General features: G+C 43.1%; 1 protein-coding gene across 3 annotated transcripts; it reads left to right on the top strand.

Annotated features, from left to right (window-relative positions):
- Positions 1-14979: 14979 nt before the first annotated feature.
- Positions 14980-88689, top strand: FSD2 (fibronectin type III and SPRY domain containing 2). Of its 3 annotated transcripts, XR_012242763.1 has the most exons (14): positions 14995-15147; positions 26086-26972; positions 28561-28656; positions 33639-33872; positions 38517-38539; positions 39957-40078; positions 44262-44417; positions 48658-48792; positions 59880-60033; positions 64334-64467; positions 66987-67116; positions 70103-70279; positions 86226-86326; positions 88357-88471. XR_012242763.1 is itself a non-coding variant. In XM_073618603.1 (13 exons), the coding sequence occupies exons 2-13, from the start codon at positions 26115-26117 to the stop codon at positions 88607-88609; spliced, it is 2472 nt and encodes an 823-aa protein (XP_073474704.1). In that variant the 5' UTR covers positions 14980-15108; positions 26086-26114; the 3' UTR covers positions 88610-88689. The 3 variants fall into 3 exon arrangements, 2 of the variants coding, with proteins under 2 accessions (XP_073474704.1, XP_073474703.1); XM_073618603.1 differs by lacking the exon at positions 86226-86326 and having other exon boundaries at positions 14980-15108; positions 88357-88689; XM_073618602.1 differs by lacking the exon at positions 86226-86326 and having other exon boundaries at positions 14994-15147; positions 88357-88689.
- Positions 88690-104274: the final 15585 nt, after the last annotated feature.

Below are 104274 nucleotides of genomic sequence, written 5' to 3'. Positions count from 1 at the left end.
ATTAATAAACACCCTCCTCTCCTTCCTGCACCTCATTGCCCATCCATACCTTCCTGCATTGCTGCACCTTGCTGCCCATCCATACACATCCTCCTCTCCTCTTTTTCTTGCATTGCTGCACCTTGCTACTCATCCATACGTATCCAACTTTCCTTCCTGCATCTCACTGCCAATCCATATATATACTCATCTCCTCTTTGTACTGCATTGCTGCACCTTGCTGCCCATCCATACAGCTCCCCCTCTCCTCTTCTTCCTGCATTGCTGCACCTTGCTGCTTATCCATACACATCCCCTTCTCCTCTGATTCCTGCACCTTGTTACCCATCCATACATATCCCATTCTCCTTCCTGCATCTCCCTGCTCATCCATACACATCCCCCTCTAGGGTTGCCACTTTTCTTCAAGTCAAACCTGAACACTTCAGTGCCGCACAGCAATTTTTTTCATAGTATGCATAGATAAACTATGCATAGATGTTGCTATCAAATAAAATTTCTAATTATATGAAGTTAATCACAAGAGTCCCCCTTTACACCAGAGTCCATAGAGTTCCCCCTTTACATCAGAGTCCACAGAGTTCCCCTTTTACATCTGAACTTGCAGAGTTCTCTTTCACTGTAAGGGGGGACTCTGCAGACTCCGATGTAAGGGAGAACTCTGGGGACTCTAATATAAGGGGTGCTCTGGTGTACGGAGAGGACTCTGATGTAGGGAGGAACACTGTGGCCTCTGGTGTAATTTACCTTTTGATGAAGTCACGTATTCAGTGACGCAACATGTCAGGGAGGAGCCGGGTGTTGTCACTTTCGGTCGCGGCCGAGAACGGAAGTTCTTATACCAAGCTGTACTGATCATTCTGAACTGTAAGTTACTACTCGTTTATTATTAAAGTGTATTGAAATACTACACTATGGAGCCCCCTTCTTTATTGCATGATAACACCTCATTGGATGAGCCTGAAATCCTCCTTGGTCTGGGATTGTTGTGGATATCTGTGGGAGCTGATCGATCGCTGAGGATCCAGTGTCTATCCATATAGGGGCCTGACTTGACCTGTAGGGGTCTTCTTGTGAGGTAAGAGGCTGGGCCAAATGAGTGGCGCACATCAGATGGTGAAAGCAATTGGATAACGTGGAATTTTTGGTCGACTACTTTGCACACACACTTTTTTCCATATGAACTGTCACTTAGAGTTTTTTTGTTTGCACTTTTGTCACTTTGGAGCATTTTTCTGCACTTTATATCTGCACAGTGAAAGTTATTATTGCAATTTGACATTTACATTGTTGCACATGTTGAAGTTTTTTGTGTACTTTATTATTCATCATTTAGCTTAGCACGGCCATTTTAGTGCTATTAATTGTAGGATTAATTGCACGTATAGATATATTGATTATAGTTCCTATATATTATTATTTTTTAATTCAGCTGAGTCAGCGCCACATACCTTTTCCTTTTTCCCCTCTTAGACAGTTTTTCCCATAAGTGCTCCCATTAGAAGTTCTCTCTTACCTCTTGTTATAGGGACAACTGCAACAAATTTTGATTTTCCAATACTTTCTTAGTGACAGTGGTCACAGGACAAATAGAGGAGTGAATCCCAATGAGGACAGCAATTTTTGACAGATGGTCTAATCTCATACTAGCACATTATGTGAAACTTACCTTAAAATGAAGCTGTTCCATCTGCGCTACAGCCGCTTCCATTTTCACCCGTCTTGCTTCCGGGGTTCACGGGCTCCGGCTCTGGGGCTGCCTTCAGGGTACAGGGCTCGGAAGGAACGGCACTGGTGGCCGTTCCTTCAGAGCACATGCGCCAGTACTGTCACTGGCTGCATGTAATGTAAATATCTCCTAAACGGTACATGTTTAGGAGATATTTACACTACCTATAGGTAAGCCTATATCAACTATTTCATATATAGTTAGTTAAAGCAGGTCCCCACTCTGGAAAAAAAAAAATAGAAGTCAGCACCTACAAATCCTGTGGCTGCTGACTTTTAATAACAGGACACTTACCTGTCCGGGGATCCAGTGCTGTTTTTACCTGGGCTATTTCTTCACTTGCCTTCGGGTTCCTGATGCTGGCATCTTAACTGTGGGCAGCTGGCTGTGCTGTTTGTGGCCTCAAAGCCAGCTGCCTACTGTGTATGTGCGAGCCGCGCTGTTTTTTGTGAATGGTCCTGCAGTCTTCTGGGACCTGTGACATGTCTCAGGAGACTGCGGGGAGAGAGGGGGAGAGGAGAACTTCAGCTCGGAATGCCTAGGTGATCCCAGTGGAAGTGGGAGCGGGTACTTGTCTTTTCTTTCTTTTTTTCGTGTTGGAATCTATGTGCCTCCCATATCTTTTGGTATGGGAGGTATATAGATGACCTGATCAGGATCTGGAATCACATGTTATTTTGTGATGTATTTAAACAAAAATACTCTCATAGTAAGCATAGTAAGGACACCATAAACTTTTTAGACATCACACTTATAGGCAGCCAGGAAACAGGGAGTATTGATACCAGAACTTTCCGAAAACCAAGTGCAGGAAATTCACTGCTCCTGGCTACCAGCTGTCACCCCCTTCCACAATATTCGCCCAATCCCAGTTCGGGAATTTATTAGGGCCAGGAGAAACTGTTCCACCTTGGATAGCTTCTATGATGAGTGTCAAAATATTTCTAAACGTCTTATAAATCGTGGCTACCAACAGTGGCATCTAGATAGAGCCATTGCCTCCAATATGAATAGAGACGATTTGATCTCCAATAGAAGTAAATCCAAGACTAAATATATGAGAGGCAATGGCGATCGCCCTGTAACATTTGTAACTACCTTCTCCAAAGAATACAATCAAATTAAACAAATAATTAATAAATATCTCCCTGTTTTAAATGGAGATGGTGATCTGGCGAAGGTTTTGACCAATGGCTGCAGTTTTTCTTGCCGCTGGCCATGCACCCTGGGCAATTCACTGTCCCCTGGCTTATACAGGTCAGCGTTACCTCCCAAAACCTGGCTTAGCACCGCACCGCAGGGTCATACAGCTGTGATATGAACATCTGTAGATACTGCAGTAAACATAATAATGATGTAGCACCCTGATGTTTAGGCAGGGTTGCTCTTATATTTATCTGCCAAGTGATATTGGCCTTGGCCAATTGATAGGAGATCAATTGATTCCACCCTAATTCTGGAGTTGCAGCACTTATCTCTTCTGTCACTAGATGGCCGGGTATCTGGTGGCATTTGATAAGACAAGGGCATTGCAAGGACAGATAAGGAATAGGGGCAGCCAAGGGGCAGGGATTTTCTTGGGTTCCTTGGCCTGCTGGGAGAGCCTAATTATTTGGGTGAGGTCACGTGATCTGGGTTCTGTGCCACCTGGACGGCTGTCTGGGTGGACGTGTGTTGTATTGCCCTGGGCTGCTAGGCCAGAGCCTGAGGACTATCCCGGGGACATTTGGCTACTAGGCTGTCTGAGGGCCTATCCAGAAGCAAGAGAGCAGCGCAGGGTTGGGACTGCAGCTTGCAGTCCAACCAAAAGTGCCAGTTCTGCCGGCCGGAGAACCTGTTGTGGTCGGAGGTCCACAGTGAGTAGCTGAAGCCAGTACCGGCGCAGAATTCTCACCAACCAGGGACGGTCAAGAATTGGGAAACTTCAGCAGGTGTCAAGCCAGGGAGGTGATGCTTGCAGAGCAGTCTTGTGTGCCAAGCCAGGGACCGAGCAGGCCAGTGGGGTGACGCTTGAGGAGTATCTGTGAGTGCCAAGCTAGGGACCCATCAGGGACCCGGGGGTGACGCTTGAGGAAGACACTTGGTGAGAAGATTGGAAGAGCTCAGGAGATCCAGTGGCAGTGGATCAGCGGGTCTAAGTGATAGACTGGGAGCTCAGTTGAATGAAGATCTAAAAAGGAGATTGTGGAGGAAGTTAAAGAGATCATTGCAACCTTTGTTAGAAACTGTTCAAGATTGTTGCCATAGGAGACAGCGTGTCCACACATGCAGATGTGGCATCTGGCTGGGTGCCTTTCCCTGCATGGCTATCTACCTATAAAAGTCTCTGAGTCTGCTAATTAACATTGCAACTACCAAAGGGTGTCCTGGCCCTAAACAATCTCTCCCACAGTTCTGTTTAAGAGAAAATAAATCTCTTTGCATTCAAGAAGTGTCTGGCGCCCATTATTCTACCTTACATTGCACCCCACAATGCCTTGTAACCCACTCTACACAGAAGGATGTCAGCTGTCCCTAACTCTCGAGGCCACCATTAGGCTTGGAGCGGCCCGGGACTTGGCTACAATAATAATCACAAGTCTATTACTTCATATCACAATGGCAAAACATTTCCTATTAATTGCAGTACAAAATATGTGATGTATGTAATTGATTGCAGCCTCTACAGGTTACAGTATGTAGGATGCACTACAAGGTCTCTGTGCACTAGGTGCACATAAGTGAGCATTATAATGGCACTGCCTCAAGCAATATAAAAAAGATGTCTAGCATATCAAAACATTTTAAAACAATGCACGATGGCAATATGACCTAATTTTCCTTCTGTGCAGTGCAGAAAATTAAACATGTGGAGGGGACACACATAGAAGACTTCTAGAACAGGAAGTGAGATGGATCCTTTCCCTGGGAACACAGATTCCCGCTGGAATGAATTACAGATGGAATGTGGACTTCTTAATTGCTCAGTTATTGCTTCAATTTACCATGCAAATTGATTTTGGGGTGGAGCTTATATGAGTATAAATGTATTGCCATTTTTATTTTCAACATGCTACGACTAAGGCTATTGCCGAAAGCATCAGTTGTTTTGCTTGTCACTTTTTGTAACCAACCATTAAAGTTACTATATGGACTACAGAGTTGCCGGCTCACTCCTTTTACTTGTACCCGCTTCCCCTCCCCTGAAAAAAATGATATAGCAAATGTGGCAGAAGAGTGGGGGGGCTGCACAGTTTTTTTTTTTTTGTTTTTTTTATATAATGCTTTATTTTTAATGCTTGACTCATTTTAAAAGGTTATATACCTGAAACCCCTCTGAGTATGTCCATGTGTCCATGGCTCTGCCTTCCCGTTTCCCTCTCCCAACTGCTTATGTAGTGTTCTCCAATAAAAGATGTCCCGTCACAAGGTAAACATGGTGGTATGCATGGTAAACATGGTAAACATGGTAAACATGGTGGATGCCATTGCTAACCTCTCTCTCTGAAAGTTCTTGTTGCCTGACTAGTATCTAACCTTTATGTTTCAATACTGGCCTGTAGAAAATTTGCAGATAAGCACTCGCTGCGTTACATTAAAGCGGTGTTCCAGCTGCAAACATTTTTTTTTTAAAGTCAGCAGCTACAAACACTGTAACTGCTGACTTTTAATAAGTAAGGACCAAAGTATCTGTATAATAGTCATGTGCACTATATACAGTAACAAAACCTATGTGGAGACCCCTCTAAATATGTAAGTTGAGGTGTTAAAGGTAGAGTTTATGCCTCCCAACCATCCCGGATTGGGCGGGACTTGCCTGCATTTTCACCTTCATCCCTCAGTCCCGTTGTACAAGGGCTTTGTCCCCCATTACTCCATTATATGCTAACAGTGGAGCAGGACCTGCAGCAGTGTAAACATCCAGCACAGCCAGGGTTTGGCAGGCAAGCTGGTGGGGGGGTTACTTCCGCAATAACAGAGAGTGCAGCTGTCAAATCCAACCTGTGATATTGGGGGTGGGGAGCCAAAATGCGTTTCAGGGACTCCCCCCATGCCCGACATCACATGTGCTAGATGTTCATACTGTTCACACTGCTGCATGTCCTGCTTGGCTGCACTCATTTGTTATCCACCTGATGCCTGCATTCTTGCCTCGGCTCCGAGTCCTGTATGCTGTTAATCAAGATATTGGAACATAAATGTGCTACGTTTAATTCAGGGGTGTCCAAACTTTTTTCAAAGAGGGCCAGATTTGATGAAGTGAACATGCGTTAGGGCCAACCATTTTGCCTGACATTCTTTGAACCATTAAAATTCGGTCTAAGTGTGTTAGTCCGAGCACTAATACACTGCTCAACAAGAATTATTTTGCCTTTGTGGCTGTGTGTGAATAAAGAGATGCGCTTGGGCATATTATTTGGATATGCCATATTTATTGGCGTATAACACGCACCTTCACTTTAAGAGCGAAGTTTCAGGAAAAAAAAATTTAAATAAAGAACTGTGAAGCAAAATAAGGGTCAGTGCCCATCTGCAGCCTCACAAGTGCCCATCTGCAGACCCACTATTGCCATGAATGTAGCCTCACCATTGCTAGGAATGCAGCACCCACCATTGCCAGGAATGCACCACCATTGCCAGGAATGCACTCACCATTGCCAGGAATGCACTCACCATTGCCAGGAAGGCACTAACCATTGCCAGGAATGCAGCACCATTGCCAGGAATAAAATAAAAAAGAGAAAACTGCGCTTAGAAAAAATTTGTGAAAGCTGTGGTTATAAGTGTGGCACACCAAAGACAAAATAATAAACAGAAAACCGCGCTAAATGATATAAACACTAAAGAAAATGTGTAATCCTTAGTATAGTACGTGTAGTCCCATATGAATGTCCACAACGAATGAAGGAGGTAGACCTATCATAAGTGAATAACGTGAAAGTTCATCCAAAGTGATAAGTGATGAAACAGCAATGGAACTGAAAAAACACCAAGATATTGCGCTTACCAGTAGTAAGCCAAATAGGGGCAAGTGGCTTAAACCCAGCCTGGGCCTTTAGATGGGCGATCCGGGTGATGCAGGATAAACGCACTCGTCCCGTGTATTCAGTCCATAGTGATTTATCCAAAAATATATGGCAAAAACATAGCGTAATACTGATAATGTAAAATACTCCAAATACAAATAATAAGTGCAACACTCAACAAACTAATCATGTGTGATCATATATCATCCAATGTCAGCGCAACAACTAAGGATGGTAGATGAGTGTCATGCAATCATGCAAAGATGTATCGTAGGGTGAGTAGGTGGAGAAATAAAAAACAAAAAAACAGCACCCAGAATCTGCTTCCCAGATGGGATAAAAAGCAAGTATGCACCAAATCACCCAGATAAGAAAAAAGAACCCTCTAGGTGTACCACATCACATGCACAAACTGCTTACCAGATGGCAAATTCATATAAGCAAAATTCCACACAGCCAAACGTGTAAAACACAGAATAAAACTGCAGCAGCGAACCTAGGGGAAATCCTGCTTACCAGACATCCAGATAAGGTGGGCAGATGTAATGGAGCGCAGACAGGCTCCTAACAGGAACGGCGTAGACACGTCCTGGCCAATCAAGCCCAAGCTATGATCTCAGTGTAAAATCCCTTTCTGCAGTTATATGGTCAGACTCAGACTCAGCTCCGTGTTCCTCCGTGCTGTTGCTCACTCGCAGGCTGCACACTGACACGAGCATAAACGGCTCCTACTCCCCACGCGTATTGTCACTTAGGCACGTGACTTTTTCAAGGGTGTCAAGGAATGCATTTACCATTTACCATTGCCAGGAATGCAACACCATTGCCAGGAATGCAGCACCATTGCCAGGAATGCACTCACCATTGCCATGAATGCACTCACCATTGCCAGGAATGCAGCACCATTGCCAGGAATGCACTCACCATTGCCAGGAATGCACTCACCATTGCCAGGAATGCAGCACCATTGCCAGGAATGCACTCACCATTGCCAGGAATGCAGCACCATTGCCAGGAATGCACTCACCATTGGCAGGAATGCAGCACCATTGCCAGGAATGCACTCACCATTGCCGGGAATGCACTCACCATTGCCAGGAATGCAGCACCATTACCAGGAATGCACTCACCATTGCCAGGAATGCAGCACCATTGCCAGGAATGCACTCACCATTGCCAGGAATGCACTCACCATTGCTAGGAATGCAGCCCCATTGCCAGGAATGCACTCACCATTGCCAGGAATGCAGCACCATGGCCAGGAATGCACTCACCATTGCCAGCAATGCACTCACCATTGCCAGGAATGCAGCACCATTGCCAGGAATGCACTCATCATTGCCAGGAATGCAGCACCATTGAAAGGAATGCACTCACCATTGCCAGGAATGCAGCACCATTGCCAGGAATGCACTCACCATTGCCAGGAATGCACTCACCATTGCCAGGAATGCAGCACCATTACCAGGAATGCACTCACCATTGCCAGGAATGCAGCACCATTGCCAGGAATGCACTCACCATTGCCAGGAATGCACTCACCATTGCTAGGAATGCAGCCCCATTGCCAGGAATGCACTCACCATTGCCAGGAATGCAGCACCATGGCCAGGAATGCACTCACCATTGCCAGGAATGCAGCACCATTGCCAGGAATGCACTCACCATTGCCAGGAATGCAGCACCATTGCCAGGAATGCACTCACCATTGCCAGGAATGCAGCACCATTGAAAGGAATGCACTCACCATTGCCAGGAATGCAGCACCATTGCCAGGAATGCACTCACTATTGCCAGGAATGCAGCACCATTGCCAGGAATGCACCCACCATTGCCAGGAATGCACTTATGAGTGCCAAAGATTACCTACAGGAGAATCTCCTGTTTACACAGCGGCCTTTTTAATAGAAAGTCCCGCCTCCTTTGATGGACAGAACAGTCGTCCAATGGCAGCGCCGGAGATGGGGCCTCCTATTACAGAAAACAGGAAATTGTGTTCTCCTGTGTGTGTAAGGCTCTCGTCCCGCATCCTCTCTGTCCCCTCCAAGGCATATACATCTTTTGTTGCCCCGGCACTGGGAGATCGTCGGGGGCCACAAAAGATATATATGTCCAAATACCCAGGTGGGCCGTTTAAAACCGGAACGTGGGCCGCGATTGGCCCGCGGGCCAGACTTTGGACATGCCTGGTTTAATTAATTGGTGTCTTTGCAGGTTAAGCCCCTGTCACACTTGTGCGACTTCTCCTGCAACTTGTGGCTGCAAAGTCGTGTGATAAGTCGTTCCCCATGATTTCCAATGATAACCATTCATGTCCGTGCGACTTCAAGTCGTGCCGACTTCAGAGTAGTCCCTGTACTACTTTGGTCCGACTTTCATGCGAGTTGAGGTCCATAGACCTCAAGTTTACACAGGCATTCCCTGAAATCGCATCAGTGTGAAAGGGGCCTTAAACTAACTCCTGAAGCTTGCACTCTGTATATAACACATTCCTGAACCTTGCACTCTGTATGAAATGCACACCTGAACCTTGCACCCTGTACGAAACGCACTCCTGAATCCTGCACTATGTACGAAGCACACTTCTGAATCCTGCAATCTGTACATAGCACATTCCTAAACCTTTCACTCTGTCAGTAGTGCACTCCTGAACTTTGCACTTTGTACAAATAGCACTCCTGAATCCTGCACTCTGCATGAAACGCACTCCTTAATAGTACACTCTGTACGAAACGCATTCCTGAATAATACACTCTATACAAAACGCACCCCTGGATCCTGAACTCTCTACATAGCACATTCCTGAACCTTGCACACTGAACGTAATGCATTCCTGAACCTTGCACTCTGTCAGTAGTGCACTCCTGAACCTTGCACTCTGTACAAAACGTACTCCTGAATCCCGCACTCTGTAATGCACTCCTGAATCCTTCCATACTTTGTGTAACTCACTCTTCCATGGTTTGTGCAAAACCATTTGTAATGGAAGCTTCTTATTTTTTTTTTTTGTAATAAATGTGTTGCAGTTTGTGTCTGTGAGACTTTTGCTTGTGGCACAGCAATCAAGGCATATTTAGTGGGTAGAAGGAAGCCTGAGATTTGTTTAACCACACCCCTTCCACTGTTAAGCATTTGGCCACACCCATTTTTGCTATGGAGCACTACATGCGCCACAGGTCCCTTCCTCCCTTAAGTGTCCCTCATTCTGAAGTTCAAAAGTTGGGTACAAAGTACTCAACTGAGTACAAAGACATTTTTGACAACTGTGCATTTCCAGCCTTGCTTCAACAGTTTGGGGTGCGCTCTTTTCTGTTATATCGTGTCCAGTGCCAAGTCAACAAAGACCTGGTTTCATGGGCTTCGGTACCTGACCTCACAAATGCTCTAATAGCCAAATGAGTAAAAATTTCCACAGACACACTTCAAAATCTTGTGGAAAGCCTTTCTAAGGCCTCATGTACACTACAGCCGCTAAACTAAAGTTTTGGAGCAGTTGGGCATTTTTTTCAGCAGCCCCTGAACTCTCTTCTATGCTATCTTATGTATACATGTACAATCAGTAGTTTATAGGAATTTCGAGGCAGATGAGGTTACAGTACTTTTCGTCAGTGGATCAGAGATCCAGTCAAGCACTGTATGACCTCCCTAAGCAAGGGAGGTTGCAGGCTTTCTGACATCAGAAGAAGTCATTTTTATCTGAGCCAAGGTTCTGTGCGCTCCACAGACTGGACTCTCCATTTCCAATCAGGATACCGTGGAGGATTCCTTGCTGCGTCTGGAGAGCTTGAGGAAGACGGAGGCTCGTTAGACCCTGCAGAGGGCTATATCTGCTGGCGCATAAGACCTTGCTCTTCAGGGGGTCCACCAGTTCGGGTAAGGGTCCCCACACACCGAGTGGGGTTTGTTTCTTGATTTGTAGATCTCCCTCCCCCTCTCTTGTCTCCTCCCTTTTTTTCCTCTTTTTGGGGAAGGTGGAAGGATTTTGGATTTTATTACTACATTGGAGTTATCATCTTTCACACTGCTAATCATTTTTTCTGTCATGTACTCAATTCTTATCTTTATTAATGTTGATGAAGAGTTTTTCATATAGACTTTCACATGCATATTTTTATTTACTGCTTGTTCACTGAATTTGTTTTATTGCAATTTTAATAGTGCACCCTTTGTGTTTTTTCATTTGCTACACTGGATCACTGTTATAAGCACAACTTATTTGTATACAATTTTTTGCACTATAGAGATATTTGATAGTTTTTGTTGCAGCTATATATTAACGTTTGAAACTCTAGCGCGGTATAACCCTACATTTTTTTGAGGTTACAGGCATTTTTTTGAAAGCAGAAAAATTGCGTTCAGGACTGTAGTTTACCGGCATTTTAAACGCCAAATGCTTGTAACCGCGGTAAACTGTGTTTACGCGCATTTGCGTTTTTAAACGTTTTTATAAGAGAAAACTCTTCTGATACTTTTTGAACATACACAAATGTTGAAAAAACACAAATTTCACCACATTCTGTTGCCAGCATTAATGGACGTGTCCAGTAGCGATGAACTCTGGTCCTCTCACGCACTTTTCTACTTCTTTGGAGCCTCAGCAACAGCAAAATCAGGAGCATTTCCTCACACGTGCTCATTATGGGATCCATAGTGAAAACAGAAAAAATAAGGCAGTTATCAACAAGCACACTGCTCTATCTTCTCTCACAGAATGGCTGAAATAGTAGATCATTTACTTGTTTTTCACGCATTGTGGGCATTTGAGAGGATCTCCTGAGGTTATCTTTAACAAAAAAGCTTCTAACCTCAAATGCTCATAACTGCTGCTAAACTCGCATAACCTCTGTACGTAAAAGCTGTAAAACAGACGTTTTTCACTGTTAGTTTCCAGCTGTCCAGTTTCCAGCGTTCAGAAAAGGTTTTCAACTGCCCTGTGTACACGAGCCCTAATGCCGCGTACACACGAGCGGAATTTCTGACAGAAAGAGTCTAATGGGAGCTTTTCATTGTATATTCTGACCGTGTGTATGCCCCATCGGACTTTTTCTGACGAAAATTCAGACGGATTTCGATAGAGAAAATGTTCTATATTTTTCTGACGGAACAAATTACTATCGGAAAAAACGCTCGTCTGTATGCTGTTCCGACGCACCAAAAAAACGACACATGTGGGCAGCACAGTGGTGTAGTGGTTAGCACTTTCACCTAGCAGCAATAGGGTCGCTGGTTCAAATCCCGATCACGACACCATCTGCCTGGAGTTTGCATGTTCTCCCTGTGCCTGCGTGGGTTTCCTCCGGGTACTCCGGTTTCCTTCCACACTCCAAAGACATGCTGGTAGGTTAATTAGATCCTGTCGAAAAATTGGCCAAATATGTGTATGTTGTATGTGTATGTGTTTGTAAGCGTGTCAGGACCCCATGGGGCAAAGGACTGCGCTATACTGCAGATGGACACCGGCAGCAAAAAGCGCCCTGAGGCGATTCAGTTCGCATAGGTAGCGCTATACAAGTCACTCATTCATTCATTCATACATGCACTGAAGCAAGTACGAGACAGAAGCTACTGGCTATTGAACTTCCGTTTTCTAGTCCCGTTGTACGTGTTGTACGTCACCGCTTTCTGGACGGTCGGAATTTGGTGTGACCGTGTGTATGCAAGACAGTTTGAGCGGAATTCCGTCGGAACTCCATCGTAAAAACCTTCAGAGTTTATTCCGACAGCAAAACCGGTCGTGTGTAAAGGGCATAAAAGAGTGGAGGATGTTTAGCAATAACGGAGTTGGCGGGTCAACTTCATATTAATGTTCATGATTTTGGAATGGGATATCTGAAAGGCCATATAGGTGTAACGGTCAGGCATGTACAAGCAATGGCAGCCACACATTTATCTCCCAACAGATTACTTTTAATTAAAATGCTGAGGCAGACAGTAAGACCCCCAGCAGGTACTGTAGATGGACCTGAAAGCATAGGCTGGCGACACGTATCGTGGTCTCTCCTTACAATACTTCAATTTTTAGTTAGACCTTTCATAAATGTTAATTGTTTAACAAATGATTTCAACCATCTGTTCTACACGCCATAAACTCAATAAACTGAGCATTTCAGAAAAGATTATTTAAAGTGTATCTAAACCCAGAACCAAAAACTTTATTATATTGCCAACTAACTAATCCTTGGTGTGGTGCCTGCTTTCCTTTTTTTCAAGATTCTTTTGCTTTATTTTTACTTGGTAATCCTGCAAAAACTACACTCCTTGTCTTGGGTGGCTACCTCACTCCTCCACTGTACCTATGGAGGGAGCAATTATTGTTACCCATGGCTGCTCTATTGAAATTGATTCAAAACATGTCTGTATGTCTTAATCTCCATTACATAGGGGGCAGGGCATTGGTAATTTACAGAAGAAAGCTAGGAAGGAAGTTACTCTACGGTGCAGCTCACAGGTGGCAAGAACACAGCATTTATGACAAGAACAACAGGTATTTTCTGTTTGGTGAAAATATTAGCTTGGAAAAAAAAGAAAACAAATGCATCCATCACATCTAAGGACTGGACATTTTTTGTTGTTGGGCTTAGTTGTCATTTAAAGGGGAACTTGGGTTTAAAAAATGAAGCTTACAGACACCAATATTTGTGGACGTTTGGTTTAGGACTGTAATATATTTGGATATTAGCATCCATCCCAGTTTCAGAGACTGAAACTTTTATTTATTAATTATAGGCTATACTAAGAGATCTAAACAGGTATCTGATAGAAACTATGAAAACATTTTACTTTGCACTGAAGTTTTATTTGGGTTACAGCACATGCACAACTGTAAAGTAGGCAGATATATTTCACTGCTGGGGAGAAAAAAGACCTTTGGCACTCTAATTGTCTCCTGTACTCTAGCAAAGATTGTCTAAATACAAGAGTTGTGTATTCTTCCTTGAATCTTGGTGTGCTTTGTGTTTTTCTTCCAGATCTGTGCAGTAATCCTGTGTGAAACTTTGTGCTTTGTTCAGAAGCTTCCTGTAATAAAGACCGGTCACTGCTGCTCTCTCGCCTTGTCCAGTGTGATTGGTCTTGTCTCCGCCCCCTCCTGTAGTTTTCTGCAGGTGGCCTGTAGAGGGTGGGCCAGTGATGATGTCATTGCTACTTTCACAAGGTAATAATTAAGTAAGCAAAGGCATTCAGTACACACAAAGTTGATTTATATTATTTTTGGCTGTTGAGGAATATATTTAAGAAGGTTTATGCTCAAAATTCAGCTTCAAGACTATGTCTCCTGTCTTTGAGTTTTTTCAGCAGGAACGCGGGGGAACACGGTTCCGGTACCTACAGCAATGAATGTATGTAATGGCAAGGATTGCTGGGGTATGCTGGAGGGTCTATTGATGCGGGCTGCTGGGAGATCTATTTTTGTGTGGAGGTCTATTGTTGCTAGTGGGGGGGGGGGGTCTTATGTTTCTGGGAGGGATCTACTGTTGAGGGAGAGTTTTACTGTTGCTGGCTCCTAAAGGGTCTATTGATGCAGTCTGCTGGGACATCTATTGTTGCTGGGGCGGTATGTTTTTGTGGGGGGTCATCTATTGTTGCGTGGGGGATCTATTTTTGCTCGGGTGAGGTCTATCATTGCTGGGGGGGTCTACTGTTGCTGGGATGGGTCTATTGTTGCTCACTGTCTTTCTTGTTATCATTAACAAATTCCATGCAAATGACTTAGTAGCAAAAATTATACTGGGTTCTATATTCTCTAAAAGGGGCCCTACTGGGAGGTTGGTAGGAGGTGGAACCAAGGAACGGTGCTTAGAGGCAGGTAAGGAGCAGAAACAAAGGGTGAAGGTCGGAGTTCCTGCACCTATTCTCTGAGAAAAAAAGCCCTGGATATGATTGATGTATTAATATAAAAATAGTACTTATATTCACCAAAGTTTTTTATTTTGTTTATATTGTCTTATATCTGCTGAGCAGATTAATAAGTCTACGGCATGGAATTCGGAAATCATGATAAGATACTTTGCTGTTTGTTCCAAAGCTGCCAGGTTTTGATTTAGCTTAATGGCCTAGTGTTTTTTTTTTTGCCTTATTATAGTTGAAGTTATGGTACAGAATCTCCAGAATTTCCATTATCAAGAACATTTCAAGACTAGGTATGAACATTTACAGTGAATATTCAAGAAAGTATCTGTATTGGTCTGATTGCATTACTAAACGCTGTGACATATTCTCAGGCACACTTGTGATATGAGAGGAGAAGGGGACAGCTGCAGGAGATCTATATTTATCAGTGTCTCCACTGCTGGGACATCAGTATTTCTGAGCACACTGTCTAAAATTACCATGGGGCTTTCATCATTCTCAGCGAGGAGCAAAGCCTAGTCTCCGGTGAGCGTCTTACAAGGGGAAAGGGAGCCAATCTATCGGGTAAATCTGTGCATGTTTTATCTCCACTGATCATTTAGGAGCTTGGCACTGCTTGTAATGCTTCCCTCTCTCCCAATGTGTTCTCTTATGACTATGTATATTCATAATAAGATGTGCCTTTTTCAGTGTTTACAGCCTCCAGAAAAGTCAGCAACTCCAACGTTCAAGTTCTTAATGGTTTACGTAGACTTGAGTCAGTGCACTTATCATGTGACTGCATTCATGTGCCAATAGATACGCATAGCTCCCAACTGTCCCTGATTTCGAGGGACTGTCCCCGATTTGGGGCAATGTCCCTCTGTCCCTCATTCCTCCTCATTTGTCCCTCATTTTGGTCTGATCTATATAGATGTATATAAAATGCACTTTTTATCTATCAAAAAGTGTTTCCCAGTGCTAAAACTTTCATCTGATTTCTAAATTGCTGCATTTGTAAAGTCCAAAAGTCAATATAAAGAAATAGTAGTGGTAAAAAAAAAGCACTTGTGGGTTTAACCAATCTTGTTTTTTTGTACAATTAAGGGGGCGTGGCAAGGGGTGTGTCCTATGCCTGCATACTTTTGCTGATAGGTGTCCCTCATTCCCATCTCAAAAAAATGGGAGGTATGGATAGGTATGAGGTGTGATTTCAAATCTGCAAGGTTTAAAATTCGTGGCCCCAGCAAACTTTTTTTAAACCCATAATGCTTTGCATGGCCTTTTAATTGTGTGGCCAGCAGGCATATATAACCAGTAAGAGGGCTTTTGGAAAAGCCAGCCCTCTCACTATAAAAAGGGGGGTTCATAGCTGCCTTATTGTAAATTTATAGAAGCTGGAGAGGATAGGGAGAGCTGACAGACTGCACAGAAAGAGATTAGTGTCAGGTTGTACATTAATATACATTTACAATGGTGAATCGCAGTGGTGGTGTCTTGATTGCTGAACCCCCCACCCCCCTCCTTTGTGTTTATATTTCTTTATTTAACCCAAACATTCCTATTAGAACAACTATCAGTGTCAGCGAGTTTATACGTTTAATTGCTAGCAGTTTAAGCAACCACCTACTTTACCGCCTCCTTTCTTTCTTGTTTTAAAGTGTTACTAAACCCAGGAACCCGGAAATTCACTATATCCGATCTCCCACAGTACACAGAACATGGAAATGCGATTATTTTAGTAAATATGAACTGCTAAATACCTTTTTTTATCAGCAGTATATAACAGTCTTGCGACTTCCTTCAGTGTATGGCTGTGCACTGGTTAAAGCTTATAGGAGGAGTTTTCATTCTCCTCTGACTGTCCTATGAGGCTACATGACTCCCGACCCTCTGTCTGGACGGAGCTGATTGGCCCTGTGCCGATCACATGCACCCTCCCAAAAAAAAAAAACTCTCTAGCAATACACATCAAACTGAGCATGTGCAAAGTGTCACCAAGGCTCTGTACTATCAGGAGATGGATTGAGGAGTGTGGACGAAGGAGAGGATCAGAGAAGACAGGATCAAATAGCCTTTTTATACAATGCGCAGGATTAGCCCTTTAGGTTCCACAGCAGTGGCGGCTGGTACTCCATCGGTCGGGGGGCCAGACAGACCTGACCACAGACACCCCCCCCCCCCCATCGCTCCCGTCCGCCACTCCACACTAACCCTCCCCCGTCACTCGAGCCTGCCACCGCACACCATATGCACCAACCCAGCAACACCCACCCCATCGCCGGCTTGCTTGCTCACCCTCTGGCCCACCAGGCCCCCCGTTAGCAATGCACTTACCCCATGCATGTCAGCGCAGTTGCTTCCCCCCCTCCACCTCCTCCGTGTCCCGGCCATTGCTTCTCCTCCCGGCCATTTGGGTCTTCGGACTTTCAGCCAATGGGGTCTTAGGACCCACTTCCTGATTGGCCGGGAGGAGAAACGGAAGACATTGGCGAATATTAATTCGCTAATGTCACACAACAGGGTGGGCTCAGGGTGCAGTCCTCTGCGCCCCAAGCCCACCCTTTTTTGAAGCCAATTATGGCCTCCGGCTCTAATCACGTGCTGCAATAAAAAAACCCCATTGGAGTCCAAGCGCCCGGCACCCTGCATGTAAATTAGGGTCCGGGCGCATCGATTAGGTGGACGGCACCCCTGCGTCTCTAATGAGCGACCACCACTGTTCCAAAGTGAGTATAACAAGCATATTTTACTGCATATACACACTGATTTTACGTGGGTTTTTGTGGATTTAGTAACAATTTTAATTATGGGGGGCTTTTTGTTTTTAAAAGAGAAGGGTATATAAAAAAAAACAATCATACTCACCTATGTGACTGCCCCCCGCCAGCTCTAAGACCGAGAATCGATCGATCACATGGCCGCTGATTGCTCAGTTTTCAGTCCTCACTGAGCAGAGCATGGTGACTGTCAGTCATGGCTCTCTGGTCTGCCCCTGCAGCACTCACTGTGGAGGGGGCAGGATCGGCTGGCTCAGGCTCTCAACAGCGCACTGAAAGGCTGAGCTAGCTGCTGGTTAGGCATCTGTGTGAATCCCAATCTTAAAGTCAGGATTCCTGCAGAGTCTGGACCGGCTCTGTGACATAAGCTGACAGTGGGCATTAGCTTGCTGTTGGCTGAATTTGGGTCACATGAGTGCAAAACTAAGTGTACTTTTGAAGAGAAGTATGCCCAAAAAAGCCTTTTCCATACTTCTCTTTTAATTTTAGTTTGTGGTTGTTTTGAGTGAGATTTAAGGCTTTCCTTTAAAAAATTACAAAATTTAGCTTTTGTTTCAGAAGTATGGTATTTTGGGTTTTATCTCTTTTGGGGGTATATTGGTTTTGATGTCATGGTGATAGGTCCCTTTAATAGGTTTGGGTCACTCAAAGCACAGAATTTAGTTGTTGCTAACCATCTGTTCTTATATCTGCCTTTTATTCGCCACACGCCACTACATTGTTTTGTGGAAAAAGTAAAAATGGAAAAACACTGTGTGCCTCCAAACCTCCTCACATTATATCACTAAGTTAGGAATATACCGGTTAGGCCTATTCTCCGTGAATAAAGCTGTCCTGACACAGAACAATTTTGCGCAGCTGTATCGTCTGCAGGCTCATGCTCTAAATCCTTGTATGAAAACACCTGCCCGAGCCTTGCATTTGTACATTTTGGCCCAGTTTTGCTCACGAAGGACTCTTTCACACTGGCAGCATGAAACACTGTACGCAAATTACATTTATGTACAGTAATTTTCTTCACACAAATAGAGCTTTCTTTTGGTGGTATTTGATTACCAATGGGTTTTTTATTTTTGCTATATAAAAAAAAGATTGATCATTTTGAACACCCCCCCCCCCTATATTTTCTACTTTAAGTTATAAAATATATCCAATAAAATCTAATTTGTTCATACATTTAGGCTAAAATGTATTCTGCTACATGTCTTTGGTGAAAAAAAAAAAAAATCCCAATAAGTGTATATTAACCGCTTGCCGACCGCTGCACGAACATTAACGTCGGCAGAATGGCACGGACAGGCAAATGGGCGTACAGGTAAGTCCCTTTAAATTTGCCGCCGTGTGGTCGCACGTGCTCCCGCGAGCTCCGTGAGTGTGATCACGGGTCCCGCAGACTCGATGTCCGCAGGGTTACCCACGATCGTCTCACAGAGAGGAAGAACGGGGAAATGCTGATGTAAACAAGCATTTCCCTGTTCAGCCTAATGACACTGACACTGATCACAGCTCACTGTGATCGGGAGAGGTGATCAGTGTCATGTCACACGTAGCCCATCCCCCCCACAGTTAGAATCAGTCCCTAGGACACACTTAACCCCTGCAGCGCCCCCTAGTGGTTAACCCCTTCACTGCCAGTCACATTTACACAGTAATCAGTGCATTTTTAATCGCACTGATCGCTGTATAAATGTGAATGGTCCCTTTTTTTTCAAAATTGTAGCTCTTTTTTTTGTTTATAGAGCAAAAAATAAAAACCTCAGAGATGATCAAATACCACCAAAAGAAAGCTCTATGTGTGGGGGAAAAAAAGGACGTAAATTTTGTTTGGCAGCCACGTCGCACGACCACGCAATTGTCAGTTAAAGCGACACAGTGCCGAATCGCAAAAAACGCTCTGGTCTTTGGGCAGCGAAATAGTCCGGGGCTGAAGTGGTTAATTGGTTTGTGTAAAAATTATAGCATCTACAAACTTTAGCATGTATATTTGATCAATCCTGATGTTCTGACAGCCTATGGTGGTGATCAGGGGTACTGACTGGTGACTGTGATTGCTGTGGGCCAATCACAGATCACAACTGTATGCAAGCTGTTCATGAATGGAAAGCCATTTATGACAGTTTGTTTACATTGTTATCAGGCAATGACCAATCATAGGGATCACATGATACCCGGTAACCGGTAATTGAAATTTGCTGTGTCACAAGAGCGGCACACTGCACACCCCTAACCCAGAACAGGCTGGATGACGTACATGTAGGCCATTCAGCCTGCCCATGCTGTCCACCCGCCCGCAGTTAAAATACTGTGGGCAGTCCAGAAGTAGTTAAAGTGGTATTAAACCCAAAAGTAAACATTTAAAGATTTCAGATCTCATATTTAGATCCCTTATTTTTATAGGCAATGATTTATTTATTGTTACACATGGTAGAAGTAACAATAACAATCAAAGAACAAAACTGGTACGGTCAGAATGTATTGGCAAACATTATGCCTTACAGAAAGCAGTTACACAATCTGAGTTGGTCAGTCTAATGATGTCTTCCATATAAATAAAAGAAAAATAATAAAATGAATAGATGTGGGAAAGAAAAACAATGGCTAGAGGAGAGAAGGGTGGGAAGTCGAGGAAAGGAAAGAGCTGGAAGGGGAGAGAACCAGGGAAAAAGTGGAGGCTGCAACAGACTCAGAGGTTGTCCACAATTGAGCATTACTGAACTGTCCAAGTCTGCCAAACCTTATGATATTTCTTAGGACAATTTCTATTCATGTACGTCAACTTATACAAAGGCAAAACAGCTTTAATCGATGACTCCCATTAGGTCACTGTAGGTGGTAAAGGTGAGTTCCACTTACAAATAATTTCTTTCTTAGCATAAGAGGCCTTTACAGAAGATAAGAAATTAGCCATTTAGTATGATGAGGTCTATGATCATCATCACGTATTCCCAACAACTCAGGAATAATAGAAGGTTCAGTTGCAGGCGGACATTGACAAGATCATAAATGTGTGTCCAGAACTGAGACAATTTGGAACAATTCTAAAACAAAGGTGGTTGGCTAAAATTTTTGTTAGGATCTTAGTATCAACAATCAGTAAAGATAATTGTCTGTACAATGTGCAGTCCTCCAGATCCTAAAGCCTGGTACACACTACAGTTTTCTTTCGTGATACCCCGCAGGTTGCACAAAAAAAAACTGTCTGCTCCGGTCGGAATCGCTGTACTAACCATGCGAGGATAGTACAGGGATCTCCCACGCTGAGCTGTTGTGTTCTGACAGGGGGACGCCAGAACACTCTGATCGGGAGTTAGTCGGATGCTGGTTTTTCAGCATGCACATCCAACAGAAGCCGGCCTGATGGCTGGCTACTATCAAACAGACTGACATACACATGGGCAGAATTTCGGCCTTTATTTTTTTTTACCAGCAAATGTCTCCCTACATTCTGCCCGTGTGTACCTGGCTTTACCTGGCTTAGGCACCAGGACAAAAATACCCTCAGACATAGACTCGGGGGGATCCCTGGAAAGCAAATTGGTCAAACATGGCTGTAAGCCTAGGAGCCAGAAGTTCCTCGAGCATGAAATCTCGATCAAACTGTTTTTATGTAGAAGTCTCTAGAAAGGGAAAGGTATTCTTGTCTAGATACATACAGAGTTCAGCCTCACTGTAAGTAACCCTAGAGGAATATAAAGCTTGGTAGTATTCAGTAAACGTATTATTAATTTGCTCTCATAGAGTGGGAATCTCTCCATGGGGAACATGGATTTATGAGTATTAGCACACTGTTGCTTGACCAGCAAAGCCACTAATTTCCCATTGTAGTCCCCATATTCAAATACTCTATGGGCAGCATAAAGGAGAGATTTTTTGTTCTGTTTTGTACTGCGTATTTTTAGATCCCTTTTTGGTTGTAAACTCAAATGAGCAGGGTTCTTTAATTCCTCTCGTATTGAATCGTACTGTAACTGGGCTGTCTGCCTTAATTTTGTAAAGTGCTGCGCAAACTGTTGGCGCTCTACAAAGTTAAAAATATATAGTAATAATAATATTTTCAAATGCAAGCAGTGTAAGTATCTGAATTTGATTTGGTATCAGCCTCTTGCTGATCCCAAATCTTCAGCTCAGACTTCAAGAAGTAACAATCAGTTGTTGTGTTGTGCAAGGGACATGCTGGTTGGAGAGTGGTAGAGAGGTTAGCTTATCAGTCTTCTGCTTCTCCTTTTACTGTCCAGTCACAGGCTGGGACAGAGGCAAGATCTGTAATTGTTCCTCAAGTGCAGTAGTAATAAATGAGGTGTCCTGCCCTGCTGGACTTGGTTGTGGTATGTGGCAGAGCAGTGTAATGCCGCATACACACGGTCGGAATTTCCATCAGAAAAAGTCAGATGAGAGCTTTTCATCGTATATTCTGTATATGCCCCATCAGACTTTTTCGTCGAAAACTCAGACGGACTTAGATAGAGAACATGTTCTAAATTTTTCCGACGGAACAAATTACGGTTTGTCGGAAAAACTGTTTGTCTGTATGCTGTTCCGACGAGATTAGCAGAAGGAACCCAAAGGCTATTGAACTTCCCTTTTTAGTGCCATTGTATGTGTTGTATGTATGTTGCTGTGGGCCAATCACAGATCACAACTGTACGCAAGCTGTTCATGAATGGAAAGCCATTTATGACAGTTTGTTTACATTGTTATCAGGCAATGACCAATCGGAAGGAGCCCAAAGGGTGGCACACTGGCTATTGAACTTCCTTTTTTAGTGCCATTGTATGTGTTGTATGTCACCGCGTTCTTGACGGTCGGAATTTGGTGTGACCGTATGTATGCAAGACAGCTTGAGCGGAAATCTGTCGGCAAAACCGGTCATGTGTACAGGGCATAAATCTCAGAACCAGATGAGCAGAAATAAAAATCGTTTGACAAGTATAATATATATATGTGTGTATGTGTGTGAGTATCAACCCACTAAAAACAGACAGATTAAAGCGGTAGTAAACCCGCTGACACTTTTTTTTTTTTTATACACCTGTAAGGTAAGAGGCATAATGAGCTAGTAGCACTGCATACTAGCTCATTATGAAATACCTTAGAACGAGGCATCGGTATGTCACCTGGTCCATGCCGAGGTAGCTGACATGTTGCCTCGGCGTGTCTTCTGGGTATCGCGGCTCCAGCGCTCTGAGTGGCTGGAGCCACGATGTCGTCATTCCCGTGCATGCATGTGGGAGACTTCTTTCCGGCAAGGTCCGGCATCTGCCGGGCTTTCAGCCGGGAATCCCCTGTGCGCATGCGCCGCTGCAGTCAGCGGCTCATTGCAAGGGGAATATCTACTAAACCGTACAGGTTTAGGAGATTTTTTTTACCTACAGGTAAGCCTTATTATAGGCTTACCTGTCTGTAAAAGTAAAAAATTTGACTATACAACCGCTTTAACACTGCAGTGTTTTTAAAATCATTTCATACAGAGACAATTTAAGAATTTTTACAGTGGAGTGCTATACTCTTTTGAAAAATGTATATTATTTTGTTAATTGCGTATTTCCTGTATTTTATTTATTTATTTATTTATTTAATGCTAACCTGAAAACTATTAAACCTAAGATAGCCTGTGATTCTGAAAGGTTAGGCTAATTGGCTAATTGGGCGGTGTGTGACCACAACCCAAATATAGGGATAGCTGTGGCAAATTGCCCCAATGGAAGGGGTTAATTGCTGTGTGGTTTGATAATTACAGACTAACAGGAGATTAGATTTATAGTGATAGGGTCCCCTTTGTGGGCAAAGGAAATTGTAATAATAAATGAGGCAAAAAATGGGCCATTGTTACAATATGTGGGCTACAAATGGAAAATCATTACAATATGCATGCAACAAAAGGGCATTGATTATAATACATGAACAACTAAGGAGCAAATGTTACAATGTGAGGGCAATGACAAAAACATTAAGAATAACAGGAGCACACGTTGTCTCCTCCTTTAATTTCCATTTGCCTCCAGACCTCAGCAGTAGTGTGACGTTTTCATCTACCTGGAGAGCTAGAGGAGAGGAAAGCCCAACCTGCACCTCTTAATGGCTCTTTTCTTCCCTTTAGCGTAGACTCATTACTCCAGCCATTGACTGAAAGGTGTAGTGATGCTGATATCAGGTAATATGCAGCTGAGTTGGAGGGAGACTTGTGACTTAAAAACCGGGTAACCAACAATGTTAGCCACAATCTCTAGGTCAGTGGTTGTCAACTCCTGTCCTCAGGACCCACTAACAGGCCAGGTTTTAAGTATTACCTTGGGGAGATGCAGACTAGAATACTGCAATCACCGAGTAGCAAATGTTATCACCTGTGATGTATTTCAGTTATCTTGCAAACCTGGCCTGTTAGTGTGTCTAGAGGAAGAGAGTTGAGAACCACTGCACTAGGCCCAAGCTAGAGTATGTAGATATGTGATGGCATGTGAGCAAACATCTAATAAAAAATGGGAAATAGCCATGGTGGCATCCTTACTTTGTGGACCCAGGAGCAGCTGCGCCCTCTGCATATCTTCCCTAAATTTAGGTTCAACTTGTTCAGAAGTTACTTAAGCCACTAGTTAGTATGTTTTTGTGAGCCGGTAGCAAAGTGAAGTACAGTGTCTACAGACACCCCACACAGATATGATATGCAAATTGTATGAAAGGAATATCTTTGGTAGGAATAGAATCCAGGAGCCCAGAGCTGCAAAGCAAGAGTGCTAGCTACATAGCCACCATGTTACCTACTGTACTACATATGTCTACAATGGAAAACAGAGCATTCTTACTGTCTATTTTTTAATAACCATGTGACTCACCTGATAGACTAAAGTGGCACACAGGCTTTTTTTTCCATTTTTCATTGAGAAGAGGGAAGGACTCCCATGTTTCATAGAGATTTTTCAACAAATTTACAAAACCTCTGCATACTATAAAAAACACATCTTTTACTGAAAGAGTAGATCAAAGTTATTAGTTGATTGGTTGAAAATGTTATACATTTGTTGTCAGAGTAGACCAATGTATGCAGATGTTTCCTGGCTATGTCCAATCTTTTGATGCAATAAGCATGACTAGGGTGATGACCAGAAGAGATCTAGAGATACGTTGCCCATTCTCCACTTGGTTTTTATGTGTGCATCTGATGCTAACAATGGCTATTTGACAAGATACACTATATTACCAAAAATTTTGAGACGTCTGCCTTTACACACACACATGAAATTTAATGGCATCCCAGTCTTAGTCCGTACAGTTCAATATTGGGTTGGCCCACCCTTTGCAGCCATAACAGCTTCAACTCTTCTGGTAAGGTTGTCCACAAGGTTTAGGAGTGTGTCTATGGAAATGTTTGACCACTATTTCAGAAGCGCATTTGTGAGGTCAGGCACTGGTGTTGGATGAGAAGGCCTGGCTCGCAGTCTCCGCTCTAATTGATCCCAAAGGTGTTCTATCGGGTTGAGGTAAGGACTCCGTGCAGGCCAGTCAAGTTCCTCCACCCCAAACTCGCTCATCCATATCTTTATGGACCTTGCTTTGTGCACTGGTGTGTAGTCATGTTGGAACAGGAAGGGGCCATCCCCAAACTGTTCCCACAAAGTTGGGAGCATGAAATTGTCCAAAATGTCTTGGTATTCTGATGCCTTCACTGGAACTAAGGTGCCAAGCCCAACCCTTGAAAAACAACCCCACACCATAATCCCCCCTTCACCAAATGATTTGGATCAGTGCACAAAGCAAGGTCCATAAAGACATGGATGAGCGAGTTTGGGGTGGAGGAACTTGGCAGTCCTGACCTCAACCCGATAGAACACCTTTGGGATGAATTTGAGTGGAGACTGTGAGCCAGGCCTTCTCACAAATGCACTTCTGGAAGAATGATCAAACATTCCCATAAACACACTCCTAAACCTTGTGGACAGCCTTCCCAGAAGAGTTAAAGCTGTTATATCTGCAAAGGGTGAGCCAACTCAATATTGAACCCTACGGACTAAGACTGGGATGCCATTAAAGTTCATGTGCGTGTAAAGGCAGGCGTCCCTGGTTTGGTAATATAGTGCATATGAATTTGTTGCTTACATGTCATATAAAAATTTGATCAGTATTAATGATCAAGCATTTCTGCCTTATGTGGTTATCATTATAGTGAATACACTATGGACTATTCCTTTACTGCAAGCTGTACTATAATGCCCAGTTGATTTAGGATTCTTATGGTTGATTAAATGAATCAAAATAACAGCAAATAAAGCCAAGTAACACCAAAATAACCAATCAGAACAGGTCAAACTTGATTTTTAAATTTGCTCTGTTCAAGTTTTTGTGATCTGAGTTGACAGTCCTCATCACTATTCAATATTGTGACATGCAGCATAGTAAATTATTACGTGGCCATCTCCATATAACTTGCAGCCAGGGAAACTCTTGGGAAAGCTTGATTTACTCACATAGACTTTAATGGTCCCTGGGGGTGCTGGAGCTATAAATATAGACAGTGATGCTTCTTAAAAATATATTATTAAACATTATTATATATTCATGCTGATAATGTATTCTGTCACACTAAATAAATCAGTGTTTGAATGTGTGCAACCTGCAAACAAAAAACACCAAATACAACTCTCTACTAATTCTTATTACTGCAAATATTAATTAACTAGCACAGTTGTTTATTATTAACCCTAATTACTCTGTTTTTCTTGATTTTTTTTTCCTTTAAAATAATCAACAGGCTGGAATTAAATAATTATACATAGCGTGATGGAGAATGACACAATAGAGGAATTTGAAGCTACTGGACTAGATGACATCTATACTTGTTTGCCTAAAGCAGAAGATCAGCTTGAACCTATAGAAGAAGAAACTGAGCCTGAGGAAGAGGGCGGCTTAAGTTTCTATCCCACGGATCTCTATGACTCACAGAGCAGAGTAGGAGTCTTTCCAGAAAAAGGAAAAGAGGAGCAAGAAGAGCAACAAGAAAAAGTGCATGAACTGACTTCTGCTCCTGAACAGATCCAGACAGAAAGTGAAGTGGAGGAACTGGCAAAGCTGTATGGATTGTCCGAGGATGACAAAGACTCAGCAGTAGATCCATTGATATATGTTCCATTATCCAAATATACCCCGACAAAACACAATGTTGAAAGTAGAGAAGAACCCCTACCATTACCCAAACAAAGTAAACTAAGTGAAATCCATCCTAATGAAGACAAACCCTCTAGACTGCCAGATTTATCAAAGAGTGAACATTTCAAAACTAACAGACTTGAGCCTAATGGTGAAGGTGTGCATCCTAAAGATAAAGAAGAAGGCCTTGAAGTCAAACATCCCCCCCATAATGATCACCAGATAGACGAAACTCCACAGCTGCAAACCCAAACTCCAAAAATTGAAGAAGAACCTACTGAGCCTACAAACACTAACCAAGAAAACAATGTTCAAGGTTCAAGTTCTGATGACACCCAAAGTTCTTCCATTGATGCTAGTAAGAAAACCGAGGAACCTCCGGACATATTCTGTCTTGAATGTAAAGTCCCTATTAGAGCTTTTGACAAGCTTTTTGGTATACACAAAGACCACAGCGTCAAAGAAATAACATCTGCTGTAGAAGACATCAAGGTACAGTAAGAAAGACTAAACTCCCTACTATGCCATTTTTTAGAATGAAGATAGAGTTAGTCTAGTATAGGTAACAGAAGTATTATATATTTCACACCTTTCCCCGAGTATTTCGAGACAAGTTAGAAATATCTAAATACAGTAGGCAGCATGAGCTGTTTATCCATGGGAAGTAAGATTACACATAGAAATTAGATCAGACATATAAATCCTGATATAATAAAAATATTTAGGGTTTTTTTTTTGGGGGGGGGGGGGGAGCTGACCAAGGATGTTTATTTACCTTAATGCATCCTCTGCAAAAACCTCATGTCTTTACAACCACTTTAAAACATATCTAAACTGAAGAACAAACATCATATAAATTGCAGCTTACCAGTCCTTAGATGTTGTGGCTGCATTAGTCTTATTTTTTTTTGCTTTTCCCCCTTTATTTATACCTGGTGAGCCTGTCAGTAACACACTTCCTGTCCTAGGGTTCACTCACTATTTTGTATCTTGAGGAGCAGCGTTGTCACCCTAAGCTGCTTGCATATCATTTGGACTACAGAAAGTCTCTGCTTCCCTTTATCTCCATCACATGGGTGGAGGGGGTTATAATCCACAGTAGAGAACTTGGCAAGATTGAAAACACTGATTTGGATTCCAGTATAGCTGAAATACTGTGCTCACTGAATTTCTGGTGGGATCAACGGGGCTTTTTCTATTTTGTATGTACAGTACATGTTTAGGAGAGATTTACTGATTTTTTTTTTTATTTACTCTTACATTAACATTAACCTAATATTTAAACCCTAAATCCTAAATGCTGACCCTATGCCACACCTTAAAGGGCCACTCCACTTTCGTGGGAAAAAAAAGCAAAAAAAAATAAATACAAATAATATAGCATATACAATTGAAACACAAGTCCTATTGTAACTGAATGTTATTAAAAATATCCATTCCCTTTCAATTTGCAGTGCTGTCATTTTCTGTAAAATGCAATGCAATATGGTTACCTGGAGCCGTTCTGTGCACAGATGGTGTACAGAACGCCCCCCAGAAATGTCATTCCCTGCTTGTGTGATTGGCTTACTGATTTTCCCAGAAGTCTGCACTAAGATACAAGTCCGATTTTTGTCATTCCCTGCAAGAAAAGTGACATTTTTGGTGAAATACTCCCAAAGTGAAAAAATACATCTAAAGGGATGCATGCCCTGCCTCTTTCGTTATTAGAACCCTGCAGGTGCAGCAGCTGATTGATAATTATTAAATCACTTCCATTCACAATCAATCTGCACACTTACAGAAACAAACAGCTATCTCTTCAGAATAACAAAAGGTAGAAAACTGTTTATTAAATCTCTGCACTATACATAGATCACCCAGAGGGGAATGTTTTTTTCTTAACAAAAGTTACTCTTTATCCTAACCCTTAGCACTAAGTTAACCCCTTCTCACCCATCTTTATCAGCCTTCCTTGTAATAGACTAAAACATTGAGTCATCCTGCAAAGTGCATCGAGCCCTGCACCAGTTATATTATAATGTGCATATTATTGCATGTACTACATTTAAGAGTTTGCTTACCCTTATATTTTTTATAGGAAGATATTCACAAAAACATGTGCAAACTGGAAGAACAGATTACTCAAATGGAGAACTTTGCCGGTCATCTAGAAGAGATATATATCACAATCGAGGTGAATATCTATACTCATGTTGTTGAAAAGAGTTTATTCAGCCACTGAATCTCATCATAACTAAGCTGTCCCATAAAACGGGTGCAAGGTTTATTGTGACATATGTTTTTTTTTTTTTTTTTAATTGAAAAGAGAAAGTATGCATACAAGATATTTCAAACAAGTATACAAGTCTTTCAAGACAACCTCTTACATAGCTTTAACAGCCTATTAATTAATAAGTACAGTATATTATGTGCACATGAGTGCAGCCTCCATTTGCCTCTTCCACTATCAAACAATACAGTTTTGTCAACTAAGACCAAATACAGAATGAGCATCCATATTTCACACTGCTGCTAATAAGAACACAAAAAGATTTACCCATCCGGTAAACATGGTTCACCCTATACAATGGGGAAAATAATTATTTGATACCCTGCAGATTTTGTAAGTTTGCCCGATTACAAAGAAATGAAGGGTCTGTCATTTTTATCATAGGAGTATTTTAAATGATAGAGAATATTAACCAAAAATCCAGAAAAAACACATGATACAATTGCTATAAATTAAGTTGCAGTTCAGTGAGTAAAATATGTATTTCATCCCCAAGTAAAACATGACTTAGTACTTGGTGGAGAAACCCTTACTGGCAAGCACCAAGGTAAGACATTTCTTGTAGTTGATGACCAGGTTTGAAAACATCTCAGGAGGGATTTTGGTCCACTCTTCTCTAAAGATCTTCTCTAAATCCTTAAGGTTTCTTGGCTGTGTCTTGGTAGCTTGAAGTTTCAGCTCCCTCCATAAATTTTCCATCTTCAGTATTCTGGCTGAGGGAAGAAGGTTTATCCAAGATTTTATAGTACATGGCCCCATCTATTGGCCCCTCAATGTAGCAAAGTCGGCCTGTACCTTTAGCAGGGAAACAGCCCCAAAGCATGTTTCCACCTCCCTGCTGGACTGCTGGGATGTGTTTTTAGGGTCATAGACAGCATTTTTCTTCTTCCAAACATGGAGGATTGAGTTATTGGCAAAAAGCTCAATTTTGGTATCATCTGACCACAGCACTTTCTCTCAATCCTTCTCTGAATCATTTAGATGTTCATTGGCATGACTGTACATGTGCCTTCTTGAGGAGGGGGACTTGCCATGTTTGGAGGAAGAAAAATGCTGACTATGACCCTATGACCCTGAGAACACCATCCCTACAGTCAAGCATGGAGGTTTCTCTGCTAAAGGTACATGCCAACTTTGCTGTATTGAGGGGTCAAATGACGGGGCCATGTATTGTAAAATCCTGACTGAGCACCTTCTTCCACTGAAGATGGGTCTTACAGCATGGCACATTAAGCACATTAAAGGGGTTGTAAAGGTAAAAATTTTTTCACCTTAATGCATTCTATGCATTAAGGTGAAAAAACTTCTGACAGAACCGCCGCCCCCAGCCCCCCGTTTTACTTACCTGACGCCTCGAAAGTCAGCTTCGCGTTCCCGACATCTGTTCCTCCGCTCACCCTGGCCGCTGATTGGCTGCAGTGGATGGATTGAAAGCAGCGCAGCCATTGGCTCGCGCTGCTGTCAATCACATCCGATGACGCGGCGCGCCGGGAGGCGGGGCCGAGTGATACAGCGAGCGGCTATAGCCGCCGGCTGCATCACGGGAGCGCGCCCGCAAGCACTCACCACCGTGCGAGGGAGCTCGCATTAAGGTGGTGAATGCTTGCGGGGAGGAGCTGAAACAGCCGCCGAGGGACCCCAGAAGACGAGGTTCGGGGCCACTCTGTGCAGAACGAGCTGCACAGTGAAGGTAAGTATAACATGTTTGTTATTTTTAAAAAAAAAAAAAAACACCTTTACAAACGCTTTAAGGTCATGAAGTGGCCTAGTCAATCTCCAGGCCTTAATTTTATAGAAAATTTATGGAGGGAGCTGAAACTTCGAGTTACCAAGTGACAGCCAAGAAATCTTAGGGATTTAGAGAAGATTTGTAAAGAAGAGTGGCCTAAAATCCCTCCTGAGATGTGTGCAAACCTGGTCATCAACTACAAGAAATCTCTTATCTCTGTGCTTGCCAACAAGGGTTTCTCCACCAAGTACTAAGCATGTTTTGCTTGGGGATCAAATACTTATTTTACTCACTGAACTGCAATTCAATTTATAGCATTTGTTATGTGCATTTTCTGAATTTTTGATTTATATTCTGTCTCTGTCATTTAACCACTTCCAGACCGCCCGCCCGCCATCATTTTACGTTGCTACTTTAAAGAGGAATAGCGTTGTTATGGTAGCAGCTAGCTACCATAACACCGGCATCCTCTTCAAGAGTGGATGGTCTGCTTCAAGATAAAAGTGGTCTCTGCAGCAGATTCGCCGTGAGAACACTTTTATCGGCAGCGGGAGAGGGGCACCCCTCGCTGCCCCTCTCCGGTGCCCTCCGCCTCTTACTGGAGCCGTCAGTAGCGGCGGAGGTGATCAGATCCTCTCCCTAGCCTGACATGGAGACGAGTGAGGGAAAGATGGCCCCCACCTGTCTCCATATCATTGCAGGGCGGAAGCGACGTCAAAACGTCACTTCCGCCCAATGCTCTTAAAGGGACATTTTTATTTATTTTGTATTGTATTTTAGTGTAAATTTTAGTGTAACTATGAGATCTAAGGTCTTAAATCTCATATTTAAGAGGACCTGTCATGCTTTTTTTCTATTACAAGGGATGTTTACATTCCTTGTAATAGGAATAAAAGTGACCCAATTTTTTAAAAAGAACAGTGTAAAAATAAAAAATAAAAGGCAAACTAAATAATATTAAAAAAAAAAATTTTAAACGCTCCCCATCTAGACGAGCTCACGCGCAAAATCGAACTCATACGTGAGCAGCGCCCGCATATGAAAACATTGTTCAAACCACACATGTGAGGTATCGCTGCGATCGTTATAGCAAGAGCAATAATTCTAGCCCTAGACCTTCTCTATAACTCAAAACATGCAACCTGTAAAATGTTTTAAGAGTAAAAGTTTGTCGCCATTCCACGAGTGGGTGCAACTTTGAAGCGTGACATGTTAGGTATCTAGGCTTACTGTGGCCTATCCCCTGCAGCCACCGCTGGCTAATACAGAGGGCTGATCATGTGACTGGACTGAAGCAGCCTAAAAATAGGTAAGTATATACATCTTTCTTCCACAGGTTAGTTAGTATAGGTGTTGGGGGGGAGCATTTTTAAGATTAGTTAAAGTGGAGTTCCAGGCTAAAATGCATAAAGGGCTTAAATAATAGAGCACTCCACACACCCTTGTTTTTGGATATCTTTTTTTTTTTTTTTTTTTTTAGTCTTTTTGGTACCTTTTGTGTTGCTTTTCAGCTGGACTTCCATCCTACCTCGCTGTGGTAGTACGTCATTAGCTGCCTCCTGTGTGTGTCACAGAGGATGACGAGACCATTCAGAAACTCTCGCTCATGCACAGTAGGACTCCGGCTGTGAAGTCTGAAGCCTCCACTGCCGGTTTTCCTTACTTGCAATGCCGGCATCTGCACCTGAAGCCGATAGACGAATTGGCCTGGGGTGCTGACATCGCAGGATCCCTGGACAGGTAAGTGTCCTTATATTAAAAGACAGCAGCAACAGTATTTGTAGCTGCTGATTTATACATTTTTTTTTTTATACAGGCTGGAACTCTGCTTTAACTGTTTCCGAACCGCCCACATATACTGTGGCAGGGTGGCCCAGTTGCGCAAAACAACCTACCTGTACATTGTCCTCTTCTTCCGGGTCTGGGGCACGCGCACGCGCCCCCAGCAACCAGCTCCCGCTGTGATTGGACACAGCGGGAGCCAATTAGCAGGTCCGGCAGACGCAATGTCTGCCGGGAACCTGGTGATCATTCCTAGAGAAGCATGTAAAAAAAGGCAGATCGCCGTTCTGTCAGTGGGGAACAGGGAGATGTTGTGTTCCTGATAAGCAGGGACACGGATCTCTCTCTTCCCCCAGTCAAACCACCCCACACACAGTTAGGAGGCAACCACTAGGCACACATTTAACCCTTTGATCGCCCCTGATGTTAACCCCTTACCTGCCAGTGTCATTCATACAGTGACAGTGCATTTTTTTTTGCGTTGATCACTGTATTGGTGTCACTGGTCCCCAAAAAGTGTCACTTAGTGTCAGATTTATCTGCCGAAATGTCGCAGTCCCGCTAAAAATCGCTGATTTCCACCATTACTAGCAAAAAAAAAAAATTAAAAGTCCATAAATCTATCCCATAGTTTGTAACTTTTGCGCAAACCTATCAATATACGCTTATTGGGATTTTTTTTTACCAAAAATATGTAACAGAATACATATTGGCCTAAATTTATGAAGAAATTTTTTAAATTTTTTTATTGGATATGCTTTATAGCAGAAAGTAAAAAATATTGTTTTTTTAAAAAAAAAATTGTCAGCCTTATTTTTGTTCATAGCGCAAAAAAATAAACACCAGGTGAGGTGATCAAATACCACCAAAAGAAAGCTATATTTGTGGGAAAAAAAGGACGTAAATTTTGTTTGGGTACAGTGTCGCACGGCCACGCAATTGTCAGTTAAAGCGACGCAGTGCTGTATCGCAAAAAATGCTCTGGTCAGGAAGGGGGTGAAACCTTCCGGACCTGAAATTGTTAAAATTAGCCCAAAATTTCACTTTAAAGCAGAAGTAAACCCTCCTTTCCTTTTCAGCCAAGGAAGCTGCCATTTAAGCTTCTGTTTGATCTGCAAATGCTATTGGGCTGCACATTTGAGCCATTTGAGGGTTTGACGGTTAGATTGACAGCACAAGCAGATGAGAGTTAGCATTCCCGGAATGCCGGGAATGTAACTGTTTTTTGAAACCGTTAAATTGATGGGTTTAGTTCCACTTTAAGGGACTCTTTTAAATGCTTCAAAAGACTACATAACTGGAAAACAGAAAACTCTACATGTGGCTGTTGAAATCCTTTCATAGGAATGATTTTGTGCTATATTTGAACTTTTAGGAGAATTTTGGGCGACAAGAACAGAACTGTGAGATGCATTATACAGAAGTAATGGATTCAATTGCATCTAAGCATGAAGAAAAGTTACAGGTTCTGGCAGATGAAAAGAAACGGAAGTTGGAGTCGTTATTTGAGCAGTTAGTCGAATGTGGAAAAAGTCTTGACACCTCGAAAGATTTAATGGAGACTATACAGAAATGTTTTAAAGAGAACGACAAGGTGGAGTTTGTGAAGGTAAGAGCATTAACACTATTTAAAACAATATAAACACATTTCCATAAACTTTTACTAAAGACACTATACAAAGACAGAACGGAGTGTGTGAGTGAATGCTACAATGACCAACATTTTAAAACTGAATTCTAGGAATTCAACCACTTTGTAAAAAGTGAAGGCCCTTTATGAGGTAAGTCCAAGCAGCTAAAAAAATATCTCCTGGGCATATCTCTATTATTCACATCTAATGCCCTGTACACATGGTCGGATTTTCTGATGGAGAATGTGTGATAGGACCTTGTTGTCGGAAATTCCAACCGTGTGGGCTCCATCACATATTTTCCATCGGAATTTCCGACACACAAATTTTCTGACAACAAAATCCGTTGTCGGAAATTCCGATTGTGTGTACACAAATCTGACGCACAAAGTGCCACGCATGCTCAGAATAAATTAACAGACGAAAGCTATTGGCTACTGCCCCATTTATAGTCCCGACGTACGTGTTTTACGTCACCGCGTTTAGAACGATCGGATTTTCCGACAACTTTGTGTGACCGTGTGTATGCAAGACAAGTTTGAGCCAACATCTGTTGGAAAAAATCCATGGATTTTGTTGTCGGAATGTCCGATCAATGTCCGACCGTGTGTACAGGGCATAACAGGTTTGTTGCTCTGTGGGGAGACACTCAGGGGATCTGAGAGGAGAGAAGCACACAGAGAAGCTATGCCAGCCACCACTCTCCTGCCTATTCACAAAAGCCTTGGTATTTTGTGAATGTGTCCACATAATACAAAGGCTTCTGTGATTGGGCAGGAGGAGGAGAGGGTCAGGCATAGCAGCTGCAGTGACTCTCCTGTGAAGATGCAGAGCCCAGAAGGATCATTGTTGCTCTCCAGGAACTACAGCTGTCTTCTGGGAATACTATAAGCCTGTCAAAAATAAACAATAGAGCTAAGCCCAGAAGGTTTAATGCACCTCACCGGGCTTAACTCAGAGTGTGTATTCATTTTTTACAAAGGAATTTCTGGAATTCAGCTATAAAGCCCAACGCAAATCAGATTGGGGAAGGGTTGAAACCTCTGACAGCCTTTATTTGCTGTGTGTGTTCATAGTAGGGATATTATTATGACTTCCTGTCTTGGGTAGGAAAAATCTTTCCAATGGGGGCAATGAGAAAAAGTAAACCACCTTTAAATAATAAAGAACAGAAGATATAGGAAAAGGGAAACAACTCTACTCTAAATACACTTTAAACCTAAAGAATATGTTACCACAACATTTTATATTCCTGATATATGATTGTTATACCATGTACTTGTGTTAAAAAGTATCCTGTTCTCTTTGTATTGTTCCTTTGTGTGAAATACGTAGTGTTCCTGCCAGTCCCTCTGCTTTCCGTTTTCAAATTGACCATGCTAGGTATGAGAGCACATCCTTCAGGCTGCATTCACACCTGGGCATTTCGAATCGCAGGCAGATTTGCCACCATTCTGCCCGGGATTTCAAAACACCCAGGTGTGAATGACAAATCGCACAACACACATTTCAAATGTCATTTATTTGAATGGCACCTAAAAACGCTGTGCGGTTCTGCCACGATTGTCACACGATAAATAGCGCATTGTCTGCTAAAAAAAATTCTTGAGCTTCTTGTTGCAAACATGCTTCATGCGATGTGGTTTTCCGCGATTGCAGCGCGATTTATTGGACAGCAATCGTGGAAGAACAGCACCGCTTTTTTAGATGCCATTCAAATTATTGGCATCTGAAATGTGCGTTGTGCGATTTGTAATTTACACCTGGGCGTTTTAAAATCGTGGGCAGAATCGCAGCAAATCTTCCCACAATTTAAAACACCCAGGTGTGAATGCAGCCTCAAATCGTGGTCAGTTTTCTGGCTGTGCTGAAAGAAAAGCCTGCTTGTCCTCCAAAGATCAAACGTGTGCTGACACGCCTCTTCTGCACTGCCATTTACTGGCAAGACAAGTGTACTGCTGTTTCTCCACCCCTTGCTCTCTAAGCCCCTTATGCAGGTTAGAACAGAAGGTATGTGATCACTACAAAAAAAAAAGGTATTTATAATATTACACACATATATATACAGTATCTCACAAAAGTGAGTACACCCCTCACATTTTTGTAAAACAATGTAAAGTAGTGAGTGTACAGCTTGTATAACAGTGTAAATTTGCTGTCTCCTCAAAATAACTCAACACACAGCCATTGATGTCTAAACCGCTGGCAACAAAAGTGAGTACACCCCTAAGTGAAAATGTCCAAATTGGGCCCAATTAGCCATTTTCCCTCCCCGGTGTCATGTGACTCATTAGTCTTACAATGTCTCAGGTGTGAATGGGGAGCAGCTGTGTTAAATTTGGTTTCTGAGGATCTGAAAAAAAGAATTGCTGCTCTACATAAAGATGGCCTAGGCTAAAGGAAGATTGCCAAGACCCTGAAACTGAACTGAAGTTTCAGGGTCTTGGCACGGTGGCCAAGACCATACAGTGGATTAACAGGACAGGTTCCACTCCGAACAGGCCTCACCATGGTCGACCAAAGAAGTTGAGTGCACGTGCTCAGCGTCATATCCAGAGGTTGTCTTTGGGAAATAGAGATATGAGTGCTGCCAGCATTGCTGCAGAGGTTGAAGGGGTGGGGCGGTCTGCCTGTCAGTGCTCAGACCATACGCCGCACACTGCATCAAATTGGTCTGCATGGCTGTCGTCCCAGAAGGAAGCCTTTTCTAAATATGATGCACAAGAAAGCCTGCAAACAGTTTGCTAAAGACAAGCAGACTAAGGACATGGATTACTGAGACCAAGATAAACTTGTTTGGTTCAGATGGTGTCAAGCATGTGTGGCGGCAACCAGGTGAGGAGTACAAAGACAAGTGTGTCTTGCCTACAGTCAAGCATGGTGGTGGGAGTGTCATGGTCTGGGACTGCATGAGTGCTGGCGGCACTGGGGAGCTACAGTTCATTGAGGGAACAATGAATACCAACATGTACTGTGACATACTGAAGCAGAGCATGATCCCCTCCCTTCGGAGACTGGGCCGCAGGGCAGTATTCCAACATGATAACGACCCCAAACACACCTCCAAGATGACCACTGCCTTGCTAAAGAAGCTGAGGGTAAAGGTGATGGACTGGCCAAGCATGTCTCCAGACCTAAACTCTATTAAGCATCTGTGGGGCATCCTCAAACGGAAGGTGGAGGTGCGCAAGGTCTCTAACATCCACCAGATCCGTGATGTCGTCATGGAGGAGTGGAAGAGGACTCCAGTGGCAACCTGTGAAGCTCTGGTGAACTCCATGCCCAAGAGTGTTAAGGAAGTGCTGGAAAATAATGGTGGCCACACAAATTTTTTACACTTTGGGCACAATTTGGACATTTTCACTTAGGGGTGTACTCACTTTTGTTGCCAGCAGTTTAAACATTAATGGCTGTGTGTTGAGTTATTTTGAGGGGACAGCAAATTTACACTGTTATACAAGCTGTACACTCACTACTTTACATTGTAGCAAAGTGTCATTTCTTCAGGGTCCATTCACACAGGGGCAACACGACTTCCAGAGGGACTTTGGGAGACAACTTGGACACGACTTGAGAATGAATCACAGCACGACTTGGGGCAACTTACAACACAACATGAAGTCGCCTCCAGGACAGGGAACTTTACAAGTGGCCAATCAGAGCTTATCAGCTGTGTGTGAGAAGGAGGGGGCTGGCTGTTTAGTGGAGTAAATTACTTTCTGTTTCCTTTCTGCTTCCTGTAAAGTTTCCTCAGTATGAACGGTGATCCGACTTACCTGTAAATTCCATATCTTGGTGTACAGTACAGGACATAGGCATGCCTCCCCTCTATTCCTGTGTTACTTTGCATTGCTTGCTAAAAAACAGAACGCTCACTAAGTGGGGTAGGGTTGGGTTATGGGGGTACGTCCAAGGGAGGTAAGTTCAGCAAAGGTTTGCCAGTGTACAATCATCTGACGGTTCCTGCCTATACCCAGGGACTATGAATATCCAACTTGTGTTCTGTACTGTAGTCCAAAATATGGAATTTACAGGTAAGCCAAAATTCATTTTTTTCCTTGAAAAGTCTTACTTCCTCCTGCCAGTTTCACTTTATCTGTGCTACCCTACTGGTCAGTTTAACTGTTCATCATGATAAACGAAGAGACGCATGGAAAAGAGCCAACATGGATACTCATAATAAGGAGACATCAGGCATGTTCATGACAAAAAGCCAGCAGGGTTATTCATGATACAAAACCAACAGGTATACATATGAAAGAGCCAACAGGGATACTTATGATAAAAAAATCCAACAGGAATACTCATGATAAAGAGGAACACTCATGATAAAGAGCCAACAGGGATTCTCTGGAGCCAGGTCAAGTTAGACTCATTCAAGACAAGTCAAGATTTGCATATTATTTTGTCTTCATTCATCTCTGAATTTACTGGGTTTTTTTTACATATGGTTTTCACTGAAGGTAACTACATCTGTCTATGCATTTTTATATCATATGTTCAATAGTCACTGATTAGTTTAGTTGCCTAATATTCCTGTGTAATAGCAATATACTTTTGGGATTTGTCCTTGATTATTGTTTAGTATGTAATCCTTGTTCTTTTCTCTTCTTATCCTGCAGGCTGCACTTGACACAACCAGCAGGTAATGATAATTTTAGATTTACAACATAAAATACATAGAATTTTTAGAACAGTAACAGTAAAGCGGAAAAGGAAAGGTTTGGGAGTTCATGGAGGATGTTACAAGGAGGTAGAAATACATAGTAAGAATCAATTTAATGAAAAATAAACCACAGGCCTATAGGCAGAGGTCACTATGTTGCCCCTTTAAAATAGATTCTTCTTTAAAATCCTTCTAGGAAGGAAAATTAGTTAATTTTCTTCTGGCAGGATCATATATGCTTAGGGTGGAGTCTAAAAGGGGGGCTGATGAGAAGAGCATTACCAGGAAAGAGATGCATGTTCTTTGCAACCCCTGAGATGGGCACCCCTGCTGCTGGCCATACAAAGGGACACTGCAACAACAAATAGAACTGCTGATTGAAAAATGAACAAGATATTATTTTACCCGGACTTGAAATATGAACTGTTATAATAAAATTTAGTTGGACTGAGTATATGGCTGCTTCATGTGTCTGAAGTGGATCCTTAGTACCCTTGCTGCTGTGAAGTGGGACGATGCCTTGTTAAATTTATGCTAGACTGTACATCTTATAAGATACCAACATGCAAAAGAGGGATCCCAGTGTACCCAGCTATGCGTTCATCTAATCAGGCTAGGGGATAGTGATGGATAAGGAAATGAGAGCCTGTTCTGGAACCACGTGAAGATGTTGGGTCCTGGTGCAGGAGGTGTCCCCAGAGTGGGGATGTTGTGAAGGGTGACCTGGAGTATACTGAGTGTGTGCACAGGGCACACATTGTTCTCAGCACACTGTATGTGCAAGTGTGAAGGTGGAGAACAGTATTTGGAGGGCTGTGGATTGTATGGCAAGTGTTAAGCCCGAACAAGCCCTGCTTTAGGAGGTCCCTGATAGAAGACATGGAGGTGACTCGTTCACACATTTGGGACCCGCCTGCAGGCCATTAAAGTGCAAGATCAGTCAAAATGTAACAAAAGCTAAACCTATTCCCACCCTCATTCCAAGACAATTCTACCTACCCTGTGCAAGAGAAGATGATTATACTTACCTACTCTGAGTGAGCTCCAGTCCAGTCACATGATTGGGTCCCAGCGATGGCCAGAGATCATGTGACCTCAATGGCATGCCCTCAGCATAGGTAAATATAGACATTTCCTTTAAAGTGTAGTTGGAATAGGCTTAGAATGGGGGTGGAAGTCGTTTTAGGCTTAGTAAGAGTTTGACTGAACTTCCACTTTAAGTTGTGGGTGTGTATAGATTGTTTTTGGAGACTAAAGATATCAGTGTCAATTTAATCACAGTGTGCCAAAAATAGGCTTTGGACAGCTTTCTGTTTTTGTACTGTGCAATGACTATTTTAACGAATCTGTTTTAAATGTTGATACCGTAAATAATATCAACTCTTAATATTCACAGACTCCACAAATACTTCAGCACTGACATCAATTTAAATATTTCTACGGACGCGGAATTTGAAAACAATAACTTAGATTTTTCTGAAGTGGAAAAGCTTTTAGATTCTATAAATACGCTTCCAGGTAATGTACATCTGACAATTCTAACATGCTGTAATTTATAAAGTAACAAAACCAAAAATGTAACATATTGGGCTCTATTCACAAAAGCATCTCCCATGTGGTATTTAGGTGTCCAGACACATTTTGCCTAAATATTGCATGCAATTCTGAAACTGTCAAATCACTATACTGTTTTTTGATAATTTACCACAAAACGCTTAAAAACGCTTGGTGAATACCGCATGAACAGGCGTAAAAACTCAATTCACAGAAGGAAGAAAAGAATTAAATGCATGCAGTTATTAAGGAGTGGTCCAGGCGTGCAGTATTTAGGCAATGTGTATGATTTTAACTGGCTGTTAAAGAACGGGCAGCTGCCGATGTCCTTAACAACCAGTAACTGTAATGGTTGTTAAGGAGCATGCAGGCGCGGCGTCCTTGACAACCGATGAGTCATCAGCCGTCAGCGGGGTTCCCCGCTGACTTCTGAATGTAAAGAAAAGCTTTGCCGGCTTTAAAAAATCACAGAGAAAAAAACCGCCCCCTCCCACATTCTATACAGCCGCTAGCAATAATCGCATGTAAGATCAGACAGGCTGGTTGTACGGTTGATTGATCAACTTGGGTATATTCAGCCTGCACATACATGAATCTTGGCGATTTCAGCAAGAACTGGCTGAAATTTGAACCATCTATGACCGACTTTACTCATCTGTAGCAGTCAGATTTGCTAGCCAAGTCAGAAGCACATTGCAAGCCAATATAAAAAACTACAAGTAAGTTTTTGAAATACTTTGTCCTTGCACTTTTAATGTTTTAAGTTAAGGACAAGGTCTCTTGAACCACTTGAGTTCCCAGGCCTTTTTCTCCCTTAGGCCTCTTTCACACTGTCGGAACATTCAGGTCCGCCTCTCAGTTTTGTCGGCGGACCTGAATGGGCGCTCAATGTTAGCCTATGGAGCGACGGATGTCAGCGGTGACATGTCCGCTGACATTCGACCTGGTCCGATCTGCTAAAAGCAGACGGATGGCTCTACGTTCACATCCGTTCCTGGCAGATCGGATCGGGTGAGATCTGATGAAAATGGACATGCTGTGCATTTTCGACCGATACCTCCATAGCAACCAGCGGCGTTTGACAAGCCCCTCCCCACTCAGTGAGCAGAGAGGGACCTGTCATCCGCCGGCTCAGCGGAGATCATCGGAGAGATCTCTCGCTGAGCTGGCAGACAGAGGCGGGCTCCGTGGCATCTGCCTTGTGGGAATGAAGCCTAAGTCTTCTTAAGTCCCAAAGCGTATCTTTTTTATTTGCTTTTCTTTTGGCAAAATACCCTTTAGTGTTAGTATTCTACCGCAACGTATTTTACAGAAAGGGCCTAAATTTGATAGCGGATTTGGATACATCATCTGACATCATTATTGGGACCTGATGGGGGGGGGGAATTTTTAATGTTTTATTTTTAAGAAAAAAAAAATTGTCCCAGCCTCTGTACTAAGAGAAAGTGTAGCAAGATCACAAACCCAGCAGCTGATCTTTAAGCTCCTGGGCTAGTTGATAGATGACGTGGTCACTGACCCCGAGACCCAGACCCTGACCGGCTCTTCATACACATTACAATCTAATTGTACAATCTCTTTTAGATTTAGCAATAATGTGTGATAGAATGACCTACCAAAATTATCCTTTCAATTTGTATGCAGTCAGGAAGGCTTTCATATTACATAATTATTGGTAGATTTAAAGGTGGTTATTGTACAGTCAAATTCTGTCGCTTAATACTAACCTGCCCTGTGAGATATCGATGACGAGATTGCACAGCCGAAAGTCAAAATATTTCTGGCCCAACCCACACATGCACTCTCCATTCATTTTTTTTATCAAGAATGAATGGCCCTATAGGAATGAATGGGAACATTTTTACAAGTGCTTTGTCCGTGTTACCCATCTGACTGCAATGCACTATTGAATGATCAGTACTTTTTTTTTTAAACTGCAGCCAGGTGCATAATATTTGACAGTCATGAAAGCATTTCCAGATCCCCAGTCAGAGCAAAAAATATTTATTTAATAAATTGCTACTTGTGGATAGCTTTAATGTGTCCCTAATGACTTAATATCAATCTCATATAATTGCATAATGTACAATGATAGCTTCAACAACACTGATAGATGCCTTTTTTTCCCGAACTGGCAATATCACTTTCCAAAACACTTCACAAAAGTTCCAGCAGCTTACACTACAATAACCTTACCGCAATCATAAAGGCACTTTTATATACACAAGGACCCTACTAGGTTAAAATATCTGACCAGTGTGGTTTTTGGGCTGTAAGACAGAACTGGCTCTCCTGGAGGAAAAACATGTATATGCAAAGAGAACGTACAAAATCCATATTAAAATATGTTGTAGAAGTTGATCCGATGCCCTCAGTTATGCAAAGCCATCATTATTCACTGTGTACTAAATATTTTAGCTATTGTAAGCAGGGTTTAAAAAGTAAAATGTGTATACTATAAAAAGTACTTACCCTTTAGGGGTGATTTACTAAATAAAGGAATTTGAACTAGACATCCAATCATGTGCAAGGAAATTACCGTACCATTTAGGCCCTTTAAGGTAGACCCAGATCCATACAGCAGGGACCTCCAGATGCCATTCTCAGTTTCTCTTCAGAGACCCTGGTATCGCCTAAACCAACATGATCTATTATGCAAATACTCTATGCCTTCCCATTAGGTAGCAAGGCCACCCAGAGAATCTGAAGGGCAATAAGAAAGGTAGAGGAGGACGTAGTATAACAGGAATTGACCATTGATGTTGTGGTCAACATGCATGACAGAGCACTTGCTTTTGGGGATTTGGGCACTCTGAAGATAGAATGAGAAAGCCAGTGCCTATCAAAAAATGGGAAGCATGCTCATTTATACATATATAGTTCACTTTAGCAAATTAGACATTTCTGATATCCTTTTCCATTACTGCTTCTACCACAACATATTTGAAGTAATTGGTGCAAACAAATATTATTCAAGGGTGGTTACGGAATTTCCTCTATCTATTGCACTTGTCTATTCCCCTAGTTAGCTAGTCTATTAAAACTATGATCACATGCTACTGTTGATATCACAATAATACAAGGTTAGCTATGAAACCAAGCACACGGCTTAATAAAAGAAAATCTTATTTATTTCCCAAGATAGTAGGAAATGCTAACATGAAAGTACTAACAGATATTACAAACATATACCAACAAAACACATCAAAGATACTTATCGCATGGTCTCCTCGGCTGGACTCAAAATGGTGGATAGAGCCATGCGGCTCAGAGACAGAGAGAGAGCTCTTGGACTCGTTCAGTCCTTTTACACTTCAAACATACACCATCCAAACCCAACCCCAGTGCCATCCCATCAAGACTTTTGATAAATCAATACTTATGGGGATTATATTACTGTCCGTCCTGCTGTATTGGCCTCTAGGGGCAGCATTGTCCATGTATCATGTGTCTGTATCCTAGGTGCCTGTTGATCCTTTGATCTTTGTCACCCACCGTTATTAATCATCCTGGCAGCTATGGTCCTTTGAAGATTGCTTTATAGCAATAGACGATCCGGAGCCAAGCCTTGCTAGATTTCAGATGCAGATTCTGATATTCTACAAGCTCTGGTGGGTAACTGGTTACATTCCAACTTGGGGCCATCTGCCTGTATCAGCCAGGGAATGAAATACCATAAACATGATATTAAATCATGTCGACTTCCAACAATAATCCTATCACAAAATGCACATATCATAGAAGAAACCTACAGATATTTTCGTCTTGGGAAATGGGGCCTACATATAAGGCTGTCCACACATGAGTGAAGGAAACCCCTGGCTGACAACCTTACTTCTCCTGTGTTTTTTGGTAGTTCTTAGCCAGGACTTGTAGATTAAATTGCATTTAAAACAAAACCACTGACAATATCTATCTACTTGTTCAGATGATAACAGGTGATTATCAGCACACATTGTTTTTTTTTTGCTGTACACTTTAATTTGTTAGCAGCAGATGAGTCATCAGGAAGGTCATCATCATATTCAGCTGTTTGTTCAAGATCATATCATGCAGTAATGCGTTGTTCATGGCATAATATTGACAATATTTTTAATGATATTTATGAATTGCTCTTTTAGTAATCCTTATATGCTTTTTACTGCAGTGCCTTCAGCTCCTGTAATTAACCCTCAAGCACCTAACTCTGCCACAGCGACATCTCTCCGTGTATGCTGGAGTCTTTTCTCAGAAGATACAGTAGAACATTACCACCTCTTCTATAAGCCAGTATCTGATGTTGCTCCAGGGGAGGATCGGCAAGGTAAGGTTTTTATAATGAACCACTGAACTATGTGAAATGCGTTTTTCTTTGCTATTCATACATTTGTTGGACATATATCATAAAATCTACTTTCTATTTATTTCATAAAATGTACTTCAATATATTTTTTTTCAGATAAAAATACATTGTAGGTCAACTGCATAAATGTCATATCAATTTAGATGTATTCAGTACATTCCTTCATATATACCCCCCCCCCCACCATTCACCACTGCTATCTATATGTATATATATATATATATATATATATATATATATATATATATATATATAAAGAAAAAGTCCAGATGATCGCTGCACTTAAAATTTCTTTATTGGACCAAAGTTCAATCAAACATTTACATGATGTGTAAGTTCATTACTTTTCGGGCTCACAAGCTTACGCCCTTCTTTAGATCAAACACACATCTAAAGTCAAAGTTACACACATGGCTTAAATACCATCATTTTACACATTTGGAATCAATTATGTGATTAGTAATCAATCTAATACAAATTAAATCCTTTTTCTTATACATCCTTATATCACAGGTGGGAAAATGGTTAGCAAAGCATAGAACCCTCCCATGTTTCAACAGAAGCCTTCAACTCGTTTAATCTGTCAAAAAGAAACATGTACACAATATGGGTTATTTACTAAAGGCAAATCCACTTTGCACTACAAGTACACTTGTAAGTGCAGTCGCTGTAGATCGCTGTAGATCTGAGGGGAAGTTCTAAAATGAGGGAAAGCTCTGCTGATTTTATCATCCAATCATGTGCAAGCAAAAATGCTGTTTTTTATTTTCCTTGCATGTCCCCCTCAGATCTACAACGATTGCACTTCCAAGTGCACTTGTAGTGCAAAGTGGATTTGCCTTTGGTAAATAACCCCCAATCTATCACTATCTGGCCATCACATTGAATGAATTATCACCTAAATAAACAAATATAAATCCAGATCTGTATTCAACCCCTTAGGGGCAATAGTATCAATAAAATTAATCCAATATACCTCTCGCTTTTTTAAAAATGGATTCTCGGTTACCACCCCTCCTATTCTTATTAATTCCCTCCAGCACCATGAATTTTAATTTGGGAAATCGAATGTCCTTTCTCCAAAAAATGTCTCACTAAAGGCAACTGCACCAATTTGACTCTGATTGAATATTTGTGCCTTGCTATCCTATCTTTAACTTTCTGAATGGTCTCTCCTATGTAAAGTAACCCACATGGACATTTTATTGCATATATTACATATGACAATTGGCAAGTGTGATAACCTTTGATTTTAATATCATACCCCTTATGTGTATGGGATATACTCTTGCCTTTTACCATGGAGTTACATTGTATACATGATAGACATGGGTATGACCCTGTATTACAGGATCCTAAAAAAAGTTACTAATGGGTTACGAGGGGTATATTGGTCAAATCTGACCAATCGGTCCCTTAGTGTTCAACCTTTTCTATATGAGGATAAGGGGGGAGCTTGGAATTCACTAATATTCTGATAATTCTCTCTTAATAAACCCCAATGTTTCTTAAGAATGTTATTATTAGTATTATAATATTTAGTGTACTAATAAAAGATCCTTTCCAAGTATTATGAGCTTAAGTGGTCCTGATTTACCGCAAATTTGTAGGAATAGTTTCCATGTGGCGAAATAATGATGTATGAGTCACAAATTAAATCTCTACAGATTCTTTTTTTGATGTTACTGCTGTGTAATGTTCAATCAATGGGAATTAAGGAGTATATTACATGCACATCCCACGTCTTTGTTGAGCAATTATGATCAGGTCCTTCTCAGCTCTGCCCTCATCAGAGCCCGGGATTAAACCTATGCCTTCATTACACAGTGTACATTTGTCACTATTAGTTCTCATGATAACATGAGTAATACTAATTTAGATAAATAATTTGAATCTCGCTGACCTAACACGAAATACAAAAATGATTATGCTGATGTTAACAACTATGCTTATTCTGAAACAAGAGCTAGAAACAAATAAATGTATAATATCCTCCATTGTTTGCAGCAGTAAAGCAACATTATGATGTGTACCTTGAATTCTGATCTTCTGATATGGACACTTTATTTTATATACGGTCAACTATCCAATGGGGTCTAATGTAGCAAAATGAATGAAAAGAGCAGTATAAACCATGAGGGCATGCTTGAATCATGGGCCCACATTCAATTGGATATTTGCAAGTATAGCGACTGTGATCACTGGACCTACTTACTATGCCTGATCGTACACTGGCATTCAGTGTACACGATCAGGTAGGTAGATTCAGTGATCACAGTTGGTATGTGAGCATTTAGCCACTTGCATGCGGACCCACAATTCAAGCATGCCCTCATGGTTTTTTACCTGCTATTTTTCACTTATTTTGGTAAATTAATCTCCTGTGTCTGTTGGCAGTGTATAAAATAAAGTCAGAGTGGTTCCATATCAGAAGAACAGAATTCAAAGTACAATGTACTGTGTGTTGAACATCCACGTCTCTTTGTGTAGAAATAAAGTGCAGCGCTAAAACAAAATAAAGTGTAATACTGTGCAATCAAGACCATAAAGTCTCAAACATGTCTATAAAATAAAGTCCATATAAATAAAATGCAATCATGTATCAAGATAGAGTCCATTCAAAAGATCCCATGGAAGAATCTGCGTTGAAGGTGAAGATCAAACACCCATCGGTGTAACACCAATTACCAATGCAAAAAATGGAGGCATACCAGAAAGCCAGCGACCCCCCCTTGTTCAGGAAGGTCTAACAATGCTTGTTTGGATCTATAATCTTCTGGAGGAGAGCCCTGATTTCATCTCTAGTGGCCGCAGATGGTGTATACAGGAAGGTTTACACTACCAGGAAGCAGTATCAGAGCACCAATGGAACTCAGCAGCAGAATGTATATAACATATAAAAACTCCACTTAGTGTGATACTGTATCAACATCAGGTTTATTAAAATGGTAGTGCACTTACATTAAAATGGTTGAAATGAGCATGTAGACCTATAAAATCCAAATCGATCTATTTCCTTCAAGAGAAATGGCCGATCAGCAATCGCGCATGCGCAGTAGCGTGTGTACGTAACTCCTACCGATGCATTTAATCATAAATTATGTCATCAGGACGTTTGACCTTCACCTTCAACACAGATTCTTCAATGGAATCTTTTGAATGGACTCTATCTTGATATTCACATATGAATTTTGATTGCACAGGTTTGCACTTTATTTACAGTATATGCACTTTATTTTATAAACATGTTTGAGACTTTATGGTCTCCTTAAGAATGTTTGCATTTATTATGGCTATTGCTTGATTGCACAGTTTTGCACTTTATTTTGTTTTAGCACTGCACTTTATTTCTACATTATCTGTGTGCCTGGTATCTGGGTTATAGTGTACAGCTGCTGATGCTCAGTTCCAAGCGTGGATATACTTTTTTTTTTTGTATTCAATGTTCTCTTTGTGCATTCTGCTCTATATGGTTTACCACAAAATTTGCATGTCGACACTTTTCTGAAAACTAAATTGAAAAAAAAAATATAGACCAGCTCACTAAGCAATGAAATGTGCATGCATTACTTGCATGTAAAAAAAAGCTTGTATGCTATGCTGTGGTAGGAAAACGGGTAGCTTATGTACCATCACAAAGGAAAAAGCTCTTCTGCGCTATAATGTGATGGATAAATTGGTAATATGTAGATCCCAAAACTGGTTCTCTTACTGGTTGAATTTTCCATGGGTCACTGGGTACTCCCTACACCTTGTAGCTTCAAATAGGGGAATGCCAAACACTAAATGACAGAAAGCAAGAAGGGTGCACAAGCCTAGTGCATTACCAATGGCACAATTTTTTAGGATAAAAACGGTAAACAATTAAACTCACAAACATAGATGAGTGTAAGGCTCATAGCATAAAACAGAAGAAAACTTCAACTATAACATCAACCTGTCGCCCTGGATAGGCACAGATGACACCCAAATCAGTAGCAGATGCTTACATGTTTGGAGGGTGAAGACTCTTCCTCAGGGCTGATAGTCTCAGGTCTAAGGAAGAGTCTTTACCCTCGAAACAGGTAAGCATCTACTACTAATTTGGGTGTCATCTGTGTCTATCCAGGGCTACAGACTGATGCTATAGTTACTTGTAATACATACCATAATTCTTTTAACTGAAATACATCTCAATCATTCATTTCTTTTTTGTCTACAGAATTTAAGATAAAATCTAAAGAAACATATTGTACAGTAATGAACCTGATGCCGAACACACAGTATGAATTCTGGGTTATTGCAATAAATGCCAGTGGAGAGAGTCCAGCAAGTGAAAATGCAGTGTATGTGACAGGTAATGCTATCATTGTATAATAATGGCAAAAAAACTTCATAAACATTACTAATGCATACAAGGAAAATGGGCTGAAAGGGGGCTTCTGATTGGCTAGATGTTAGTGCCAAATTGCAAAAGTCACCGCCCCACTTCTTTTTTGAATAAGGCAGCTATCCACCTGTTTATGATGGAACCATCCGCCATATTGTGTCATACTCCTGGCATTCCAGGTTATAGACGTTAAAATTTAAGAAAAAAAAGGAATGTACACACAGAAAATGCACTTACTGCAGTTTACTGTAAATTTGCAAGCTATTTGTGACATCTGACATCAAATTTGACATAGGGATTTGACATACTAGCAGAATTCTTCAGTGCGGAACTCCATACACTGGAGTAGATATTCTGTAGCTGTAATTTCTGCACAGAACGCCAGCACTTATTTTGTAGGCCATCTTCCCTTTGCACCACCTCTCCTAGGGAGCACCATAGAGTTGGGACCACTTTCCCCATGTATACTAAGTCCTTAGCATTCAGCTTCCTTCACCAAGTAGGATCAAGGTGCTCACATTAGTATAACAGTCTCTTTCATGTCTCTTCCATAGCTCTGCCCAGCTGGGCACACTCCCAGATGGTGCACTCATTCCCAGGCTTCACCACAACTCAAATCAGAGGTCTATGGTTGGCCTAAAAGGCCTTTGGCACCCCGCTGCAGGACTTGAAGAAGACGGTTAGGGGAGACAGGGCGACTCCAGCTGTTCCTTCTGTGTTCTGTACCACCTCACCTGGGACTTTAGCCCTGCAGAGGGCTTTTTAGATCAGTTCTATAGAGGACTACATCCTTAGCAGCTCCCATGCAATGACTACTAGGCCCCTCCCACACTGGCATATAAATGGGCACTAACTCCATCCATTACATTACTAGAGGAAGATTTTCTCAAAAAGGGGCCTAACACCCAATTACAATGTTCCCTTTAATATCAGATATTGGGAACAGAGACGCCTAGTGACCAGCAAACTGCACTTGCCAACAGGGCATTGAGACATCAATATACAAATACCATACTGGTGATCCCACAATAGGGATAAAACTTTTTCGCGAAAGGGAGTTTAACAAGACTCGTGGTCACTCATTAAAATTTGAAGAAAAGAGGTTTAACCTTAAACTTTGTAGAGGGTTCTTTACTGTAAGAGCGGCAAGGATGTGGAATTCCCTTCCACAGGCGGTGGTCTCAGCGGGGAGCATTAATAGTTTCAAGAAACTATTAGATAAGCACCTGAATGACCACAACATACAGGGATATACAATGTAATACTGACATATAATCACACACATAGGTTGGACTTGATGGACTTGTGTCTTTTTTCAACCTCACCTACTATGTAACTATTAGGGATGAGCCGAACACCCCCCCCGGTTCGGTTCGCACCAGAACCCGCGAACGGACCGAAAGTTCGCACGAACGTTAGAACCCCATTGACGTCTATGGGACTCGAACGTTCGAAATCAAAAGTGCTCATTTTAAAGGCTAATTTGCATGGTATTGTCCTAAAAAGGGTTTGGGGACCCGGGTCCTACCCCAGGGGACATGTATCAATGCAAAAAAAACTTTTAAAAACGGCCGTTTTTTCGGGAGCAGTGATTTTAATGATGCTTAAAGTAAAAAAAAAAAAGTGAAATATTCCTTTAAATATCGTACCTGGGGGGTGTCTATAGTATGCCTGTAAAGTGACGCGTGTTTCCCATGTTTAGAACAGTCCCTGCACCAAATGTCATTTTTAAAGGAAAAAATCTCATTTAAAACTGCTTGCGGGTTTAATGTCATGTCGGGTCATGGCAATATGGATGAAAATCAGTGAGACAAACGGCATGGGTACCCCCCAGTCCATTACCAGGCCCTTTGGGTCTTGTATGGATATTAAGGGGAACCCCGCACCCAAATTAAAATAAGGAAAGGTGTGGGGCCACCAGGCCCTATATACTCTGAACAGCAGTATACAGGCGGTGCAAACAAGACAGGGACTGTAGGTTTGTTGTTAAGTAGAATCTGTTTGTAATTTTGAACATTTTTAACGTGTTTAGCTCCAGCCAAAAAATCTTTTCTAAGCTTTTTGGAAAACATAGGGAAGGGTTATCACCCCTGTGACATTTGTTTTGCTGTCTTTCCTCCTCTTCAGAAGATTTCACCTCACTTTTTTGTCCCAATGAAAAATGTTTTTTGAAAATTTGGGTTTTTTTGTGGAACAAGGATTGGAAAGCATCAGTGGAAAGGAGAAATTGTTTTCCCATATTAACTCTTACAGGAGAGAATTTCCCTTCCTAGGGGTAGATTTCATCTCACTTCCTGTTGTCTCCTTCCGTTTGCAAGTAGGAGTCGTTTGTAAGTTAGATGTTTGAAAGTAGGGTCCTGCCCTATATACTCAGCAGAAATTTGGGCCTTAGGTGTTGCTGTGGCCACAACACTGTAAGCCCTCACAGGGCCCTGCTGTGAAATATTAGATCAAGAATTGTAATTACATGCCCCTGTTGAACAGGAGCTGAAAAATTAGGCCTTAGGCACTGGTGCTGGTGCCACAACACTGCAACCCCTCACAGACACTCTAGTTGGAACGCAGGAACGAGCCCTGCTGCAAATTATTGCTTCAAAAATTGTAATTACACGCCCCTGTTAGACAGGGGCAGAAAAATTGGGCCTTAGGCACTGGTGCTGGTGCCACAACACTGCAACCCCTCACAGACACTCTGGTTGGAACGCAGGAACGAGCCCTGCTGCAAAGTATTGCATCAAAAATTGTAATTACACGCCCCTGTTAGACAGGGGCAGAAAAATTGGGCCTTAGGCACTGGTGCTGGTGCCACAACACTGCAACCCCTCACAGACACTCTAGTTGGAACGCAGGAACGAGCCCTGCTGCAAAGTATTGCATCAAAAATTGTAATTACACGCCCCTGTTAGATAGGGGCAGAAAAATTGGGCCTTAGGCACTGGTGCTGGTGCCACAACACTGCAACCCCTCACAGACACTCTAGTTGGAACGCAGGAACGAGCCCTGCTGCAAAGTATTGCATCAAAAATTGTAATTACACGCCCCTGTTAGACAGGGGCAGAAAAATTGGGCCCTAGGCACTGGTGCTGGTGCCACAACACTGCAACCCCTCACAGACACTCTAGTTGGAATGCAGGAACGAGCCCTGCTGCAAAGTATTACATCAAAAATTGTAATTACACGCCCCTGTTAAACAGGGGCTGAAAAATTGTGCCTTAGGCACTGGTGGTGGCGCCCAGAACCAAAAATGTTCTTACAAGCTATCAGCGTGATGATTGAGGAGGAAGAGGATAATTACTCAGGGATAGTCACTCAGCATCAGCATAGGCAGTCTTTGAAGGGATCTGAGATTTCAAAAAAAATTATTCGGTTACATCAGCATCAGGTGCTTGGTAGCTGGTGGTGATCCAAGACTCATTCATTTTTATGAAGGTCAGCCGATCGACCGAGTCGGTGGACAGACGCACCCTGTGATCGGTTACCACGCCTCCAGCAGCACTGAATGTGCGTTCCGAAAGAACGCTGGATGCAGGACAGGCCAGTAGCTCAATTGCATACTGTGCAAGCTCTGGCCAGTGATCCATCCTCAAGACCCAGTAACCCAGAGGATTTTCGGTGGGAAAGGTGTCCAAATCTGATCTTGCCCCTAGGTATTCCTGCACCATGTAAAACAGACGCTGGCGATGGTTGCTGGAACCGATCATACCTTGGGGCTGCGGACCAAAAAATTGTCTGAACGCATCGGTCAGACGGCCACCTTCTCCACCGCTCCTTCTTTGACTGACCGAAGCCTCAGCAACACGTTGTCCAGAAACAGGAGTTTGTAACCTCCCAGTCTCTGGGAACGCGTTGCACAGACCTTTCTGCAAGGCCTCCCGAAGATGTTTCATCCTCTGCTCCCTCTGCGATGGCAAGATAAGGTCCGCAACCTTACCCTTGTAACGTGGATCAAGGAGGGTTGCCAGCCAGTATTGGTCCTTCTCCTTGATACCACGAATACGAGGATCCTTACGCAGGCTTTGCAGGATCAGGGAGGCCATGCAGCGTAGGTTTGCTGAGGCATTCGGTCCGGAGTCCTCTGGGTCACTAAGAACGACATGGTCCGCAGCCACCTCCTCCCAGCCACGTACAAGTCCATGTGTTTCTTGGGACTGATCCCTTAAAGACTGCTGCTGATGCTGAGTGCCAGGCTCCACCTCCATACTGACACAATCTTCCTCCTCCTCCTCTTCCTCCTCGTCCTCTTCCTGTGTGATCGGCGGGCACGCAGGAACACTGTCTGGATAAAGGGGGCCTTGAGAGCTAAGGAAGTCCTCCTCTTCCTGCCTCTGTTCTGCCTCAAGTGCCCTGTCCATTATTCCACGCAGCGTGTGCTCCAACAGGTGGACAAGGGGGACAGTGTCACTGATGCATGCACTGTCACTGCTCACCATCCTCGTGGCCTCCTCGAATGGTGACAGGACAGTGCATGCATCCCTGATCATGGCCCACTGGCGTGGGGAAAAAAAACCAAGCTCCCCTGACCCTGTCCTGGTGTCATAGTCGCACAGGTACTCATTGATGGCCCTCTGCTGCGTGTGCAGCCGCTGCAGCATGGCCAACGTTGAGTTCCACCTGGTGGGCATGTCACAGATTAGGCGGTTCTTGGGCAGGTTAAACTCCTTTTGGAGGTCCGTCAGCCGAGCACTGGCATTATATGACCGGCGGAAATGCACACAGACTTTCCTGGCCTGCCTCAGGACATCCTGTAAGCCCGGGTACCTGCCCAAGAACCGCTGCACCACCAAGTTAAGGACGTGAGCCAAACAGGGCACATGGGTCATTTGTCCCTGTCGGAGGGCAGAGAGGAGGTTGGTGCCATTGTCGCAAACCACCATTCCTGCCTTAAGTTGGTGTGGCGTCAACCACCTCTGAACCTGCCCCTGCAGAGCTGACAGAACCTCTGCCCCAGTGTGGCTCCTGTCCCCCAAGCACACCAGCTCAAGCACCGCATGGCATCTTTTGGCCTGCGTACTTGCGTAGCCCCTTGAACGCCTACGGAGCACCGCTGGTTCCGAGGAAGAGGCCATGGAGGAAGAAGAAGAGGAGGGGGTGGAGGAGAGAGGTGTGTCACAATCAGCATTTTGGAGGCGTGGTGGCGGAACAACCTCCAACACTACTGCACCTTGTCCTGCATCCTTCCCAGCTGCCAGCAGAGTCACCCAATGCGCCGTGAAACTTAGGTAACGTCCCTGTCCATGCCTGCTGGACCATGAGTCAGCGGTAATATGCACCTTACCGCTGACCGCCCTGTCCAGCGAGGCATGGACATTGCCTTCCACATGCCGGTAGAGAGCCGGAATCGCCTTCTGTGAGAAAAAGTGGCGTTTGGGTACCTGCCACTGAGGAACCGCACATTCCACAAACTCACGGAAGGGGGCAGAGTCTACCAACTGAAAAGGCAGCAGTTGAAGTGCTAGCAATTTTGCCAAGCTAGCATTCAACCGCTGGGCATGTGGATGGCTGGGAGCAAACTTCTTTCGGCGGTGCAGCAGCTGGGGCAGGGAAATTTGCCTGGTACAATCTGACGTCGGTGTACCAAAAGCAGATTGCCCACAAGTACTTGGCTGTGACACACCTAATTCTACACCTTCATTCCTCTCACTGCAGGTCTCAGAGAGGACTGAAGGTCTAGTGGGGTTGGAAATCTCAGCTGATGAGGAGCAAGGAGAGATCCTCTTTGTTCTTTGGTGTGGGTCTTTTAGATACGCTTGCCAACGAACTGCATGGCAGGTCAACATATGTCTGGTCAAGCATGTGGTACCCAAGCGGGAGATGTTTTGGCCACGCGAGATACGCTTGAGACAAATGTTGCAAATAGCAGCGGTGCGATCTGATGCACTCGTCTCAAAAAAGGCCCACACCAAAGAACTTTTTGAATAACGCGCAGAGACTGCAGCGCCCTGCACATGTGGAGCTTTGGGGTGTGATGCAGTCAATGTGCTGCCCTTAGGCTGGCCCCTGGAGGGCATCCTGCCTCGTTGGTGATGTGCTGCCGCCTCCTCCTCCTCCTCCTCCTCTCTCCTATCAGGCACCCACGTTGAGTCAGTGACCTCATCATCCCCTCCCTCCTCATCACTGGAGCAAACCTGGCAGTATGCTGCAGCAGGGGGAGCATGACTGCCAGATTGCTGTCCTTCTTGGGCACCCCCTCTGTCCGCGCTCATGTTACTGCCTTCATCGAGCTCAGTATCGTCATCAGAGCCTTCCAAACGCTGGGCATCCTCCTGGAGCATGTACCCAACACTGTGGTCAAACAGTTCGAGGGAATCCTCATGAGGACATGGTGGAGCTAGGGAAGGAGTCACTGATGACATTGAGCTGAGGGAAGAGGCCGCTGCTTTGCCAGACAAAGCACCCTGGGCATGGGTGAGAGAGGATGAGGAGGATGAGGACGGCTTGGTCATCCACTCGACCAAGTCTTCCGCATGTTGCGGCTCAACACGGCCAGCTGCCGAAAAAAAGGCCAAGCGTGTCCCATGGCCACGTGCTGATGAGGATGCACCGTCTCCACGACCAGCACTAGACACAGAGCCTGCTTGCCCTCTCTTATTGGCTTGTGACTGTCTGCCTCTCCTTCTTGGCCTTCCAGACATACTAATGGCCTGTAGCTGCACTAAGCTGGGATAGAACACCTGTAATTTTCTTCAAGTAGCTTTATATACTGTAACCAGACAAGCCTGCCTGTCAGTAGGAAGATAACAGGAACGGATCTAGCTGAACACTGTGAGCAGGACGCACTGTACTAAATGTAAATAGTCTAGCTGCCTGACCGTGGTACTAATAGGATCAAATAGAACACCTGTAATTTTCTTCAGGTAGCTTTATATACTGTAACCAGACAAGCCTGCCTGTCAGTAGGAAGATAACAGGAACGGATCTAGCTGTACACTGTGAGCAGGACGCACTGTACTAAATGTAAATAGTCTAGCTGCCTGACCGTGGTACTAATAGGATCAAATAGAACACCTGTAATTTTCTTCAGGTAGCTTTATATACTGTAACCAGACAAGCCTGCCTGTCAGTAGGAAGATAACAGGAACGGATCTAGCTGAACACTGTGAGCAGGACGCACTGTACTAAATGTAAATAGTCTAGCTGCCTGACCGTGGTACTAATAGGATCAAATAGAACACCTGTAATTTTCTTCAGGTAGCTTTATATACTGTAACCAGACAAGCCTGCCTGTCAGTAGGAATTTAACAGGAACGGATCTAGCTGAACACTGTGAGCAGGACGCACAGCACTAAATGTAAATAGTCTAGAAGATAACAGGAACGGATCTAGCTGAACACTGTGAGCAGGACGCACTGCACTAAATGTAAATAGTCTAGAAGATAACAGGAACGGATCTAGCTGAACACTGTGAGCAGGACGCACTGCACTAAATGTAAATAGTCTAGAAGATAACAGGAACGGATCTAGCTGAACACTGTGAGCAGGACGCACTGCACTAAATGTAAATAGCAGGAACGGATCTAGCTGAACACTGTGAGCAGGACGCACTGCACTAAATGTAAATAGTCTAGAAGATAACAGGAACGGATCTAGCTGAACACTGTGAGCAGGACGCACTGCACTAAATGTAAATAGTCTAGAAGATAACAGGAACGGATCTAGCTGAACACTGTGAGCAGGACGCACTGCACTAAATGTAAATAGCAGGAACGGATCTAGCTGAACACTGTGAGCAGGACGCACTGCACTAAATGTAAATAGTCTAGAAGATAACAGGAACGGATCTAGCTGAACACTGTGAGCAGGACGCACTGCACTAAATGTAAATAGCAGGAACGGCTCTAGCTGAACACTGTGCGCAGGACGCACTGCACTAAATGTAAATAGCAGGAACGGATCTAGCTGAACACTGTGAGCAGGACGCACTGCACTAAATGTAAATAGCAGGAACGGATCTAGCTGAACACTGTGAGCAGGACGCACTGCATTAAATGTAAATATCAGGAACGGATCTAGCTGAACACTGTGAGCAGGACGCACTGCACTAAATGTAAATAGCAGGAACGGATCTAGCTGAACACTGTGAGCAGGACGCACTGCACTAAATGTAAATAGCAGGAACGGATCTAGCTGAACACTGTGAGCAGGACGCACTGCACTAAATGTAAATAGCAGGAACGGATCTAGCTGAACACTGTGAGCAGGATGCACTGCACTAAATGTAAATAGCAGGAACGGATCTAGCTGAACACTGTGAGCAGGACGCACTGCACTAAATGTAAATTGCAGGAACGGATCTAGCTGAACACTGTGAGCAGGACGCACTGCACTAAATGTAAATAGTCTAGAAGATAACAGGAACGGATCTAGCTGAACACTGTGAGCAGGACGCACTGCACTAAATGTAAATAGCAGGAACGGATCTAGCTGAACACTGTGAGCAGGACGCACTGCATTAAATGTAAATAGTCTAGATAGAAGATAACAGGAACGGATCTAGCTAAACTGAATACAGTGTATATATATATATGCAACACCTGGGATGCATATATATACACAATACACTGTAAGTGCAGCTAACTGACTGACTGTTCTGCCTAATCTATCTAACTCAAATCAAATGACACTGTCTCTCTCTCTCTCTATCTCTCAGCACACCGGAACACACACTACACAGGGCCGCCGTGCAGGCGGCCTTATATAGTGTGGGGTGTGTACTAAATCCCCTGAGCCATAATTGGCCAAAGCCACCCTGGCTTTGGCCAATTACAGCTCTCTCTACTGACGGCGCTGTGATTGGCCAAGCATGCGGGTCATAGTGCATGCTTGGCCAATCATCAGCCAGCAATGCACTGCGATGCCGCAGTGAATTATGGGCCGTGACGCGCCACACGAATTTAGCGCGAACGGCCCATAACGTTCGCAATTCGGCGAACGATCGAACAGCCGATGTTCGAGTCGAACATGGGTTCGACTCGAACACGAAGCTCATCCCTAGTAACTATGTAACATTTTAATTCATGTTGTACTTTAGAAAAGGGGCAGCATAACTTCCTTTTGCAAGCAGTTGACAATCCTATTAAATAATGATTTCAAGAAGCAAGATGGTAATTCTTGAAGTGCATGTTCAAGCATTACCCAAATTTAACCCCAAACCTTCCTTGTCTCTTCTATTTCGTGACCCAGCAAAACTGTCTTCTTTTACCTTGTTTCTCTAGCAAGAAAAAACTTTTAATACTCCCTGTGACATCATCACCAAGATTGCAAAATTCTTGTAGGGTCAGCTACTGGAATGTCAGTCAGTTCCTACTGATGCCCCAAAACTACATCTCCCCAAAACTTTTTCCTACAACAGGGTATGTCGCCAGTCTCTTGGGAGCCAAGGCAACAGTGTTTTTGGCTGAGAAAAAAAATCAATGTACGCACATGGGGCAGGGACAGTGGGTTGGGGATATTGATGGTTCTGTAATACAACAGGTAGGGATGACAGCGCTGGTTGGGTTTTCATTATAGATAAAGCACGGTGTAGTCATCTCATACAGGAAGTTTGGAGCACAGTTTTTTTTTGGCAAATTAACAGATATTATTCTGTATCTGTAGCATTTTAAAGTGATAAAGCGTGGGAAAATGTGTATGTATTGCAGAGATGTGTTGAATATGTTTTTCTCAAAGTTATTTGCCATTTATAGCTCATGCACACAAACGTCAACTCGGAAGGCTTCCAGTGAAAGGATATTTTATGTAATACACACAAACACTCGAAAAAAATAAATGTGTTTTGCATTTACTATATTCCACCTAACTTGGGCACAAAAAAATAATATTCTTGCAATGCCGCCTAAAAAACTTTTTTTTTTTTCATTTAACTTTAGCTTAGGAAAGAGTTGAGAGGGATTAGAACGCCTTTACTTTTTTTTTTCGCTGTCTGTGTACCTGTTAGGGAGAGTCACCCTTGTTCAGATGACCTTTATCATAAAATGTGAAATTAAAACAAGTAACAGTTAAATTCCAAATTTTAGGTTGACACCAGAACAGTATTAGTGGCAGTGGCGGCCCGTCCATTAGGGGCCGCCCACCTAATCCAATGCATCCGGTCCCTAATCTACATGCAGGGCGCCGAACACATGGATTTCAATGGGGTTTTTTTTTAAGCACTGCGCCCTGAGCCCACCTATTTGTGTGACAATAGCGATTTCATATTCGTTATTGTCTTCCTGATTCTCCTCCCGGCCGACCCTATTGGCTGAGAGGAGAAGCGATTGTATTGGCCGCCGAGGGAAGCCACCAAGGAGGAAGCCGCTGTGAAGCTGGAGATGCTGGGTTAAGCCGCCGAGGAGGAAGAGATGCTGGAAGGAGCCCAAGCTGCCTAGATGGGGTAAGTACGGGGCTGGTGGGGGCGAGCGAGCGACGGGGGGGTTTGACTGAGCGACCAACCAACCGGGGGGGTGGCTGTGGGTGTCCTGTTTGCCGTCCCCCCAAAATATACAGCGCCAGCCATCACTGATTAGCGGTAGAAATCTTCCAATGAGGACACTAGATCTGGTGACTGTGCGACTGTGCTCCTGAGAAGCCTCCTCTGTAAGATTCTCCCGTCCACAGTTGCTCCCCAGCCTCCTCCATGTACAGCATAGTGGTAATAGCCCTGCACTGTACGTGATGACGCAGAAGGACTGCCCCCAGCATGAAGCGGAGGAGAGCACTAGGGTGGGCTGTAACATGCATTTAACCCTTTTCAGTGGGGAGGGTGCTCCAAGGGTTTTGTTTTTTTTCTTGTGCCCTGAGTTGGGTTTTAGAAAAAAAATAAGATTATTTCACATTTTCAGACAGTGGATGGAGTCATGCAAATCATTCCTTTTCAACCTAATGGCTAACTGTATATCAGAACCACAGATGTATAGCACTGATACATCCCAGTATTAGGCATTTTTTTACATGGTTGTTTACATTGTATGACTGTCTGATTCTTTTTTGTGTTATTCTGTTATAAGAAGCCATAAGAATTTAAACAGTAATATGCACAGAAGTGGGAAAAAATAATTGATGCATTTTTCTTTCTCTAGCTCCGGCTCCTCCCATCATTAAAAGGCGAGAATGCCTGAGTTGTGAGAATGCAGCTTTTATTTGCTGGGAATCGGGGAACATTAACCCGGTAGAATCATACACTGTCGAAATACAGAAAACTAACATTGAGATCCAAGACAATTCTGTTTCAGAGTAAGTATAGTCTCCATGTATTGGCTGTAATAGTTTTCCATATTCTTTAATTAAAGTGTAGCTGTCTATAAGAGAAAAACTATAAGGCAAGGACATACTAATGTTTCCAAACAGCATTTAGCAGTTGAAATGATCTACAAATATTAAAGCTGAATTTCAGTTATGGCTGTTTTTGCATAGTTACAGAGGTTCAACTTTGAGCAATGTAAGTATCTATGTGCTATACCAGTGAGATCCTCGTGAACAGTGGCGGCCCATCCATACGGGGCGCAGGGCGCCGCCCCCTTAATCTATGCACCCGGCCCCTAATTTACGTGCAGCGTGCCAGATGCATGTATTCCATACCAATGGGGTTTTTTTTTTTTCTTTTTTAAGAAGCACGTGATTAATGCCTGAGGCTCTAATTGGCTTCAAAAGAGGGTGGGCTTGGGGCGCAGAGCACTGCGCCCCAAGCCCACCCAGTTGTGTGACAATTGCAAATTAATATTCGCTATTGTCTTCCTGATTTTCCTCGCGGGCCAATCAGGAAGCGGGTCCTGAGACCCGTCACCCAATTGGCCGAGTGGAGAAGCGATTGTATTGGCCGCTGCGGAGGAGGGAGGAGACACAGGGGAAGCCGCTGAAGCCAAGGAGGAGGAGACGCAGGGTGAAGCCGCCACTCAGAGGAAACACTGCCGAGACCTAGATGGGGTAAGTGCAGGACTGGTGACCGTCCGACTCAAAACATATACAGTATCTCACAAAAGTGAGTACACCCCTCACATTTTTCTAAATATTTTATTATATCTTTTCATGTGACAACACTGAAGAAATGACACTTTGCTACAATGTAAAGTAGTGAGTGTACAGCTTGTATAACAGTGTAAATTTGCTGTCCCCTCAAAATAACTCAACACACAGCCATTGATGCCACTGGCAACAAAACTGAGTACACCCCTAAGTGAAAATGTCTAAATTGGGCCCAAAGTGTCAATATTTTGTGTGGCCACCATTATTTTCCAGCACTGCCTTAACCCTCTTGGGCATGGAGCTCACCAGAGCTTCACAGGTTGCCACTGGAGTCCTCTGCCACTCCTCCATGATGACATCACAGAGCTGGTGGATGTTAGAGACCTTGCACTCCTCCGCCTTCCATTTGAGGATGCCCCACAGATGCTCAATAGAGTTTAGGTCTGTAGACATGCTTGGCCAGTCCATCGCTTTTACCCTCAGCTTCTTTAGCAAGGCAGTGGTTGCCCTGGAGGTGTGTTTGGGGTCGTTATCATGTTGGAATACTGCCCTGTGGCCCAGTCTTCGAAGGAAGGGGATCATGCTCTGCTTCAGTATGTCACAGTAATTGTTGGCATTCATGGTTCCCTCAATGAACTGTAGCTCCCCAGTGTCGGCAGCACTAATGCAGCCCCAGACCATGACACTCCCACCACCATGCCTTACTGTAGGCAAGACACACTTGTCTTTGTACTCCTCACCTTGTTGTTGCCACAGATGCTTGACACCATCTGAACCAAATAAGTTTATCTTGGTCTCATCAGACCACAGGACATGGTTCCAGTAATCCATGTCCTTAGTCTGCTTGTCTTCAGCAAACTGTTTGTGGGCTTTCTTGTGCATCATCTGTAGAAGAGGCTTCCTTCTAGGATGACAGCCATGCAGACCAATTTGATGCAGTGTGCGGCGTATTGTCTGAGCACTGACAGGCTGAGCCCCCCACCCCTTCAACCTCTGCAGCAAAGCTGGCAGCACTCATATGTCTATTTCCCAAAGACAACCTCTGAATATAATGCTGAGCACGTGCACTCAACTTCTTTGGTCGACCATGGCAAGGCCTGTTCTGAGTGGAACTTGTCCTGTTAATCTGTATGGTCTTGGATATCGTGCTGCAGCTCAGTTTCAGGGTCTTGGCAATCTGCTTATAGCCTATCCCATCTTTATGTAGAGCAACAATTCTTTTTTCAGATCCTCAGAGAGTTCTTTGCCATGAGGTGCCATGTTGAACTTCCAGTGACCAGTATGAGAGAGTGAGAGCGATAACACCAAATTTAACACACCTGCTCCCCATTCACACCTGAGACCTTGTAACACTAACGAGTCACATGACATGATGGGGGAAAATTGCTAACTGGGCCCAATTTGGACATTTTCACTTAGGGGTGTACTCACTTTTGTTGCCAGCGGTTTAGACATTAATGGCTGTGTGTTGAGTTATTTTGAGGGGACAGCAAATTTACACTGTTATACAAGCTGTACACTCACTACGTTACATTGTAGCAAAGTGTCATTTCTTCAGTGTTGTCACATGAAGATATATAATAAAATATTTACAAAAATGTGAGGGGTGTACTTACTTTTGTGAGATACTGTACCACCAGCCACCACTGCTCAGGAAAGCTGAGAATAGGCACCATTACTACAGTGATTGCTGCTGTGTTCCAGGTCCTGAGTTGAGCAGCTACCCTGCTGTTTACTGAACATAGTAGGTCACCCGCTCAGTACAATTTAAAAAACATTTTGCATCATCCCTATCAATGCAAAGCATTCTCTGATTGTATGAGGTGGAGATCATGATGTCATTGCCAAACCACTGAACCTTGTCCAATCAGAGAACGCTTTTTATTTATTGAGGAATTGCTGTGTATTCTGAATGGCGCCTGCACCAACCAGTGACCTCCTGTGTTTAGTAAGCAGCAGGATGGTCACTTAGCACGGGACCTGGAAGCTATAACTGTAGTAATGGTGTCTATTCCAGTAATTCCCATCTTCCACAGGAATCCCACAGGTATGGCACATACAGTAAATACTTATATTGGTTCAAGCTGGACCAATGTAACTAAGCAACTTACTGAGTATGCAATTTCTTTATCTTATAGGGCAGTTCACACCACATGCAGTTCAGTGCGTTTTTGTTCTGCATCAAAAATGCATGGAAAGTAGCTTATAAGATTTTTTATGACATAGTTCACACCAGTGCTTGCAGTTCCAGTGCGTTACAGTTCCAGAAAAAAAAGTAGAGCATGCTGCATTTTTCCTGCACTGGACTGTACTGGAACGCTTTAAAATGCATCAAAAGCGCACTGGAACGCACCTAAACGCACCAAAAAATGCACTGGAACACACATGTCCTTATTTAAGGGTAAAATAAGAGGAGGAAAAAAATGTACTGGACTGCTTCAAAAACGCACTGGAACACATCAAAAACAAGCATGCAGCAAAGCACCTGGAACGCATCCAGACTGCGGTTCTATGGTGTGAACTGGCCCTCAATCTATGCTTATGTTCCAGTTTAAGCTGATGCCATGACTACTGCCCCAGGTTTCCTGTTTCTAGCGGACTCCTTTCTCCTTCAGTGTCCTGAGTCACCTTTGCATGCAGGAACTAAAGCTGTGTCTCCCTACACTGTGTGCATCAAAAGAAACACACAGCACCATAGCCTATGATGGCAAGACCCTCCCCGGCTCCTCCCTTCTCGAAGCTAACAGACTGACTGGAGACTGCACTGTCCACTGTTAGCTCTTTCCTATGGAGAACTGAATTTCAGAGAAGCAGCACTGAGAGAGGAGGAGCCAACAGCATTGAAAGTTGTAATTTGCAAGCGCTGGGTTAAGAATTTTAGCAAATAGTTTAATGGGTAATGTTTAATTTTTTGTTCTCAGAGGGTTTAATACTGTGTTTATGAAGCACAAGTGTGGTGATGCCACCATACTTGTAGTTGTCCATCAACACATTCTCCAGCTCTGTAGACCTTAGTATGGACCTGAGCTGGAGAAAGAGTCTGCAGGAATCAGAGCACTGCACCCATGATCCACGGATTGCGATTACATTGCTTTGCAGTCTCAAATTCAAAAAAATAATAATTGTAAATTTTTTATTATAGATGTATGTATTTATTATTTTTGAAAAAAGATTGAATTCTCCTTTAAATAGGCAAAAATCCTTATAACAAATATAATGTAAATAATATATATATATATATATATATATATATATATATATATATATATATATATATATATATATAAATAAATATAATATACATTACTTATGCAATGTAGGATAGTAAAGAAAGCAGAAAAAGGTAAAGCTGGTGAAGGAGGGGAAAAGCATTATATTCTCAAATGACAGCTCTGCTGGATATTTATACGGAGGCTGAACATTGATATTTTTAAATTACATTGAATTAGTCCTCAATTTCCATGGAAAAGCTGTTATTTGAATGAAGCTCCCTTAGTGATAAAAGAACTGTTACTTTTGCTGTCAGCCGCGCACGTGTGTGCCTCTTATAATTCACAATGTCTTTTCACAGGTGTATTGTTGGAATTCCCATCTGTGAATCCCTCATCCAGCTGAAGCCGAGTGAGACGTATCACATCAGCGTCAGAGCTGTGAATGTGGGGGGGCCCAGCGAGAGCAGCAAGTCTGTTCCCATTCATACTACAGGTATTCAGTGTGCAGGAGGGGGACAGTGTACGCCATTGTTACCCATGCATCTCTGCTAACCTTGTCACATACATTGTGTAGGAATACCATAGAAACCACTTACAACTTGTAATGGTGATTTCTACCTACCTCACTTATACGCTTAATGATACATAACATAAGTGATTAAAACCTCTTGTCTATATAAGAATCAACCAATGCGGTTGCAGCTATTACGGATAGCATTAAAATGAATGATAACCGTGCAAAAAGAATAACAATCAAATTTATTTATACAGAAAAGAAACGTTAGAATAATCAGATATTACCAAATATAACGTAGATGATACAACCTTAAAACAAAGATGTTACCAATGATACTACGTAATACAAATAGGAATATTACTATAAGGGACCTACAAATGCTATCAGTATATCAGGACAAATTGAAGGACAGGAAATGTTACAGAAAAGATGAATTTACACACCAAGAAAGTAAATGTGATGCATTACAGAGAGAAATCTTATGTCCCCATGCTTCTTAGACCACAAACCAAATAGACTGAGCCGGGGGTATGTATTCTGATATATACACACTTGTAAAAACCCACCCCTTCCACATGCCACATTCCCCCAAGGGTGGGAGGTTGAAGAGTCCTATTCCCTCACATAAGCCAGGGGGCCACACTTAGTCAGCTGGTTCTGACACACTGTTTAAGCCATATTGTATGTCAATTTATTAATGCTGATTATCATTGAAGGTTAAAATCATAGGCCTCACATTTCCACATCAAACTCCCCAGTGACCCATACAATCAAAGAAATCAGCCAACAATCAACCAATAAACACGAGACACAAATTACCTAATTTCTAAAGTTATTCAATGACGCATTATGGTCGCCACACACCCTTTACGCACACATCTTAAATGTTAGGGGGGTAAACTTTCATGTCTTAGCCATTAAAAATAAAATCATTGTGAAGCCTTTAGGAAACATTATAATGGTTTGTGGGCAACTTTCTTTTATAATTTTTAAAGTTACCTTTTCTTAAATTTATATTTTATATCTTTTTATATTTATATAACAGATTTGTTTTGCAGGTTAAGATTTAAAATGATTGTAATGTCTCGTTTAAAAGAAAACAAAAAACAAAACAAACACGTTATACTTACCTCCTCTGTGCAGTTGGCTTTGCACAGAGCAGCCTGGATACTCCTCTTTTCGGGTCCCTCTTTGCTGCTCCTAGTCCCTCCCTCCCATCGAGTGTCCCCACAGCCAGCAGCTCTCTATGGTGGCACCCGAGCCAATTTAGAGCTCCGTGTATCCATTCAGACAAGGCGCCCTGACCTGGCCCGCCCCTCTCTCCCTTGATTGGCTAACTGACTTTGATGGACAGCTGCAGGAGCCAATGGCATCGCTGCTGTGTCTCAGCCAATCAGGAGGAGTGTCCTGGATGGCTTAGACACTCGTGGACATTGCTGGAGAGAGATGGGGCTTAGGTAAGTAATTGGGGGGTGCTGGGGAGGCTGCTACACACAAAAGGTTTTTTATCTTAATGCATCTTAGTTCCTGCACCTTCCGTAAATTAAAGTGATTGTAAGGGTTTTTTGTTTTTTTTAAAATAACAAACATATTATACTTACCTCCACTGTGCAGCATACTTACCTCCACTGTGCACATAGTGGCCCTGATCGTCCTCTTATGGGGCCCCCTGGCAGCTCCTCCCCACATCAGATAACCCCCTAGGAGAAGCGCTCTCCTGAGGGGGTTACCTTGCGGGCGCGCTCCCGAGTCCAGCATTCGGCATTCCTAGCTGCCGAATGTATGACTCTACCCTGCCCCCTGGTGCCTGCGTCATTGGATTTGATTGACGGCAGTGGGAACCAATGGCTGCGCTGCTATCAATCTATCCAATCAAGAGCCGAGACCCCCCTGCAGAGACACAGCGTGTCCCCGCCGTGTCAAGTTCCAGGGCTCAGGTAAGTAAAACAGGGGGGCTGTGGGACTGGTCACTGTGAGGTGTTTTTTCACCTTAATGCATAGGATGCATTAAGGTGAAAAAATATGAAGGTTTACAACCCCTTTAGGTCAAGTTACTATAGGAGACAGCCTAGCCTACAAAGTACAGATGTGCTAGTTTAGTTTAAAGGCTCTTTTCCTGTTCTGCTGTCTGCCTAATCTCAACTTTTTGTTAAAGGAGTCTGCCTGTCTGCTGATCGTTGCTATTTTTGACAAAGGGTGTCCTGTGCCCTATCACCACTCTCCCACATTTTTCCTGTTTGTGAAATAAACTTCTCCTTGTTTAAGCATAAAAATGACTGGTGCCCAATTTCTATCTTGGTCATCACCCATCATGCCTAGTAACCTGCACCCTGAGGAGTCATGTTGGTCCTCCCTGCCTCTGGGGGTCACCATCAGGCCCCTGGAAATGTAGGGTAGGCGCTACAGGTGGTTATTGGGTGGCCTTTCCTTCTACTTCTAATTTTCTGTGTTTTATAAATATTTTAGCTGATTCTAAACCAATATAATCTGTTTAGGTACATTTTTCTATCTTAATGAAGAAACTGCTCATCCACTGCTCTCTATTTCTGATAATGGATCCACAATTTCTTGTGAAGAAGAGGAAAGTCTGGAGGATTTACCTTATCAATGCAATAATTTCTCAAGGTATTTTATAGAATGTAAAAAAGTAATGAAATATTTCACACCATCACGGTACCCATAGACACGAGGTGACAGGTGTCCATTCCAGCTAGATTGGGCATTGGTCTTCTTTCCTGCAGATACCACTAAGTCTTGTCCTAAGACAAGTGTCTGTAGCACATCTCACCTTCTCTCCACATGGGCTAACTAAGACCATAGTCACTGGTAGACTCAGGTCTACATATCTGAATACTCTTGTGGCACCATTAGTTTGGAAAGGCCATGTATCATTGTTTTAACAAAAATTTCAAGTGATTAGAGCTTCTGTAGACCTTTTTTCTTAATCTGTCTATATACCATCACCAGAAAAAAGACCTGTAACCTGAAGGATCAGCATAATTTATTCCACAAAGCTCACAGTGACATAATGTGGTGATTTCAAGATTCAACCCCTGAAAGAAATTGAAAAAGGTACCTGCGCTAACCCCTGGCACTGGCCTTATCTTAAAGCCTAAGTTTATTTATTTAAATCAACACAAGGGACAGTACTTACATTCAGTGAGAAGTATCCCTTGTGCTGGTGGCTGCTGTCTTAATTAAAATCTTTAGTCCTCTGCCTGTCCTCTTTAACCACTTCCCGCCCTGCCCATAGCAGATGACGGCCGGGCGGTGGTTCAGCTATCCTGACTGGGCGTCATATGACATCCAGCAGGATAACATGCCGCCGTCTGACACACCGCTACACCGATCTTGGTAAAGAGCCTCCGGCGGAGGCTCTTTACCACGTGATCAGCCGTGTCCAATCACGGCTGATCACGATGTCAATAGGAAGAGCCGTTGATCGGCTCTTCCTCACTCGCGTCTGACAGATGCAAGTAGAGGAGAGCCGATCGGCGGCTCTCCTGGCAGGGGGGTCTGCGCTGATTGTTCATCAGGGCAGCCCCCCCCCTCAGATCACCACACTGGACCACCAGGGATCGCCACAAGGACCACCAGGGAAGGGTCAACATGTGGATGGCCAGGTATGTACCCCATGGCCATCCACATGTGCCCAGTCAGTGCCCAATCTGTGCCAATCAGTGCCCACAAATGGGCACTGATTGGCACCATTATGTTGCAGTGATGCCCAGCAATGCCACCCTTAGGGGCATCAGTGCAAACAATCAGTGTCATCAGTGCCACCCATCAGTGTCCATCAGTGCCACCTGTCAGTGCCCATCCGTGCCCATCAGTGCCCACCTTTCAGTGCCCATCTGTGCCAACTATCAGTGCCACCCATAACTACCCATCAATGCCACCCATAAGTACCCATCAATGCCGCCTATGAGTGCCCATCAGTGCCGCCTATGAGTGCCCATCGGTGCCACCTATGAGTGCCCATCAGTGCCGCATACCAGTGCCACCTATCAGTGCTCATCAGTGCCACCTATCAGTGCCGCCTATCAGTGCCCATCATCAGTGCCACCTCATTGGTGCCACCTCATCGGTGCCCATCAGTGCCGCCGTATCAGTGCCCGTCAGTGCAGCCATATCAGTGCCCATCGGTGAAGAAGAAAACTTATTTACAAAAATTTTTAACAGAAACAAAGAAAAACTTGTTTTTTTTCAAAGTTTTCAATCTTCTTTTATTTGTTGCGCAAAAAATAAAAACCGCAGAGGTGATCAAATACCACCAAAAGAAAGCTTTATTTGCGGGAACAAAATGATAAAAAATTTGTTTGGGTACAGTGTTGCATGACCGCGCAATTGTCATTCAAATTGCGACAGCGCTGAAAGCTGAAAATTGGCCTGGGCGGGAAGGTGTCTAAGTGCCTGGTATTGAGGTGGTTAATCAAGAGTGCCAAGTATGCCTGCCCTTTATTCCCCTCTCCTCCATTCATAGAAGCTTTACTATAGCTTCCATCAATGACAAGTGCTCTATGCATAAAAGAGGTGAACTTTTCATTCATCTGCCTGTCCTCCATTCATAGAACGCTTTTTATTTATGGAGGCATGCATAGTTACATTGGTCCAGGCTGGACCAATGTAAGTATGTAAAAAGTGGCAAACCCAGTAATCTTCTTTAACAGAAGGCAATTCTTTCGCAATTAAAAAAAAAAAAAACACTTACTCCACTCTAAGTAAGCCCTGGTTCACACTGGTGCGAATTCTATGCGGATCAGATGTGATCCGAAAAGCATAGATTTGCATGTCATGTAATAAAAAGCATTATTCCCAATAAAGAATTTTCACATATATGCAGTGTGAATTTCATCCAGTTCAAAAAAGAGACCTGTGCGAGTTTAGTGCAGTGCAAATTTCAGCTCCATACACGTCTATGAGACCGGATATAATTCGCTTGTTTTTTTGCCCAGATTTTATAGAGTATAAAAATGCAGACGTGACCACTCCCCTCACAAATTCACACAAAATTTGCATGGAAACCACACATGCTATGCAGAATTCGCATTGCAATGTAAAAAAACCACAATGCGAATTTGCTTTGTGTACTGCTTTACATTCACACCCAATTTGCACCGCATCTGTGTGAACCAGGGCTGAATGAGTGGATGCCGTGTACGGTACAAATTTCCTGATTGGAAGCCACTGCTGTTAACCTCCACAGCACTGGAAGATAGGCACTCACAGCAGTGTCCTGTGGCTGTAAAGGGGACACAACACAGAGGATTCTGAGCAGAAGCCGCCACCTGCAGGTAATGGGATACAAACCATTACACACACCTTTGGTGTATTCTTAAAAAAAAAAAAAAAAAAATACTAAACTTCAGCTTTTAAGGACTGAAGTTGGGAACTGCTGTCCTATACTATTTGTTTCACGTTTTGTTCTCCCTACATTTGTTTGAATTTCTTACTTGTGGTCTACATTCCTGACATACTCCAACAACTGGTAAACTGATTGACTTTTCTGAATGTTCATGTGTTCGTATGACGGTTGTATTCTATTCACTCCACAGAACATTTCAGCTGTATACATATATGAATAAAATAAAATTTTCTTACTGCTTTGCAGATGTATTGCTGTTCTGGGAACCCTCATACCCTTCAAAGGAAGACATTACTGGGAGGTGGAGGTGGATGAGAAGACAGAGTACAGGCTTGGAGTTGCCTATGAAGACACAAACAGAAGTGGAATGCTTGGAGCGAACAATAGTTCCTGGTGTCTGAGGCACATCTGTACACGAACACGGTAAAATATTACCTAAAGCTTATTTCCACTTTTGCAGCCAAATTGGGGACAATACCTATTTTATTATTTCTCTATTCAAAATATAGCTGCGCTTATCGTGACAAAAGTACACATTTAGAAAAATAAATTGTGAAAGAAAAGTCCATAAAGTGACAAAGTCTACCCACTGATATGTGCACCATCCATCACCAAATTGTGTGATCCTGGATAAAGACCTCCATCATATAAAGTGCCTGCTTACCGGAACGTATTGATCTCCTATTACAGAAGGTCAATCTCGCTTGCAGCTCATAACTCTGCCAGGGCCTTTGTCCTTCCGGGAAGCTAATGGAAATCCACCTCTTATGGGTACTCGATCATGGACACTCCCCGTCAGTGGCAGTGCATCCATTAGGGGCGCCCGGGGGCCACCCCCTCTGTCACGCCACCCCCTCTGTGTACTATGGATAGATTCATGCATTGCATGAATCTATCCATGGCCGCTGTAGTCACCCCCTATTCATGCATCCGGCCCCTTTTCGGACTCCAGGTGACGTGGAAATTTTGCTTTTCTAATACTAAACCGCCTCTCAGCCAATCAGGAGGCACTGTCACTGACATGATTGGTGCCCCTGTGTGAGCCATCAGATAGCAGTTAGCAGCTTTGGGATTTTACACTATTGCGAGTTTTATTACCTTTACATGGGGAGTGTCCATGATCGAGTACCCCTAAGAGGTGGATTTCCATTCGTTTCCCGGAAGGACAAATGCCCTGGCTGGGTTATGAACTGCAAACAAGATTGACCTTCTGTGATAGGAGGCCAATACTTTCCGGTAAGCACGCATTTCATATGGTGGAGGTCTATATGCAGGATCACACAATTTGGTAACGGATGGTGCACTTATCAGTAAATGGACTTTTTCACAATTTATTTTTCTAAATGTTTACTTTTGTCACGATAAGCGCAGCTATATTTTGAATAGTGATTTAGTACTGCGTGTGTCTCACAGGATAGCTGCTGCTGTATAATCTGGTTTTGGTTTAGATGAACAGCGCAGTTTTTCCTTTTTTGATTAATCTATTAAATTATTTGTTACATGTTCCCAGTCACACAGTACACAGTGCCTTGAAAAAGTATTCATACCCCTTGACATTTTCCACATTTTGTCATGTTACAACCAAAAACATAAATGTGTTTTATTGGGATTTTATGTGATAGACAAACACAAAGTGTTACATAATTGTGTAATGGAAGGAAAATGATAAATGGTTTTCAATTTTTTTTACCAATAAATATCTGAAAAGTGTGGCGTGCTTTTGCATTCAGCCCCCTTTACTCTGATACACCTAACTAAAACTAGTGGAACCAATTGCCTTCAAAAGTCACCTAATTAGTCCACTTGTGTGTAATTTATCTCAGTATAAATACAGCTGTCCTGTGAAGCCCTCGGAGGTTTGTTAGAGAACCCTAGTGAACAAACAGCATCATGAAGGCCAAGAAACACATCAGGGATAGGTCAGGGGTAAAGTTGTGGAGAAGTTTAAAGCAGGGTTAGGTTATAAAAAAATATCCCAAGCTTTGAACATGTAATGGAGCACTGTTCAATAACATCATGCAAAAATGGAAAGAGTATGGCACAACTGCAACCCTACCAAGACACGACTGTCTACCTAAACTGGCAGGCCGGGCAAGGAGAGCATTAATCAGAGAAGCAGCCAAGAGGCCCATGATAACTCTGGAGTAGCTGCAGAGATCTACAGCTCAGGTGGGAGAATCTGTCCACAGGACAACTATTAGTCGTGCACTCCACAAATCTGGCCTTTATGGAAGAGTGACAAGAAGAAAGCCATTGTTGAAAGCAAGGGAGGCCATGTGGGGGACACAGCAAACATGTGGAAGAATGTACTCTGGTCAGATGAGACCATAATTGAACTTTTTGGCCTAAAAGCAAAATGCTATGTGTGGCACAAAATGAATACTGCACATCACCCTGAACACACCATCCCCACTGTGAAACATGGTGGTGGCAGCATCATGTTGTAGGAATGCTTTTCTTCAGCAGGGACAGGGAAGCTGGTCAGAGCTGATGGAAAGTTGGATAGAGCCAAATACAGGGCAATCTTAGAAGAAAACCTGTTAGAGTCTGCAAAAGACTTGGGGACTGGGCCAGAGGTTCACCTTCCAGCAGGACAAACATATATAGCCAACGCTACAATGGAATGGTTTAGATCAAAGCATTTCCATGTTTTAGAATGGCCCAAAGTCCAGACCTAAACCCAACTGAGAATCTGTGGCAAGACTTAAAAATTGCTGTTCACAGATGCCCTCCATCCAATCTAACAGAGCTTGAGCTATTTTGCAAAGAAGAATGGGCAAACATATCTCTCTCTAGATGTGCAAAGCTGGTGGAGACATCCCCATAAAGACTTGCAGCTGTAATTACAGCGAAAGGTGGTTCTACAAAGTACTGACTCGACGGGGCTGAATACAAATGCCACACTTTTCACATATTTTTAAAAAATGTTGAAAACCATTTATCATTTTTCTTCCACTTCACAGTTATGTGCCACTTTGTGTTGGTCTATCACATAAAATCCCAATAAAATACATTTCCTGACAGACTCCATGGCAGTCTATGTGTGGGTTAACCCCCCGTCTCCTCTCGCTATATGACCCTATTCCCATAAATTTGAGCTCACCACTAGAGACTGCGTTCCTTTTTTGTCCTCCTCCATGGACCTACATCACGTGTACTCACGTTTTCCTGTATGACGTCTAGTCGGGATGACTCCTAAGCCCGGCATACCAATCATGCGGTGCAAGCCCAGGGCCCAGCCATGGGCGGGCTAGTGGCTTTCAGGCACAGGATACCCCATTGGTGGAGGCGAGGTTGCCCAGGTATGCCAAAGATGGACGTTGGCAGATTCAAACCGGCTGGCAAGATCTTCTGTTTTATTTTTCTCCATGGCAGTTGTTTATGTTTTTGTTGTCCTTATGTTGCTGTTCTATTTTTCCCCTGGGTTAGCCTTCTGGCCTCTCATGGCGCCCGGAATGCTCCTGCGTTCCAGAGTGCCATTATATTTCCGGGTTTCGGCCGCAAGGAACATCTGTGCATGCATGGGGCCTCGGTGACATTGAGGCTTGGTTCACACGTGCGCAGCTCGGCGGAGCACCCAGTAGTCGCACAGGAGCCGTTCGGCTGCTCTCTATAGCGCAGGCGCGAGGAGGGGGGAGGCGGTGACGTCATCCGGGCGGGGGATTTAAATAGCTGCCAGTCCCTGTCAGTTTGGGAACTCCTGCGGGCAGTGAGCAGCAGCTTCCCCGAGCCCAGGATCACACAAGGCAGGGTAAGCCTTAGCTGGGAAGTCTCTTTTTGCTTGTCTTAAAGGGAAAGGCACAATTAAAAAAAAAAAAAGAATGTATTTTTCTTGCTTGTCTCTCCTGCTTATCCTAGGTCATTTGGGTATTGCCCAAGTCTGTGTGGTTTCTTCTTTATTTGGATTGGCGTTCCGTCCAAGTACCATGGACAGGTCACTGCCTCAGTGCGTCCAGCCCTCACACACAAGGTATGTGCAGATGAGGGGGAGGGGCTGAGATTATTCATGGTTGAATAACAATGCGTTAACACCAGACTTCGCATTTCTTCTTTCCCTTTTTTTCCTCCAGCCCTTCCAGATCAGACCGCCAAATTGTGGTCCGAGATGACAGAGACCTTGCCAGGCTGCAACATCACTCATCATCCAGGTCCAGACGTGACTCTCCGTCCAGGACCCACCAGCAGAGGAGATGTTCCCATTCCTCCTCCAGACACTGCACCCACCGCCATGACAGCCGCTCTGATCACAGAGCTTGCTGGGGATGTGGGACACGAGTCCCGGAGGGGAAATCATTGTGTGATCCATGTTATGCCGGGGCGGTCGGGGAGAAAGAGATGGAAAACCAACAGATGGAGTCTCTTGTTAAGCGTGTGGTGCAGCAATCCCTAAAAGAGTGGGGTACAACCCACACGCGGAGCCATTCACCCACTCTATCTGGCTCCCTGGCTGACGAGGCCCAGGAGAATCCGGGCCCATCCCAGCCTTACGATGCTTCTCCCAGCTCTTCAGATAGTGAGTTGGAGGGAGACGAATTTGTCGGAGGCTTTGACTTCGCTCTGGTTTCTCCACTAGTTAAAGCGATCAAAGAGGCCCTTAAGTGGGAAGATCCTTCCATTCCTCCGGCTAAGCAAAGGAAATTCTTTAAACACTTGGGGAAGGAATGTTCCAATTTCCCACTCCTTTCCGAATCGAAGGATATCATTGATGAGGAGTGGAGCAAGGTAGATAAGCAAACGTCTATGTCAAGCAAGACCTGCAGATTATACCCCTTCAAGGCAGAGGAAGTGAAACATCTGGAAAACGCTCCCCTCATAGACAAAGCACTGATGCGACTGGCCAAACACATTACTCTTCCCTTAGAGGATGTTGTATCCTTCAATGACAGGCTTGAGGAGGAGGAGAATAGACCAAGACCTCAAGAGAATTTACGGGCTAGCCGTTATGGCTTGCAAACCCGCCTTGGCACTTGCGGCCATGTCCAAGGTTATGGAAGCCTGGACAGAGAATGTGGACTCTGTACTCAGGGGCGTCTCCGAAAAATTGGCCAGGGGCTCCATAGTCCCGGAATTGAAGCTGGTAGCGGCCTTCCTGGGGGAGGCTTCTATCAACCTTATCTGCCTGCTGGCCTGGACTATGCTATCCTCGGTCACGGCTAAGCAGGCCTTATGGTTGCGTCCTTGGCTCTCTGATCCAGCGTTCAAACAAGCCTGGTGTAGGATTCCCTTGGAGGGGTCCCCGCTGTCAGAAGAGCCGACGCATTTCACACTAACAAACAGTGCTTAGTCATATCCTAAGCACTGTTTGTTAGTGTGAAACGCGTCAGTTCTTCTGTCCGTTCTGCTGTGGCATGTATTTTTCATTACATTTTTTGAATAAAAGGCAAAAACTTTTTTGGAGTGCGTCTGTCCAGAACTTCTTCCTGTTTCAATTGCTATATGCATTGCCAGCACCTGGGCTTCCTGACTGGAGGAGAGGTGTTTTACCTTTGTTTGACCTACCTGGAGTGGTAGTATCCCCCTCCCTAGCTTCGCTGATAATACAGGGAGCCACGGTGCCTGTCCCAAAAGGCGAAGAGTTCCAAGGGGTATACTCCCCTCTCTTCCTAGTGCAGAAGAAAAACGGTTCATGATGCCCGTGATAGACCTAACTTACCTAAACACGTTTATAAAATACGAAAGATTCAAAATGGAGACTCTGTCTACCATATAACAAGCCGTGCAGCCAGGTGATTGACTAATCTCAATCGACTTAAAATATGCCTATTTCCACGTGCCCGTCTCAGAAGAATTCTGCAAACACCTCCGGTTCAGAGTCAGGCAAGAACATCTACAGTACACCTGCCTCCCTTTTGGTTGACAACCTCACCCCAAGTCTTTTCGAAAGTTCTTCTGGCCGTGGTGGCCCTCATCAGAACAAAAGGTATACGCTTGTACCACTATCTCGACGACCTCCTGTTACTGTCCCAATACAAGGAGCAGGTGTTGGTCCACAGGAAGCAGGTTATCTCCACACTGATCGAATTCGGGTGGCTCCTAAACCTGGAGAAAAGCCACCTGGAACCAGTCCAGTACCTGATATACTTAGGGGTCCAGTTCAACACGGTGGAAAGCACCATCTCTCTCACAGTAGAGAAGATCCGAGTCATTTGCAAGAGAATTTCATGGGCTCTGAGCTTCTCACGCCTAAAAGCCTCGCAGTGCCTAAGAATTATCGGCACGGTGGTCTCTACGACCCCAATGGTCAAATGGTCTCTGTGGAGGTTATGCCCTTTTCAGACAGGGTTTCATCAACAATGGAGTTCAGGGGCGACAATCAGTCCATTCACATAACTTCAGTGATGAGGAACAGCCTCTTCTGGTGGCTCCAGTGCAGAAATCTGCTCACCTGCCACTCCATTGCCCCCGTCTTATGGGTCACAGTCACGACCGATGCCAGTGGTGCTGGATGGGTAGCCCTTTGCGGGTCAGAACTTGCTCAAGGCAGGTGGGATGCCCGCCTTCACAACCCGAGCTCGAACGTTCTGGAACTATGGGCAGCATGGTGTGCCCTTCAATCCTTCACTCATCTCCTGAAAGGAGAATCAGTTATATTGAGAATGGACAACACCACAGCGGTCTCCTATGCGAAGAGGCAGGGGGGCACTCGGAGCTTCACCTTGCTCCAAGAAGTCGGGCCCATCATGTTCTGGGCTCAGAAAAATCTGGCGAATATTTCAACGGTCTTCGTCCCCGGAGTCCAGAACGTCCAAGCGGATTTCCTATCTTGCACACAGTTGGACAACAATGAGTAGTCCCTTCATGTGCAGACGTTCGATTGGATCCTGTCCTTAGGAGTCAATCCCGAAGTAGATCTATTTGCATCCCCTTGCAACTTCAAGATCAAGAAGCATTACACTCGGGGCCGTTGCAGCCAGGCCTTCGGAATATGTGCCCTGACAGATCGGTGGAGCTTCAACAGGGCATACGCTTTTCCCCCGCTCCCGATCATCCTCAGGTTTTTGCGGAGACCAAGTGAAAGCGGTCGAGGTGGTGGTGATAGCGCCTTACTGGCCAAACAGGCCATGGTTTTGCCTCCTGCTCAGCTCAGCTTCCGGGACCCGGTGCCTCTTCCTCTCAGGCCAGACCTTCTTTCTCAGGGGGCAGTCCTGCACCCTTGCCCGGCATTACTGAGACTGATGGTCTGGTTCTTGAGAGGGAGAGGCTGGAATCTCTCGGGTGTGCGTCAAGAGTGATTTCCACCCTCATTAGCTTGAGAAAGCTGAGCACGAATAAAGTCTATGGGAGAATATGGGCCAAGTTTTTTTTAATTCTCATCTTCTGCGGGCAGATCGTTCAGAGATCCAGGAATCCAAGATATCCTCAGCTTCCTTCAATCCGGCCTAAATCTGTCTCTATCCATCAGCTCCCTCAGGGTCCAAGTTTCAGCCCTGTCAGCCTTCTCCGGAACATCATGGGCTGTTCACCCTCTAATCCGGAAGTTCTTACGTGGGACGACAAGACTCAGGCCCCAAAGAAGGCCGACATTCCCCAAATGGGATCTTCCCCTTGTTCTCGACTCACTGTCTGGACTCAGTACTGCGGGATCCACTCCGCTTTCTATTAAAGACCTTTCTGCAAAAGTCGCTTTCCTAGTTGCCATCACTTTGGCCAAAAGGGTTTCTGAGATCGGGTCATTGGGTCACGAAGAACCATTCTTGACTTTCTTCCCGGGTGGTCCTCATCCCTATGCTCGGCTCAAACCCGAAAGTTACTTCAGTGTTCCATGAGAACCAAGAAATTGTCCTACCTACATTCAGTGCCCCAGAGTACACTGCAGTTCACCCTCTGGATGTAGGGGAAATACTGAAGGAATACCTGCAAGCTACTTCCTCCTTTAGACGCTCCGACTACTTGTTTATCTTGCACTCCAGCAACAACAGAGGGAAGCGAGCTTCAACCAGAACGATTGAGGCCTGGATCGTCCAATCCATTCAGCAGGCTTATAAGGCTAAGGGCTTGACTCCTCCAGAGGTGGTGACGGCACATTTCACCAGGGGTATGGCGGCTTCGTGGGCAGCAGCCCGGAATGTGGCTCCAGATGTCATCTGAAAAGCAGCCTCGTGGGCCTCCATTAATACCTTTATTAATTATCCATTAACACCTTTAATACACTATTGCATAGAACTTGCTTCTCTCTCTTCTGTAAACTTTGGTTTAAGAATCCTGTCGGTTGACGGGGCAAATTAAATTTCTTTTTGATCAGCATACCCACCCCTGTGGTCTGGCTAGTTATTTCCCACACGTAGGCTGCCATGGAGTCTGTCTGGAAAACTTATTATCGAATACTTACAGTAATTTTCCTTTCCTGATGGACTCCATGGCAGAAGGAGTTCCCACCCATTGGTCAAGAGTTGGCTAAGTTATGGAACGCAGTCTCTAGTGGTGAGCTCAAATATTTTGGGAATGGGGTCCTATAGCATTGGAGAGGAGGCGGGGTTAACCACACGTAGACTGCAATGGAGTCCATCAGGAAAATTACGGTAAGTATTTGATAATACATTTTCAATTTTACGTTTTTGGTTGTAACATGACAAAATGTGGAAAATTTCAAGAGGTATGAATAATTTTTCAAGGCACTGACTGAATATTGGAATTTACTGTGAGCAGTTGGCAGGTGGGTAAAAAAAATGTCCCTCAGCCTGTCCACTAATTGCACATTGCAAGCTATTCTGAACAACAAAAGCTGCCTATAGCATCCTATATATAAACAACTAGAAAGGTAAAATATATATTTTTTTACAAATTATTTTTAGGTATGCTGTGTGAATAGGAACACATAGCAAACATGCAGTGGAGGCTTTTCAAATTTGACTGCAAATGTGGAAATACACTTTAACCACTTCAGCCCCGGAAGGATTTACCCCCTTCCTGACCAGAGCACTTTTTACAATTTGGCACTGCGTCGCTTTAACTGCTAATTGCGCGGTCATGCAATGCTGTAACCAAACGAAATTTGCGTCCTTTTCTTCCCACAAATAGAGCTTTCTTTTGATGGTATTTGATCACCTCTGCCGTTTTTATTTTTTGCGCTATACACGGAAAAAGACCGAAAATTTTGAAAAAAAATGATATTTTCTACTTTTTGTTCTAAAAAAAATCCAATAAACTCAATTTTAGTCATACATTTAGGCCAAAATGTATTTGGCCACATGTCTTTGGTAAAAAAAATGTCAATAAGTGTATATTTATTGGTTTGCGCAAAAGTTATAGCGCCTACAAACTAGGGTACATTTTCTGGAATTTACACAGTCTTTAATTTATGACTGCCTATGTCATTTCTTGAGGTGCTAAAATGACAGGGCAGTACAAAACCCCCACAAATGACCCCATTTTGGAAAGTAGACACCCCAAGGAAATTGCTGAGAGGCATGTTGAGCCCATTGAATATTCATTTTTTTTGTCCCAAGTGATTGAATAATGAAAAAAAAAAAAAAAAAAAAACAAAATTACAAAAAGTTGTCACTAAATGATATATTGCTCACACAGGCCATGGGCCTATGTGGAATTGCACCCCAAAATACATTTAGCTGCTTCTCCTGAGTATGGGGATACCACATGTGTGGGACTTTTTGGGAGCCTAGCCGCATACGGGGCCCCGAAAACCAATCACTGCCTTCAGGATTTCTAAGGGCGTACATTTTTGATTTTACTCCTCACTACCTATCACAGTTTTGAAGGCCATAAAATGCCCAGATGGCACAAACCCCCCCCAAATGACCCCATTTTGGAAAGTAGACACCCCAAGCTATTTGCTGAGAGGCATGTTGAGTCCATGGAATATTTTATATTTTGACACAAGTTGCGGGAAAGTGACAATTTATTTATTTATTTTTTTTTTTTTTGCACAAAGTTGTCACTAAATGATATATTGCTCACACAGGTCATGGGCATATGTGGAATTGGACCCCAAAATACATTTAGCTGCTTCTCCTGAGTATGGGGATACCACATGTGTGGGACTTTTTGGGAGCCTAGCCGCGTACGGGACCCCGAAAACCAATCACCGCCTTCAGGATTTCTAAGGGTGTACATTTTTGATTTCACTCTTCACTGCCTATCACAGTTTCGGAGGCCATGGAATGCCCAGGTGGCACAAAACCCCCCCAAATGACCCCATTTTGGAAAGTAGACACCCCAAGCTATTTGCTGAGAGGCATGGTGAGTATTTTGCAGCTCTCATTTGTTTTTGAAAATGAAGAAAGACAAAAAAAAAAATTTTTTTTTTCTTTTTTTAATTTTCAAAACTTTGTGACAAAAAGTGAGGTCTGCAAAATACTCACTATACCTCTCAGCAAATAGCTTGGGGTGTCTACTTTCCAAAATGGGGTCATTTGGGGGGGGGTTTGTGCCACCTGGGCATTCCATGGCCTCCGAGACTGTGATAGGCAGTGAAGAGTGAAATCAAAAATTTACGCCCTTAGAAAGCCTGAAGGCGGTGCTTGGTTTTCGGGGTCCCATACGTGGCTAGGCTCCCAAAAAGTCTCACACATGTGGTATCCCCGTACTCAGGAGAAGCAACAGAATGTATTTTGGGGTGTAATTTCACATATTCCCATGGCATGTTTGAGCAATATATCATTTAGTGACAACTTTGTGCAAAAAAAAAAAAAAATAATAATAATTTGTCTCTTTCCCGCAACTTGTGTCACAATATAAAATATTCCATGGACTCGACATGCCTCTCAGCAAATAGCTTGGGGTGTCTACTTTCCAAAATGGGGTCATTTGGGGGGGTTTGAACTGTCCTGGCATTTTATGCACAACATTTAGAAGCTTATGTCACACATCACCCACTCTTCTAACCACTTGAAGACAAAGCCCTTTCTGACACTTTTTAATTACATGAAAAAATTATTTTTTTTTGCAAGAAAATTACTTTGAACCCCCACACATTATATATTTTTTTAAAGCAAATGCCCTACAGATTAAAATGGTGGGTGTTTAATTTTTTTTTTTCACACAGTATTTGCGCAGCGATTTTTCAAACGCATTTTTTGGGGAAAAAACACACTTTTTTACATTTTAATGCACTAAAACACACTATATTGCCCAAATGTTTGATGAAATAAAAAAGATGATCTTAGGCCGAGTACATGGATACCAAACATGACATGCTTTACAACTGTGCACAAACGTGCAGTGACAACAAAATAAATACATTTTTAAAAGCCTTTAAAAGCCTTTACAGGTTACCACTTTAGATTTACAGAGGAGGTCTACTGCTAAAATTACTGCCCTCGATCTGACCGTCGCGGTGATACCTCACATGCATGGTGCAATTGCTGTTTACATTTGACGCCAGACCGACGCTTGCGTTCGCCTTAGCGCGAGAGCAGGGGGGACAGGGGTGCTTTTTTTTTTTTTTTTTTTTTTTCTTTATTATTTTTTTGCTTTTTTATCTTATTTTAAAACTGTTCCTTTCATTTTTTTTTTTTTTTAATCATTTTTATTGTTATCTCAGGGAATGTAAATATCCCCTATGATAGCAATAGGTAGTGACAGGTACTCTTTTTTGAAAAAATTGGGGTCTATTAGACCCTAGATTTCTCCTCTGCCCTCAAAGCATCTGACCACACCAAGATCGGTGTGATAAAATGCTTCCCCAATTTCCCAATGGCGCTATTTACATCCGGCGAAATCTAAGTCATAAAATGCTCGTAGCTTCCGGTTTCTTAGGCCATAGAGATGTTTGGAGCCACTCTGGTCTCTGATCAGGTCTATGGTCAGCTGGCTGAATCACCGGCTGCATTCTCAGGTTCCCTGTTGAGACAGGAGAGCCAGAGAAAAACACGGAAGACGGTGGGGGGGGGGGGCATTCTCTCCCACTGCTTGTAAAAGCAGTCTAGAGGCTAATTAGCCGCTAGGATTGCTTCTACATGAAAGCCGACCGCTGGCTGAAAAGACTGATACCAAGATGATACCTAAACCTGCAAGCATCATTCTGGTATAACCACTCAAAGTCGTGAATGCTGTACTCAGACAAAAATATGGTTAACAATAAAGCACAGTAAACGGTAAAGTATAAAAAATTGCAGACCTGAAAAGCAAACATGATAAAACATAATAACAATAAAACATTGCAGAATAGAATACAGTAAAAAAGAGCAGAACAATAGAGAGAATAGAGAGAGAGAGAATAGAGAGAGAACAATAAAACGACAACTATTATTTTTTATTTTATATTTTTGTTTGTGTTTTTTTTTTTTTTTTTTTCACTTTTTTTGTAACTGTAACTTTTATAACTGTAACCGGTTCCAGGTTCGGGTCTCTCAAAATGCGATGGCATCTTGGGAGACCCTGTGAAAGTGTGTCCTAGTCTGTGCAATGCTGTACCCTACGCTAATACTCAGCTAGTGAATGGTAGCGTTCAAAACATTCACCAATGCAAAGACCAGGATTGTCAGGACAGGAGGGACAATAATAGCGGGTGTCACGCCTATATCCGCGCTTGCTGCAGACACAACATCTTTTTTGGGGGGGTTCGCTGGGTAGGGGTACTCGGGAGGACATAAAAATGCCTCTCATGCAGCCGACTGCATTTGGTTGGGGATGTGAATGGGGGAAGTACGGGCGCTGCAGAAGTGGTGGGTTCCCAATTAGGATTGGCGAATGCAGCAGGAAGGGCATTATGGGCACGACGGGCCTGTGTTTGTCTTTTTGGTGGCAGCGGGACACTACTTGTGCTTGCCACCTCACCAGCTTGAACTGCACTTATGGGACTCGCCACGTCACCAAGTGTTACTGCAGTGCTGGTTTGACTACGACCGGGGTGTACTAGGCCGCTGGCGCTTGCCAGTTCACCAAAACGCTACCAAAAAAACTGTTAACGATCGCAGGGATCAGGCCTGACTCTGCGAACGCTGCAGTTATGCATTTAGTGTTTTGTAAGTGACAGTGATCGATCGATACTGCACTTGGGTGGGCTGGGCTGGGCCGGGCGGAGGGGCAAAACACAGGTGCTAGCAGGTATCTGGGCTGATCCCGCTAACACTGCGTTTTTGGGAACCCTAAACTGCTGGGGACGCCAGTATAGATCTGATCGGATCAGATATTGATCAGTTCAGATACTATACCACTAAGGGAGGTGTACAGTGCGTGCGTGGGTGTTAGCGCTACTGGCACTAACCTGACGCTGCCTGGGGCTGGTGCTTGCCAGTTCACCAAAACGCTACAAAAAAAACTGTTAGCGATCGCAGGGATCAGGCCTGACTCTGCGAACGCTGCAGTTATGCGTTTAGTGTTTTGTAAGTGACAGTGATCGATCGATACTGCACTTGGGTGGGCTGGGCTGGGCCGGGCGGAGGGGTAAAACGCAGTTGCTAGCAGGTATCTGGGCTGATCCCGCTAACACTGCGTTTGTGGGAACCCTAAACTGCTGGGGACGCTAGTATAGATCTGATCGGATCAGATATTGATGCGTTCAGATACTATACCACTAAGGGAGGTGTACGGTGCGTGGGTGTTAGCGGTACTGGCACTAACCTGACGCTGCCTGGGGCTGGTGCTTGCCATTTCACCAAAATGCTACCAAAAAAACTGTTAGCGATCGCAGGGATCAGGCCTGACTCAGCGAACGCTGCAGTTATGCGTTTAGTGTTTTGTAAGTGACAGTGATCGATCGATACTGCACTTGGGTGGGCTGGGCCGAGCTGGGCGGAGGGGCAAAACGCAGGTGCTAGCAGGTATCTGGGCTGATCCCGCTAACACTGTGTTTTTGGGAACCCTAAACTGCTGGGGACGCCAGTATAGATCTGATCGGATCAGATATTGATGCGATCAGATACTATACCACTAAGGGAGGCGTATGCTGCGTGCGTGGGTGTTAGCGGTACTGGCGCTAATCTGACCCTGCCTGGGGCGACGCATATCACCGCCGGGCGATCAGGGGGCTAAATCTTTATTCGGTAATAAACGGCGGGTTCCCTGACACTATAAAAAATAAACAAACTAACCAGCGTCACCCGTAACGGTTATACAGTGATCAGTGGTGAAAGGGTTAACTAGGGGGCAATCAAGGGGTTAAAACATTTATTAGATAGTATATGGGGGTCCCTGTCGCTATAAAACTCTGACGGCGAACCTAAATATTTACGTCCCTAACTAGCATCACCAGCGACACTAATACAGCGATCAGAAAAATGATCGCTTAGCGACACTGGTGACAGGGGGTGATCAAGGGGTTAAAACTTTATTAGGGGGGGTTAGGGGGGTACCCTAGACCTACAGGGGGCCTAACACTCACTGCCCTGACACTGTAACTGTCACAAACTGACACCAATACAGTAATCAGAAAAAAAAAAAAAAAAAACCTGCTGGTGTCAGTTTGTGACAGGGGGGGGGGGGGTGATTGGGGGGGGATCGGGGGGCGATCGGGGGGGGGATCGGGGTGTTTAGTGTGCCTGGCATGTTCTACTGTGTGTGGTGTGTTGGTGCACTTACATTGCAGTCTTCTCTCCTCGGCCCGGAACGGAAAATACCGAGCCGAGGAGAGATGACATCATTTCCTCTGCCTCTGTGTACAATACAGAGGCAGGGAAATGATCCCATTGGCTGAGAGCGATCGCGAGGGGGGGGCCACGAATGGATGGCCTCCCCCTCACCTCCGATCGCCGGGGGAGATTTGCCGACCGCCGCAGGCACCGGGGGGGGGTCCGATCGGACCCCCCACCCGCGGGCAGGCAAGGACGTACATATACGTCCTTTTGCCTGCCCGTGCCGCTCTGTCGACGTATATAGTCGTGCGGCGGTCGGCAAGTGGTTAAAGCACAAGAAATTGATGCTGCACAATAAGGCTATGTTAATACTGGAACACATATTAAAATGCAGCAGATTAATGTGCAGGCTAGTGACAGAGCTAGCTTCGGCAGGGAGCATTTCAGACCATCGCACTGCTTTTTTTCCTAAATGTATTTGAAATGTCACACTTCATTCACATCACTACACAGCAGTGTGGTGCATTGTGATGCTGTAAGGTGAGAAGCAGTGCCATCTAGTGTGCTGCAGAAAAATGCAGACATGCTGCATGTTTCCGCAGCTCACCGCACCTCACCCAGCGTGTGGTCTGAACAGGGCACATAAAAAAGCTATTGTTTTCTATGTGCCTTTGCAGTGATATGCTTTTATCCAGTGTGGAAAAACAAAGGTTGCCGCTGATACAAGCCTCAAGACATTCATATAACAGTGCTAAATTCTGGTTCTCAATCATAAAACAGATCTCCTTAGATTCCTATACAACTCACCATCCTCTCAGAGATAGAATATAGCAGTGATGGTGAACCATGGCACCCCAGATGTTTTTGAACTACATTTCCCATGATGCTCAACTACACTGCAGAGTGCATGAGCATCACGGGAAATGTAGTTCCAAAACATCTGGGGAGCCAAGGTTCGTCATCACTGGCCTATAGTATGACACTTTGGATCGTGTTCTTGGATAATACAATATGATCATATGACACAAAGCAAAGGGGAAGCTGGATCCCACTTTATTGGCAGTGGCCCATTTAACAAGTAGGTCAGTGTAGTGGAGTTTTTGTTGGCAAATTTAGCCGGATGTATTGTATATCAGGCCTTCCCAACAACAGTCTCTCTCAGGGCTAGAAGATTTTAGACAAGTCCTCAGATCTGAAACACCACTGGCCTCGCCCATCAATGTTAAAACAGTATTAGACCCAACAGCAAACATTCATTATATTGCAGCTTACCAAATCTTGGATATTATGGCTGCATTCATTTTCTTTTTTAGGCTTTCTTTCCTTTATTTTCACCTGGTGATCCAGCCAGTAAGGCTGGGTTCACACTATTGTGAACTGGATTCGCAATAGCAGGAGATTTTGACCGGCTCTCTGTGGAGCTGGTTTACATATCTCCGTTGCAGTTCCGCTGCGAATTTGCACAGGAGCCCTGTGCGTCTTTTGGTCCATTTCAGGTCCTAGTTCAGTCAAAAATTGGGGCTGAAATCGGACCCAAACGGTGAACGGGGACGCACTGGACTCCTGCTGTGAGCCGCATGCAAAGATAGTGTGAACCCAGCCTTAATCTTTTGTTTTTCAATAGAAAAGGCTGTCTTGCAAATGTACCAGTTTACAGGGATGCAACAAACCATTTACCACTGACAGGGGTGCCTACGCCTACAAAGATCAGCTTTTATGTATGTAAAACCTTTATCCAGAAAGGAAAAAAGCTGTTTGCTGTAACTGATTTTAAAGTGTTAGCCGAAGTTCACCTTCAATTTGTTAGTGTATCTAAATTTGCTAGTCCATCTAACACTCCTCCCCAATATTAACAATTCTGCTGTTCAAAGGTGCCCCCTGTGCTCTTTCATCCATAGTGGGGGCACTCTAATATAGGAGGTGTGTTACTGATCAGATCACCAGATGAAAACGGAGGGAAAAAAAAGGAAACTAATGCAGCCACCGCATCTAATGACAGGTAAGCTGTAGTATATTACATTTTTGTTTTTTTGGTTACAATACTGCCGCTGTTATACTAATTTGACTTAAAAGTAAATCTGTGCTTTGCCAGTGAAAGCAAAATTGCTTTACTGCAGACCCTGCAGCTGCACATACTCACCTTTCCTTTACTTTCCTGACAATCAACTAAATATTGGGGCAGAGAAAGATTCCCTATTCCTTTGTAAACTCAGGTTGTGGCTTGAAGCTTGGACCACTTTCACATGAACAGACCGACCTGGTTCGTCTGTCAGTTTTTCAGGAGGACCCGATCTGACCCTCCATTCTCCTCTACGAAATGACAGGTATAAATTGACATGTGTCCGCTTACACCCACCTATGTCTGATACGATAAAAACAGATGGATGGGGATTCGGTCCCCTTCTGTCTAGCAGATCAGATGGCAGTCGGGTGTAAACAGACAGGTGGTTCGTTTACATTCGACCACCCATAGAGAAGATTGGGCTGTGTCTGCTCTACATAAGAATCAGGATGATTTTCTGGCAACTAGCATTTTGACAAGGAGTGGCCATCAATGGCAGCCTCTATTTTTCTTTCATAACTTTACCTGTAGCACTACCCACCACAGGAGCTGCTTGGTATTTTGGGTTCTCTGTTCTTCACCTCAACAGAACAACCTGAACCCCTCTGACATACCTGGTTGAATAAAAGTTACTGCAAGCACTTATAAGAACACGAGTATAGATACCTTTTAACTTGGCTGTGAATTAGCACCCAGAAATACACAAGACCATCTAGTGGTAAATAAACTCAAATGTATTGGAAGGGGTTAGAATAAATGTGGTTAAGCATAAATGAGCATACAGAAGGTTCAGACACAGTCTGCAAGACAGTATAATCATGCCAAGGTAACATAGAATAGAGTTCTGTACTACTGGACTGGAAGTAATTTATGAACCAGAAAAGTTAGCAATAAACAGTGTATATAAGCATTAATTTCAATGTCGGTAATAATACTATAACTAGTGTAGAGTGTATTCTAGGCTAAGAAAATGGCTAGGATATGGTGTAATGTCCCCTGAGAGATTCATCTTAACATAAGCAATATATGAAGGTCTCTGCATAGCAGCTGGAAAGGGACAGTCTTTAGTCCTAATTCTTCAGCCGGCTAGCGCTAGGGCCTAGTTGTACCATTGGTGCACATGAGAATAGCCCCAATCACACCTGCAGGCAGTAAATAAGGCTTCGGTGGTCAGCGCCTAGAGAGTTCAGTCTCTTTCTAGCAGCAGATAGTAAATCCCCACAGCAGCAGCTCACCAGTCCCAATGATACTGAATCTCACCATCTAGTCACACTCAGAGCTCCAGATCAGGCCATCAATATGCAACAGTGATGGTGCACACGGGACAGCGATGTGCACTTGCTGGTTTTTCTCACAGCAAGAGGAAGCTGTGTCCTGTACAGCCTGAGAAAATTCAGCTCTTTCCTCTTCTTCTGGTAATCTCTCTCTGGGAAACGCAGTTCAAAAGCTCTGGATTACAGTAGAGTCTCTCTCCTCTGGACTACAGTTCCCACAGTGCAGTGCTGCCTAACTATTGTCTATTGAACTCCTCCTGCTCAGCAGCTCCCTCCTCTTGCTGATATAGCTGTTAACCAGTTCAGCATCACAGGGCAGCAACTACAGACAGCAGCTGCAGCCAGTGTTTTGCTCACTCTCCATTCTTAGCCAAGCACCTGGCTGCCTACCTTAAGAGCAATGTCAGAGGGTTCATTATTTGTTATTACGGAATTCATGTGATTATAGCAAACTAAGCATTCATTTTTAGCACGCTCACTGGCAGGAACTACATTGTACTTCATTACCTCCAACACAGAAGCATGTAGGGATCTGCTGCATAAAGATGACCTAGAAGAGAGTTTTTCTCAACAAAACTTTAGTTTAAATGTAATTTTCTATGTATCAATTACCTCCGCTTTTATTTCAAAATGTTTAGTTACTACTTACAAACTTTTTTGTACATTTTATGGATTTGAAATATCTCTCAATAGGCACAGATACGAGTTCCTGCACTGTGGAGTGTCCCCGGACATTCGGATAACAATACCACTGACAAGAATTGGAATCCTGCTTGATTATGACTACGACAGGTTATCCTTTTTCAATATGAACATTCACCAGCACCTATACACGTTCAAATGCCACTTTCAGCATTTAGTACATCCATGTTTTGCGCTGGAAAAACGAGGACGATTGAAGATACATAATGGTATTCCAGTACCCCATTCACCGATTTTGTTCTAAGAAGAGTATATAGTATTTGATATCAATTCATCTCTACCTGATCCTGGAGAATTATGTATATACAGCAATGTGGCAAAAAAAGTAACTGGAGAAGTCCCCATCTCTTTCTCTATGTAGATCAGATACTAAGCTCACTGAGAAAAGTGGACTGTTGTAAAAATAAATGTATAAAAGACTGGAAACTTGTGTTTTTATTTAGTCTTATTTTATATTACTTTTATTACTATTAAAGTGACTCCAAAAATAATCCATATACAGTGGAACCTTGGATTACGAGCATAATCCGTCCCAGGAGAATGCTTGTAATCAAAAGCACTCGCATATCAAAGCGAGTTTCCCCGTAGAAGTCAATGATAACGAAGATAATTTGTTCCACATTGAATTCTATTGCATACAATACTGCATGTGGCCAGAAATGTGGGGCGCCGTAGATACTCGGAGACCGCTTGGATGCACTCGAAAAGGCCACGGAAACACTTAGGAACTGAGTATTTCCGAGTGCTTTCGAGCAGCTCCGAGTGTCACCGGCGCCCCCACACCTCTGGCCAAATGCGGTACTGCACACCTTAGAGGGTTGATTCCTGCTTGTTTTGCAAGACAACACTCGCAAACCGAGTCAGGAGTTAAAAAAAATAATAGCTCGTATTGCAAAACGCTCGTTGACCGTGTTACTTGCAATTTGAGATTCCACTGTACATCCACTGCTTAAAGTATAACTACACTGCATCTGAGCACCACAAACCAATGCAATTTAATTCAATTCAATTCAATTTTTAATATATAAAGCAGACTCCCCCATCCATCCATGTCTCCATGCTTTATTTTGCTGAGGAATCACTTTGAAAAACACCCCTTGGAATTTCTAGTCTTGGACATCTTGAGTAGGGGCAGATGATTCATGTAGCATTTACTTCCTGGAATCCATCTGCGCTTAGCTCAGGTATGCAGGAGGGTGTGCTTAGCTGAGAAAAACCCTCCTGTAGACTCCTGGGATGTATGATATCATTTGTCTAAGCCTAGAAACCAGGAGGTAACTAAAAAAAATGTATTTTTTTTTTTTTAAACGAGTAAATATAATATACTTTTCTATCTATTTACTAATGCTAGCAGCATAAAGATTACAAATAGTCAATGTTAAAAAAAACTACAGCCAAAGCTCTACTGGCTGTACTTCTGTGGATCACAGGAGTGCAGTTTGTTCTAAACTCCTGTGGCCATTTTAAGCAGACAGCAGTCTGAAGCCCCGTCGGCTGATGTCACAGAGCCGGTCCAGGCTCATGAGAGATTGCCACAATATGGTTGGGATCTGGCCACAACCCTGGGCCGGCACCTGGCTCAGCCTCTCAGCGTGGTGAGCAGGGGGGGGGAGCAGAGAGCGGTGACTGACAGTCACCAGCTCTCTGCTCACAGAGCTCTGAGAACTGAGCAATCGGCAGTGTTTGATCTCTCGGTTCTCAGTCTTAGAGCCAGAGGGGGACAGATGCAGCATCGCTCCAATGCTGCATCCACCTAGGTAAGTATGATTCTTGAAAAAAACAAAAAAAACAAAACATACTTCTCTTTTAATTGAGAGATTGAAGTTCCACTTTCTTGAGAGACTGAAGTTCCATCTGTGAGCTCCCAAACCTCTCCTTTTCCCCTTCACTTTGGAAGGAGTAGTGCATGTTAGTTGCGGTCATGTACACTGCTCTAGGTATACTACAAATACCATAGTGCCAGGTCCATCTTGGGAGCGAGCAAGAGAGGGGTGGCTACATTCCTACATACAATGGAGCCATGGAGAATGAATGTAGCCACCCTCAAACCGGAAAGGCTTTTCAGACAGGCAGAAAGCTGATATGGATCGCTTTTCAGAGGACAGTATAGCAGTGGCTGGCAGGTGTTCAGGAAGCACTACTGCCGCCTGTTTTGTTTTTTTTTTGTACTTATTTTTAAATTGCCTAATGGCAATTTTACATTGTGGTGCCACGCTGCAACTGTGCAGCCAAGCATTTAGCTTGCAGTTGTGGGGGTCCCATTGGTCTCACGGCATTTCAGGAAAAGATCTCCATGTGTTTTTCTGTTCATGCAGGAGATGTTCTTCGCCTAAAAAGGAACACAGGTACATCCACCACATCTAAGGACTGGTTTTCATATACATTGCCTGGAGGATAACCCTGGATGGAGATGGAATGAGAATCATCTGGATCTTACAGAAGGAAGCATCATTCCTGGTGTAAGCACCCTGCTTAAAAGGGATACCATCCATATTCCCATCACACACGTTCCTTGAAGAGGCTCTAGGATACTCAGTGCTGCAGCAACCACCAGCTGGTGACTGGATCATGCATGACATTTGCCAGCACACCACGGACTCTCAAGTTAAGTCCAAACATTTTTTATTGAAGTATGATCACATCACAAACAAGAGAGTGCAACATTTCAGACTAATGCAGGACCCCTTTGTCAGGCAAGTTATCATTCTTGACGAAGGGGTCCTGCGTAACTCTGAAACGTTGCACTTTCTTGTTTGTGATGTGATCATACTTCAATAAAAAATGTTTGGACTTAACTTGAAGATCCGTCGTGTGATGCTTAAAGGATGGGACCTAATTTTTGTTAGGTCATAAGATCAGGTGAGAGCATCAGAGTGAAGGTGGTGGGCATTGCACTGTGTATGGTGGATTGAATATTCAATCATTGGAAACAAGTAGTAGGAGATATATTTTCATGACACAACATAAAATAAAGATATGGACACAAGTTTTTAATGGAGAGCAGATGAACTTTATTGAAGAAATACTGTAAATAAATATATATATATATATATATATATATATATATATATATATATATATATATATATATTGCGGCATTTATTCACGTTAGCACAGTGTGTTTATATGATAAGGAGAGTTTATTGGACACATTTTTTGTTGTTGTTTGGGATATAATTTTTGAGTATCACTGTGTATCACAGTGCAACATTTTATTATTATTATTATTATTATTGTTTGTCATGTTTTTTAAATTATTACTATGTGGCACTATTTAAATATATATTATTTTATCACATGTGGGAACACTGAGTGTGGGCAGCAGCATTAATATTTATCACATAAAGGTACAGCATTGGTTGCGCTGTTTTTTTTGGTTTATATGATTTACAAAGAGCATTACCAATAAACATAGCATTACTACAAGCTGACCACAATGCACTGTTTCATTGGGCAACTATGTGACAAATGAGGTTTAATGTTGATAAATGTAAAGTTATGCACTTGGGAACTAAGAACATGCATGCATCATACATACTTGGGGGGAGTACAATGGGGAGAACCCATAGTGGAGAAGGATCTGGGGGGTTTGGTAGATCATGAGCTCAATAATAACATGCAATGCCAAGCTGCGGTTTCCAAAGCAAGCAAAGTCCTTTCTTGTGTCAACCACTTCCCGCCCAAGGCACGTCATATGACGTCCTGGATTTTGAGTGGGGATATCTGAATGATGCCTGCAGCTACAGGCATCATCCAGATATCATCTTTTTTGGCCGGTGATTCCCTGCACCGTAAGAACAATCACAGCGGCATTTCAGCCACTTGATCGTTCTTACAGGCGGCGGGAGGGGACGCCCACCCCTCCCGCCACCGGTGCTTCTACCGGCTCGCCTGAGAAGGAATCCCATGGCACCGGAAGTTGAGCATAGAGACTTCCAAGAGACAGATGGTCCCCGACAATCTCTATGATCTTCGGAGGCCTGGGCACAAAGTTATGACGTCACGTCCAGCCGGCGGAAGTCAACATTGCTGGGGACTCAGCTGGAGAGGCCGAGATTGTTTCCTTTTTCTTTTAATCTCGGTCTTTCTGCATGGAGGAGAGATGTGGGGTCTTATTTATTTATTTTATTTATTTATTTCAGGTACTTATATAGCGCCGTCAATTTACGCAGCGCTTTACATATACATTGTACATTCACATCAGTCCCTACCCTCAAGGAGCTTACAATCTAAGGTCCCTAACTCACATTCATACATACTAGGGTCTTATAGATTAGATATAGATCTTATAGACTTTAAGGTCATCACAGAGGACAAGGGGGCAATCTTTACATCTTCAAATACAGAAGGTTTCTTCACAGTAATGCCCTGTACACACAATAGGATTTTCCAATGGAAAATGTGTGATAGGATCTTGTTGTCGGAAATTCCAACTGTGTATGGGCTCCATCACACATTTTCCATAGGAATTTCCGACACACAAAGTTTGAGAGCTTGCTATAAAATTTTCCGACAACAAAATCTGTTGTTGGAAATTCCGATCGTGTGTACACAAATCCGACGCACAAAGTGCCCCGCATGCTCAGAATAAATTAAGAGATAAAAGCTATTGGCTACTGCCCCGTTTATAGTCCCGACGTATGTGTTTTACGTCACCACGGTCAGAACGATCGGATTTTCCGACAACTTTGTGTGACCGTGTGTATGCAAAACAAGTTTGAGCCAACATCCGTCGGAAAAAATCCATGGATTTTGTTGTCGGAATGTCCGATCAATGTCCGATCGTGTGTACAGGGCATTAGAGCTGTGAAAATGTGGAATAGACACAGTAGATTGCTTTAAAAAAGGTCTGGATTCTTTACTAAATGTACATAATATAACTAGGTACTAACATTTATAGGTAAAGTTGATCCAGGAAACATCCGATTGCCTCCTGGGGGATCAGAAAGGAATTTTTTCCCCTGCTGTAGCTATTAGATAATGCTTTTCTGGGTTTTTTTGCCTTCCTCTGGATCAACTGTGGGTGAAGGATTGTATATATGGGATTGTATGTTTTTCTTTTCTTTTTTTTTTTTTGGTTGAACTAGATGGACTTGTGTCTTTTTTCAACCTAACTATGTAACTATTTCATTAATAATGTTCATATTATTATTAGCTTATGTAAGAAATGTGTGTTATCAAGAAAATGTGAAGAGATAGCCAAGCCATCGCACACCTCACCTGGCCCGAGGTGAAAGCAGGTAAAAGCAGCCTCAGCTCGATTCATCCCGACCACAACTCCAAGAAAATAACATTAACAAGAAAATGCCTTACTGCCCAAAGCAACCACCAAGTGAGAGTAACTACCCCCCCCCCCCCCCAGTATGACAGAAATACAGACTTGACCAAATGTCTGAGTCTTACACATTTTCTTTAAAACAAAAAAAAAAAGGTTTTGATCAGAGTTGGGCTATAAAGCAATTATCATTTTATCTCAAGTTGTTAATTTCCATATAACAAAACCAAAGTATGCTAATTTATCATAACATACACTACAGGTATATTACTAAAAGTATTGGGACATCTGCTTTACACATGAACTTTAATGACACCCCACTCTTAGTCCGTAGGGTTCAATATTGAGTTGGCCCATCCTTTGCAGCTATAACAGCTTCAACTTTTCTGGGAAGGCTGTCCACAAGGTTTAGTGAGTGACCATTCTTCCAGAAGCACATTTGTGAGATCAGGCACCGATGTGGACGAGAAGGCCTGGCTCACAGTCTCTGCTCTAATTTATACCAAAGGTGTTCTATCAGGTTGAGATCAGGACTCCGTGCAGGCCAGTCAAGTTCCTCCACCCCAAACTTGCTCATCCATGTCTTTATGGACCTTGTTTGTGCACTGCTCCAAATCATTTGGTGGAGGGGGGATTATGGTGTGGGGTTGTTTTTCAGGGTTGTGCTTGGCCCCTTAGTTCCAGTGAAGGGAACTCTTAAGGCGTCAGCATACCAAGACATTTTGGACAATTTCATGCTCCCAACTTTGTGGCACCAATTTAGGGATGGCCCTTTCCTGTTCCAACATGACTGCACACCAGTGCACAAAGCAGGGTCCATAAAGTAACCAAAACAAATAAGTTCAGAAATGAAGGTATGTGTAATAAAATGGAATGACACAGGGAAAAAGTATTGAACACATGAAGAAAGGAAGGTGCAAGAAGGCACGGAAAGCCAAGACACCAGGTGAAATCTATCAGCAATCCTGCCCCTTGTCAGTGCAAATAAATATAATCTAGTTCAGTCTCAACTGATGGCCTATAAAAAGATGTCTTATTACCAAGGTGTTACACAAGAAACATCTCATGATGGGTAAAAGCAAAGAGCTCTCTCAAGACCTTCGCAACCTTATTGTTGCAAAACATACTGGTGGCCTTGGTTACAGAATGATTTCTAAACTTCTGAATGTTTCAGTTCACTGTTGGGGCCATAATCCGGAAGTGGAAAGAACATAATTTCACCATAAACAGACCACAACCAGGTGCTCCTCGCAAGATTTCTGGTGGAGGAGTTGTCCAAGAGCCAAGGACCACTAGTGGAGAGCTTCAGAGAGACCTGGAATTAGCAGGTAAAATTGTTTCAAAGAAAACAATAAGTAATGTACTCATGGCCTGTATGCACGCTCACCACACAAGACTCCATTGCTGAAGAAAAAGCATGTTGAAGCTCATTTAAAATTTGCTGCACAACATTTAGACAACTATAAATAAATAAGGAACCGCGCTACGTGCATAAATGTGAAGATGTGAAAAATAAATGAATCGTGAGTGACAAAGATTGAATAAAATCCTGCTGCTAAACACTATAACCTCGATATAAGGCAAAGATCAAATATACAGCAATCAGTGTAGCGCTGGACATAAGAGTGTAACTGGTGATTAGAAATTGGTGCACAATCTCTGATAATGCTAGGGTGTAATGCCGAATAAACAATGTAAATACACCAAAAATAATCATCTAAAGCTTATATCTATACAATACATAGTGATATTCCTTTTAAATATGGGACCATGCCAGAAATAGGTATGTGTGAAAAGAATAATAAAAGTGAATAATGAAATAAAAAGTTCAAAAAAGTGTCCCAAATAACAATGTGTAAAATCCAAAAGAGATCCGGAGGAAGATATATTGCAGGATTCGGGAATATTCGATCCACCTCCCGTGCAGCCCACCACCAAATGGTAAAGATGAAGGCTTACCAGAAAGCCTGCGACCGCCCTTACTCAGGGGGGTCAGAACAAGCTTAGTTGTGGAAATGTCCAGGGATGATGGAGCCTCCGAGTCCTCTCTCACTACATCGGGCAGGCAGCCCACAGCAACGGGAACCCCGAAGAAGAAGTTCACAAGAATTCCCTCAATGTTTCTTCTCGGAAAAGGTCAGATATAAATGAGCCTCAGATCCCAAGAAAAAAATAGAATAGGACTCCAGTAGTGTAGATTGAAAAATTGGGGGCAATTTATTATAACTAGAATGCAGTAAAAGCTTTTAAGACAAAATGACAGTAACAGGAAGGAAAAAACTCCTTTAGCGGTTTAAAAACAAATCGCGCATGCGCGATGCGCATCAACGTTGTGACCCTACGGCCGTTTCGTCACAACTGACGTCATCAGAGGTACCCCTGATGACGTCAGTTGTGACGAAACGGCCGTAGGGTCACAACGTTGATGCGCATCGCGCATGCGCGATTTGTTTTTAAACCGCTAAAGGAGTTTTTTCCTTCCTGTTACTGTCATTTTGTCTTAAAAGCTTTTACTGCATTCTAGTTATAATAAATTGCCCCCAATTTTTCAATCTACACTACTGGAGTCCTATTCTATTTTTTTCTTGGGATCTGAGGCTCATTTATATCTGACCTTTTCCGAGAAGAAACATTGAGGGAATTCTTGTGAACTTCTTCTTCGGGGTTCCCGTTGCTGTGGGCTGCCTGCCCGATGTAGTGAGAGAGGACTCGGAGGCTCCATCATCCCTGGACATTTCCACAACTAAGCTTGTTCTGACCCCCCTGAGTAAGGGCGGTCGCAGGCTTTCTGGTAAGCCTTCATCTTTACCATTTGGTGGTGGGCTGCACGGGAGGTGGATCGAATATTCCCGAATCCTGCAATATATCTTCCTCCGGATCTCTTTTGGATTTTACACATTGTTATTTGGGACACTTTTTTTAACTTTTTATTTCATTATTCACTTTTATTATTCTTTTCACACATACCTATTTCTGGCATGGTCCCATATTTAAAAGGAATATCACTATGTATTGTATAGATATAAGCTTTAGATGATTATTTTTGGTGTATTTACATTGTTTATTCGGCATTACACCCTAGCATTATCAGAGATTGTGCACCAATTTCTAATCACCAGTTACACTCTTATGTCCAGCGTTACAACATTTAGACAAGCCTGGAAAATACTGGGAAAATATTGTCTGGTCAGATGAGACCAAAATTGAACTTTTTGGATTACATTATACACACCATGTTTGGAGGTCAAACGGCACTGCACATCACCCCCAAAACACCCCCCATACCAACAGTGAAGTTTGGAGGTGGGAACATCATGGTGTGGGGCTGTTTTTTCAACATACAGTACTGACAAACTTCATATCATTGAAGGAAGGATGAATGAAAAAATGTACCAAGATATTCTTGATAAAAAGCTGCTGCCAGCTAACAGGATGAAGAAGATGAAAGAGGGTGGACATTTCAGCAAGACAATGGGGATTTAATTACGAAAGGCAAACCTACTTTGCACTACAAGTGCAAAGTGCACTTGAAATTGCACTGAAAGTGCACTTGGAAGTGCAGTCGCTGTAATTCAGAGGAGTAGATCTGAAATGAGGGGAAGCTCTGCTGATTTTATCATCCAATCGTGTGCAAGCTAAAATGCTGTTTTTTATTTTCCTTGCATGTCCCCCTCGGATCTACAGCGACTGCACTTCCAAGTGCACTTTCAGTGCAATTTCAAGTGCACTTTGCACTTGTAGTTTGTGCACTTGTAATGCAAAGTGGATTTGCCTTTCGTAAATAACCCCCTATGATCCCAAACACAAAGCCAAGGAAACTCTCAATTGGTTTCAAAGATAGAAAATAAAGCTGCTAGAATGGCCCAGCCAATCACTTGACTTGAATCCAATAGAAAGTCTATGGAAGGAACTAAAGATCAGAGTTCATAGAAGAGGCCCACGGAGACCTGCAAGATTTGAAGACTGTTTTTAGTGTAATTTAAGACTTTCATTAGCAACAAAGGACTTCATACGAAGTGCTAAATACATTTCAGTTAGCGTGTTTAATAGTTTTTCCCTGTGTCATTCCATTTTATTACACATATATATATATATATATATATATATATATATATATATATATGTCGGCTATAGATCATCATAGATACATCATATAGATGTTGGCTCTTCCTATCATTGTGAAGCAGAATTCACCAAGCGTTGGATTGTTCACCAACTAATAGGGAACATGAGCTGGGATTAGACCATCGTGAGACAGGTTAGTTTTACCCTACTGATGATGTGTTGTCGCAATAGTAATTTTGCTATGTAATTCTGCTACTGTGTATATATATATATATATATATATATATATATATATATATATATATATATATATATATATATATATATATATATACACAGTGGGGGTTATTTACTAAAGGAAAATCCACTTTGCACTGCAATTGTACTTGAAAGTGCACTGAAAGTGCACTTGGAAGATAAGTCACTGTAGATCCGAGGGGGACATGCAAGGAAGATAAAAAACAGCATTTTAGCTTGCACATGATTGGATGATAAAATCAGCAGAGCTTCCACTCATTTCAGATCTACCCCTCAGATTTAGAGCGACTGCACCTCCAAGTGCACTTGCAGTGTAAAGTGGATTTGCCTTTCCTAAATAACTCCCAGTATCTCACAAAAGTGAGTACACCCCTCACATTTTTGTAAATATTTTATTATATCTTTTCATGTAACAACACTGAAGAAATGACACTTTGCTACAATGTAAAGTAGTGAGTGTACAGCTTGTATAACAGCGTAAATTTGCTGTCCCCTCAAAATAACTCAACACACAGCCATTAATGTCTAAACCACTGGCAACAAAAGTGAGTACACCCCTAAGTGAAAATGTCCAAATTGGGAATCAAAGTATCAATATTTTGTGTGGCAACCATTATTTTCCAGCATTGCCTTAACCCTCTTGGGCATTGAGTTCCCAAGAACTTCACAGGTTGCCACTGGAGTCCTCTTCCACTCCTCCATGACGACATTACTGAGCTGGTGGATGTTAGAAACCTTGCGCTCCACCACCTTCTATTTGAGGATGCCCCACAGGTGTTCAATAGGATTTAGGTCTGGAGACATGCTTGGTCAGTCCATCCCCTTTACCCTCAGCTTCTTTAGCAAGGCAGTGGTAATCTTGGATGTGTGTTTGGGGTTGTTATGTTGGAATACCGCCCTGCGGCCCAGTCTCCGAAGTGAAGGGATCATGCTCTGCTTCAGTATGTCACAGTACATGTTGGCATTCATGGTTCCCTCAATGAACTGTAGCTCCCTAGTGCTGGCAGCACTCATGCAGCCCCAGACCATGACACTCCCACCACCATGCTTGACTGTAGGCAAGATACACTTGTCTTTGTCCTCCTCTCCTTGACACCATCTGAACCAAATAAGTTTGCATCGGTAGTCAGTAAAAAGAATGGAACAATTACAGTGGTGTTTAGAATGCCACCCTTACAGACAGCTAAGAAGATCATCGCTGTCACATTCCTGGCTCTGCCAAGTGGCGGTGGCACTGGAATTATGCAGGCACCATCAAATGGAAGGTCAATCAGCCACCACTCAAGGAACCACAAGCAACCTTAGGAGGAGCCTTAGGGTTCCATAGAACCCTGTTTAAGAATGGCTGCCATAGGATAAGGGTGACATTTTAAAGCGAGGGTAGAGTTTAAAGTGAACCTGGACTTTTTCTATGCAGGGCAAAGTAAGACATTCAAATAACTGCTTCTCTCCCCAGCTCCATATACTCACCTTCCTTTTGCTCCCTCACAGATCTGTTTGGTCACTGAGAGTAAAGACAGGAATTCCTGTGTAAGGCCCCTTTCAGACCTGCGGATCTGTATTTAGCCATTCACTTGCTCAGCAGGGATGGCGGGGATCGACAGTACTGTGTATTTGAGTTGATCCCCGCTGAGCCGGCAGATGACAAGTCCGTCTCTGCACACTGTGTAGGGACGGGTCTGTCAGAGAGACCGCTCTCCTCTATGGGGGGATCGGCTGATTACAGACCGCCTGTCCACTTTCATCCGATCCGATTCGCCAGATGGATGGAAAATAGGACAACCATCCGTCTGTATTTTGCAGAGCGGATGGGATTAGGGCGGATCATATGTCAGCGGACATGTCATTGCTGACATCTGTCGCTCCATAGAGATGTATAGAGCAACCGTTCAGATCCGCCTGAAAAAACTGACAGGCGGATCTGAACGGTCCACACACGTTAAAGGGGCCTAAGTTGAAAAATATTTATTGGAAACTACACAAGTACTCTTGTCTTGCCCCTATGACAGTACTGTGTATTTGAGTGGGTAATCACTAAACACCGGTGCTGACAAGTGCTAGCAGTTGAATGGTAAGGCACAGTTGAAGGGTTAACTGTTAGGAGGTTAGGAGTTAAGGTATTCATTAATGTTTTTGGTAAAATGTTAAAGTTGAACTTTAGGCAGAAAAATATATTCCTCAATAGCCACAAAGGATATAAATCCAATCTGTGTGTGCCAAAAGCCTTTTCAAACCCAGGTATTTAATTGTGCAGGCAGTGACAACATCATCAATATGCTGTTCATAGTATGTGCAGAGAGAAGAGCTGTGGGAGGGGCTCATGAGGTAACCCTACCACAGGCAGCCTGCAGAAACTATAGGAGGGGGTGGATACAAGACCAGTCACCCTGATCAAGGAGAGAGAGCAGCAGTGACTGGTCTTTGGCACAAGAAACTCCTGCACAGAAGCAAAGTACAAAAGCTGTTTCATGCTGGATTGGCGTACAGATTTGGAAGAAACTTGTGGTGCAGGTTTTTTGGGTCACATATTTTTTATTGTGTATAGCAAGATATTTGCGCTACACCCAAAAAAACAAAACTGTGTGTATATATATAGATATATATATATTAATAAATCAAATAAATGTGTACAGAAAAAAGGTGCTGCATCTGAAAAACCTAAATATTCAGTCCATAAACGCGTTTCCACATACAAAGCTTCAACTGGGAAAGGAACCCTCCTTTCCCAGTCAAAGCCTTGTATGGGGAAACGCGTCGGGAGGAGCTAAAGATCTTGACGTCACTGTGCACCAGCGAGCTGGCTTGAGCTGCAGCTGGTTTTAAACACATTAAATTACCGTTTTATTTGGATATCATTGCCTACGATTTTTTAAGAATAAATACCTTTTAAACTGAAGTACTGCACCATGAAGCCTCTTCTTTTCATTCTATAAACATATCCTGTGGTGGAATCTATGGTTTTAGAAGGCTCTGAGAGGTACATAGAGGGTTCTTTACTGTAAGAGTGGCAAGGATGTGGAATTCCCTTCCACAGGCGGTGGTCTCAGCGGGGAGCATCGATAGCTTCAAGAAACTATTAGATAAGCACCTGAATGACCGCAACATACAGGGATATACAATGTAATACTGACACATAATCACAGACCGCTACAGGAGGGATCCTGCCGTTGGAGAAGCCGGTGGATACAACGCCCGTAGCTAAGTGATCCTTCCTGTGTGTGCCTATCCAATCTCTATAATTTGAGATCCATCACATCTGGTAAGCGGTGCTGTTTTTACTTTGTTTAATGAACAGAAAAATTGATTGTATTTCTGAGAAGTTCGTCCTGATTTTTTTGCATTTTTTTTGCACTTCATAGACTACACATTCACATTTTTTAGATTTGTAAATGGCATATTTGCACCTTTTTTGAGATCATTAGTTTATTTGAGCGCATGTTGGCACTTTTATGTGCTTCTTTGTTTGAAATTTTGGGATTGCGCATCTTTATTTTTTACACATACTTTTTATTTCCGGAGTTAATTCCAATCTACATATTCCATAATGTACATATTCTAAATAAACAGATCTATAAAACAGGAGACTATAGATAAGGTCACCATTAATTAAATTATATACTTCTGTCCCCAAATAGTGTGTTGATATATATATATAGATATATATATATATCTATATATATATACACACACATACATACATAGATATACACACATATAGTGCCTTGAAAGAGTATTCAAACCACTTTAATTTTTCCACATTTTGTCAGGTTACAACCAAAGTTGTAAATCTATGTTATTGGGATTTTATGTGATAGACCAACAAAGAGGGGGGCATTTACTATAGCACTGCAGCGCTAATCGCACTAATTAGCGCTAAAACGGTATTCACTATAGTGCTGGTAAAAAAAGTACTCCCAAAATCGAATTTACTATAGTTACCTGAAACCAAATATCGCCCAAACCCTTACTCTGCTAAAACCTGGAGTAGTGCACATGGAAATAATGTTTAGAGCATGATATACAGTAATTGCCTAAATGGTACTGAAATATGCGGTATATTATTCCAAGCTAATCTGCTTTTAAACTGTGTGAAAAAGTGATTTCTACACTGAAATATCTTTAAAAGTCTGAGAAGAGATAAATTCCCCGTTTTTGTACAACTAGGTGCCAACACAACTGAGCTTACTCAGACCTGCATATAGCTCTCATTTTAGCTCCAGTGTCTTTTTTACAGGGCGCTATAGTAAATACCAAAATGAGCGCTGTGTTAATCATGTACACAGAATTGCAGCTTCCAGCAGAACATGATCACCTATGTATGTGTGCGGATTGTGGGCTTGTGGTGGGTGTTATACATTGAATATGTGCCTTTTTTTAATACTATGTTGGAATGCTTTGTAAGAGTAATGACTGTTAATGACTGATGTTTCTATAATCCTACAGATAAAAATGATGTGGGCTGGTGGGTGAGTTGTAAATGTTACCCGTTATACACTGTAAAGTAAAGCTGTGTCCACTCTAAGGTTTAGACAAATTTTAGATTGTAAGCTCCTATTAACAGGGCCCTTAAAACCCAATTGCTAACTGTTTTGCTAAATATAGCACCATATATCCTGTAGAATTTTTTTTTGAAGCTAGTAAATGAATGTACATGATTTTGTTTCTGCTGGCAAAATAAAAGTACATTATTGAGCTTGTTTTTTGTGTTTTATTGTTGCTTTCTTCTTTTTAATTAGTTTTGGGGGTGGTGGTTTTGGGGAAGGGCAATATCTTTCGTTTATACCTTTATTATTTCTATGTGTATTTGTGCACCAAAAAAATGAATCTCTTCAGCACACCTGCAAGTAAATGATAAAGGTGGAATCTTTATATATAACAGCTGTGGAGAATTGCAGGTAATGAATTCAGTTGGTGGATAGGCAGTGTTGTATGTGTCAGCCCTGGTTCACATTGGTGTGATTTGACATGTCAAATTGGCGGCAATTGCACCGTTCTAATTAGTGCGGCGCTGCAATTTCCAAAAGTAGTTTCTGTACTACTTTTTTGGCGAATTCGGGGTGCGATTTTTATTGACATCCTGCACAGAAGTCTCTGAAATTCCCCCCTGCAGTCGGGACTGACATGCGGGAATGAAATTGTGTGAGTTCAGCTGAACTCGCATGATTTCCTCCCGCTGTCAGTGTGAACCAGGGGTCAAATGGGCCTTTGTCTTTGTAATTCACCTGCTGCTATCCAATGACACCATTTCTTATCGAACTACCTTAACCGCTTGCCGACCAGCCATCGTCATTATATTGCGGCAGGTCGCAACATTCCCGCAAGCTGTCGTAGCTATACGTCGGCTCCTTTAAGCGGAATAGCAGGCGTGCGCCTGCTGCACTGCGGGGGTGCCGATGGTCGCGATGACACAAACCAATCAATATACGCTTATTTTGATTTTTATTACCAAAAATATGTAAAAGAATACATATCGGCTTAAACTGAGAAAAAAATTTGCTTTTTCTGAAAAAAATTGGGGATATTTATTATAGCAAAAATGACAAAATATTGTTTTTTTTCAAAAAGACTTTTGTCTTTGTTGCTCTTTTTTTGTTTATTTGCTCTTTTTTTGTTTATAGTGCAAAAAATAAAAAACAAAATTGTTGCTCTTTTTTTGTCTAAATAAAAACTGCAGAGATGATCAAATACCACCAAAAGAAAGCTCTATTTGTGGGAAATAAAGGACGTCAATTTTGTTTGGGTACAGCGTCGAACGACCACGCAATTGTAAGTTAAAGCGACGCAGTGCCGTATTGCAAAAAATGCTCTGGTCATTGAGCAGCCAAATCTTCCGGGGCTGAAGTGGTTAAGTTTACCTTGAAATATCATATGTAGAAATACAGATTTGCATATCTGCAAATAAACAAAAAGAAAAAAATTCTAATCGTGGTTGCGATCAAATATTCCCAGCTGCGATCAAAAGAGCATGGTTTCACCTTCTGACCCGGAAATTAGTAATTGTAATCACCCTGAAGTTCCTGTGCTGGTCAGGATCTCCATCTAGGTGGACATGGCGAGGTCCCTCTTTAGCAAAGAGGAGGTGGTGCTGATTTGCCCTTAAGTTTAGGATATATACTTACTCACATGGGGGGAGCCGGGATCTGGGGGCCCCCTTGTTAAAGGGGGCTTCCAGATTCCGATAAGCCCCCCACCCGCAGACCCCCACAACCACCAGGCAAGGGTTGTGGGGATGAGGCCCTGGTCTCCATCAACATGGGGACAAGGTGTTTTAGGGGGACCCCAAAGCACCCTCCCCATGTTGAGGGCATGTG

The sequence above is a fragment of the Aquarana catesbeiana genome, linkage group LG03, assembly GCF_042186555.1.
Source record: "Aquarana catesbeiana isolate 2022-GZ linkage group LG03, ASM4218655v1, whole genome shotgun sequence".
Lineage (NCBI taxonomy): Eukaryota > Metazoa > Chordata > Amphibia > Anura > Ranidae > Aquarana > Aquarana catesbeiana.
This window is presented reverse-complemented; position numbering and strand designations above follow the sequence as displayed.

What these genes read in the sequence shown, in the direction of transcription:
- FSD2 (XM_073618603.1), top strand. Translation starts at nt 26,115, where the DNA reads ATGGAGAATGACACAATAGAGGAATTTGAAGCTACTGGACTAGATGAC. An exon ending in ACAAGGTGGAGTTTGTGAAG is followed by an intron (nt 33,873 to 38,516) that starts GTAAGAGCATTA and finishes CTTATCCTGCAG; the next exon opens with GCTGCACTTGACACAACCAG. An exon ending in TGTTCCCATTCATACTACAG is followed by an intron (nt 64,468 to 66,986) that starts GTATTCAGTGTG and finishes TAATCTGTTTAG; the next exon opens with GTACATTTTTCTATCTTAAT.